Here is a 117,137-nt window from a genome sequence, read left to right on the forward strand (position 1 = left end):
TGGCCAGGGTGCTAACTTCCCACAACTGACATGCACCCAAACCCCACCAGAAAAAAGGTTTTATGGATTTTGAAAGAGGAAGAGAGGTGTATGTCCAATTCCACCATAAGCCAACCATTCCATAGTATCCATATGATATGAGAAATCCCAAAGTCTAAAGTTATAAAACCACCTAATGTTGCCTAATTAATCAGCGAAGCATGTACCTAAATTCATTCTAGTGGAACCATGAATAGAGTACACACTAGTTGGGGTTTTATTTTCCTAGGATGAACAAGGTGACATAAACAATAGCAATGATAAGGCTATAACAAGGATTAATAGGAAATGCTAAATAAAACAGTGATAACGCGGAAATTTAAATAAAGCGGTAATGCAATAATTTAAAATAAAATAATTTTAAAACATGGGACATCAATATGTTCAATGGAGATGTGACTTGCCTTGCTCAGAGAGAATGGCCTTCCGAACCTTCGGCGATGACCGTGAACCACGCTTCGGAAACCTCCGGAACGACAGAAGCTACGCGAAGCACACAAGCAAGGCTACAAGCCTATAAAGAAGCAATAACAGTACATAAAAAGAAAAGCACAGGGTTCTTTAGGTTTTAACAAAAATTAAGGGACTTGAACGGGTCGATTCGGAGTTCGTATGACCAAGCCATGGTCATTCGAAGTTTAATGTTGTCATATGGAGGTTTGTAGATTATTATAATTAAGTTTTGCAACTATAAAACATGTGTAAGCGCTAGCCCAGAAAAGAAAGTGTAACATCCTGAAAATTCCTGACAATAAAAATCACTAAAATTTCAAACTTTTTAAAACTTTTGCATCATGCTGGTTGTTATGATTGCTATGGCTTGCCAAACCATAAATGATCACAAAGAAAGAAAAGAGAAGATCGATATTTAAGCAATAGATATAATTTACGAGAATATATTTAATCCTACAAATAATTATGCACAAGATATTCAAATCAAATAAAAGAAAAATTATTATTAACCTATTTTATCAAATATTAAAATATTTGAATAATGAAGGTGGGTGCCATAATATAAGAACACATGAAATGATGATCACCACTATAATGATCGTGTTTATAAATAAGTAATTCACCGGAATATATAGATTGATACTTACAACATTTCGTCGAGTTCCTCATGACATGAAAATCACTCATATAAAATAATGGTCATATAAATAAATTAATCTTTATATATAAACAAGAATATGTGAGTGTTTAAAATTAGATTAATGTTGTACCGAGTCTTAATATACTATTTATAGAATAAATAGATTCAACCTATCCGTGTAAAATATATTGCTATGCAAATAAGTTCATTCAATGTGCTATTGTAATAATAAGGGCCACATTAGGATATTTTAATTAATTTTAGAACCCTCAAAGCCTCCAAAATTATCTAGGTTAATTTTAGAGTTAGACCTCATTTAAATAATACAATAGAAAAATATATATAAGAATAAAATATGGGTAATATTAAAATTTGGTAAACTTTCATCCAAATTAAAACATATATTGGGTAAACTCCATTTGTGTGAAAATTAGGGTTTATAGAACAAGATTTGAAAAGGAAATCCAAATAGGCAAAATAGGAAAAAGTCACTATTCATTAGCCCCTAGGTGTTCGATGTGGTCCCCTAGCCCTTTCGCCTCCTCTGCCACACCGCGCCTAGCCGTCCTCACGCCCCGCGCCGCCGCGGGCCGTCACCGTCGCTGTCGCCTCGCTCCGCCGCTGCCGCCGCGCGCCGTCGCGCCGTCATGCCGCCTCGCGCCCCACACCAACGTCGCCGTCGCTGTCCTGTCGCCGCTGCTGCGCCACTCACCATCGCCATCACCCCCGTGTCACGCCCCGTGCCCCTGCCGCGCCGCGCGCGTCGCTGTCGCCCGTCGCCGTCGGCTGCACCGCGCCGAGCCCCGCGCCCCTCGTGTCGCCGTCGCCATCACGTCAGTACCTCGCGCCCCGTGCGCCGCTGCCGCCGTCGCGTCGTGCATGCTTCGCCGTCGCTGCCGCTCCATCGTGTTGCCGCCGTCGCCATCACCGCCTCGAGCCCCACCCGCGCCGCGCGCTGTCGCCGTCGCGCTCGCCATCCCAATGCCGCGCCGCGCCGTCCCGTCGCCGCGCGTCACCGTCGCCCCGAGCCCCACGCCGCCGCACCGTCCCGTCGTCGTTTAAAGCCGGCCACCCCTCCCCTGAGCCGTATAAATACCCCCTCCCCTTTCCCTTCCCTCCCCACGCCATTGCCCCCTTCTTCTCCCCTTTTTCCCCCTTTCTTCCCCTCCACCGACGCCAAATTCCGCCACCGCGCCGCCGCTGCCGTGCCCCGGCGTCTCGCCGCCGCCGCGCCGCACCCCACCCCCGTGTCCCCGCCGCCGTCGCCGCCGGTCCGGTAAGCCTTCTGCCCCCTTCGTTGCCGGTAGCCCGCCGCGCCGCTCGGCCGTGAGAGAGAGAGGAGAAAACAGAGAAAGAGAGAGAGAGAAAAGAGAATAGAGAAGAGATGGTAGAGTGGGCCCACCTGTCATTAGCTCTATCCAGTTTCCTTTAGAAAAATAATTCTGTAGAATAAGTAAATTCAATCTTAAACCCCACATGTCAGTCACTTGGAGTTTTGGATAAAGTTTAGGAATAAAAATAATGAATTATGAACAATAGCTTTTTCGCAATTTCTCGGATTAATTCAAAGTTGAATCTTTACATTGGTGTAACTTATTCATTTTAGCTCCGATTCGAGTGAAAATGAACCTAAATTCATCTAAATTCATAAGCTCTGCAATGGTATATAATTCACTATTTAATGAAATATATTTATAACTATAAATTAATTAATATCAAGATGATGTATAATAGTTAACTTAAAAAAATGTGCTAATAAATAAAATTGATATTGTACTGTAAAGTAGATGTCAAATAATTGTCTTTAACATGCTTTATCACGGTAAAACCCATGTAAACTAATTAGAAGCATTGTTTCAAATTAATTAAAGCATAGGAAATGTTAGTGCCATTTATTAATATATGTCCATATATAATTTTACCCATAACGTCCAAACTATATATATAATGTTTAATTTCATTTTGTGACTAAAATATGAACACACGTTGATGAGTCTTTAACTTGTTTCTGAGAAATAATAGCAGGCTTGTATGATTAAATCACCAATATGAAATTAATTAACGACATTTCCTATACAGTAGTATATGTTTAGGTTGGAAATCGACCCTTAAGTTGTATAGACAGTAACTCACTCATAAATCCACTTAAAATCACGTGTACTATATAGCTTAAAGAAAATAGCAGCTATTCAAATAAGTGATTCAATATTAAGATATTGTGCACTCACATATACTGTACAGTCCGTTATAGCTATACGTTGTAGTATTAAATCGCTTGATTGCATATATTAAAATTTAAAAAAGGATATATGACAAACATGTATGGTGGATAAATACTAATTACAGACCATGACCTTATATAACCCAAGTCCAATTGTAGATTAGGATTATTCATTGTAAAATTATGTGATGGGATAACCTGTAACCAAAATATGATTAACCTAAACAACTCTAACATACAAAGCATGGATAAATATTAACCTTTTATAATTTATTGTGACAAGTAAAATACGTTCATAATTAAAGTAAAGCATCCATCAATAAAATAATAATACAAATGATTCACTGTAATTATTTGATTGATCCTAAATCCATCCGACAACAGAACCTCTAGTATATGACAACTTTATTTAGATAAATGCATGTGTAGCCATAATCCTTCCATAGCCATTTGATAGATTAAACCACCGATTAGCCAAATATATATGTATCCCATAAATGCTATGTTGGTTAACTCCTAAATAGACCGCGATGACAATAGAAACCTTAGCCTTAGCATGATTGGAATCCATTAGCAAACATGAATAGTACATTTTGTTGTGCATATCTGATTGTTGTTTGAATAATGGTTTTTCTCGCGTATTATAGACCTTGTGTATCAGTTAGTCGTGAGGCAACGTCTGCAACTTCTAGGAGGAGAAGGTTGATCAAGATTATATCAAGAATAAGGACTATCCTGAGCAAGGCAAGTCATCACTATTCTTTGATCATGTTGATCCCAATTGCGAAATTGTTTTGTTTACAAATAAAATTGCATGCAATGATGAACATCCTACTTGTGATTATGCCATGTCTTGATTATTGTTACCCTTATTCCCTTGTAACCATGATTACATATGAGTCCCTAGTCAATTATAACAATTGCTTAGAAATGCTATTCTAGAATCATGCATACTCATATTTATAAAATGCTATATGCTTGGGCAATTACCTTTGGGAAGGTAATTGAGATGCGGCATGTGGAGACATGAGCGCCACATTGCCATGATATTGATGACATGATTTGTGAAAGGAAAATAAAGTAAAACAACTGTTTTCGACTAGGGCGGCTGGAGGATTTGGGTGGTGTCCGGAAAAGGCTAGTGCCGTCCCTGGCAAGTTAAGGACTGAGCCATGAAGTTAAGCATGAAACGACCCCCGTACAACCGCACTTCTCGTATGGGTATAGAACTAGAGGAGTAGATAGCTGAGCGGAGGCAGTATCCATGCATAGTGGTTTTCTTTAGGTGTGTGATGCGGCAAGCAGTCTGCTGGCGGATGCCCGGTTCGGGTGGCCAGGTAGATGGCGGATGCCCGTTTCGGATGGTCAGAGGCTGGCTTGGCAATACTACATGAGGATACCCATAAGAGAACAATCATGATGGACTGGGTTCAACGACAAGAAGCAACGTAGGAATGTGTGTGTTTTCCCCTTCCCGGGTGCGCCAGAACTCCTCTCACTGCTAGAAACCGTGTACGCCTAGAGTGCATGAGGATGTAAAGTTCATGGAGCGGGTACTGCGAATGCGAGGTTATCGAAAAGCTTTGCTGTGACGCGTCTCATGTGTTGGGACGAGGCACATGTGTTGGGCAGTCGCGGAGTGTGGGTAAAGTGTACATCCACTGCAGTGTGAGTAAACCAAATCTATTCGAATAGCCGTGCTCGCGGTTATTGAGCACCGGGACATGTATTACACTTGGCTAGACTCTAAATTCTTAACTTGTGTGGGATGGGATATTGCATGATGAATTTTATGTTGATGGAGCCACTTCCTGAGAGGAGGGAAGGTGGACGTCCTCAGAAAACCATGACGACTCAATGGCGGGAAGCTATCTTTGGGATTACAATGGATGGTGGGCAGAACCGTCGTTGTTTAATGTGAACACTAGTATTAAAACTTGATCAGTCTATGCTAGGTCTTAGGCTTGTGAAAAGAATTGCAAAACTAGCTTTATGCAAAAGAACCTGAAGCCATTCCTTGAAATACCTTCTATCATACGCATTGTTGTTGTGGTGGCTTGCTGAGTACGGTTGGTACTCACCTTTGCTATTTATATATCTTTTAGGAGAGTGTTGAAGAGAAGCCCTTGTCGGTACGCTTGCGTATCCAACAAGATGATCGGAGTGCAGTCTTGTTCTAGGTCTCGTTCCCCAGTCGACTGCCTATGGCATGTTAACTGGACCCTTATATTATTTTGTCTTCTGCTGTTGTTCTCTGATAGTTGTTGGCCTACCTGGCCCTAATGTAAGTATTTAACTCTTTTAGCCTGAATTCATTCGTGATATGTTGTGATCCAACTATGTATGTGTGTACCAACTACTGATCCAGGGATTGGTATGGATAAACACAGAAGGTTTACGATTTCCAAAATCGGGGGTCTACAGAAAGGAAGGCTGCGTTGTTGACATGTGGACCTATGGGACCACGGCGGACCGAGTACACAGAGACAGTCCAGGGGCCAACAGAAGCAGACCCCGTGTGTCAACCGAAGCGAGTGGCCAACAAATGGACTCCACTAGACACCACGTGGACTGCACACATGGAATCCACGCGACTACCGAGCGGGCACACTACACGGTCACTACACAGGCACATGAACAACGCATGAACAACTAACGATACCGGTACACGAGTACCGGGATCGACAACCGCACAACGGCATGGGATGACACCAAAAGAACAAGGACGGGGCAGCGAAGGAGAGATCCTTACCACCACGTGACGAGGCGCAGAACGACGACAACGAATGGGCGCGGCGGAGACGACTCGGGGACAACGGCCAGAGGAAGACGATCTTGACAACGCGGACGACCAGGACGACGAGGACGACTTCGGCTTGGCGAAGAGGCGGATGACGATGGGCTGTGCTTCAGCTTGACAGGAACAGCGGCTGGAGGGAGACAACGACGACGGCGCGGGGCTGAGGACGAAAGACGGGATGACGGCCGAGGAAGAGGACGGCGACGTCGGGCGGCACACCGGGGAAGGCAACGGCGCGACCGACAGCGGTGCCAGCACAGCAGGTCGGCGGGCCGCCTAAGAGGAACGGTCGGCTGGAGGCGACGATGACAAAAGCCGGCGAGGCGGCAGGGGCCGCAGGAGGCGGCGGCGCCATGGGATGTCGGCGTTCACGGTGCTCTGGCTTGCCTTGGGCGAAACAAAGGCGAGGCCGGGAAAGAGGGTGGCGTTGCGATGCTGCAGGAGGAGACGGTGACATCGGCCGGCGCTCTGGCGTGGCGACTGGGGCGGCTGAGACGGTGCAATGGCAGCAACACCACTGGTTGCCGGTGGGGACCCGCCTCCAGTGATTTCCCCACGAAATGGAGGCGACGCCGGGGGAGAGGAGGCAACTGCGACACCGCGGGTGGTGGCAGCACGGCCGGTAGGCGCACAGGCACAACAGCAGGGGTGGCCACGGGAGGGAAGCGAGCTGGTCACGGGAGAGGGTGGAACGGCACCGAGAATGGCGGCCGGCAGCCATGGAAGGTGCCCGAAAAAGGTGCAGGCGTTTCGGTCGATTGATGGCACTATTCAAGGGGGAAGAAAGAGGAATCAATGGGGTTAAATTCCCCCTAAGGCCTTGTTCGGTTGCTTGGGAAATAATCCCAAGGCCAACCTATCCAGGGAGGGATTGATTGAATCCCTCCCATATCACTCAATCCCTGTGGGGTTCAAATCCCTACCTGTTTCTAATCCCTGTCATAGAAACCCTGCCTTCGTTTAGTACAGGGAAAAATAAAGCAGCAGCTGTACGTTCCCAAGCAAGCAATGAACAAATATGCATTCTCCCATATCAAATCCATAGGACGTAGTAAAAAACATTGTTTAGCACAGGGAAAACACACATGCATGCTGTACGTTCACAAATGCATACATGAAAGGGTCACAAGGTAATAAAAATGGTTACAATTCAGTTATTTTTTAGAATAAATAGAAGTAACCGGCTAAGAGCTAAACTACAAATTGAATGCAAGTGTTTTAAACTTAGCACTAATGCCACCATGAGCTTCAGTCACCCAGCTGCAATGTTCCCATCTCTGAAAAAAATGGAACAACATTGGATCAATTCCAAAAAGAAATACACCATATATGTTCTTTCCTGTCAACCAAATATCAAATTGAACTAATGCAGTGTACAGATTACAGAAGAGAAGACAAGTAAAGCAAAGAGCCACACTTAATATCCAAACTAAGGCTGATGCACTACAATGGAATGCTAACAGTCTGACAGAACCAAAGATGAAAAGAAACCTGAAAGTTCAGGAACTAGGAAGAAAACAGTGAATTGGCTTTTGTTTTTCTGGAACGAGCACTACTACTTTGTAGGTACAGCTATACAAGTGTGCTCCAGTTTCACAACAAGCAATGGAGATAAAAGAAGAGCAAGCAGCTTCAGAGTCAGAAAGAGCAAATCATAAGTAGATTAATCAAGCAACCACTGCATTCGTAATGTGAGAAGATTCTCTGGACAAATATAAGATTGAGCTATTTGTATGCCTCAGATCATTTCTTCAGTTAGATCAAAATTTACAGTGAGGACTGACTGCATTTGTTGTCTGAATCTGGCGACAACATGATACACTACGGTGAAACGATGCTCTTAATAGGAAAGCCCTGTAAGTTTCATCTTCTATTTAATAATCTGCAAAGCCAAATCCAGTCAGATGGACTGCAAGACAATTCACAACTCACAAGCACCAATTAAGCCATCTGATGGCCAACTGACACCACAAACACTACTGGTAAGCAACATTTCTTATTACAAAAACAGTAAAAAGCTTACTACCGCCTACTATACTACTACTATTTGCCAGGGCCAACACCCACCCAGATAGAATGCACAATTAAGCCTGCAGGTAAATATCACACACTTGATGAATGCAAGAACACACAGAAATCAACTCCGCACATGGAAATCGACCAGAAATGACAACTGCAATAACTCGGGTTCATCTGATCACACTTATCTACGTATCGAAATCCTGTGGGGCTACTTCAGAGCACAAATTCAGGAATGACCACTGTAAATGTTCCTTCTCCTCACAGGGAAACAGATTATGATGGCATATATATATTCATCCTTATTTGCCGGAGAAAACTACCAACTCAAGAGGAGGCACCTACTACTAAGCTAGTACTAGTAACTAGTAGTAATACAGGCATCAAGAATGGTAAGCCAGATCCTAGTGCAATCAATAATGTACAAGAAATGCACATTTTTTTCACATATGTAAGGTTCACCACTAAAGTATCATCATGGTTCCTTGTATCAACTAAACACCGTGACATTCTGGAGTTTGAGCAAGAGCTAGCTACAGATAAACACAGAGGATCATAATCCAGTACAAATCTGATTGATTAATCAAATATATATCACAATAAACTAATGATTAATAAGAAACAACTCTTATTAGCACTTCAGTGCTCCTGCTGATCGGCCCCTGGACAGATATATGTATGCTAGTTTCACTTTGATGCTATTAAGCTTCCTGTCTCCTTGACACATTATTACCAGTAAATAAAAAAGAAAATCTCTGCACTGCAAGTCTGCAACTGTATCTACATGAATCTGAATTTCTTCATATTTTGCAATCTTGAGAAGAATCAAGTTCGAACCCTGCAACTTTGGAAAGTAAAAGAAAGAAGAAACTCCTCTTTACTGCACCTGCAACTACATGACTCTGAATTCCTTCAGATTTCGCAAACCTGCAACTACAACTACATCTACATGACTCTGAATTTCATTAGGGTTTCGGCGAGTCTTGCAGAGATGCTACGGGCGAGAGGAGGACGACGACCGGGTGGGTGGGTCAGCGCGCGCGCACGTGCGCGGCACGGGCAGGAGGGCGCCGCTCGGCTCGGCATCGGGCCAGGATGCTGGGCCGGGGAGGAGAGGAGGGAGTGGGCCGGCCCAAGGAGGAGGAAGGGAGGAGGGAGGGAGCCAGGCCGAATGGAAGGGGAGGCCCCAGAGAGGAGGAAAAAGGGATGGGGGAGAGAAAGTCGGCCCAAAGAAGGAAGGAGGATTATTCTTAGTTTTTCTTTTTAGTAAATTCTGATAATTGTTTTTGTTTCTTAATAAATATTTCCGGTGCTCTGAAAATTCAAGTAAAATTTGAGGGCTCATTCTAGACCAAGGAGAATTTAACAAAAATTCTCCTTGGGCCACATTTGTTGGCACCCGGGGATTGAATTCCCGAATACCTAGAGCGTACACTGTACTAGTCCCATGATCAGTGGCTAGTACACGCATCCACAACATTGTTATCACATCCATACAATATACTTGACATATAAGTAGATAAGTGGTTCTCATAACTTAACGGTGCATAGGTCTTACATAGTAGTTAGGCCGACCGGCCAAATAAAAGAGTTTAAACGCAGCGGAAAAGATAAAGATACATAAGTTCTTCGGTATGCCCATCTACCAAACCACGTAGGCAACCGACTAGGAATCACCCTAGAAAGAACCATCCTCGAAAACTCCGGTACCCGGTGCAAAGTAATCGTCACTAGGCGCCTCACATCCTGGGTCAATACACTAGGTATTGGCAAGTTCTACCCAAACCTTGGGAAACCTAGGACTATTGCAAGCTGAGATCAAGGATGGCTATATTTGTGGCTTATTTTCAGCATAAAGCAAATTTTATTTCACAATAGTAGATAATAGTAGATTGCAACAAAACTTTGTAAATCAAAGGATAAACAACAGTAATAGTAACATTAATGATATCATAGTACCATCCTTGTGCCCTCCATGGCAACAAGTAACAATTTTATTCTTAACCTATTCCGGGCAAAAATCATCACCATTATTCACCATACCCATTTCACAATTTACTTAACAAAAGTCACCAACACTATACTTGTATCATTTCACCAAGTTGCTCATGACCGTGAGCATGGCTAATCGATTAGTTTAGACTCTGCAGAGTTTGTGCACTTTACCCACATGACACGAGCTAGCAATCATGTAAACCATGCCACGCGATACCAAACCGGTACCCGTTTTGCTAGCCAATGACGAAGCCACTACATTGCTCAAAGATTAACCTTGCATGAGCACGGAGAGTGTTTCTCCACATTGGCCATGAACCAATGCCGCTAGGAAAGGTGGGCCCCATCCTAATCCTAACGCCGTGAGGCAAACACATCCGTTCCCTCAACGAGGCACTATCCGTTATATTGGATATGCTCAGACGCCCATGCCATATGGCGAACACAACATCCGTTCCCTCAACGAGGCACTATCCGTTATATTGGATATGCTCAGACGCCCATGCCATATGGCGAACACAACCGTTCCCATAGAGGGTCACATGGGTAGCTCCTATGAACCATCGCTCAGACTAGTCCCTACTACAACGGCCTCCCAATGCAAGGTTAAGCAATAAGCAACATAATAAGCTAAGGTTGCCCCATAACCAACACATGTGGTTGCACTATAATCTTAGTTGGTGACACATAGTTCAGTCCTTAATTGACCCAGGCGAACACTCCCCCTATCGGTGTGCAACTACTACCATATGCATACCACTTGCCGCCCAAGTCTAAAATCATTATTTTCAGCTTCCAATTTTCATAAACAACAAAGGCAACCCCTTTGTAAAAATATCCATTTGTAAAGAATGATTATCATGTCATATATAACCATCGGAAATTTCCTAAGCATGGCTAAGCAAGTAGCTATAGTAGTAGCTCGAATATACCCACATTGTGCTTGTACAGCACACATATATACTCCGCCTAGGGCTTCAACAGTAATGTGAATCAATATATCAAGGTAGGTAATGCAGCAATTAGGTCATTTCTACCAATACCCCATTTTTATAAAACATCGCATGCAATTTATAAAATAGTAAAGCATTTGCGAAAATATAGGACTCAACATGATCGAAGGAGGAATTGAATAGGACTTGCCTTGCTCAGTTGGTTCCTCAAATAACTCTTGGTCCTGCACACTTTCGCCAACGGCAACAATCGATTCGTCCTCTATTTAAATTTAAACGTACATTCAAATGAACATCCAATAAAACTCCAAGATAAAATATGATGCATGGTGCATGAACATGTTCAGTGTACAGAGGGTGATTTAATATAAATTTAGGAGAAAGAATCGCCTAAATCCGATGTTGTATGTGCAAGTTATCGTGTTTCTAATATTCAAAGTACGATAAATACGAAGTTTACTATTCAAATTTAAATTAGTGAAAATTTTCAAAATAGTGGTGCTAAGTTTAAGTGCATAGTATTAAAGAGCACATTATTATGAATCTAACAAAATTTGGTTCACCTCAAACGGAGTTAAAATGAATTTTTCTATGATTTTACAAAGTTTCAGTATTTTATAGTGCATAAATAATTAACCGAAACCATTTTCTTGGATTTATTATTTTCTCTTTTCAAAAGGCTGAAGCGTACTGTCTACAGTACACTTTCCTACATGGAAAACGTATTTCGCTAGTGCTCATCCACTTAAAGCAGTGGGGTCCACATGTAAGTGTCTCGATGTTTCACAGAACAGACCCTAATCTTGCGGCTATTTAGATCTAGGTCCCGGTCTCACATGTAAGTGTATTGGCTCTTTGTATCACGAACCCTAGAGTTTCTTATTTACGAACAGAACCTGTCTTCTTCCTCCGTTCGTAACAGACAGAGGGGAATGCGAGGGCGGCTCGGGATGGGCTCGCCGGCGGCGAGCAGCGGCGGGGCTGGCTAGGGCAGAGGCAGGGGTGGCTAGAGGAGGTTCACGTGCATCTCCTAGTGGCGGTGGCGCGGCCGGGGGTGGCTAGAGGCGGCGGGCCATGGAAGGCGGCGGCAGTGGTTCGGGATGATGGCGGCCGGCGGCTATGGCGAACGGAGACTCGACTAAAGAACAGGGAAGCACCTAGGGACTATGAGGAGGCTTACCCCGCGTTCTTTTCTGGCGGAGGCGGTCCGAGGTGGCGTGGCGACGAGCTCCCGAGGCGGTCGGCGGCGGCAATGGTGGCGGCGGTTCTCCGGTCGAGGGGTCCTAAAAGAGATTGCGGAAATGGATTTAGGGAGGTCCTACGAGCCTGATGGCGCGAGGAATCGAGAGGAAAATCATCGAGGCGACGGCTCAATGGTGTGGGTTCGGCGGCGGCGCTCTGTTTGGCCGGCGCGGGGCGCGACGGTGGCGCGGCCGTTCCCGGCGAACCGAAGGGTTTTGGGCTTCGGCTTTGGGAGTGGAGGTTGAGGGTGGTATGAGAGTTAGCTGGCGCGAGGGCTCGATTTATAGGCGAGGGAGGAGCGAGAGGCGGATGCGGAGGCTGTCGTGACGCGTTCGGCGTCTCGTGTGCGCACAGACGGGGTCGACGGAAGACACGGTGTCAGCGGGGCAGAGGGAAGGCTAGCGCGGCGTCGGCTTTACAGGCTTTGCAGAGGAAGGTGCAGGGGACAGGCAGAGGGAGCCAGGCGCGGTCGGTCTCGCCTTGTCGCTTCGGGCGTCGGCTTTGGCAGGGGGCGGCGGCTACGGGTTGGCCACGGCGGCTGCGGTGGTCGCCTTTGCAGGCGGGAGACACGGAGGCAGGGGCGTTTGCTTTTCAGATGCAGGTCGGCGGCTTTGCAGACGGAGGCAGCAACGGTCGGGTTCGTCGCGTCTCGTCGCTCCGGGCAGAGGGGCGGCGTCGGTTGGGCGCGGGGGCTGCGAGGGCAGCGCTGGGCGCGGCAGGGCATCGGGCAGAGGCGGCGTCAGCTTTGCACAGCCTTGCAGCGAGATTCGCGGGCAGGGGAAGAATGGGCGGCTTGGAGGCGACGACTCTCAGCTCGCATCCTATGTGTTCGATGAAATGCCTGCAAGGAAACAGAGGGGAAAGAGAAGGAGAGAGGGATGGGGTTCTGGGCCACTGGCAGGTGGGGTCCTGGGTGCTTCGGCCCACTGATCAGAGAGAGAGGAGAGGAGAGGTCAGGAACATTCCTTTCCAGGGATTTTTAGAGAGGTCTGAGGGTTTGTCGAATTTTTTTTTCGGAATAGCTACATTGCTCAAAAGCATGCGCCAATTTTACTGGAAATTAATGTAGTGCTGAACTCCATTTGCTGAATTTTTGAGATTTTTTTCTCATGTGCAGTTATTTTTTAAAAAAATTTCAAACTAGTTTCCTTCTTTTATTCCAATTTAAATTAATTTTTTTGGTGCTTTCATCTTTTTAATTGAGATGCAAAAACTGAGTTATATCTAATTAAATTTTTTGTTTGTTATTCTTATTACTTTTTTATAATTTAATTTATATATGCAAAATGAAATGATGCATAGAAAATCCAAAAACACCTAAAACAAATTATCACCACAATAATATAAATGAAAAATTTTCATTATATTGAATTTCCAATTTTCTGCAATTTGGGTTTGTTACAACATTCGAATTTTTCTTGTGCGCGTTTTAATGTTTGCTGATTTCTTTTCAAATTTTAATTAATTCTATTATTCCTTTTAGATAATGATTTTTAATTCGGGATGAATTTATCAGGACGTGGCAGTTAGTCAGCCTATATAAAATTAGTTTACATTATTCTAAATATTGAGAAAATCTATTCTATACTACTGAGTTTGTTCGAGTTCAACGATTTGCCATCAATATTGTCTCTTTTTCTATAATATACTAATGACTTTATTGATTGTTATACAATGCGCCATTGGTTGGGCCTTCTTTTTAAAAAATATAAAAAATACCTTTATGGACATCCAAGGTTAACAATTAATTTATCTTATTAGATGTTTAAAAAATATAAAAAATTTTATGTGGCATTCTTCCACAACATGAAAATTTTTATAGAAGTTTCAATTTTTTTACATTTCTTTTTTAAAAAAATACAATTTATCTGTTATATGCTATATAAAATACTTTTTTATTCTTGTTTTTAATATAAATCATCTTTATACACTACATAAGATATTTTTTGATATTATCTCTTTTATAAGCAAATTCTCTCTCACAAACCACATAGAAATAATTTTTTTCAAAAACTAAATATACAAAAAAAACTTAAAATTTGTATACAAACTTGCATGTTGTGTAAGGAGGCCACATAATTTTTTTAATTTTTTAAAAAAACTTTTAATGAAATAAATCAATTGTTAATCTTGTATATCTCTAAAGATATTTTGGGTATTTCTGAAAAGAATGCCCAATCCAATGACGTATTACAGAACAATTGATAAAGTCGCCAGTATATTAAAAAAGAGACAATGTCAATGGCAAATCGTTGAACTCGAACAAACTCAGTGATATAGAATAGATTCTCTCCTAAAGATTTATACTCCCAATGCTTGGTGTCAATGTTGAAGATGAAAGTGGAACTAGCCAAGCACAATTGTGGGTTATGAACACTTAGGTAGCACACTAGACAATGATCGTAGATGGAGTCTTCTGTGGTATGTGTTTGGCTCGCCATCATAGTAAGGATGACTATAGCACATACTTCATATCGAACTGGTGAGCTATCTAGCTAGGTATAGCATTGTGTGTATTATAGGAAAGGTGTCAACCGTGATCATAGCCACAATGCGGATTAATGACTATTTATGTGTCTATAGATCCTACTCATATTATAGCTTATGGCGGTCTTGTTGGATTAGCTATAAAAGGGTGCGGCAGACCAGCGGCGACAGGGTGAACCAGGAGACTGATCTGCTACTATGCTACACTACTGGAGAAGTGCTCATCTCTCCCGGTTCGCAACCCCCTTTACTCCCGGGTAGCGAACCGGGAGGGAGAATCCGAGACTAAAGATGACAGTCTTTAGTCCCGGTTGGTGGCTGAGCCACGTGGCCGGCAAAGCCATCTTTAGTCCCGGTTGCTGTTACCAACCGGGACTAAAGATTTTTCTTTTATTTTTTTTAATTTGGTTGTGCTGCCTGCTGTACATATATATATATATATATGAATATATATCATGTATATATATATATATATATATATATATGTTTAAATACATATATATATATATATATATGCATAATATAGAAATGCATATATTACACACATGCATATATGTGTGCACTATATGTATATCTATACATATATATATATGCATTATATATATGTATAGATATACATATAGTGCACACATATATGCATGTGTGTATATATATATATATACACACACGGTGGCGCTATACAGCGCGTGTGTAGCGCTACGAAGGAAGTAGCGCGCCTCTCAGTGCTCGCCTTCCTGGTTTTTAGTTTTTTCTGGGTCCATCTCCGGATTTCTCGCTTTTCTCATGTAGCGCATCCTCGTGGACCACTTTTACTGCTACCACCGCGTGCAAAGGCTTTTCCCATCCCATTTGTCCCGAGTTAAAACATTACTCGTCTGGTCATGTGAACGCTTAATGACTAAAAAAATTGTACGGCAAGTAAAAAAATCACTGGATCATCTCTCCTCTAATTTGCCTGTACACCACTTCTAGTGATGGCTGAGTAAAATAATTACTGCCTCATGTTATAAGTTAAAATATTACTCTGGGCCTTACTTGTCATGAGGTTGATAATTTTACTTTCATTTAATAATAAAATAGAGTTTCGGAACGTGTACAGTTAAAAATTAACTTGTACGGTGCATGAGAATTGTTTTGATCGTGGTGCATGAGAATTGTTTTGATCGTCGGATTTAATAGGTAAAAAATAACTTATGAGTTGGAAACATCTTTCGTGTTGTGTGATGTAAATAGTTAAATTTTGACTGTTATTTGAAAAACTAAGTGCGGATCTAGCGGTTCCAACCCCAGATGATTTTGTAGTTATAAAAATACTCGGCATGTGTAGTTAAAAAATGACTTTTGTTTTGAAGCAGATAAAAACGTGATCGCAGGGAGAATTGAATCGCAGTTAAAGTGCCGGAAAGAAAGGAATTATTCCATCCGGTAATATCTCTTGACACGATAACTGATGGCAGATCCGGAAAAAATGGGGGTGAATGTTTTTTTCGTCGTGGTTTAAAGAAAAAGGGCAGATGGTTGCGTAGTTTTAGCGTCGTACGTAGTGGTGAGTACCAATCCTCGCTTGCCAGTGAGTTCTTTTAGGCCATGTCGATGCTGTTCGACATGGCCTAGCTGGAGCTCACCACGTGCAATCATGGCAACGACGTAGACGAAAATGTGTGCATCAAGCGAGATCGCTGCTGGTATATAGTAAAAAAAGGTACAATAATTTTTTATGACAACATAAATGTGCTATTAGTAGTAAAAAATTTACAGGGCAGCTGTTGGTCCATCTATATAGTGCATAAAAAAAACTAAACGGCAGCTATTGCTAGCATTTTGACTCCTGCCGATGTCTTGCTTGTCGCTGCTATGAGGCAGCCAGGCAGGAGGTATCGACGACGGCGCGAAGTTCAGTGAAGGCCAAGTGTTAGTCTCAAGGTCGACGGCGATGAGCCGCTGCACACAGTTGCGACTTGCGGCACCATGACTCCATGAGCTTCGCCGAGGACGGGAACAGTGCCGGCCGGCCGAACCTGGCACACGTACGTAATGAATCACACGGAAGAAATCCAGCAATTCCAGGAATAAGCATCACTGCATCAGTACAAATTTGAAACTCAACACCTAGGAACCGATTGGAGCTACATCTAGCGCCATCATACATGGACGAAAGGGATGCTGCAGCTGTGTCGAAGGCCTCCATCCCCATCAACGGCGACCTGAGAGGCGCGGCCTGTGCAAGTCGCCGGGCCTGCAGTCCGTCGCTGCCGCCCGCCCAACACGGTCGATCGTGACCTTCCCCACCCCGGAGGAAGGGACACTGCAGCATTGTTTGCAACAGTGCACAACCTACTAACCTATCAAACCAAATATCATCAGGAGTGCTGTCTTACATGACGAATTGGGAGCTAAAAATTCAAGAACTAAAAATAGATCAAATACAGCCAAAAAAAATAAAGATTTGCTTTAAAGACCAAAGAACAACACAAATGCACCAGAGAAGACCATGTTCCAGCTGCAGATCCCATCTGGTCTAGTCTGTCTTCCTTGCATGAGGCGCTACAAATCCTTCCGATCCGGCAGCCCTTCATCTCTTCGACATCTTCATCGTCGTCGGTGGCCACCGCCATCAAGCCCTCGCTGGCAAGCACGTAGTGAAGGGGGCGTTGTCCTTTCCTCTGCTGGAATCACGATTGAGATTGCCGTGCTATAGATCCGAAAAAAATGGAGTGATTGATGCTGGAAGGAATGGTTGGATAGAATTTCCTATGGTATAAATACTCATACTTTAATAAAGTAAAAATATTACTGAACATCTCGAGATACAAGAGGGTGGCTGCACAGGGCTCGTGAGTAAAAATATTACTACGCACCTTCCTATCGCTCTTATCCAATAAGGTAGCTCTCTATATTTTTGTTTGCGAGTTAAAAAATTACTGAACATCTTGGTGTGGTGGGGGAGGATGGTGTGGGGTGGGACGTGAGGTCTGTATCACGCTTCGTTTAATACGTAGCACCTTAAGGTGCTGTATAGTAGTTATATATATATATATATGTATGTATATATATATATATGTTTAAAAAACATATATATATATATGCATAATATAGAAATGTATATATTACACACATGCATATATATGTGCACTATATGTATATCTATACATATATATAATGCAATGCATATATATATGTATGTATGTATATATGTATGTATGTATGTATGTATGTATGTATGTATGTATATGTGTGCACTTAAGTAATTAGAGGCCATATGCATATATATATTAACAAAATATGTGTTTGCAAGTAAGTAAATATACACATATATTACCAAACCAAGTACACAAAAGTAAATGCGTGTGTGCATATATGAATATATACATATATATTACAATTCCTTCGGACTTTATAATCTTTGTTTCTGCTATTACGACTTGGTGGCATCGGAAGAAGGACCGGCTTTATGAATAGTCGATCCATCGTAATAGAATTCTCCTGTGGGATCGAGAATCTGCTTGTTGATGAATCCCATTATCTGTTCTTGAACAGCCCTTATGAAATCATCGTGGGTGGTGTTATCTATCAGGTAAATCATCTGTTATTTGGAAAAATTGACGTAAGCAATAATTGATGGAAGAATAAATTTACGTACTTCATGGTCCTGGCCAGTCCTGATTTGGTGTGCTAAGCAATGCATGTAATGGCCTATGTAGTAGCCGCACAAGTTAGTCCCCTTTTCCTGCTTTGCACACTGAAAGAGAAACAACGAGAGATTTAGTATGCATATCTGATTTAGAACAAAGAAGTGACTCAATACAAAATTGGAGCTAGCATGTACTAACCGGAAAATTGAACCTCCGGGTGAGTTTTTCATTCCAGATCCCACGGACCAATGTACGGAACCGAATCCATGCTCAATTTAGAGTTGTTAGGAAGGATTAATTTATTATTCGAGATTTAGTAGTTGTACAATGATTCATAATGGCAGTGCAATATATGACAATACCTATCTATCACTTCGAAAATCTTTGCGAAAGTTTTCTCCGGTTTATCCATTGAATCGTAGACATGAACTTTGGATTTCTCAAGGTCAAAAAGAAGAAGGACCCAATGGAATCTGCAATTTGCATTACATGATACATATATATATATGTACGTATGTATAGGAACTCACGATGTGTTGTAGGGAAGTAGTATGAACCTCTTATAATGCTGCTGCACCAGGAAATGGACGATATTGTCCTCGGTTTGTTTCTCGTATTGTTGTATCATCAGCGTGTTCACTTTGTGTGGGTCCATGAATCCAATATTGAATTTGTTGTGTTGACGGCACAACTGAATCTCCATTCTACAACGGGGAAAAGGAATGTGTGTGAGCAACGTTCAAAGGAGGAACAAAATTGAACTATAAACAGTACTTACAAAGTCCACGCGCTGAGAATAGAGACGTCGAGGGCCTTCAGGTGGTATAAGTCGAAGACTTCTTTGTGGCGGATCCAAATAACATCTTCTCCTTGGTAATAATCTGAGTTTCGCACCCTAGCTCCGAACATCTCTCTACCCATCACTGATTTGTCCATGTACCATTGATGGAACTGGTACATCTGTGTAGGTAGCTCTCTGATCTTATCAGGCGTGACTAGCGGTTCACCGAGTTTAAACGTGTACATGACCGGAGCCGTTTCGATAGGTGCGTCCTCTAGCAACTGCTCCATACTCCGTCCCGTATCTTTCAAGAAGTTGCATATCTCTAGTTGTGTCGGTTCTACGACTAACGGTTCAACCTCTTGTCGTGGCTGTTGCCCGGACTTCGTTTCCACACTTCACTGCTGAAGGCTTGGCTTGAAGAGCCTTCCTCAATGTTCGATCATAGTCAGAAACTTCGACCGGTTTGCCCGCTTCGGCCATCTTAATAAAGTGATCCTGAACCTCTGGGGCTATAGGGATCTTCTTTTCCGGACTACGTGGCTTCAACTGCTCCCTAACTTCCGCTCTAACGGCTTTATCGAGCTCCTTCGGAGTCAAGTCGTACGCCCTTTTCTTGAGAGCGGGGAACCGTGGCTCGTCAGATTTGGCTTTCTTCTTCAGCCTTGATTGCGGGTTCATATGGGCGGGACCTTGACGGAGTAGACTTGGTAGCAGGTGCACGCGGAGGAGTAGTTGCCCGCGGGCCCGACGGTGCAGACTTGGCAGCTGGTGCACGCGGAGGAGGTGGTGGGGCAGGGGAAGGAGCCGAGGAGACTGACGAGCCGGTGATGGCGGAGGAGACTGTGCTTGCGGCGGGGAAGGAGGAGCGGGCAGCCTTTCTTGCCCGAGAAACACGATGTACTTCTTACGCCAGAGTATGATGGCGTGGGCTGTGTCTCCAAGTTTCTTCTCCCTGTCTCCTCCGGGGATGTCAAGCTCGAGATCCTCGTAGGTTCGTTCCACCAGCTCTATCTCGACCTTCGCATATCCATGTGGAATGGGCCTGCAATGGTATGTACTCGAAGGGTCCGTGGGTATGGCCATGCCCGACGCGACCTTCACAAGAAATATAGTTCATTAATTACTAATCAACATATATATGTAACAAATTTCGCATTTCGCATACCTTGATAGACAAGTTCCTGAAGGGAGTATACATATCGCAGGGTGTTCGCTGCGTGATGTCATCAACGGGGAAATGGGTTGCTTCGTGAGCTGCCACTGCCTCAAAGCCCTCTGATCCAACTTGGCCCGTTGATGCGCAGCTGCTGCGGTTGCCCGAGGGGCTCACCATGACGGGCGCTTGTGTTTCCATTCCGCGCTGCTCGGCCAGGCGTTGGTCCACCTGTCTTGTCACCTCCTCTTGCATCCTTGCCTCGTAGGTGGACACCCTGTACTCAAGATCGACGATCTTAGCCTCTGTATCCCTCTTGCTCCTCATCCGACTCCTATACGTGTGGATGTCCTCTTTGAATCCATATTTCCAAGGAAGGACGCCTTTTCCTCGCGTTCGTCCTGGATGCTCAAGACTCTGTAGTGCGAGGGTGAGCTCGTCCTTCTCTCTGTTGGGCTGGAAAGTCCCCTGCGTAGAGGCTTCAATTGCATCCGCAAGTCGGCGTGTTGCATCTCGAATCTCATCGCCGAATATGAGGGAGCCATCACTAGGATTGAGCGACCCACCGTGTGCATAGAACTAGTTCCTCGATCGCTCAGGCCAATTAGCCGTGGCCGGCTTGATACCCCTTGCTATCAAGTCAGCTTCCAACTTGTCCCACTTGGGGATTGCCTTTCCATATCCGCCTGACCCAAGCCGGTGATGGTATTTCTTCTTAGCTGCATTGGCTTTGTTCTTTTCTATCTGTGCTTTCCCTTGCGCTCCAGTCTTGTATGCCACAAATGCATCCCAGTGATCCCTTAGCTTGTTATGCACGTTGAAATCAGGTGTCAAGCCCTTGAGGATGTATCTCTTGTACAGATCTGATTTGTAGCTCTGGAATAGTTCTGCCATTTTCTTCAGGGTCCATTCTTTGCATCTGGGACAATCTTCCTCAGGGATCGTGAATGTCTCCAGCATGGTGGTCCACAACATGTCCTTCTCTGTGTCAGGGAGAAAGCTATCTTCATCCCCGCGTGACCTAGTTCGACGCCAGTACACCATGCTGATGGGGACGTTGTCTCTCATGACCCAATCACAATGATTCACAAACTTTCGTCCTATACCCGTAGGGGCTACTGGTTCGCCGTCTGGGGCAATCTCAGTAACGATGTGCCTTCCCTCAAGCTTCTTCATGGGACCTCTTTTCCCGCGTGGCCTCTTCTGTCCGGCCGACAGTTGACTATCAGTCCCCTCCTCGGTCCCCTCCTGGTTAGCCTCCTGGTTACCCTCATCGTTGCCCTCCTGGTTCAGGTATTGGTTGGTGTCGAAACATGAATTCAGCAATAATAAAAGGGGGTAGCGCACGAGACCTAAAAGTGGATGGATGCGGAGACAAAGAATTTAGACAGGTTCAGGCCCTCTCAATGAGAGGTAATACCCTACTCCTGTTTGGGGATTTGAATCCGCCGGGTGTGTATTGATCTGACGATCAGGTTGTCTCATGCCCCCTAGAGGGCCTCCTGCCCACCTTATATAGGATGGGGGGCACGATTACAAGATAGAAACCTTAACCAATACGGTATCAGTTTCCTAAATCTATTTTACAATATTATCAAATCAGGACTTTAGGCCGCTCCATAATATAAAAGGAAACGTAATACCCAAGTCATGATCTGTTACATATTCCATAGATATAAACTATCCCCTATGACTAGTCAGATAACCATGCCGTGTGGGTATGGGGTACCCATAATCTCCACAGTAGCCCCTGAGACCTTCACAATCGAAAAGATAATTTTCTCTCGAACTAGATTACTCCAAAGCCGAGTGATTCAATCATCTTCGCCATGATCTCCCGAGTAATTTACCAAATCCGAAGACTGTGGAGGGCTGAGAAATAAAGTCAGGTGCATCGACTAGATGCACCTAATAGGTGTAGCCCCCGACCATGTGGTTAGCTGAACAAACTAAGCATATAGTCAAGGAACAAATAATCCAACCAACCGAGTGGTTTTGATAATTGTAATCGACCAAGTGACTTGATGTCAATATATAACATATGCGGTGTGAATCCCCGAATAACATGATCCAAGTGATATATCGATTGCTTTGTAAAAATTGATGCGAGCAACCTAAAGTTGACTAAATCATTGAAAATACACATAGCAAAATAGCTATAAAAAAGCTTGAATGCTACGAATAAAGAAATTTCCAAAGTATTGGGCATACGCTATGTGCACACTGCTTTAACAGATGTGCTTAAGTCCCTAAAAGACACATGGTTCCACCACACCTGAAAATATATGGCATATGTGGTATAAAATCCGAGTAAATAAACTCATAAAAGATTTACCAACCGCCTGGAAAATGACCAAAATATATAATCAGCCTAAGCCATAATATTAGTCAATAAAAATGCACACTTACGTGGCAAAAAGCAATGATATTGTATCCAATCAATTGCTTGATAAACCCAAACAGTGCTATGACCATATAAAAAAGTCAGCGGGGTAGCTATATAAAGCTTTACTGTTTGACACCTTTTAAGATGCATTGTACCAACTCCTAAAAAGTTGAGTAACTACGGTATAAAAGGATTTTATGGTATTGGGCACTTGATCACGCGCACTTTGGCCTAAGCAAAAAGTGCCTAAGTCCCTAAAAGAACGTGACAGGCCACACCTGAAAATATGGGCTGCAGACATATTAGGCCTAGGCCAAAAATTATGCCTTCGACACCCTTTAAAGGATGATGCATGTAACATGCTCCCGAGTAATAAATCTTTCGGGTGATGTAAACCAAGTGTAGCTCATATAAATAGCTTCTGATCTGAGTGATTATTTCTTATGGGATACTTCAAAATAGATATAAAAATTGAATCCCGACTGGCGCAAGTATTCGGTTGATAGCCCTTACGGGGAATAATGATTGGTCCAGTCTTCGAGCATAGAAAATAATCTCAGGACTATGAGTGCATGTTGCCTGTATCTAGAACAAAATCCAATTTGAAGGTATGATCCTTGTGTTTGAGTTGATAAGCCCCTGAGCATATATAGCTTGTCCTTCTGTCATAGTCAAAACTGTCCATTGGCAATAGATGATGCAGTCGACATGGAGACGAAATGACCAACATGAAGATGATATCACCCATCAAAGCTGACAATGATGTAGGTGGTGGTAAAGACAATGACACCAATCAAAGGTAATGAAGTCACATAGCCATGGAGGCGAAGAAACCAGTCGGCGGCAGACAAGTCAGCCAACAGTGAGGACGAAGGCGCCCAACAACAACGACAGAGCAGTCGGTGGCAACGAAAGCAAGCCGACGATGAAGACGTAGACGCGCATCAACATTTGCATAGTAGGTCAACTATGAAGGCGAAATAACAAGCCGGCAATGACGGAAGCAACCAGAGGCAAAGATGTTGTCATCCATTAGCAACGGCAGAGATGTCAGGGCCGATGTAGTAGAGGTGCTGGTGATGATGTTAGTGACAATAATCCTTCAAATTGTTGAGAAGATGGCGAAGCTCAAATAGTTTTCTTGACATTAGCGTGTGCATAAGTGAGATTGATGCAACGCCTCTTGATTTATGACGATGGCAATAGAACTTGGAGTTGTAGCTGTTTGCAGATGCTTCATTTGAAGGAAAGTAGAAATTGTTATCCAACTCGTTGAAATTGGTTGATAACTCCAACCTCCCGAATATGTAGATTAAATCTCAAACTTGATACTTGAGAAATTTGAAGTAGATCGTGGTGACGACGGGGAGGCCAAAATTGACGGTGAAATAACTGGAGTTGATGAAGTAGAAAGCTTGCTCAGAAGCGAAGACGAAGATAATGACTCTCAGAGTTGACTCCTTGATTGATTGATTGCTTTATCTTGACATAAAACTTATCGGATTTTGAGTCCTGTATTCGTGTAGCCCCCGACTCTTTGGTTAGTTGGGAAACAATTGAACATAGAGTCGAGAACTGTAGCTTGTCGTCGAGTACTCATTGCTTGAGTGAGGATACATGTTGAAGATGTCCGAATAGAAATATTGAAAATTAGGGAACCACTTGTTGTAGTAGAATAACACGGCATCGAATATGGAAGTGCATGCCGAGATGTCGAAGCTCTCGTAGACGTCGTGATTGGTGAAGTAGCAAAACTTACGAAGTAGCGGCAATTGGGTTTGCCGGTGCAGAAGAAAATAAAGATGAAGTCGCTCTACCATGATGACAAAGTTGCATTGCCATGATGAAGTGAACATGAGTCGGCGGCAACAGAAGCAAATCGGTAGTGAAGACGCGCAGTTGTGAAGATAAAAGCACCAGCCGGCGGCGGCATAACCAGTCGGCGACGGAAGAGGATGATGTCCATCAGTAGTGGTAGCGGTATAAACCAGACGTAGAGGCGAGGGCACTAGTCAACAGCAGACGAGATGACCAGCGGTCAAGAAGATAAGGCCAATCAACACTGGCAGAATCATGCAGCCATGGAAGTAAATAAACTAGTCGGCAGCAGACGTAGACAGCTTGCGTTGAAGATGATGACACCTATTAGCGGTGACAGCGACGTAGCCAGCCGTGAAGAAGATAGCATCAGTTGGCGTCATTACAGGCCAGCTGTGCAGGCGGAAACACCAGTCGGCAGTGGACGAGGCGGCCGGTCGGTGAAGACGTAGACGCCCAACAACGGTGGTGTAACCAACCAACCGTATAGGCGAAGACACCAGTCGGTGGCGACGAAGGCAAGCCGGTCGGTGAAGACGTAGACACCCAACAATGGTGGTGTGACCAAACAACCGTATAGGCGAAGACACCAGTCGGCGGCGACGAAGGCAAGCCGGTGGTGATGTTCTGACTGATCTATTCCTGGAGCGTAAGAGATAAGCTTAAAGCCATGAATCCCTTTTGTGCATATCTGGATCTGGATCCTGCAGAACAAACATATAGGGTGAGTAGTATCTAATGTTGTCACGCCCGGAATTTCTATCCAAAATTCCGAACGCTTACATGTGTGTTAAACCCTCGTCCAGGAATCAGCCGAGGCACACAATAACAAATTGATAATAGAGTACAAATAAATAACTATTTAATATTCGCAAATGATAAATTATTACAGAGGTGGATAGTTCCTCTCAAAGAATAACATTCTACGCAGCGGAACTTAAAACTAAAACAAACTACGGAACAGCTATGGCGACTCCACTCCATAGGCATCTTAACCAAGAAGAAGCTTAATCCTCCAGATCATCACCTTCGCTGAGATACTCCTCTTCTGATGATTGAATATTGCAAGAATGAGCATATGACATACTCAACAAGCCACACAGCAAATATGCAAGTGCACAGGATAACAAAGGATGGAATAATATAGCTTATTTGCATCAACAGCATTTAATAAATATTTAAGAGAATAGTAAAACGGTTGAATAATTAATCAATATTAAATAACACCATACTACACGCCCGTGTTGCATAGGCCCAACCTCGTATGAACAACCAACCCCGGTTGAACAAACCAAACCTCCAAACCAGGAATATACCATTCCAAACCAGGAGTCCAATTAATTAACACAATTACCATTAATGAATAATGTGAGACTAATCACGAAAAACATTGTTCAACTCACCCATAACCGCGGGTACGGCTATTCGAATAGATTAAACTCTGATCAGAGGTGTACCACTGTACCCACAAGACACAATCCCACAACATGTCACCATGCGCCTCAGTACCACCACGGTACCTTGGAAAGGAACTGTGACAATACCCCTCGCACAACACAACACACCACAGTACACCGTTCCTGGATCATAATCTCCCCCTCAAAACCAGAGGCAATGGACTCCCCAGCGACCCCCACGGACTTCTCGCCGCTTCACAGTCTGGCGCACTATAATGAATCATGCTATACAAAAGATAAAGCCTTTGCCCACGCTGGCTTGTAGTTGGCACGATAAATGTTTCACAACAGTAGCTCGTGAACCGGTCCTTAATTGTCATGAGCACAACCATCAAAACCATATGCTCACAACCCACCTTAACTAGGTTTTAATTAGCAATTATTTACCATCACACGATTAACCATCGTGAGCTACCATTAACCATAATTAACAATAATAATTATATAATATAATTTATATTTATCCCCTTTAGTTAGCTAATGTTTCTAAGCATGGCTAAACAAACATACGTATAGCATTTAGCTGAACCAATCCAATATATAAGGTTCAGGCTAATCAAATTATAACCCATAGGAAAATAAAGTCATCTTCGGCCATTAATTAATTGGGAAAGGTTCACCACCCGATGACATTCGAAAACAATGCATAGTTGAAATAAAATAATAGCTTTAAACGGGTTCAACATGCTCAAAGGGTTGATTGGGATCTGTGTGACTTGCCTTGGGCTTCCGCAAACGCTTCGGAACCATCCTCAACGTAAACACTCTCCTCCGGATCGTCGGAAACTAAAGCAAAAAGACTAAAATCAACAAAACAGTACAAAAACAAGCATAAACAGTATATGTGGATATTTTTAACATGTAGATCTTGATTTTAGAAAAATTTAGCAACTTGAACCACCTGAAACGGATCTACGGTTATTTAGTTACGATTTTCCGAAGATTTAATCTATTAGAAAAACGGGAAAAAGAAAAACGAAGATGACGTTATGATGACATCATCAATGGCCGGCCCGGGTTGGCGACCTCGCCGGAGATTGGATGGTCGGCTGCAAACTTGGAGGACATGTACACGTAGAGGACGACGAGACGAACCCAACGGTACTCACCCTCGAGCCAAACAACGAATGACGACGGCCGGCGACGAGATGAACGGCGGCGGCGGCTCCGGTCGGTGGTGGCGGGTAGGCTCCGGAGGTCGGCGGCTACGGGGGACGGGCGGCCGGGCTTCCCCTCACCTTGGCGCACCTATTGGCGGCGGCGGAAAGCGGCGGCGACGACGAAGGCGGCGGCGCGGCCTCGCCGGAGATGGCCGGCGGCAAGCGGCGGGCTAGGCGGCGGTGGCGGCGGAGCTACGGGGCACTAAAGAGCTCGGGAAAGAGGGAAAATGAAAGAGGAGGACTAGGGGATCCTATTTATAGCCTTGGATTGAAGAGATCGGACTCCTCCCACAAGAAATCGATCCGGGAAATCAAAAACTCGGTTTTGGAGATAAACTCGAAAACGAGTTCGATTCGGATAAAATACTCAACGATTAGCTCCGATTTTTGGGGGTAAAGATAGAGGAGGATGAGAGGATCAAAACCCCTCAAATAATCGGACTCGGGGATGCCGGATTCGATGCGGATTTGGAGGGGAAAGGGGGCGGCTCGGGCGGCATGGCTGGGCTCGGCCGGCCGGCTGCTAGAGGTTAGGGAAGGGTCCGACATGTGGGGCCCACATGTCGGTCTCCCGAGTGGAGGGGGTGGCTGGCGGGTTGGGTTGGGCCAGCTCGGCGGCTTTGGGCCGACTCGAGCGCGGGAGAGAGAGGAGTTGGGCCGGAATCGGCCCAACGACTTAGGGAAGGGATTTTTAAACCTGTTAATTAAAATAATTTGTAAAATGTTGTTCCAATTATTAAAAATACTTCCCTTGCTCAAATAATTCTCAGAAAATTCTAGAAAATAGAGGAACAAGCAAAGTATTTAATAAAATTTTATCTAGCTCATTTTTGTGTTGAAAATTTTCCTAGATTATTAGAGTTTAACTTGTAGGCTTTTAAAATAATTTCTAAAAATGATTTAAAATATGCATTTTTAATTTAGACGATTTTTAGGGCGTGACAGATGTAAATATAATACTCGAGAAAAATTCAAGTATTTTAAAATGTTTATAAATATGTATTTCTCCTCTTGTCAATTTTGATTTCCTCGAGCAGATGACTCATTACGTTTAAACGCTCTGTCCGACTAGTCATAGCCCCCAAGCATCGGGAGTCGGCCTAGGCACTTCCCAAACATGCATATGAGTGACATGAGTTCGTCATTAATGGAACAAAGTTTCACGAATCAGAATTTACTACTCGAGTACTTTTGTAATTGTAAAGAGCAGAAAATAAATTCTTATCTATATGCTTTTGATTTATTCCGATTAATACTTAGCACCTTGCGTTATTCGGTTCATCCAACGAGCCCCCGGGTGCTAGGAATCGGCCCAAAGGCAACTATCCATCGACAAACCAAACGGAGAGCATAGGAAGATAGAACTCCATAACTCGATAGGCACCTTTGTACTCGGATTATGTCGTAAGCAATCAAGATAAATATTATGAAAATTATTTAAAAAATATGATATAACATCTGTGGCCCCCGACTCACTAGTCAACGGCGAACCAGTTGATGTAGTGAGGCAGAGGAAAAGAAAATTATCACATAAAAAATAAAATAAATGATGACTTAGCTTTGTCGTATTCCCTCGGTGACAGCAGAAGTAGTCGATGTGGGAACGAAGTAGTCCATCAATCACAATGAAGACACCAGTCGGCGGCGACAAAGGCGGACGACGGTGAAAGCAAAGATGCCCACCAACGGTGGCATAATAGGCCGGCCGTGCAGGTGGTGACACCAGTCGGCGGCGACGGAAGCGAGACGGCGGTGAAGTCGTAGACGCCCAACAACAGCGGCATAATAGGCCAACCGTGCAGGCGGTGACACCAGTCGGCGGCGACGGAAGCAAGCCGGCGGTGAAGTCGTTGTTGCTATCAGCAATTAATGGCGGTGGCGAGGACAAGCCGGCGGAGTGGACTCGCGGCCGATCGACCAGAAAGCTGAGACGCCTCGAGTCCATGACCAGCATTAATCGCCTCAATAGTGCCGCGTAATTATATGCGAACAACAACAAAAAAAAAAAACAACTAGAGATTAATTTGAGATTAGATATCAATCTAAATATGGAAAATTATGAAACGGTCAGGAGATGTGCATTCAGGCCAATATACGGCACGAATCCTGGCGAGAACAATCATCAGGTGACATGCAAAAGGCAACATGCACGCATGTGCTTTCTTGCTCGGCATACAGCATGGCCAAATCTCCTGTGTACTGAGTTGCAGGTAGCAGCAAGGCAGCAAACGATCCAGGCCTACGAGCTTCAGCATGTCACATGGTCGCCGAGGGGTCCCCGGTGTAGGCGTGGATCCAAACTCGCACCGTGTGGGCTCGGATTTGCACTGGGAGGAGGCTGATATTGTTGCTCGGCAACGACGACGACACTGGTAATAAAAATAATACCCGAGTAGATCAATCCATAATTAAAAATTAATCTATTGAGAGTTAAATTGGAACGACAAACCCAATATCTCTTCGTAGATTGATTTGATCAGAAGATGATGCCAGCAGCGGTAGAATCCAGGCTGCTTGAACAAATATGATACCGGAGAAATTGATTCCATCCCACTTTTCGACGGGAAACTCGACGCACCCCTACCTGGCGCGCCAACTGTCGAAACATGAATTCGGCAATAATAAAGGGGGTAGCGCACAAGACCTAAAAGTGGATGGATGCGGAGACAAAGAATTTAGACAGGTTCAGGCCCTCTCAATGAGAGGTAATACCCTACTCCTGTTTGGGGATTTGAATCCGCCGGGTGTGTATTGATCTGACGATCAGGTTGTCTCATGCCCCCTATAGGGCCTCCTGCTCACCTTATATAGGATGGGGGGCAGGATTACAAAATAGAAACCTTAACCAATACGGTATCGGTTTCCTAAATCTATTTTACAATACAATATTATCGCTCCATAATATAAAAGGAAACGTAATACCCAAGTCATGATCTGTTACATATTCCATAGATATAAGCTATCCCCTATGACTAGTCAGATAACCATGCCGTGTGGGTATGGGGTACCCATAATCTCCACAGTTGGGATCCTCGTTCCCCTCATCATCCACCCAGTACTGACTGCTGCCCTCTGCGATCGTGTCTAACAGGATTTGTTCGTCATCACGGTCTGCCATCTGTGCGTGCAAAGGAAAAAAGACAGTGAGGTCATGCACATCAACATGTACAGCACATACATCTAAACCCTACAAGTATCCATGTATAATTCGCTAAGTCGTTGTTCTCGTTAAGTCGTTAAGTCGCTAAGACGTCGTTCTCGCTAAGTCGCTAAGTCGCTAAGTCGTCGTCTGTCACGCCCAGAAATTCCCGAATAGAATTCCAAGCAGAATGTGCATTAAAATCCCCGTCCAGGACCACCCGGGGTACACAAACGACAATGTTGACATTCAGATCCACGTCTTACAAACATCATAAAAGTCTTACATAAATGCAGCGGAAAAACGAAAGACAACAGGAGCTAAGCCTTGACTAGAACTGCAGCGGGAACACTACTCGGCAGGCATCCTCGACGGCACGGACGAAGCCTACTCCTCAGAGAAACCTCCATCTGACCCATACTCGCACTCTGGGGTTGGGAAAAAATAGAGCAAGACTGAGTACTACCCACTGTACTCAGCAAGTCATACTGGAATAGGGGTATGATGCAGGGAATTATCAAAGGAGAGCTAGAGTGGTTCATTTGCATAAAGCGAGCATTTAAAAACAGAAGTTGAAAGGATTAAATGGTTGCCATAATTAATTAATATTGATCATCCGCTGTCCAACGCTATCCCACGTTGCAACAGGCCCAACCATCCACCTATACTATCCAATTTCATTAGACCAAACTAGGGTGAGACTAATCACGGTGAATCTGGTTGACCGCCCATAACCGCGGGCACGGCTATTCGAATAGTTTTACTCTGATCAGAGATGTACAACTGTACCCACAAGACACAGCCCCACGACACGTTTCCGTGCGCCGACATGCCACCACGACATACCGGAAAGAGGCCGTGACAGGACCCTTCGCATAACCCCCTCTAGCCAAGCACACCACACCTCAGGTTTCACCCCCGTCCCCAGCGGGCGACGGGCAGTCCCCTCTCGTGCGTAGGTGAATCCGGAAGCGACAGAGGCCGTCGCAGGGCCCGCCCCGCTCCATCACGCCCACCCTTGCCTGGATGTGTCGACTAGAGGAAAGCTACACTACAAGCCCAGCCGTTGCCCACGCTGGCTTGTGGTAAGTACGATAAGTTCTTCCAGGGCATCCCGCGAACCGGTCCTTAACTGCCATGGATGCGACTAGCAAAACCATGCACCCACAGCCCACCATGTGATTTATTTTAATTAACCAACACCAAAACGGTGGCACTAATCCAACAATACCATTAGAACCAACAGTCTAAACATTAATAGGATTTTCCCCATTGTGTGCTAGTGGAACTAAGCATGGCTAAGCAATTCCTAGTCCAAAATCTATTCATGTTATAGCCCCAAGCTGACAAAGGGACATGGTACAACAATAGCATGGCTATGACAATAGGTAAACATCCCATAGTGACATTATAAAACGATGCAGCATTTGAAGAAAAATAATAGAGCATTTGCAATATAGGATCAACATGTTCAAGTGACAAGCATGACTTGCCTTGCTCTGCTGCTGGAGGAACCTCGGCGACTATTTCGAAGTACACCGGAGCGTCGAAAGAACCGGAATCTAGCGACATACAAAGCAAACATTGCAAATAGGCTATAAGACTACTGAAACAGAGAACAAAACCATTTTTAATGGATTCTACACATTTTTCTTGATTTACTGAGACTTGAATGGGCTTAAATCATTTATTGCGCAATAAATCCCAGGGCTGACGTCGTCAAGGGAGGGCGCAGCACCGACATGCGGGGCCCACCAGTCAGCGGCTCGGGAGAGAGGGAAAAGGGGGCGCCGGCACGCGGGCCCCACTCGGCAGCGGCTCAAGGGGGGGGCGGTCCACCGTGGACCGGGACCACGCGGGTGGTCCACCGCCGGTCCATGGGACCGACGGCCCAGATCGCCCCCGGGGCCGATCGGACGGGCGGCGGCGACCCGGCTCGGCTCGGCTCAAGACCGGCCGACCGGCCACGGCGATGGCGACGGCATGCGCGCGCGCACGTGTTGCCGACGACGGCAAAAGGCGGCGGAGGCGGCGGCGCGAAGGCGACGCGAAGGCGGCGGCGCTAAGCGGCGGCTAGGAAGGAGAGGGAGGGGAATAGAGGGGAGAGAGATGCCTCACCGAGAGTGGCCGGCGCGGAGGAAGACGACGGCGAACGGCGACGGCGACCACGGGAGGATGACGGCAACCGGCGGACGGGATTCGGGGTGCCCTAAGGAAGGAGAAGAGAGAAGTTAGAGGGAGAGAGATGAACCACGGCGATGGGAAACCACGGCCGAAGGCGGCGGACATGGCGGCTCTCACCGTCGCACGGTGGGAATGGCGCTCCGGCGGCGAACCTCGACGGAGGAGGGGTGGACGGGGTGATCTCGGCCACGCGAACCCGATGGCGGCGACGGCGCGATGCGGCGGCGAACCTAGCGGCGGCTAGCAGCGGCCGGAGTGGCGGGAAAGGCGGCGGCGGGTGGATGCACGGTGCGGGAGCGATGGAGAGCTCGGGAGAGTTCGACAAAATGGGGAAAAAGAGAGAGGGGGTGGCGGCGGAGCTTAAATAGGGAGAGAGAGGGCCGGACGTGGCCGGGAGAGGTGGGATTCCGCCGGCCAACGCGGGGGAGTGGAAGAGGAGAGAGAGAGGCAGGATTCGAAAATCGAATCCCGGCCATCTCGGGCGCGGGCGCGGGCGGGAGAGAGAGGGGAGTGGGCGCGAGAGGTGCGGCGCATGCGCGGCGCGGTCGACGTGGCCCGGAGGAGGCGGAGGCGTGGGCGCGGGCGGCGGTTGCGGCGGGATGGTGACCGGCGTGGGCGGTGGGAGGTTGGGGAAGGACCCGACAGGTGGGCCCCACCTGTCGGCGACCCCGGGAGAGGAGGGAGGCGGGGCGGCCTGCCTAGCTGGGCCTTGGCCTTCGGCCGGCCCAGCGGAAGGGAGAGGAAGAAGGAGAATGGGCCGGCGGCCCACCCGAAAAGAAAAAGGGGAAGAAAGAAAAAGAAAAAGGAAGAAAAGGATTTTCCCTGGAATTAAAATATTGCTTGCTTACTTTTAATTAGTTAAAATTATTTCTAGGGCTCTGAAAATTCCACTAAAAATCTTGTTAGCGTATTTCGACATGTAGAACTCAAGAAAAATTCCACATGTCAGATTCGATTATTATTTGTATTACTTTCTTAGGGTTTTCTCTTGATTTACACAAGTATTTTCATGAGACCATTTATAACTTCAATTTAGGCTTGGGAAAGAACTTTGGGGTGTGACATCGTCCGTCAAAGTCGCTAGATCGTCGTTCGTGAAAGTCGCTAAGTCGCTAAGACCTCGTTCTTGCTAAGTCGCTAAGCCGTCCATCTCGTTAAGTCGCTAAGTCGCTAAGACGTCGTTCTCGCTAAGTCGCTAAGTCGCTAAGTCGTTGTCCGTCAAAGTCGCTAAGTCGTCGTTCGTGAAGTCGCTAAGTCGCTAAGTCGCTAAGACGTCGTTCTCGCTAAGTCGCTAAGTCGCTAAGTCGTTGTCCGTCAAAGTCGCTAAGTCGTCGTTCGTGAAAGTCGCTAAGACGTCGTTCTCGCTAAGTCGTCCATCTCGTTAAGTCGCTAAGTCGCTAAGTTGTCGTTCGCTAAAACGTTCTCGTTCAAACGTTCCACCGTGAGTGTTTCCGTTCAATCTGTGTCGGCGGCGGCAGTGGGCGGCGTCGGTGTCGGCGGCGGCGTGTTTAGTCGGCGGCGCCAGTGGGCGGGGTCGGTGTCGGCGGCGGTGTCGGCGGTGGAGTCGGCGCGCGGCGGCGGCGGCGGTGGAGTCGGCGGCGGCGGCGGCGGAGTGGGCGGGGTCAGCGCGCGGCGGTGGAGTCGGCGCGCGGCAGCGGTGGAGTCGGCCACGCCGATGGCCAAGTACGATGGTGCCGGCGACGACGATGGCGGCAAGGTCCGGTCGGCGTGTCAAGATCGATCCTCAAAGAGAGAGAATGCGAGATCGGAGGCACAAGATTTGCGCCCCTCACCTTGAGGGAGGCAACGCTGCCGGTGGCGTTGGTGAGGGCGGCTGAGCGCGGCGAGCACGACGACGACGACGGCGGAGGCGGCGGGGACATCTGGGGCGGTGATGACGCGCGAGGAAGAAGATCGATCGTGGGGAAGTCTAAGTGTGGCGCGGGGAAGCCGATGCAGTGGATATTTATACCCGGTAATCTTTTGTCCCGGTTCGTGGCTTCAACCGGGACTAAAGAACCGGGACAAAAGGTGTTTTCCCGCTATTCCAAAATTTGTATTGGTCCTGGATACTGTTAATAACCGGGACTAAAGATGTGTACACAAAACTGATTTATGCCCTTCTTAAATTGTCTTACAAGTCAAAATAAATACCAATAAATCCAATATAATTAGCACATGGCCGATTTATATGGTTTCAAAGTCCAAATAAATACCAAAAATCGTATGTAATTTACGTATGGCCGAATTAAATGTTTTCAAAATTTTAATAAATAGAAATAAACATATATAATTAACATAAAACCTAAGTAAATGGTCTCAAAGTATAAATAAATAGAAATAATCATTTATAACTAACATAAGGCCAATTTAATTCTATTCAAAGTGTAAATAAATAGAAATTATCATTTATAATTAAGATATGGCCTACTTAATTGTTTTCAAAGTGGAAATAAATACCAATAATCATTTATAAATAACATATTGCCTAATTAATTGTATTCAAAGTGTAAATAAATGGAAGTAACCATTTATATAGATATCATATGGTTGAAAAATAGTAATACATTACAAATTAAGTAGTTGAGAATAATATATTGATCCAAATTGTTCGACCTTCAATACAATACAAATAATTTACATCTTCCATCAAACAACCTAGGTCACTCTTTTCCTCACGTACTTTCTCCTCACTATTGTTCCTCCGCTATGATCGTTGCGTGAGTACGGCGTGTCCTCCTTTGATAGTATGATGCTCGGGTCAACCGTCACTGTAAACGGAGGTTGCCCCTCAAACAGATCGTAATTTTCGTCAGTCTTATCCTCGACTCCAATGATTTTCCTCTTGCCTGGGAGAACAACATGGCGTCTTGGCTCATCGGGCCCTTTCCCCTTCTTTGGTTTGCTATCCATGTCCTTCACGTAAAAAACTTGCATTACATCATTGGCTAGAACGAATGGTTCATCTGAGTATCCAACCTTGTTTAGGTCAACCGTTGTCATCTTGCTGTCATCAATCGTTACGCCTCCACCAGTCAGCCTAACCCATTGGCACCAAAACAGAGGGACCTTCAGGAGTCCATACTCTAGTTCCCAAATGTTGTCGATGACACTGTAATACGTGCTAGTTGGACCATCGTGTCCTATGCCATCGATACGAACACTACTGTTCTGGTTCGTGCTCTTTTTGTCTTGGGCTTTTGTGTAAAAAGTGTATCCATTGATTTCATAACCTTGGAATGTAGTTACCGAGCCGGAGGGTCCCCTAGCCAAGAAGGCTAGTTGTCGGTCAATCGTCTCGTTCCCCAGGAGGTGTTCTCGCAGCCAAGCGGGGAAAGTATCAATATGATGGCGTGTAATCTAGGCATCGGACTTGCCACTGTTTTCTGAGCGAACAATCGCAAGGTGCTCATCGATGTAAGGAGCAACCAACGAAGATTGTTGCAAAACCGTGAAATGTGCTTTACGGAATAAATCGTTGTCTACAGTCATAATTGCTCTCCTTCCAAGTGTGCCCTTTCCCCGTAGTCTCCCCTCATGGATTGATTCGGGTACCCCGATTGGCTCGAGGTCTTCAATAAAATCTACGCAAAACTCAATGACCTCCTCTGTTCCATACCCCTTCGCGATGCTTGCTTCCGGACGAGAACGGTTACGAACGTACTTCTTTAGAACGCCCATGTACCTCTCGAAAGGAAACATGTTGTGTAGGTACATAGGACCGAGAATACCGATCTCTTTTACAAGGTGGCACAGAAGATGCGTCATTATATTGAAGAATGACGGTGGAAATATCAACTCAAAGCTGACAAGGCATTGCACCACGTCCTGCTGATGGGCGGCTAAACTTTCTGGATCGAAGACTTTATGTGAAATTGCATTCATGAAAGTACAAAGCTTCGTTATTGTTGCCCACACATTATCAGGAAGGATACCACGAATTATAACAGGAAGCAGCTGTGTCATAAGCACGTGACAGTCATGAGACTTTAGGTTTGTGAACTTCTTATCCTTCGTGCTTATTATTCTCTTTACATTCGAGAAGTATCCGGACGGTACCTTGATGCTCTCTAGGCATTGAAACATACTCTCCTTCTCTTCCTTGCTCAGGGTGTAGCTCGCCGGACTTAAGTAATGGCTTCCTTTCTCGTTTGGTTCCGGATGAAGGCCCTCGCGTTGTTCCATATGCTTGAGATCATTGCGTGCTTCGAGTGTATCTTTGGACTTCCCATATACACCTAAGAAGCCCAGCAGGTTTACGCAAAGGTTCTTAGTGAGGCGCATCACGTCGATTGCGTGGCGAACGTCCAAGACCTCCCAATAGGGTAGCTCCCAAAAAATAGAGTTTTTCTTCCACATCGCCGCGTGACCATCTTCGCTCTCTATAGGTTGGCTGCCAGGCCCCTTTCCAAATACTACTTTCAGATCCTTCACCATTTCGAACACTGCTTTCCCGTTGCGATGTTTAGGCTTAGTACGATGGTCTGCCTTCTGTTCGAAGTGCTTGCCTTTTTTCCGCACAGGGTGGTTTGCAGCAAGGAATCGACGATGGCCCATGTACACAACCTTCCTACAATGCTTCAGATAAGTACTTTCAGTTTCATCCAAACAGAGAGTGCAAGCGTTGTACCCCTTGTTTGATTGTCCGGATAGATTACTAAGTGCAGGCCAACCGTTAATTGTAACGAATAGCAACGCTCGTAGGTTAAATTGCTCCTGCTTGTCCTCATCCCACACGGGGACACTCTCTTTCCTCCACAGCACTTTTAGATCTTCAACCAATGGTCTTAGGTACACATCAATGTCATTACCAGGTTGCTTCGGGCCTTGAATAATAATCGGCATCATGATGTACTTCCGCTTCATGCATAGCCAAGGGGGAAGATTGTAGATGCACATGGTGACTGGCCAGGTGCTATGGCCACTGCTCATCTCTCCAAACGGATTCATTCCATCCGTGCTTAAACCGAACCTCACGTTTCGTGCATCCTCGCCGAAGTCTTTAAATGTTCTATCGATATTTCGCCACTGCGACCCGTCAGCGGGGTGTCTCAACATCCCATCCTATTTACGTTCTTCTGCGTGCCACCGCATCATTCTAGCATGTGATTTGTTCCTGAAAAACCACTTCTGCCTTGGTATTATAGGGTAATACCACATCACCTTAGCAGGAATTCTCTTCTTCAAAGGCTGTCCATCAGCTTCACATGGATCATCTCGTCTTATCTTGTATCGTAGTGCTTTGCAAACAGGGCATGCTTCCAGGTTTTCGTACTCACCACGATACAGGATACAGTCGTTCGGACACGCGTGTATCTTCTGTACTTCCAGACCTAGAGGGCATACTGTCTTCTTAGCTTCGTACGTACTTTCGGGCAATTCGTTCCCCTCCGGAAGAATGTTCTTTACGAGTTTCAATAACTCGCCGAATGCCTTGTCACTCACACCATTTTTAGCCTTCCATTGCAAGAATTCTAGGATGGTACTCAACTTTTTGTAGCCCTTCTCGCAACCTGGGGACAACGCTGTTCTGTGGTCCGCTAACATGCGCTCCAGTTTCTGCACCTCCTTTTCACTTTCGCAGTCCTCCTGTAAGTCCAGCAATATTTGACCAAGTTCATCAGCACCGTCATTCCCTTCAACATCCAGCTCCGCCTCGCCCATTGTGTTTTCTTCAAATCCGCCTCGCCCAGTCCGGAATGTTCTCATCTTCTACTTCATTTTCTTCCATTGCAACCCCAACCTCTCCGTGCGAGGTCCAACAATTGTAGCTACGCATGAACCCCCACTGAAACAGGTGGGCATGAATAGTTCGTGTGGTAGAATACTCCTTCTGGTTTTTGCACTTGTTGCATGGACAGCTTATAAAACCGTTACGCTTGTTATCATTGGCCACACCCAAAAAATAATACACGCCGTCAATAAACTCTTTCGACCGCCGATCCGCGTACATCCATTGCTGATCCATCTATATGAAATACATATAAATCGTAATTATACAAAATCCAAGATTTACAAGGTAATTAAATAATAATACAATAATTGAATATAATTATTCATACAATTAATCATTATTATTAAATTCATTGTACATATTTTTCATGTTTTAATTACATTATAAACAAATATTTAATATGTTTTTCTTATTTTAATATTAAATTAGCTTAGTTTTATAATTTCATACAAAATTATATGTAATTATTCAAACAAGTATTTATAATCTTCTTTATTCCCTACACACACTTTCTCTCTCATCATCTTCCATCACATTTTCTAGAGGGAAATATATGTAAAAAAAAATAGCTCCAAATGTAGATGCTAAGCAAAACAAAGAGTAGGATGAAGTTGCTAACCTTTTGAAGACCTCAAATTTGTATATTACCACCAAAAAAATTTGCTTAAAATTTTGACAGCACCTCCCTCCCTCAAAGCTTAATTTTGAAGCAATGGCTCGGGCTGGAGGAGGAAGAAGGGGTATATAAAGCTGTGCAACTTTAGTCCCGGTTGGTAACACCAACCGGGCATAAAGATCTCAAATCACTTTAGTCCCGGTTTGTATTACCAACTGGGACTAAAGATCAAGATATGATCTTTAGTCCCGGTTGGTAACACGAACCGGGACTAAAGATCCCAAGCCCCCCGACAGAGGTCTGACATGCCATGTCAGTAGGCGAACCGGGACTAAAGATGATCTTTAGTCCCGGTTGGTGTTACCAAGCGGGACTAAAAAACCCTTCGTCCCGTTGAAGTAATAAACCGGGACTAATAAGCCACTTTAGTCCCGGTCAAAACCGGGACTATTGTGGAAATCGGCCGACCCTCCAAAGACCTCTTCTCCAGTAGTGCTAGCTACTTCTAGTGCTACATTCCTACTGTGGCCTGTGGGTGAGTGATACTACTATTATCTCTAATCTATTTGTCTATTGAAATATTGGATGAGAATGTTGTGGACGTCATGATATTCAAACTTTGCACGCAACAGATTGTTAAAACCAATAAAACATAGGCCCTTCCCATTAGTATATCATCTTAATTAATTATTGAGATAACCTAAGAGAATGCTCCTTTGTTTATTAGCAGGGCACTCCTGTGCGTTTTCTTCTATTTGGTCTTGTATGTGTTAGATACCCCATACCTACACGGCATGTATATCCGACTGGGTATGGGGTACCATGTATAGATAGAATATCTTTAAAGGGACTCGGGTTAAATACCAAACTAGTATATCAAGGAAATACCCGGGTTCCTAGTCGGTTACGATTGTATTTTATCTGTAATTACCTATTCCGTTAGAGATATGGTATGTACTTTGTAATACGGATCCCTTCCCCTATATAAGGAGGGGTCCGGGTGCCTTTAGGGATACGTTTTTCTCCCAGATTATATGATCAATAACATACTCGGCGGATCTATCCCCGGACAGGAGTAGGGTATTACTTCTTGAATAAGAAGGCCTGAACCTGTATAAATCTCCTTGCATTTGAACCCATCCACTTTTCCAGCTTGATTGCCACCCCCTTTTAGTATTGCCGAAATCTTGTTTCGACAGTTGGCGCGCCAGGTAGGGGCGGCGTCAAGTTCTTCGCCGACTAGTGCAATGGGTTCCGTCTCCGGCATCGACGACTTCGTCTTCCCTCCCGGGCAGGCGCTCCGGTTCAGCAGCCTCGACTTCATCACCAATGACTTCGGCAAGATTTCTCTCCTTGACTCGGATTCAAACCAGTCGGGAAGAGGCCAGATCTTCGCTCCGATCGGTATCCCGAACTCGGCCAAGGTCTACCCCAAGATTTTCTCTCTCGAGTTGGCTTCAAACCACTCGGACGAGATCCAATCTACTCCAACACGACCAGATCAAGATGATGGGTCCTATCCCCAAATTCTGATGAGACTTCCCGATGATCTGGCGGCTGTCTTCACGACCAAGGCGTCTCCCACCCGAAGACCTAGACGGGACCCGGCTTCGGCTCAGATCCAATCTAGCTCTAGGGAGGTCGGCGTTATACTCCAACCTCTCGGGACGGTCTCGACAGAAGAATTGGATGGCTACCTCAGCTCCCCCGGCGTCAGTTCTCGACCAACCGAGATCCTCGACTACGACGACTTCGGCTACCACTACGACCTCCTTGACTACGACGACTTCGGTGACTTCGACGACAGCTACGAGGATAACTACACGCCTCTCTTTTTCGGCGTATTCATGGCCGACAACGTAACGGAGGAGCAGCGCCGAGCCCGAGAAGCGGAGGAAGAGCGCACACGACAAGAAGCTGAACGTCGCCGACTTGAGGAAGAACGACAACGACAAGAGCGAGAACAACTATAGCATGAGCAACAAGATCGCGAACGGGCTGCAAAGGAAGCTGAGGATCGACGGCAGCGCGCCTTGGAATCCGGGCGACGAGCGAGAGAACTCATCGGGCAACAAGACGTCGATGGAACAGCAATTTTCCGCACCCCCCAACAGAACGCGGTTGCAGCGATCACCCTCCTCAACACCCTCCCAAAGGAAGACGCGCTCAATCAGGTCGATCATGTCGTCAACATCTTGAACCAGACGAAGACCATGATCGCCGCCTCGGTTCCGGCCAACTCTGCAAGTACCCGCACGCCGACTGGTAGCCGAGTTCCTCCTCTTCAATCTCAAGACTATCACCAACCAAGCCTCAGCGTCACCGGTACCGGATCTAGTCGCAGGAGCAGGGGACACGACGAGCGATCTGTTCGTTCGCCTCCCGAACGGCATAGGGAGCGTCGAGTTGAACGACCACACTCCCCACATCGAAGGCGCCCCGTCGATCTTCGTGACACCATCAACCAACGCCGCGCAGCAAGAGGCCATGCTCCCCATCATTCTCCAGATCACTACGACGACGATATGGACGGAGTTGCTGCCTTCACAAATGATCTGCGTCGAGTGGACTGGCCAACCGGCTTTAAGCCGACTGGAATCGAGAAGTATGACGGTACCACCAACCCCGAGTCTTGGCTCACCGTCTACGGTCTCGCAATCCGTGTAGCAGGAGGAGACAGCAAAGCCATGGCGAATTATCTGCCTGTGGCCTTAGCGGATTCTGCCGGGTCCTGGCTTCACGGGCTACCCCGCGGCACAATCGGATCATGGGCGGAACTACGCGACCACTTCATCGCCAACTTCCAAGGCACTTTTGAACACCCTGGTACACACTTTGATCTCTACAACGTTATTCAGAAGTCTGGAGAATCCCTCCGTGATTACATCCGACACTTTTCCTAGCAACGCAACAAGATCTCTGACATCACCGACGATGTCATCATCGCCGCTTTCACCAAAGGCATTCGCCACGAAGACCTAGTCGGCAAGTTTGGACGCAAACCCCCCAAGACGGTTAAGCAAATGTTTGAAAAAGCCAATGAGTACGCCAAGGCCGAAGATGCTATTATTGCGTCCAAGCAGCCGGGCACCACTTGGAAGCCGAAGAAAGACACGCCGGCCGCAGGGGGGAGTGGAAGTAACAATCACAAGGATCGCAAGCGTAAGCCCGAAGAACTTGTGGCAACAACTACGCCATCCTCCCGACAACGTTCCCGCGTCAACACCTTTGACAAGATCATGAACTCCCAATGTCCGCATCATCCCAACTCCAACCACGCGGCCAAAGATTGTTTCGTCTACAAACAGTTCGCAGAGCAATATGCCAAGAATGCACGCAAGCCCTCAAACGAAGATTAGAGCACGTCAAAGAAGAAAGATGATGAATATGACGCGCCGACTGGTTTTCAAGACCATCGCAAGGAACTCAACCACATCTTTGGCGGATCCTTGGCTTACGAATCTAAGAGAAAGCAAAAGCTAACCGAACGGGAGATCAATGCGGTTCAGCCCGACACACCCCAATATCTTCGGTGGTCAGAGACAACAATCAAGTTTGACCGCTCGGATCATCCCGACCGAGTGGTCCACTCGGGACGGTACCCCCTGGTACTAGACCTAGTGGTTCGCAACGTCAAACTTCGGAGAACCCTCATCGATGGTGGCAGCGCACTCAACATCCTTTTCGCCAAAACTCTAGACGACATGAAGATCCCTCGCACGGAATTAAAGCCGAGTAATGCACCCTTTCACGGTGTCATCCCAGGACTATCTGCCACACCACTCGGCCAGATCACTCTTCCAGTTACCTTTGGCACTCGGGAGAACTTCCGCACAGAAAACATTTGCTTTGAAGTTGCTGATTTCGAGACAGCGTACCATGCCATACTCGGATGCCCGGCCTTAGCCAAGTTCATGGCCGTCCCGCACTATACCTACATGATGATGAAGATGCCCGGTCCTCGAGGAGTAATATCCCTATGAAGCGACATCAAGCAAGCCGTCACATGCGACAAGGAAAGTTGCGAGATGGCCCAGACCCGCGAGATCACGCTCGCCCAAGAAGAGATCCGACTAGCTGCGACCATGGCAAGCGAAGGAGAAGTGCTTGCAACCAAGATGTCCAAAACCGAAGAAAGCGACGCCAAGACTAAAAAGATTCCACTAGATCCCTCCGATCCTACCAAATCTGCTGTAATAGGCGCCGAGTTAGATTGTAAATAGGAAAGCGCGCTCATCACCTTTCTTCAAAATAATAAAGATATCTTTGCGTGGAAACCATCTGATATGCCTGGTATTCCTAGAGAGGTGATTGAGCACTCTTTACCTGTTAAGGAAGACGCTAAACCCAACAAGCAACGACTCCGTCGGTTCGCATAGGACAGGTAGGACGCGATCAAGCAGGAATTGACCAAGCTGTTAGCAGCGGGCTTCATCAAAGAAGTCCTTCATCCCGACTGGCTGGCTAACCCAGTTCTGGTTCGGAAGAAGACGGGGTAATGGCGCATGTGTGTCGACTACAGTGACCTCAACAAGTCTTGTCCCAAAGATCCTTTTGGGTTACCTCGCATTGACCAGGTAGTTGACTCAACGGCCGGCTGCGAGCTACTCAGTTTTTTGGATTGCTACACAGGATATCATCAGATCCGACTAAAAGAATCCTACTGCTTGAAGACTTCATTCATTACGCCTTTCGGGGCCTACTGCTACATCACCATGCCCTTTGGATTGAAGAACGCAGGAGCAACTTATCAACGCATGATTCAGAGATGTTTTTCAACTCAGATCGGCCGCAATGTTGAAGCTTATGTTGATGATGTAGTCGTCAAGACCAAGCAGAAGGATGATTTGATTGCAGATCTAGAAGAAACCTTTGCTAGCATCCGCGCTTTCAGGATGAAACTAAACCCTGAGAAATGCATCTTCGGAGTACCGTCAGGGAAGCTGCTTGGATTTATGGTGTCTCATAGAGGCATACAATCCAACTCGGAGAAAATCAACGCCATCCTCAACATGAAACCGCCAAACTCCTAGAAAGATGTCTAAAAGCTGACTGGTTGCATGGCGGCGCTCAGCCGGTTCGTTTCGCGACTCGGCGAACGGGGGATGCCCTTTTTTAAGCTGTTGAAGAAAACCAAGAACTTCCAGTGGGGACCCGAAGCACAAAAAGCCTTTGAAGACTTCAAGAAACTTCTCACTACTCCACCAGTTTTGGCTTCACCGCACCCACAAGAGCCGCTGTTGTTATACGTATCAGCAACTTCTCAGGTTGTGAGCACGGTCCTGGTTGTCGAGCGAGAAGAAGAATTCCATGTTCAAAAAGTCCAACGACCAATTTACTTCATTAGCGAGGTTTTGGCTGACTCCAAGACGAGATATCCTCAGGTTCAGAAGCTATTATATGGTGTCTTAATTGCCGTCAGGAAATTATCTCACTACTTCCAAGGTCACTCGGTCACGGTGGTCACATCGTTTCCACTCGGGGATATACTTCATAATCGCGAAGCAAATGGACGAATCGCAAAGTAGGCCTTAGAGTTGATGTCCTTGGATATATCATTCAAGCCGCAAACTTCGATCAAGTCCCAAGCTTTAGCTGACTTTGTCGCCGAGTGGACCGAGTGCCAAGAAGACATGCCCGAGGAGAAGATGGAGTATTGGACCATGCATTTTGACGGGTCGAAGAGGCTTTCAGGCACTGGAGCTAGGGTTGTTTTAATCTCCCCGACTGCAGAAAGATTGAGCTACGTATGTGGATACATTTTTCTGTGTCCCATAACGTGGCAGAGTATGAGGCGCTGCTTCACGGATTGAGGATCGCGACCTCCCTGGGCATTCGGCGTCTGATAGTTCGTGGAGATTCTCAGTTGGTTGTTGATCAAGTCATGAAAGAGTGGTCCTGCCTTGATGATAACATGGCTGCTTATCGGCAAGAGGTACGCAAGTTGGAAGACAAATTCGACGGACTTGAACTCACCCATGTTCTTCGACACAACAACGAGGCAGCCGACAGACTGGCTAATTTCGGCTCAAAGCGAGAAGCAGCTCCTTCCGACGTGTTCGTTGAACATCTTTATCAGCCGACTGTACCAAGGAAAGAAATAATCGAGACCGCGGACACTCAAGATGTAAGCATGATTGAAGCCGACTGGAGAGAGCCCCTCATAAGATTTTTGACCACACAAGAACTCCCTCAAGATAAAGATGAAGCCGAGCAGATCTCCAGGCGCAGCAGACTTTATGTCATACATGAGACCGAGCTGTACAAGAAAAGCCCATCAGGAATCCTACAACGCTGTGTGTCTTTGGAGGAGGGAAGACAATTGTTAAAGGATATACATTCAGGCATTTGTGGCAATCATGCTGCCGCACGAACCGTCGTTGGCAAGGCTTATCGGCAGGGTTTCTTCTGGCCTACAGCTGTATCCGACGCCGACAAAATTGTGCAAACATGCGAGGGTTGTCAATTTTTCGCCCGACAAACTCATTTACCAGCTCAGGAGTTGCAAACCATCCCGTTGTCTTGGCCGTTTGCGGTTTGGGGGCTTGACATGGTCGGCCCGTTCAAAAAGGCAGTTGGCGGTTATACTCACCTCTTTGAGGCTGTTGACAAATTTTCCAAGTGGATCGAAGCTAAACCGGTCATTACAATTACGGCAGACAAAGCTAGAGATTTATTCATCAACATTGTACACCGGTTCGTGGTACCCAATCGGATTATCACTGATAACGGCACCCAATCCACAGGCGGAGTATTCAAAGACTTTTGTGAGGACTTCGGCATCAAAAATTATTACGCCTCCGTAGCGCACCCCATGAGCAATGGACAGGTTGAACATGCCAATGGTATGGTCATTCAAGGAATAAAAGCGGGAGTTTTCGACCGACTGCGTCCTTATGCCGGCAAGTGGGTAGAACAGCTGTCGTCTGTACTTTGGTCCTTGCGCACCACTCCCAGCCGAGCTATGGGCCAATCGCCTTTTTTCCTAGTTTATGGAGCGGAAGCAATGTTGCCGAGTGAGGTAGAATTTGAATCCTTACGATTTCGCAACTTTCGGGAAGAACGCTACGAAGAAGACCGAGTGGACGATATCAACCGACTGGAAGAAGCCCGCGAAGCAGTTTTAATTCAGTCGGCTCGGTACTTGCAAGGGTTGCGCCGTTATCATAATCGGAATATTCGATCGCGAGCCTTTTTAGTCGGCGACCTGGTTCTGAGAAAAATTCAAACCACATAGGATCAGCATAAGTTATCTCCCTTGTGGGATGGACCGTTTATAATTTCTGAAGTCACTCGACCAGGTTCTTATCGACTCAAGCGCGAAGATGGTACTCTTATCAACAACTCTTGGAATATTGAACATCTTCGTCGATTCTATGCTTAGGCACTACTTTTGTATTTTCCTCTTTGACCGCTAACATCAAGCTTTTCCTTGAGGTTATCAGTCGGGGGCTACTATAATAATAATGGAATGTGATTTTTATCAATTCAATTTGCTTACTTGATTTATCATTGCCCTGCTTGATTTTTTGGCTTAGTCAATGAGGACTGAAAGTTTTTTAATAACTTTTGCGGGTTCTAGGCTCAATAAGGTTTGACGAAAGCTTTTAAGAAATCAGGAGCTAAGTTTGAAATATCGAGCATAGCATAAATTCATCAGTATTGTACAAATTGAGCCTTCATCATCATCATCATCATCATCATCATCTTCATTCTCAGAATCACTGTTACAATATGATATTAATCAGTATCAGTTCTTTCATCATCGGACTTATCAGATCCAGTCGGCCGAAGGTCGACGTTTTGGAATCTCTCAACTACGTCAACAGCAATCTTGTCGGTGGCTTTTTGCGCATCATTGATGAGATCAAGAGCTGTTTCTTCGCTCGTCCCGTCTGCAAATCCATCAATGGCGTCGATATCGATTTTAGGATACAAAAGACTTGGTCATAGCTAATGCCATGCTTGCTCCCATACTTCCAGCCTCCTTAATATTCTTGAAGTAAGTATCCGGAGCAATCCTTAGCTTATCGAAGATTTCGGAAGCGTCAAATGTACTCGGACCGTTATTATTAAAGAACATGGCTTGGACGAGTGGGGTAGTGGCATTAGCGACTTCATCCCTGGCCCCTTCAAGTCTCTTGATCTTGTTGACCAAGACATCAAATTGCGCCTGGGACTTGATTTTGCACTCTGCACAAATAGATTCATATCAACAAGTGAGCATTGAGATATGAGGACTTAATCACCAGTACCTTCAACATCTTTCAGAGCCGAGTCCCTCTGCTTTGCCAATTCAGCTTTGTCCTTCTCCAGAGCCTGGACCCGCTTCTCTAAATCGGAAATCCTGGCAGCTTGCACTGTATTGCTTCTTGATTAATTGATATGACAAGGATGGCAGTGCAAGTAAGTCAGACAGAGATGGTATTTACCTTTTGACGAACCACTCAGTTCATAGTTGGATTCTTGAAGCTCGGTGATCCGATCCCTCAGATCACGCTCAGTTTTCCTGGCAAGTTCTTTAGCTTCGTGCAGCTGGTCTTTGGTGGTCTCAAGGGTTCCAAGATGGGGAACTAACTTCTCTAAGGTAGCGGTTTTCGCCTCATTCCTAAGGTGGATTCTCTGCATAAAAGGTTTTATTCAATGAAGTGGGCGACAGGATAATAGAAGATATGTATGAGAAGACTTACGTTTACAAGACGAGTGGCCTGGCCGAGAGCCTTCTTCAGCATGCCTAGTTCCTCGTCTTCTTTTTGTTTATTGATCACAATACCTTGAGGTTGCATGTCATTGTCCCACCACTTGACCAAGATAGGTGGACGGGAATCCTCAGCTGATCGGATCCGGAGGACCTCTTCTTCGTCGCCAATCATTGGGCCTTGTATATTCATGAGTAAGGTAAGCCAATTGGAGAAAGTCTGTCGGATCAGGATAGGCTCAGAGGATGAATTTACCTGTGATTATCTCCGGTCGGGGACGAGCAGGCCCTTGAACTTTAACAGAAGAGCTAGGCCCTGGATCGACGTCGGTATCCTTTTTAGGAGGACTATCAGCTCGAGCTTCTGCTTCAGGAATATCTTTATTTGGTTCTGTACTCGACTGGAAACCAGTCGGGGGCTCCTGATTAGCGCCAACCCCAGTTTTGGTCGACTGATTTCCAGTCGGGGGCTCGTCGCTGGGACCTACATTGTCGGTCGCCGGTTGTTTGTCACTCAGATGATCTTCTACAGTCGGCCTGGTTTCTTTTGAAGGACCCGTTTCCATGTTAGTCGGATCAGAGTCTTTTCCAGAAGGATCTATGTCAGATGGTTTCCTGCGAGTTTGAGTTATGCTATCAGCATTATTTGAATAATGAGCGAGCATCAATACGAGGAGGATCGCCAAATGATTTGTACCTGGAAGACTTCCTGATATTCGGCATGGGATGACTCGATGTTTTCTTCTTTGGATTAGCCTGCCTTGGTTGTTTTCCAGTCACCCCTTTGCTACTGGCTTTTTCAGCATTGTCGTTTTCATCATCACTCAGGACTAATTTCCTCTTGCGGGAGTCCGACTGACTGGTTGGCTTCGAAGTGTCTGATTGATCAACAGATCGGATTTTTGGCCCTCCACTGGTTTGGATAGTCTTCCCACGAGGAGAGCGGCGTTGAGCGATCGGAGGGTCAGACTTCATCAAAGCAAACTCCTATATATCATATTTCGAGTTTTCAGTCAACCTCGCAGAAGATAAAAGTGTGCTTTTTAGAAAAGCTGAGATATTAAGTACATACCGGTGGAGGGGGGTTGAAAGCATTATACGGCACCACTGGCAACAAGTGTGAGTAGCTGACTACAATTGCATTCGAGAAGATTTTATACATTCTTTCCTTCATAACCTTGAATTCGAGAGATTCAGGATCTTCACGGTTGGGGTCGTGTTTTCCGTCAAAATCAAAGGCTGTACGAGATCTCTTTTTGATTGGAGCTAGTCGGCTCTTGATGAAGTGTCGAGTGATCTGTTCACCTTGCAGACCTTGCTCCTTCAGCTTCAGCATACGGTCCATTAGGGCAAGCGCCTGAGCGGCTTCCTCTCCCATTGGAAGTGAGTTCCAAGTGTCTTGGTAAACTGGAGGGAGACAGGAGTACTCGGGGAGTGCAGGCTCGGGGTTTTGCACATAGAACCAATTTGCATGCCAGCCTTTGCTTGAGGTTTTGAAAGGCATGGAGAAATATTTTTGGCTCAGAGTTCCCCTCAGTTGAAATCCAGCCCCCCCAACTACGCATGGTTTACTCTTGTTTGGTTTGGGCTTGAGGAAGAAGATGCGATGGAATAAGGCAAAATGTGGCCTGATGCCCAAAAAAGCTTCGTAGGCGTGTATAAAGTTGGCGATGTGAACTATGGAGTTCGGGTTTAAGTGATGCAAACTAATCCCATAGAAATCCAAAATCCCCCGGAAGAATCTTGAGGTTGGAAGAGAGAATCCGCCATAGAAGAAATGAGAAAATACCACAACTTCATGTGTGTCGGGGGTCGGGAATGCTTCGCCGAATGCTGGACGCCACCCGATGATCTCCTTCGCCGGAAGGACGCCGTGCGCCACCATCTCTTTCAAGTTTTCCTCCGTTACGTCGGAGGGCGCCCACTGACTTTCGAAGCTTTCTCTCTCTTCCACCATGGATGCAAATTGGTGTGATGCGATTTGCTTTGGAAGTGGCTGCGAATGGATGGGAGATTGATGCGGTGGATGCACGAATGATTTTTGTGGAGTTTTGGAAGGTGAATTTGAGCGAATCGGTGAACCCTAGCTTCCGCCGGTGTTGTTTTGCACTGTAGCGGGAAATGGGGAAAGTGGCGAGAGTCTCGGCGGGGAAGACGAAACGGCGCTCTGGTTTTGGTGTTTATTTTGTTAGGGTATCGGGAGTACTAATGGGCCTCGGCCTGAACAGTACTTCAGCCCATTTTTGTTATCGGCGAGGCTAGTTGTGATCCTTAGGGACTGAGGCATTTATTTTTGCTTCGGCAACATTTGCTCACAACAATATAGCCCGATGCTGTTAAAATCCTTTTCGACGCAGTTAGATAATTCTTTGGAATTACTACGATGCAAATAAAAAGGTGCCCAACAGAAGAGTGTCATACTAATTTTGTAGGCCTTTTTAGGCTGCAAAAGCTGTTTGGGTTTTCTTGGAATGACTGGTTTTAACACAGTCATCCACTCGGCATGTTATATGCTACTTTGATTATGGCATGAGTCATATCCTCGGCTATTTAGACTTGTTTTTTATCACATTTTATATTACATTTGATAGGTCTTTTAAGAGTTTTTACTCGGACTGTTATCATCTGTGTTGATTTATAAACCTTTGGAGTGTTTCTCACTCGGGTTTTTCTTTATATTTCTTTGGCACATCAAAGCAGTCGGCAGGAAGTTTATCAGATGCTGCATATGCTTGGCCTTGGGATATCACTCGGATGGATGTTTTGATGCACTTTGACTATATGTTTAGTTTTATTTAACTAACCATATAGTTGGGGGCTACACCTAATTAGGTGCATCTAATCGATGCACCTGTTTTTTTTCAGCCCTTCACAGTCTTTGATTTTACTACTCGGGAGACCAAAACAGGAGAAGCTAAAGCACTCGGATTGTCTTTTTGGATTATGAGAGAAGATCATTTCGTCGACTGTAAAGGTCTCAGGGGCTACTGTGGAGTTTATGGATACCCCATACCTACACGGCATGTATATCCGACTGGGTATGGGGTACCATGTATAGATAGAATATCTTTAAAGGGACTCGGGTTAAATACCAAACTTGTATATCAAGGAAATACACGGGTTCTTAGTCGGTTACGATTGTATTTTATCTGTAATTACCTATTCCGTTAGAGATATGGTCTGTACTTTGTAATACGGATCCCTTCCCCTATATAAGGAGGGGTCCGGGTGCCTTTAGGGGTACGTTTTTCTCCCAGATTATACGATCAATAACATACTCGGCGGATCAATCCCCGGACAGGAGTAGGGTATTACTTCTTGAATAAGAAGGCCTGAACCTGTATAAATCTCCTTGCCTTTGAACCCATCCACTTTTCCAGCTTGATTGCCACCCCCTCTTAGTATTGCCGAAATCTTGTTTCGACAATTTGACTCTCATCGGAGTATATTCAATAATTATGTTTTATTCACCTAATCTTTATTCGACATTGACCACTGTTTCCTAGTGGTTACACTATGTTGCACCAACTGGCAACATCACAAGTTCAATCTCCTTCAAAACAAAGTAGTTTTGAAAGAATTTTAGACGAATAAACTAAATTGATCCTGTGGAAATTCTACTAAGACCGTTGTGTTCCTAAGGAGCAAGAAGTGGAAGATATGATGATTAAGATTTTTTTTATAAAGCTGTCATATTGTATGTTCGATTTCTTATTGTATACTTCCTAATAAGATTGATCACGCATACTGCACTGCAGAAAGCAATATGGCATTTCATGCTTGAATAAACAGATGGATAACAGTGTGCATGTACGTTTTTGGATAATGGAGGTTTCATTAAGCTAATGAAAGCACGTCTTCTGCACCAAAATGCACTCAGCAACCAAAAAAACCACCACTCACAATGACATCACATCACAAAACAAAGCCAGACCTGTGCAATTAGGCACAGTACAGTAGTAGTACAATCTCAATTTCACGAAATTACTTGAAGAAACAAACTTCAAAACAATCACAAACAATCAAGTTCAGCCATGTGCTGAACCCAGAAAGACATAAACTTGATATTATTTCCACTAATCATCGTAGTAATTTCAGTATTAATCCTCCATGTAGAAGCTAGATCCATCAGTGCACATATGACCACGCGCATGGATCAACAATCAATGTCGAGGACCAGAATAGCAGATTGAATCTACCTGCAGTTGCAATTTTAGAAGAAATGTATCAGATTTGACAGCAGAGAACTTATGCCCATTCAATCTACTCCATATATGATAATTTCACAATGAACTAGACAGACAGGTGCTAATTCTGGTGCATAAGATACCTAGCTGAAAACAAAATGGCTAATTATGTATATATCTTTTCTACAGCTCCAACATGGTGTGTGCAAATAATTGTTGCTATGCATATAAATAAGGTGAACCAAACGGTAAAAGGCCTTAAACCGGAGCAATAACAACCAGAAATCAATAGCCATTAGCCAACAGCCCAGCATCCAATGTTTTTCACTCAGAGATTCATAAGTCTACATTTTTATTCTGCAGAAAAAAAAAGTATACAATTTGTTTGAAAACCAGTATTTTGGAGCAGAATTGTCATTATACCTTTGTTTAGTGTTTGAACTTCAAAATGGTGTAAGGAAACAGTTTTTCTGCTAGAGATATTGATAGATATAAATATTTTTTGTCAACGGAAAAACTATTCCTGTGAATAGTACAAATTGTAGTGTATTGCCCGGGTATTGACTTTTAATGCCCATGGTATTTAGTCCCGCTACTGGTTTCTAAGGTCCGTTGTTTTGGTATTGGTTGACAAATAGGAATAATAATAGTAACTTCATTATCAGTTGGGGTTTCTCTCCTTTGACCATAACTTCATTATCAGTCCGGCTGCATTTGGAGGTGGACGTTGGAAAATTCACCTCCCCACACGCTAAACGGTATGATCCATTAGCACATGATTAATTAAGCATTAGCTAAAATAACCTTGAAAAATGTATTGATATGATTTTTAAAGCATCTTTCCAATAGATTTTTTTTTTTGGCAAAGAACACACCGTTTAATTGTTTGAGAACTGTGTGTGCCGAAAAAGGGAGTAGAAGTTGGGAAGAGGTGGTAAAGAACACACCCAAGACAAGAGAAGATGCCATATGGGATAAGAGAAATAGGAGAGGCAAAATTAATGTGCTTTATGAACGGTCTAATAGAGAACTTAGTACCACCTATATACCACTGTATACATTGTCTATAGAATCAAACAATCAATTACATGAATCAATTTGGTAGCTAAATAGATTTTTTTTGAACGACTCGCACCAGGCAGTGCAAAATTCATATTGATAGAGCAGGAAAAAATTACAAGATTACAACCCTGGGAGCTCGTAACCAGAAAAACAAAGAAAATAGCCACCGCCAACATACCGACGGCACCGAAACACAACCCAGGAGAAGGCTAAGCGTGACCAACCGCTGTTAGGCCAATCAAGGAACTACAGCTGGGATCACACAAAATAGAACCCTAACAACCGATTCCACACTTCACTCTATCCACATCTTCGGGGTTGAGGGAGAGAGGGTGAGAGAGAAGAATGGAACCGCTCTCCCCCCTAAGCCATCCAACATGGCCAACTTGCATAGACTAGGGCGTCGACACAAGAGGATAGAGTCTAGAGTGAGCATGCACCCGTTGTCTAGGAGGTTTCGGCCAGGGGCTGCCTAGACGACGCTAGGGACAGAAACGACGAAAGCACAGTGCCGCCGTCCGTCGAGGTCTCAACGAGAACCAAGACTAAGTTTTCACCTAGGAACCCCGATCGAGGGGATCAAACGGCACGACAACACCCTCAAGAGGGGAAGCGACGTTTGGAAATGCCGACGTTGCCGGCCTAGCTAAAACCGGGCTAGGTTTTCACCCGCCGCTCGCCGCATGTCAATCCACAGTGACACACCATTGCTCCACCACCGTCCAACCTCCGCCAGGGCGTGGGGCCTCGCTACACCAGCACATCCCGCCGGCCAGCCTCTACGAGCCGCCACACGGCCACCCTCGCCGGCCTCCTATGCCCGCTCACGCCTTGACGGTCTCGCCACCGCTGTCCACGCATCTCGCACAATGAGTGCCTACCGCCGCCGCCGCTAGCCGCACACCGGCTGCGCCCCACCTCCACGGCCTCAGAGGCCGCCGGACACGCGCCTCCTCCACGTGAGCACGCTGCATCTGCCCCGCCGCATTCTCTCCTCGCGCCCCTTCACGCTCTTAGCCCAGCCGCCTGCACGTCCTCTTCCTGCCGCGGCAGCGCCAGGGCGGCCATCGCCCCACAAGCTGTGGCCTCAGCCACCGCCACTGCAACCACCTTCGCTTGCGGCATGGCCTCCTCCGCCAATGCTGCGTCAGCCACCGCCGGCGCCGTGACCGCCACCGTCGGCGCCGCGACCGCCACCGCCGGCGCCTCGTCCGCCTCTGTCGGCGCCTCGGTCTCCTCTGCTGGCGCTGCGACTGTCACCGCCGGCGCCTCGTCCTCCTCCGATGCGGCGCAGCTGGCGCCGCTCCGTCCCGATCCGGCTCGGCAGGGAGGTGGGGGGAGGAGGGGTAGGTCTGCCTACGACGGTGCCGGATCTGCCGCCGGTGGCACCGGAACCACCTCGATGCATCGCTGCCCCTTTGCCTGTTTCCCGTCAACACGTCGACGCCCCAGCCGCCGGGTGTTGGAGAGGATAGAAGGCCCCGTCCCCGCCGTCCTTGCCGCTGCCCGGCTTTGCCGGTGGCTGCTTGTGCAGCGGCGAGGCAGAGGAGGCGAGGGAGAGGAGGCCAGCGGTGGGGAAGCGTCGAGTCGCCACCCGTGTCGCCCTGGAGAGGAGCGACACGGGGGCAAATGCCGCTAAATAGATGATCTGTTGTTTGTGTTGGCTATATGTTGTCTAGATATGACGTGGGGTTATATAGATGACACAGCCATTTAAACCATCGTTCATAACTGTTGTTCATATCATTGTTCTACTTTTTGAGAGATAGAGATTGTATCTTATGGGGCCACCATTGAAAACGGCAGTTTACTGGCGTACATCTATAATCTATTATAGCAAGAATGCAATGGAAATGAATTAATCTAGCATTTCTCCCTAAAATTTTCATCGTAATCTATTGTCTCATTTCATGACTCCTTTCTCAATCACATTGAACTTATATATCTACTCTCTCTAGGACCCACCAAGCTCACATGGGCTGATTAAACGGACTTGGCCCAAACACATATATAGCAAGCCGGATGGCCCACATGATAGTCCTACAATGATGTATGCTTGTTTGCTTACATAATACTACTCTGTCCCCCCAAAAAAAAAAAGACAAATTCTAGCTACGAATCTAGACATGCATGCAAAAAGACCAGAGGGGAAAAAACCGGCATGCCCAGCCAGCTAACACAAAGGGATGGGCCAAATCAAGGCCCAAACCAGCAATTTGTGGCCCAACAGGGAAAAATAGCACTTAATGTAGTGTGCGTGGGATTCGAACGTGGGTCTTTGGGGATATCGCACACTTTGCTAGCCAACAGAGCAATGCATATATCTAAAGTAATGAAAAAAGTAATCTTTCCAAGAAGCACATTAGGCCACGTAAGCTGAAAAACAAATGCCATTGGATGCACGATTGGATAAATGATGACCGTCCGATCAAATACGTACGTGCAATATCCCTCCCGAACCTTCTAGTGCCTCTGCTCACGCACTTGACAAGCATGAAAGAGAGCAAGCAACACAGATGGACACTTATGAAAGTTAATGGGCTTCACGTACTTATAAAATTCGACACATGGACCAAGTGAAACAAATACTCCCTCTGTTTTTTAAATATATGATGTCATTGACTTTTTTAAATATATGATGTTATTACTTTTAGATACATATTTGACTATTTGTCTTTTCCAAATTCATTTTTGCAAATAAATAAGATATAAATCATGCTTAAAATACTTTCAGTGTAAAACAACTCACAGCAAAATAAATTACAAACATGTAAAATTTTTAATAAGACAAATGGTTAACCATGTGTCTACAAGTTAACGGCGTCATGTATTAAAAAAATAAGGTAGTATGAATTGTTTCCCTGCAAAAAAAAATATAAAAATACTACGGTGGTATGTATGTGACCTATGGGCAACTTTGTATTATTATTTAGGGCCAAGACCATTTTAGTTACAACAGAAAGAGAAAACAATCTTAATCTTTAACAAAGATTGCCTCTCATCGTCGCGCGAATGCGCGACTTTGAGTTGCTAGTTGTGCTTGAAAGGAATACATGGTGTAAATAACGGTTTTCCACATGTACTTGAACCAGTTGACCCCGCGGTCCAACCGCTCGACCCGTGACCCAGACGTCCGGACGGTTCGGTGACCAGTCCGGCTTTTTCTACTATGGATAGGATTGGGTTTTTGTTATTTTCGGATGGAGGAGGTACTTCTCTAGAACATGACAATGAGCTGATTGAACAGACTTGTCCCAAACACACAAATAGCAAGCAGGATGGCCCACATGATAGTCCCATGATGTATGCTTAGTTGCTTACATAATACTCGGCTCTATCCCAAAATATAAGAACCTAAGACCGGATGAGACATTTTCTAGTACTACAATCTGGATAGGCTTTTTGTCCAGATTTCATAGTACTAAGAAATGTCTCATCCAATCCTAAGATCTTATATTTTAGGATAGAGGGAGTAGTTATCTAGAACATGACACCTTATTGTGTTAACCAAGGGTTATATACGTTTTAGTAGTACTACTATACATCGTAATTATCACTAGAAATACCTCTATTCCGCTAGGAGAAGAAAAAACCTCCTAAGAAAAATTAACATTAAAAATTTTACATACCAACCTATTACTACTAGGAGTCACTTGCCTGTTGGTATTGCTAGCCATGACATTACATTCTAAGGCACCGTTCTAGACAACTTCTCGCATAGGTTACTCCCCCATTTTTCGTAAGCATGCCTCCTAAACTCTTAAAAGGAGCATTTCATACAAAAACTTTTTATGTGGATGTTTCAATTAAAAATCAAATATAATCATTTTCAAATTTATAATAGTTAATATTCAATTAATCATGCCCTAACAACCAGTCTCGTTTCGTGTGCCAGGATAAGCTCAGCAGCCTCAGCCTAAGAATTCCTAAAATTTCTAACAGGACCTTACTTTATTGTCTAGTACTCCTACATATGTAACTTAATTTAATTGCGATATTTAACCATTGCCGATAGTAATTAAAAGACAGAGTCAATAAGGTAAACAAGATAAAGATGAAAAAAAAGTATAAGCAGTGTTATAGTAGTGGAGCATACTTCATGTGAGTTATGTTGCTACGATGGAATAATTATATTGGGCATTTTTGCTTGTTGGAGCATATCTATACTAATATAAAAGATGGTGGTGGTGGTGGTGTTGGTGAGTCTGCCACCACCACTCTACTACTATGCGGGACCCACGAACTGTGATATAAAACTTTGCTGGTTTCTTAACACCCGCATGTCATAGACCCCGTCGAAAATAAAATATGACAGTAGATATTATGGAATTTTTCATCTTTATGAAATGATGGCAAAATTATCATAATGATAATATATTAGAGAAAAAAAACATTGCAACGCACGGGCATTATGCTAGTATATAGATACATGTGGACAGATGTGACCTGAGAATAGAGCCTTTTGGTAAGGCCTTCTTGTAGTGTTGTGCGGAGCGCCGCTGGTACAATGACTGATTGTAGCCATCAAGGTTATCCCACCAATCCTTCTCACAGTCGACAATGGGCTGTCTTGACTCCAGCAATCCTGTGACATCAGGCAGGTGTCTAAGTTTCCAGCAACCCCTGATCATGACGGTCTCCAGCTTGGGTGCTGACATTGTTTTCCCCTCATATATCCCATTCAAGTTGGGAAGGTCATGCAGGTGGATATGCCTCAGCTTTGGGAAATTGACACTCTCATTAGTTGCTGCCTCCTTTGAGTTTGCAGTGTTCAAAGGGAAAACAGATATAAGGCTGGTACAGTACAGGATCTGAATGATTTCCAAGCATGGTAAGTTTTTGGACAAGGGAAGAACATGTATGAGCCTTGGACAGGAATCCAGATGTATATACTGAAGTTTCTTGAAGGAATCAACATGTACAGGCTTGAATTCTATGTTCCAAATAGACTGTGCTGTTAGGAGTTCTGATGCCCAGAAGGTTTCCAGCCAAGAAAAGGCTATGGGTTGTTCATGGTCCCGGAGTTGGAAGACAGAATGTAACTTGGGGCATTTCTCAATACGGCACCACTTGAGCCACCCCCAGTTTGATCCAGGAACACTAGTCATATAAATATCATCATGTATGTTTAGAGAGTCTACGATGTCTGTGAAAACACCCAAGATGTTATTATATCCCTGCAATTTTTCTCCACTGATGATGTCTACCTTGCAGCTTCCTTTGCAATTTGACTCTAAAGGCAGCGGTGGGCAAGGACAAATCAAAGGAGCAACACTAAGTTCAACTACTGTGTCAAATATATCCTTGTAGTTATTCATTGAAATTTTTGGATCAGCATGCCCATTCCATGGCTGCTTGGAAACACCCTGCTCACTTGCTCCTTCACCTTTGCTATGGTCAGCAGAAGCAGGAGAGATGCAGCAATGCACAAAGCGACTAGTCCTTGCAAAAATATTCAGAGATAGAAGAAGCCTTGGATCAATGACAACAATATGGGACTGGAATGATTTATCATCTTCCTGGACAGGTGGCAAGCTATGCTGTCGATGATTGCCGTCTGGATGTGCTCCAAATGTATCTACCAGTAATTCTTCCACTTGTGGTCTTCTAGCATCTGACCATCTTATTGCACGGAGATACAGGCAGCCCAATAGAAGAAGACGTCTGAGTTTTCTTGCCTGCATGGCATCGAGATCAAGTTGTTCCAGTAGGGTGCCACAAAGATCCAGCTCCTCAATATTTGGCAATCCACTCAAGACTAACTTCTTTAACCTGCGACAACCACATAATGACATTGAAGTGATATTTGCTGCATTTGGATATTGTTCTGATGCTGCAACTAAGCTAAATACCTCAATTGATGCCGGAAGGTTTCTTCTGCTGACAGATTCCAGCCCAACACAACCATCAACAGTGACAGTCTTTAGACATTCTGCCTTGGACAGGTCTGGGAAAGCTTGCATGGCAGAGTTTCCTGATAGATCCAGAATCTCCATCTTTTCCATTTGTGAGAATGAGGATGTGAGTGTGAATGTGTCCTTTGCTTCTTTGATTCCCTCAGACTCTTGATCAATCGTCTTCATTACACGAAGCTTGCGTATGTTCTTAGATTGCCATCCCCAAACATGACTCAGGTTATCAGGACTCAGCCCCTCAACATTAAGCTCCCTGACATTGACCATTTTATCAATCATCTGTTGGGAGAAAACCCAATTTGTGTAGCGTAGGTCCAACACCCACAACTTGTACAAACAGGTCCAGGACTGCACCTCCTCTCTTGCATCAGTTTCCAAATCAAGGCATTTATCAAGACCAAGGAACCTCAATGTGCGGCAACAGAGAAAAGGAGGTGAAGAAAATCTGAATCTGCACCGACTAAGTTTTAGCACTCTAAGATTTTTGGTGGGTTGAAACATGTCATTGAAATCCTGTAAAAACTTTGCAGTGTTGAGCTTTGACGCAGAAAAATATGCTAGTAGTCCCAAGGTGTCTTCTTCAGTGTCAACTTGGTGAGCTGCCAAGAAAAAAGATGACACTGTGTTGGCCACTTTTGGGACTGGTAGAAATCCATAGTTACCTGAAAAAACATGACTTGTTGAAATCCAATTGTCAGTGTTCCTCATCAAATAGTGAAGTCCAGGATCATCAGAATCCTGCCTCATCACTTGATATAGAGCATCACCAATATCCAATTCCTGAATAATCCCATCACACACCCAATAGTTTGAAGCATGAATAGTCCAATCATAGTCAATGATGCCACTGCCTACATAATTAAGTTTTGATATGTACAACCAACATAGGGCAATCTGTTTTTTGTCCAACTTAGCTATTTCTGGACATGTATTGAAAGCAACTTCTTCAGCCTCCACGCACAATATGTCCCACCAATGATTTTTATCCGGGAACTTGGCAGAAAGAAAAACATCTGCATCTTGCACTTTGTCCTGAATTTTGTTATTGAGCCGAAACCTACCCCTGAAGGTCCACAACATTTTGTTTCCCTTGAACTTTTGATTTATAGGCAGACCAAAGTTGCCCACATCTGTCATCTTCATTTCATCATCACTCCCGTTATGAAAAACCACAAGAAATCTTTGGCTCATTAGAATATCATTAATTTCTCTTGCAATATCATCGATTATATCTCTGGAGCTTTCATTTATCCAGCTGAAGTCGTCATCCTCGTCCTGCTTATCAAAAATATACTTTGCCTGTGATATCTCCAGTTCCTCTGCAATTTTCCTCTGCATTTCCCTTCTGCTTTTCCACATTAAGCAATCATTGTGGATTATCTTTTCAAACTTCAATTCTGGGTCAGCGATCTGGCCCGGTGTAAGCCGTTTGGCAACAGCTCTGAGGACAGCAGATGCACCCAATCCTTCCCAACCATCAAAGTAGATCACATTTGATACATCTGATTTCTTTAGTTTGTCAATTATACTATCAACAGCCTCAGCAACATTCTCTGCGGTAATTACCTGCAGTGGTTAACAGTAATTAACTGAGGTTAGCTCACCTCAGCTGGGTTGCGTACAAAGTAACACGGCTATCTAGAAGAAGAAAAAAAACAAAGTAAAACTATATTCAGAGAAAAATTAAAATTGAAACTATATATTTAGAGGGGGGGGGGGGGGGGATCCTTATTTGCTACTCCACTTTGAGCTGTCACCAAACTAGGTATGCCGATGTAGGCGAGGCTGGTGATGTGGAGACTTGTTGCCGCAGCCACCGTCCCCCACCTCGTCCATGGCTGGCGCCGCCTCCCCATCCTAAGCATCATTGCCCAGATCTAGTTTGGTGTCAAGCGCATGCGAATGGCTGCTATTGGGGGCCATCGGCAACTGGACGGCGACTGTGGCGGCAAGGTGGGGAAGCCGAATAGCCGATGGAGGCGGGAGAGGAAGAGTTGATCAGCATTCAGCAAAGGGGAGCCGAGGATGGGCGGCCAATGGCCATACTTCCAATCGGCCATGGGAATGGGAGAGATAGCAAGAAAGACAATGAAGAGGGAGGAAAGCGATGGTTCATGGAAATTTAACTATTTGTTACTGTATTTAGTAATTACTTCCCGGAAAGCTAGTCGTTTTAAGGTTGGTCGGACAAATTAACTGAAGTAAAATTTACCATATTGCCCCTATTTACTGGTTGCATTATCACTTCAGATTGTATGAAAAAAATACAATATGTAATTAAGTAATCACTACTAGTACTGCTATCTATCGCATGGTACATGCATGTAGTAGCAGTGGCATTGTTGCACAGGAAAAGAGTAATTATTACTAGCTAGAATCAAGTGGGTTAGAATGATTCGATGGAATAGACTAGATGCTCAGTTCAGTGGGCAGATGCTAGAACGGTAAATTTTATGGGATATTTCTTCAATAGCAGAACGACTGTTTTTTTGGGACGGAGGTAGTATCCAAATACCACTTTTAGTTTTGTGCTTGTAAAGTTGCCTCTACTGGGTGGTACAATCTTAAATAGTTGCCACTTTTACCAACGTGGCGTACTAGTGTAGCTTGCAAACCAGAAAACAGCATGGGACCCATGAGTTAGCCTCTCCTCTTCTCTTCATCTCCCCCTCCGGCACACACGGGAAGGCCCCTCCTCCTGCGGCTCCACGCTAACCCCGTGCCTCGCCCTCGCCACGGTCGATGGTGCTGCGTCGACCTTAGGGCCCATCTAGGCCACTCATACTCAGAGAAAGGCGATGCAGCCAATATGGTCGCGGTAGTGCAGTTCGAGCTTTGTGGCAGTGCGGTTGTTAACGTCAAAATTTGGTAAGATCCTTCAATGGATTTAGTTAAGGAAAGGAAGCATTCAACCAATGAAAGTTTATCTAGAAGAAACCGAGTTCAAGAAGGATCCATCATAGCAATTTATCCATTAATTATGCAAAGTCAGTTAGTTTTACTTTTAGTAAAATGTGTTTAATTACCAACCAGGACTTGTATCTTTTATTTTATCTTTAGGAAAGTTTAAAGTTTGAGTCCTATCTAATTAGTACTCTTATCAGCCTATGGGTATAGGTATAAATATGCGAACGTCTTCCTCTCCTCCCTCGCTACGTGGCCCAAAAAGATGCCACCCAATTCTCCAAGGAATAAGTTCACCAGCCGTCCCTTAACTTTACGTCGAGTATGTATGTCATCCCTAATCCCCAATACCAGAAATCTTCACCCCTAAGCTATACAAAATCGTGCAATTTAGGTCTTATGGCAGTATATATGGGCGGTTTCGCTGACATGGCATCCTAATCAGCAAGGAGGGAATAAAAAAATGTGGGGCCCACATGTCATCCTTACTCCTCTCCAATACTCTCTATCATGTCTCCCCCACGCCACTAGCAAGGCAGGTGGAGCAGCGGCGCACGAAGCCAGCAGCGGACGGAGCGGGGATGGAACTGGCGGCGCGTGGAGCCAGCGCCTTAGTTAATGGACCAGCAGCGGCGTCGTCGTCTACACCCCCGTTAGAGGAGCGGGGTTGAGGAGCAGCGCCGGTGGTGCACGAAGCCAGCGGCGGGCGGAGCAGGGCTGAGGACAGCGCGCGGATGGAACTGGCGGCTGACCATGAGGCGGCCTCCTCTCCCCTCTTCCCCTTCTCCCGCCGGCCTACTCTCCCCTCTCTCCCGCAGCGCAGCCAGCGACCTCTCCCCTCTCTCCCGTCGGTGCGACAAACCGCCTATTTGCCGACGCCTCTGCCACCAACGTCCTCCCCTCTCGCCGTCTGTCCTAGGCTTGGGAAGAAAAGAAAGATGACGGGGCTGACATGCAGGCCCCACATTTTTCTTCTATTTCACTTACACGTGGACCCCACATTTTATTTTTATTTTCATTTTGCTTATTAGGATGCCACGCCAGCGAAACTAGGTATCCATACTACTATGGGACCCAAATTGCATGGTTTTGTATAGTTTAGGGGTGAAAACTTCTGGTATTAGACATAAGGGATGTCAAACAAAATCAACGTAAAGTTGAGGGACGGTTGGTGAACTTATTCCGTTCTCCAACATTTGTCGTTCCATGGACCAACTCTGGGCCTACGCTGATTGTGCGACCGCCTAGGGCACATAGCGGAGGGGAGCCCATCACCAACACCCACCCCCACCTGCCCTGTTGCCAGCCCTCAGGCCCAGTAAGCCAAGTGTGCACAAGCATGCCAGGTGGTAGGGAGGTGGGCACGCACGCGACTCGCGAGGTCGCTTCGTCTTCTGATTTTCGATCTATCGCTCTTTCTCCGCTGCTCCTCCTCTTTCAGTTTTCCTTAAGGGCGCACATGACACACGCGTGTCGGCAACACCGATCACCGCTGTGCCGATGGCCGACACGACCACCGAATGATGCTGCCTCTCACCCGTCCCCATTTGTTGTGGCAAACTGAGGGTAGGGCCATTATTCACTTCTTGTTCTTGTCTTATTTCTTCTAATAAATTTAGGTTGGCAACTTATGAACTTAGGATTTCTTGCATGCAGGATTTTCCCACTCCAAAAATTAGGTTAGAATTTTCTTACTTGCATTACTTTCCTGCTCCAAAATTTGGGCTAGAATTTTCATGGTTATTGTTATATAATTTATGTTGCACTTTCATTATTATAGGTGTTACAATGTTACCTAAAAAATATTTATCGAGTGCCCAAAAAGAAACAAAAGAAAACGAGAAAAACAATTAATCAATTTGCAAAAGGGTGCTATACATGGGATATTTGTGTTCTTCTGTTAAGGCATTCATACTACTTTGTTTCTGACATGTTTTTTAAGTTGTCAATTATACTATCGGTATTATTTATCGAGAATAAATTATTCCCTCCATTTCAGGGTACAAGACGTTTTAGCTTTAGTCAAAGTTAAACTGTTTTTAATTTGACCAAGTTTATAGAAAAAAGTAGTAACATTTTCAACTAAAGACATATTTATTATGAAAATATATTCAATTATTGATTTGATGAAAATAATTTAGTATTATAAATATTACTATATTTGTCTATAAATTTAGTAAATCTTAAAACAGTTTGACTTTGACCAAAGTCAAAACGTCTTATAACCTGAAACGAAGGGAGTACTATATTACAATTTGCAAACCGCTTGATTTATTGTTTACCATATTAGAAATGTTTATTTGTGTTACAATATAGGATTGATATGTACGAGTAAAAAGATTAGCCCTTAACTCTTAAGGACCGATAGCGTTTAGTTCACCTAGGGCCCCTCGAAGCTCTGGTCCTTCCGAGAGGTCGTCGTCACGGCACCGCTCCCGCTTTGAGGGGCAAACACCAGCCATGTTTTGTGGCTCGTCAGAGGCGAGCCTGGTGAGAATGCACTTGATGTTTATGGTAAGCTCCGGCAGGTCGAGCGTCGATGACTCGCCGGTCTCGTTAGCACTCACAACCATGGTCGCCGCGCGTTTCCTCTTGATAGACGGCATGAGCGGCATGGTGATGGCTGCGCCACTGGTGCCGAGCAGCTGGAATATGGCCAAGAATCTAAGAAGTGAGTGGGCAAGTTCTTTCACAGATTGAGATGAACAAACTCATCGAAGCCGCCCAAGAATCCAAGCAGCGAGATGGCAAGTTCTTCGTGAGGTCGCTGGGCGTGGCTGCAAGGCCTCCCGGCATGAGGACTGTGTGGACTTGGGCCTCAGCCTCGGCTTGGACGTTAGAACTCCAGCCGATTGACAGGACCTCAACAAGCGCCCCTTCGAAGGATCGTGAGATGTGGACGATGATGGGATGAAAAAGAGGAGGCTAAGGGCAATTTAGTCCAAAGCGGCATTCTAGCATAGATGCTCTAGTTAGTATTGGCATTTTGTCGAAATCCTTTTACAGATTGCTAATTTGAGCGAAATCCGAAAAACGATTCGTTTCGGGTGTTCGAGCTGGAGAGAAAAATCGGATGCCAGTATGTCGCACGCCCACACCACTTCACTTTCATTCTTATCTTTTCCCCCCTCCCCTCTCTCTCTCCCTCTCTCTCTCATGTCACTCTCCCCTATACTTGAGCGAGGCGAAGGCGAGGTGGAGTGCGGCGGGTGGGTCGCTGGAGTCGAGGGAGGCGGCCGCGACGCGGAGGCGGTGGAGGCAGTGGGACAGGTGGTCGGCGCAGGGCCGCACGTAGGAGCTCGGCGCTGGGTGCGCCGCGATGGCTGCGTGGAGGAGCGAGGCGGGGTTCGCCGACGCGTGGGGCCCTCCTGGCGGCATGGCGGGGAGGAGGATGAGCAGCGCGAGGAGCAGGAGCACCGCCACTGTGGAGGCTACAGGGAGGAGGCGGCGGTGGCGGATTTCGTAGCCGTGGTGGTGGCCATGGCTGTGGCCGACAGAGCGCGGCATTCCGGCACCGGCGTCAGCGCCATTGAAGATTTTGGCCACCGGGGTGGAGGAAGAAGCCAAATCGAGACCGGTAACTTATGTGATTTTTTGATGTTCCAGCCTATTTTTTCTTAATGTTTCTCTGTGTTAAATCGAAATGTTTCACTACGTATTTAAATGGTGTTTCACATTTTTATCATCGATTCTTGAGGACCCATTGATGTTTCAACAGTATAAACTTGATGTTTCATGTGTAAGTCATAAATGTTTCAATCTTTGATTCCAATGTGTTTCATCTTTTTCTATTGGATGTTGCATGAATGGTGTTCGGTGTTACAATCATTATCTTTAAATGTTGCATATAATTGGAACATTTTTAATCACGTGATGAAACATTTTTTATTGGACAACGAAACATCTGAAACAATTTGCTGAAACATTTTTTAGTTAATGGTGAAACATTGTGAAACATTTTTCTAGATACTGTGAAACACCGTCCGGAGTTTTGACTGAGATCGGACGTCCGATCCCTAGTCGTCTCCGTGAAATTCACTTTTGAAAATGGCATAATCTCAATTTTCACAAATTTTAGGAATGATATGCACCATACAATTTAAATTTGGCTAGATCACTTTTCTTGAATGTAGATATAGCGTGATTTTATATGACCACCTGAATGTAGATATAGCATAATTTTATACGACTACTTTTCCTTTGTTTCCTTTGGGTATTTTTTTGAGCATATGCTACAAGTGAGGGGGTGGGAAGGGGACCACTGTAGTTTTGTAGTAGTAGTGGGAAACCAATTGAAGCCGGATGCGGTAATTTTTTTTAAAAAAAATTAGAATCAGAAACAAAAACTCCGAATACGAAAACAAAATCAAATATTATCAAATACTGATATGGAGCAAATTTGACTTGGGATGAATTCAATCATGATCATTTATTGGAAGGTCAAACCCCTTATAATGTGAAAATGAATAAATAAATCATATACAACGCAATTGACTTTTAGACCTTGACCATTCATCTTATTAAAAAAATATAATTATTTAGTTTGTTGTGACTTGTTTCATTATTAAAGGCACTTTTAGCTTGACTTGTATTTTTTAATATTTTCAAAAAAAACTGAATAAAATGAGTGGTTTCAAAAACAACGATGTCATGTATTTAAAGAACAAAGGTAGTATACTATTCGAGGTGCAAGTCCTTTATATATATATTAACCCATACCCATATGGATTGTGTATTAAGTGATTTTCTAAGTTACTTTTTATGATGTCAACAACATAAAGAAAGTGCTCTAGGCTCCACTCTTGATCATATTCTAACAACAACGATAATGATCATGATGCCAATATGTTGTTTTAAGGATCCTCAAAATACTCTAGGGGTCTTCTTTTTTTGTTTCTAGGGAAAGGGGCCAAATATATTGAATAACATAGGAGTTATGACCATCTTGTTAAAAAACAAAAACGTAAAACCTGACAAAAATGAACAAAAGTCATCCACATCTTGGATTGCCGCAAGAGATGTGAACAGACAAGTGGACAACAAACCAGTGTCACTCTACAACTCGGTAACCCGAACCCTAAAACTGGAGCCACCAATTTGATCATCGGCAACTAAGAAGATAAGTGTTGATTGATCTCGACGAACTGATGGAGTCTTAGCGATGCTAGGATGCGGTCTACCCCATTCCCACCAGTGCCAATTAAATCCCGTTATCTGAGGCGCTTTCATTTATACTGGACTAGGCTCAGAGTCCCACCAATGCCATCTAAAAGAAGGGAAGGGCCCTGTGCACATGATGATGATGTATTGTGCACTGAGCTTACTCCAAGAAACCCTAACACCACTTCATATCCCGGTTCCGAGGAAGGCATTGGGAGGAACCCGAATAGCCAATTCCAAACCCACTATAGGAGCATCGACAGTTGACTGCCGTCAACGCCTTCGCGGCATTAAGCTTGTGGCATGGAGTTCTCATGCCTCGTCAACTTCCATACAAAAGTGGAGGAGCTAAAGGCTTCTTCAAAATCTGGGTAGTTATCTTTATTAAACTAGTTGATACCCCATTCTTTGTTGCGGAATATGTAGATGCATGCATATTATACATTATACAAATGATAGATGTATATGTTTAAATAATGTGAAAATGATGTGGACATGACAATTTGGCATTGCTTACATCTTGAGTTCTACAAATACAATAAAATTATAAATGATGTATTATGTTTGTATGAGATGTAAGATATCCTAGATAATAATTTCTAGTGGGTGATGATGTGGTATACTTGTATATTGAGCTTTAGAAGTTAATGGGTGCCAACTATATAGATGGTATAAATTCTGAATTAGATCAAAGAATAAGGCGATGATATTTAGGCTAACTATCTGTTTTTGTGATATTCGAAATTCTCAACAAGCCCCTGGTCAAAAAAAAAATCTCAACAAGCCCTTCTAGATTTTCACCAAGGACCCCACAAACCAAGTATCCATCAAGAAAGAGATAGAAAAGAAAACACAAAACTAGGAAAATACGACTATCTAATTGATCTAATTCCCAAATACTTTAATTGAGAAGACCCTAAAAGCTCACTTGACTAGGACAAGAGAAACACTTACCCCGTCACGTAGGGATGAAAACGGTTCGGATAGTTTTCGATTTCCGGATGCATTCTTGAAAACATATGGTCTCGGACGGATAATTTTTGGACAATACCAGAAATGAATACGGGTAGTTTTTTTTTTTGAAACCAGAAACAAATACGGTAGGTCTAATCCTGCGGATATCAGAAACGGTCGAAAACTATCCGGATATTCGCAAGCGGGGATCAATTTTTAGAAAAACAAAACATGTATATATACATAACTTTATTATATAAATTTGGATGAAGATAAACTTTATATCGAAATTGTAGAGCTCGATGAAATATACAACTTTGTTGTTGACAACTTTATCATTGGAGATCATTTACGGGTCTAAATGTTCATTACAAAATCTCATATCTATTTTTACAAAATAACTAACCTATGATTCAAACAACCTCCGATGAAGACGTGATCTACATCAAAGTTGTATAACTCGACGGGATCTACTACTTTGTAGTTTATGACATATTTATCTAAAATTATTTAAGGTGCAAAAAAATATTACAAGTTTTGGGGAGGTGAAATAAAATGAATATAGCATCTTCAATCTAGACAACAAGAGCTTATATATAAGATGTCAAGTACATTATAAGCTGAGGAGGATATCTTGGGTTCAATTAAGGGACTAGGAAGTGAAAATTATTTTTACATGTGGGTCTCTTAAATGCATTGACTATGAAATTCGATTTTTCACAAAGTGTTATAGAACCGCCTAGGGAATTTGACTGTATAATACTAAGAAATGTTGGCTTATTATTTTAGAAAAATAACAAACCATATCTCTTAACCGCAGGCCAGATATCAGAGGTAGAGGGAGCAGGATATCAGAAAGCCACTGCACAGCACGGGAGTCCTTTCGGCACTTTGTTTTTTCTATAAAGTGAAAAAAATATCTACGTCTCATCTAGTGCACCTACGACTAAGTTTAGGTCAATATTACAAAGATAAGTAGACAAGTATTACAAGAAAGTAAACTGTACAACGTCATTGTTGAAAATAAAACTGTACAACCTCAGTTCTCGTTGAGGTATATCGCTTTTCCACCAAGCCACTGCTTCGTCCATCCCATATTAGGTTCATTTTTAGCTCCTTTCATTTGTCCCTAAATAAGTGTATTTTTAGAGTAATCATTGCATCGGAGTATATGAAAGTAGTAAATAATGGTATTAGGAGTAGAAAAGGTGATGGATAGTTGAATTGGGTTTGATAAAATATGAGTATTCTAATCTTTTTTGCTTTTGTATTGATATGTGTGTGATAGGTGAAAAATGAATTTATTTTGGGATGGAGGTAGTAGATCCCTAATATTAGAAATGAAACTTTTAACATTGATCACTAGAGGTGGATCTTCCCTAAACTAAACATAGGTGTGCTCCAAACCATTAAACAACTCCAATGTGTTTCTACATGTAAGTGCACAACCCAGACCACTAACTGTGTGCTACCTAGGCCACCACATACCCAATCGAAGCCACAACTTAGATTCTGGGCCTACATACCAAAAAAAAAAACTAGTCTGATGGGAGATGATTGTCCCTACCTTTTAAGTTGTGTTCCCCTATCATCAATTATCGATGTGAGACTAAACCAACAATCTTCTTCGTCACACAACGGGCCTAATAATCTATGTACTCATATCAACCTATGTGACCACGAAAACTTATTACCGGCGCTCCCCCACCATACAACCTAAGGAAATTGTTCTGGTTTTTTAAAATTGGGCTCTAATAACACTTGTTTTCTCCTCCGCATGTCTTCTTTATCCAATGCATTAACCTTCGGCTGTGATACCACTTGTTGGTATGAGAGACGATCGCTTCAGACATTGCACCCAATACATGTTAGATGACAACACACGAAAATACGATATTTCTTAATGAAGTTCAGCTGAAGGCTACATCTTCGGAGCTCTTATTATGGGTGCTCCTCCCCAATTCATATAGCACCTAGCTACTACGCGAGTATATGACCCCACCATCATCCTCTCCTGGCATATCTATGCTATATTGCAGTTCTCATGGTTATATTGTGCTCCCCCTCTAAAAAAATAATAATAATAAAGGGAATCTAACTCTAATTCCAACTGTAATTACATAGAATTATTACATTCGATACCTATTCTATCACTTCACAACCACTCGAGAGATCATTCGTGCAGCTCATCCAAACTGTGCAGGTGGCAGCAATCTTTAAAAGTAACAAGTTGACGACAAACTTGTTGGAACAATCTTTAATCTTTGTAAGTACTATGCTAGCTTAAAGAATGATGCAGTATACTTGTCTTCAACTCCACTAAGAAAACATTGGTGTATTAAGGGCTCAATAACTAATCTTTTGTATTGATTTTGTTTTTTAATACTTTACGAACCGGTACGTTGATAGATAGTCGATGCGCATGGCTGACTCACACCATACATGCACACAAAACAGTGTTGTCGCCTTCATGCGCTACAAGATAGATCGGAGCACCCACAGTTCGTGCGCATTATGTGCGAGCCTACTTAGGCTGTGTCTAGTTCACACTGAAGTTTGAAAGTTTGGTTGAAATTGAAACGATGTGACTGAAAAGTTGTGTGTGTATGAAAGATTTGATGTGATGGAAAGTTGAAAGTTTGGAAAAAAAAACTTTGGAACTAAATAGGGCCTTATATATGAGGAGGATCAAGTTTTGTACGACACTTATAGTTGGCACAGTTCGGTCTACCGTACCACTCTACCCTGTGAAAGGTTAGTGCTAGAAGTTAATGAAGTCAGAACTACAAAGCCAGTAGTTTCTCATCCTCTAACTTCCAAAATAGGATAAATAATACGTACCTAAACCATATTACATAGGTATTTTGATCAATATGATACTGGTTATTTGGTACAATCTTTTCAATTATTTAAGTTTCATACAGTCTCATCTTTTGGCTTATGTTTATGCTTATAAACCAAAATTTAAATTTTCAACCTTAAAATTGGAGTTGATTTTGAGGTTTTTTTATCGTATTTTATTTTTCAGCCTTTGCTTTTAAATTGCTAAAAACACATATATAGAAGTTTTATTTGCAAATTATTTTTCATTTGCGAATATGTCGTTTCGCTTATTCCGTCGATAAGCGGAACAATAGAGTCCATAGTTAATTAATTACTCCCTCCGTTTAAAATTATAAATACTTTTTTCTTAATCAAACTTATTTCAAGTTTGACTAAGTTTGTAGAAAAATATACTAAGACTGTGTTCTTTGTGAGGGGTTGGGAACCACTCCCCTCCGTATGTAAAACGGAGCGATAGATTAAGACATGATTAATTAAGTATTAGCTAAAATTAACTTAAAAATGGATTAATATGATTTTTTTAAGCAACTTTCATATAGAAACTTTTGGCCAAACACGCACCATTTAGTAGTTTGAAAAGCGTGCGCACGGAAAACGAGAGAGAAGGGTTGGGAACCAGAGGTGCCGAACATAGCCTAACACTTTTAGTACAAAACAAACATATTATCAAAATATATTCAAAGTTAAATTTAATAAAACTAATTTAATGTTATAGATGTTGTTAATTTTTCTAGAAATTTAATAAATCCTAAAAAACTTTGATTAAGGAAAAAAATCAAACGACTTATAATATGAAATATAACGTAGGGAGTAATTGACATCCATGTCAACAGAATATGCCTATAAGATCACGAACTGGGAAAAGCAGCTCCATTTCAAACAAAACCAATAAAAAATATGTTTCATGGTGAAAAATGGAAGCAAAGTCCAAGTGCCAAAAATGAAATTTTTCATTTTTATTAACGTGGCAATTTCTAGCCTTTTCTGATAGATTCATGTTGGAAATTTGACCTTTTTGCTTCGGATTAATATGGGAACTTGTGGTAGAGCCAAAGCTCAAACGATGAGAACCTTAGCCATGTACTCCCTTCGTTTTTTAATATATGAAGTTGTTGACTTTTAAACATTCGTCTTATTAAAAAGTTTATGCCAACGTATAAAAATATAAGTCATGCTTGAATAACCTTTAATAATAATTTGTCATAAAAATAAACGATAATTATAAAAAAATAAATAAGACGAATAGTCAAACATTTTTTTTAAAAAAAAATCAACGGTATCATATATTAAAAACGGAGGTAATATTACTTAAAAACTTATTCGTGTTGGGCAAAAAGAGCAACGCACATAGAAGTGCGAAGAGCTAGACGTGCTGCATTAGGTGGAGGAATCGTGTCCAGGTGAGCCCCGTGATACATCAATTGATAAATCATTTTGTGAATAAATCATATTGAAAACATTATTTTTGCAAAAAAAAATTACCTCTTGGATCATACTGAATTGCCCTCAAGACCAGCAAATCAAGGCAAGTGGAGCCCAGATCTCACCAATCAGCATCACACCCTACAAAAAGACATGCATTCAGTGTTGGTTTCTTTAAAAGAAATGTAGATCGGTTCTCCAAACAGAAAAAAAGATTGGAAATTTACTAGTTAGAGAGAAGGGACAGAGGAATCACTTCTCATTTGGAGCTTGGAGAGAATGGGAGAGAGACCAATTAAGAAATGAGAGTGAAATTGAGGCAATAAGCAAAGTGCGTGTCTGAGGATATCAGGCAGAAGATAGATGGAGCTTAGCACCAGTGATCGATGCAACTGGTATGAATATATTGTCCCTAGTTTCTCTCCTTTTAACAAAGTTTCCAATGCGTATCACTTTTGAACAAAGCAAAAGGCAAAGCTAGCATCACTTGTCTGGGTAGTTTATACCTTACTTATGAGCAACGGGAACAAATTGTGTATTGCCATATACGGAACACTAACACACCTTTAAGAAAGCGAATTACGTGATGTATAAAGTTTTGAGGTATCATTGAACACCTCCAAAAAAATTCTTACAGTGATGCATGCTGCGCAGATGAAGAAACAAATCACAATGGTAGCTGTAGATGTTAATTATTTTTTTTTGAGGTGAACGTAGATGTTAATTATTCTCTCTATCTTTATTCTCTTTTCGCTTTACCAAAAGAGAATTGGCAACATAATGACAGAGGCTCGAGAGAATGAAGACAGAGTTAGCGTGAATTCTTTTGTGTTTGTGTGTGCGCACGTTTTTGAAATCGAATGCTTTTCCCTGTTCATTGATCTAAAATTTGCAATATGCTGATGATAATCGTTCGGGATACCTCTTCCGAATGTACTTTTTTTCATCCAACATCGATTGTACTAATTCTTGTAATAAATGACTACAATCATGTTACGAAAGGACATGTAGTCTAGTGGTTACAGTGACCTAAGTAGCACCCTAAAATCCTGAGTTCAAATCTTCGTAGGAGCGAATTTCATATTAGATTGTTTGAGAGGCTAAGTTCTCAATTTAAAAGGCTGCATATTTTATTTGGGCATCATTTGATTTTGGCATACAGTAGAACGTACACCTGTTAGTTTTTTTTAAGAGGAAACACTAATGGCTTTGCCCAGTAGTTTAGATTTTATAAATAACAAAAAAGGGTCCAGAAATACAAATACAAATTACATGGGAAAAAAAGAAAAACTCAAAATTTTATGAAGATTATAACCTATCTAAAACTCTCTCTTTTAGATCATTATATTCATCCTCCAAGATACAAGAGAATCTCATTCTTGAAACTGCTAAAACCATCTGTCGACATTAGGTGCTAGGTGCTCAAAAAAATTAGGCATTCCGCTGCTTCCATATATGTCAGCATGAAGATTATTACTATCTTCAAGAAATCTTTCACTCAAAAGCACAATCTTGCAAAAACTTTCATCTTGGTAGAAAGACAATGACGTCTTCCAGGAAATTCTAAACTTCCTCCAGTAGGGCTTACTAAAAGTGCAATCAAATACATTCTTGTTTCCCCTGTCACCACTCACTCACTCAGGCAAAATATGCACATGATAAATTCGTGTCCGCCTGTGGAGCACAATGTTAATCATGTCATTGCACAACAACCAAACAAACACTTTTATCTTTATGACACATTTTGATTTCCATTTGCATGATAACGGCCTTGCATGGCTGCTAAAAAAAAAAAAAACAGGCTATACATTCTCTGTGATGAATATGATGGCCTATTCCATAAGTAGGTCCATTTCATGAAAATCTTCAAGTTGTGTGGATGGACTGTATATGTGCTTCTAGTTGAATGTATCATCATATGCTTACTATGACTATGACAGTGGTAAGTGACATGTCTGCTTTTATCTATCAAACATTATGGCTACAGAATCATCCTTGTATGTAAAAAAGAGTAGAGCTAGCCTTGCATGCTTAACCATTTTAACGGAACCATTCCACATGTCTTTCTATAACAAAAGGGTTTGCCCATTCCCTTCGAATTATGAAGCATAGTGAGATTTCTGTAAATAAATTTGATAGACCCCTTATTATATACTTATCATTACCCTCGATTATTGTTTGGCAAAATTTGCTATATGATATCCAAAATTTGTGTAATTGGTTGTAGAACACTGAAGGCACTATTTTATAATTTTTGGAGAAAAAGTAGACAAACATTTTGAGTTTAAAGTTTTCAATTTCCAGATGAAGGTTTTGAAATTTGAGTTGAATGTTTTTGGAGTTCAAATTAAAAGTGTTGAAATTTGGTTGTTTTTTCAATTTTGAGTTTAAAGTTTGAAATTTTTCACTAAAAATTCCCAATTTCCTTTTCAGATTTGAGTTTGATACACTCTGTAAAAAAAATAATGTGTGTCGTTGAAAAAAGAAAATCATGTCGCAATTCACATTGCCTATACTGTCCTCACCAAGATCGAGTCGGTGTTTGTACCATGTTCCTGTTCCTCGTAGTTCTATGCATAACAGTGCAAGCCATTTCCTCCTATAAAATCAAAGTGTGTTTGATTGTTATTCTGTGATGAACAATTGGCATATGAGATTATTGATTTTGATATTTAGAGATCATTGACGAAGTGGTTTTGGAGATGATTGATTTGCAGGTGATGAACAGAGACTGTTGCTGACAGGTAGTGACCGGTCAGGCCGAGCTGTTGTAGTCAGTCAGACCGGAGGTATGTGTGCGGTTAGACCGGCTAGCTCGTGGCCTAACCGGCTGGCTCTGTGCCGGTTTCGGTTTAGGGTTAATTCTTTGGATATCTATGGACAATCAATGTTTATTCTAGATGGATACTATGCGTATGTAATACTGTTGTTCGCTAACAATGAGTTAAATTGGTGAGAACTTGTGCTCGGATATTGTTTCTTGGTTGATGGGTGTGTAGGTGGTCTTGATGCCTCGAGAGAGTGTTGCCGGTGATGGATCGGGAGTCAACTTGGGATAAGATGACGTCCGGACGATCAGAATATCACGTGGGATGCTTAAGCTAAAGATCAGTACACGTGGTTGTGTGTATGGGATACATAGCCGAATTTAGAGGGAGTCCAAATTTGGTTCAATTGGAGTTTGTAAAGTTTGTTTCTTGTATGGGAAGGTTTCCTACGGGATTATGACTTCTTGTACAAGGTTGGTCCGTGGCTTTAGGCTGCTTACGTTGGGTATAAATGGAGGAGGGTGTGTCATTCTCGTATCATTTTTGATAGAGTTGAGTTGAGATAAGATAGGCATATTTGTAATCTCTACACATCCAAAACTTAAATGAAGAGCTTGTCTTTTCGTTTGGCAATATTAGATTCAACTCCTGTTCGAGAGAGTTTCTAGTAGCTATAGCTTCTCTTATAAACTTCAGCTGTCAGACATTCCCCAAAGAGTTAAAGAATTCATATAATGAACTAGAAGCCGAAAGATGAGAAACCCAACTTTCTAGATCTTACCAACAACTTATCAGAATCTTAAGTTCCCAAAAACATGATTTAAATTGTTGACTCTATCCAAACATTCATCTTAATACTTCTTGGTTATGCACAGACTTTTGGATAAAACGAGTAACATAGTTAATGGACGAAAATTAAACCACGGCAATAGTTAAGGGACAGAAATAGACTTTTTGTTTAAAATAAAGAAAAGAGAAGAGCTCATAATTGGTCGGTGCTGAGTCTTTTGACGCAGCTTTAGAATCTATCGAGCTTTGTTCTACTTTTCTTTTTCTAGCAAGACAAATCATTAAATAAAATGAAAACGTACTACTGTACAAAATCACAGTAAAAACACAACAAACACAAAAGAAAACGAAATAAGAAAATACTTTCCCTATTATTATATACATCCTGAGTTTCACTCGGTAAGACGGTAAAGCCTCAGGTGAGTACGCCAAGACTGTAAAGAGCCTTTCCTTCCTACGCATAGTAGTAGCCATAGTCGATACAGCAAAAGGTTAGCATGAGCCTCACTTCAGGAGACATATACAGACTAAAAATTGGGCAAGGAAGCAAATAATTCAGAAGTTAATAAGAACAAATAAATGTAAAGCGAGAGGTATTCAGGTTTTTTTGCCAAAATGAATACGGCGAATAGCTTCCTGAGAACGTCGAAACTTCTGATTCACATCTATCATCTGACTCGTCTCAGCTGGCATACTTCATTGAAGGGCTTAGCTAACAAACTAAACTGCCTTCTCAGCGACTCAACAGATCAGAGACATAAGAAAGGATTAAACGACACGCTTTGCCAACTGACAGCTCAAACAAATGTACAGCTGACACCCATCAGTAAACTTGTACATGGCCAAAAAACAGATTTACAGCGGCGATACCTAACACTCATCTAATTACCTTTTAAGTACCCGGAGAGATCTATACAGGCCACAGTAAAAAAAGAAGAGAACACATCCAGTCTCCACCAGGACACCCCTCCCTATTGGCTATTACAGTGTATCTCAAAACAAAAATCTCCACATTCGTCAATTCACCAGATTTGCTTATTGATGCCAATGCTTAAAAAGGATTAGCGTCAACATCTGTACAGCTTAGTGACTGCTGACATTGGCTAGTCTTGGACCCCATCCGCACTCGGTTTTCTGAAAATCAAGGAGAAACGTTAGAAGTTGGAAAGATTTCGGTCCTGAATGCATGTCACGATAAACAAACTTGTCCGCTCACCTCCTGTAATGATTAACTTCTCCACACGCGCAACTATATGCTTCCCGAAAGTGTAGTTCTTCAGTTCGTTCAAATGCATCTTGATGCTTGAGAGGATCACAACTAGGAATTTGTCATCACATGTCTGAAGGATTCTCTGTACAACATAATTGCCAAACTGATCCTTCATCAGTCCCTGCATAGATTGATCAAAATGTGTATTACAATCACTGAAAAATCATTGTGCATCAAGACATTGTCATACAGTACTAGTACACATACAGGAACATTATGATAAAACCCAGTGCCATACTGCCATGTGTTCTGTATGAACAATAAATCCTAAAGGCTCTTATGCACGCACTTGACATACAAAAGGAAACGAAACACAATAAATACAGCATTGATGTCCATGTGGAAAACATAGGGTTGTGGAATCATTTGATAGAAAATATGCTTTCAGTTAACAGCTCAAGGAAGTTGCATGTTGGACAAACCTGGAATGTTTGGCCAGAGGATACAATCTCTCTTATAAGGCCTTCACGTTCATCAGGAGTTCCAAAAGATAGACACTTTTCCACAACATTAGAAGCATACTTCTGCTGGCTCAAGTTCACCACTTGCCCAGAAAGCTTTTGAATAATGGATGACCGCTCTTCTGGCCTACCATGTTCTAAGACGTGCTGAAAAATGTTTGAAAAGGTTCATCAGTAACCATCAATTACAACCGTTAAATGCTCTTTGAAGGAAATGAAAAAAAATAATACTACATTCCAAACTGTGCCTAAAGATATAACATTCTTTTTACCATGCTCCAATGTATCAACTTATTTAAAATAATAACAAGAAACATTACAAGTTAATTGAGCCCAGGAACATCATAAGCTGGTGCTGTTTTATATATTTTAATTCCCAGTAGGTAAAATGAAAATCAGCTGGTGTCAAAGTACTCAGTTAATCAGTTAATGATTGTTTCCAGAGTATGAAGAATATATCGTATTTCAGGAGGTTACTGTTGTATTTATATATAACCATTTCAAATGGAGATAAAAGTAGCCCTAATACATAGAAGAAATGTGGTAATCCTAGTAACCGCTGGCAACCAGCCACATCCAACAAAAATTTGAACCCTGGCTCCACACACATAATTTATTCTACTAATTTTATCCACAATATCTGTAAACTACTAGGTTTTTTAATGATCAAGGCAGTGTAACTATTTTTATACAGGGTTAAGTCAAAACTTTGACAATTGCAGCAAGTGAATAAATAAATGGAATATGTTAACCTACTTGAACAACATAGTTTCCAAATTTATCTTCTGTGAGATCAAAAGCACGTTCGACAATTTCATCCATCACAGCACTTTGAGTTGCTGGATTATGGCAATGCTCCAAAACTCTCTGCAAAGATAAGGTTAGAAACTACCATTTAAAGTTACAAAATTTAATGCTTAGGAAACAGAAGGTTGCAATTTGTACCTGAATAACTCTGCAGCCATATTGGTGAGTGCAAAGCGGATAAATTTTCTGAAGTATATCCTCAATTACAAATGGAATGTGATCTTCTGGAACACACTCTATGCACTTCTGGATTACGTGGTTACCATTCTGATCAGAAATACATCTGAGAACAGAATTCTTAAGCTCACCAACAATAGATATCTTTCTCTCCAAGTCAACCACATCAATGACCTGCGGCAAATGCATGGATAAAATTCCAATCAAGCACCTCTAAAGTGAAATGACTCGTGCCTCATCAATGTCTCACTCATAATACTGACAGAGTGACACCAATTTTAGTTAAGGTTGCATTCCATGCATGGACTTTTGGTGAAGACATAACGCTCATAACGCAAACAAAGAACAAAACATGTTCATTTTTTTTAATAAACAGAGATTCATTATCTCTTGTCAGCCACAATGAAAAAATGATTTGCCACATAACAATTAGAAAAATCATAAATGGTAAATCATTTGTCATCAATTGTAGCTTTTACACATTAGCTCAATGCTAATAGTGGGATAAGATTGAGTGTTAAAAGCAACGGATGATTTAATCTTGGTACAGGCTTCCACCCAAATTATTTTTGTGTACATTAAAACTCTTTTTTGTACATTACTAACAGATTTACTTTAGGAGACTACACTGCTGTCCACAATAAACTTGTAGGAAATTGATTATAAACTTGTAGAGTTTGGATGGGTTACAGATTTACATGAACTCCAAGAAAAAAATAAGGTAACTTACCTTCTGAACTACTCTGCAACCATACATCTGAAAGCTGAGTTGCAAAAAGTGACCTCTAAGCTGATCTGCTAACTGGCTTAACTGGCTTTCTGTAGCAAACTCAAAAAACTGCAAATGTACAATTCTGAATGTTAGGTTTCAAAATATAAATATGAGTAATCAAATTAGCAGGACAGATAGGCGTACCTTCTGAATCACATAATTGCCAAATACATCAGTTGTCAGAGCAATAGCATTGGTCAGTATCTCTGGAAAGATTTTTTCCCTGTCATCAGCTGAGGCAACCTCTAGTTTTTGTTGAATAAAACGACTTCCAAATTGATCCATACTGCATTAAGATAAGAAGTAGATAATGTGACAAAGCATTAAAGTTGAAAATCTACAACAGGAGAATGGAAGAGAAATGTACCTAACTTCCATAACATGGCCCACTACATTAACAAGCTCCAAGGGACAAGCACCACTTCTATTTGCAAGATCCAAAGAAGACAGATCCAGGCAGTTTGCTACAGGATTATCTTGGTAGATTTGTGATCCCATATTTCTACCAGGTGTCCTCCTACTAGAGGATAGCATCCGCGATTGCTGATCACCAAGATATGGAATGCCCCTCAAATGTGAATAAGCATGGGACCCTGATCTTTGCATTCTTGAATATGGAAAACGAGGTCCATCATGATATAGTATGTTGTCATTATATGAGGGACCAGATTTTGACTGAAAGACATTATCTTCCTGCAAACAACGCTGTGCAATAAGTTCTTCAAGGAAATGGTTCCTACTCCTGATTAAGTCCAAGTCTGTGATGTTGCGTCTGTTTCTCAAGGGGTTGATTATATTTACCATATCTGCATTGCTATGGTAATTATTCTCTTCAAGATTGCTTAACTGCATCAAAGCTAGTTGATCAGCAAGAGATAGGCGATCCACATTCTTCATGTGATGGTTATTATTCCTTGAAACATAGGGACTATCCATAATACTGTTCTGCCTGCGTAGAAGACCATCTCCATATGAAGGTAGTGAATGAACATCCAAGTGCTCACAACCAAGCGTACACAAAGCATTGCCAGATAAAGGAGAACGGCAGTCATTGGCAATCTTAGAGGAAAAATGCCTGTCGTGATTACGCATTTCCATTTCATCAAGCAGGTCTTTGGCAAGGCCCCTTTCATCATATTCTAAATGATTAGACAAGTTCACCCTAGATAAAGCATTTGAAAGATCAGAGTCCGAGAGATAGGTGGACTGAAGGTCCCTTCTAGCAAAAGCATTCATCTTTCCCATGTTTGGCATGAAGTGATTCTCGGCATGCCTATGAAAGTCAGCATCATCTGTTTTGGTCTGTATCCATGGGGAACCAACATTAACTGCAGAGTGATCCAGCATAGCGCCAACACTATGAACCCGGGTTGGTCCAAATTGCTGTCCATTAAACTCTCTTGTACCATTGAGGTGGAGGCCTGGTGCTCCATTAGATAATGACTCAGAATTGCCAAAATGATCCTACAACAAACGAAATAGATTCAAATTCAAATAACCAATGTATAAACATCAAACAACACGTAAGTCTGAAATTGGTGTTGTTGTATTGGACTAAATAGCTCATCAGCCAATCCTTTAGCTCCTCCGAGCCATGCACATTAATTAATATCCAACCGAAATGAGAGTCAATCTCTCATACATGCACAGGGCAGCAGTTAATTCTTTGACAGCAAAGAATTTATGGGGGTATATGCGGAGTCAAAATGGAACCCAAAACTAAAATACCTGGGCAGAAGGGCTGCAATCTATGTATCTGGAAAACACAGGAGCGAACACCCAAGAACATGGATGGATGTTTTTATAAAAAAAAAAACTGAAAACAAATGCACATCAACAATAAATTGCAAATCAAATATACAGAAACAAACAAGCAGATTATGGGCCAAACGGCAATCCTCAAACTCTCCTCCCTATCCCTGTGAAATTCCCCAAACCAGCAACCACCACCATCTCCTTTTGATCTCATTGAAATGGAGAATAGACCAGATGGACGGTGATTCTGTGAATCACTGGATCTTAAGCAGTGGAAGCAACATGAGTGGGAGATACGTAATGTGTGAGATTGCATGGGTCCTGCAAATCACACACAGGTTCACACTTCACACACGAAGCAACCCACATGAAGTCAGATAGAACATTTCTTATCTTCCGTTAGAAATTTAGTAACCGCAAAAAAATATCCAGAGGAACTGTTGACAGAACTTTCTACAGGAATAATGGACAGAAACTATCACTAGAAACTTAAGAAATTGTTCAGAGGATCTTTCCATAATAAAACATTGCATAGCAAACTTTCCATCAAAAGATCATTCTACAGCAGATCTTAAAACTTTCTTAACAAAACATAGAAACTATCTTCAAGACAACTTTCTACGGAATACTACTTTCTGTTGAAAAAGCTTGTTAGTACCAAGTACAAACTTTTATTCAAAATCTAAATCTATTCAAATTAACTATCACGAAGTGATGATTTTTTCTTAAAAAAAAAAGAATTGGCCAATGTGGCACGCTGCCCCTCAAACTCCAACAGTCAATAGAGCGGCCACCCCGGAACAAAAATTGAAAACATGTGTGCAGGGAAAACACATTAAACATTCAATGGACACAAGTGTTCCACGATTAGGAATTATGCATGACTGGATTGAGGAGATTACATAGCAAGGAGCAACTAGGTTCATATTCTCTCTTGATTTTAGGCATTTCATCTAAACAAGTATAAGTATCTATGGGAAAAAATATACACCCAAACAAATAGGTCCAAAATATACTTAGGCATATACGAGAATGGGAACTGAAAAGGCTCAAAAGTAATTTATGTACAAGCTATATAATAAATGTTTACAGCACATACAGCCTGGTAAGATAATTACATGATATTTACGACATATAAGAACAGAAATAGCAAATTCTAATGGCAGGAAAATAAAGCCTATATATAATTAACAGAGGAACTAAAGAGCCCAATGGTTCAACTAAGTTGAAGTTGTCTCCATGAGTTAATCGAAGCAATTCCACTGAACATCAACATGATGAAAGCACAAAGATAACACAATTTTCATGTGAGTTCTAGAAAGATAGCTAACAAGCATAATAAGCATTTAGTAGTTCTTTAAGGACGCCATATGCACTAGTATGGCATGGGAACCCATATTTTGCGGAGGAAAAAAGTGAATCTTTTGGCCGAAAGACATTGGTTTTACAACTTTTAACAATTAGTAGCAAACTTGAACGTACATAGGCAGCACAACCGAGAGAACCAACATAGATAAATCAATAGACTAAAGCCACACAGGATAAATTGAAACAAAAACGATATGACAAGAACACCACCAAACACTTCATCCAAGCATCCAAGGTACAGAACTTAACATCCAAAAGAACTAACAAGGAAAAATTTACCTACATAGCTACACCTGAAAAATTGCAACATGAACCCACGCGAGCAAAAGAAAAAAACTTCTTTTCATAATTTCGCTGCGCATGATTATTACTGGAACGATTCAGCCCATCAGACTGATGAAACCCCTAACAAACCCAAACCAAATAAGCCATGCCAACAAAGCTCATCCAAGAATCGAAGAAAAGAGAGATCGATAAAAATCGGAACAACCCAACCCCACAACTTGCATCTGTCAGGACACACAATCAGTTAAACAAATTCAAGAAAAAGAAATCCACGCTTCGTGCACATACCACGCACCGCCATCCAATCTACACCACGCGCACAACTCAAAAAAAAGAAAAGAAAAGCAGGAGCCAAGAACCGCTCACCTGCGCGGCGGCGCCTCGCCGCCGGCCGACCTCGTCGAGCCTCGCGCCGAACCCATCCATCCCGGAGAAGAACGACCCGCCGCCGCCGCCACCCCCGTAAACCCCCTCCACCTCCTGCTGCACCGCCGCCGCCGCCGCGGCGCCCTCCATGGTCGGCGGCGCGCTGCCGCTCCTCATCGGGTCCCACACCCACCCCGCATCCCCCTCCCTCTTCTCCTCCTCCCCTCCGCCGCCGCCGCCATCGCCGAAGGGAGCCATCCCCTCTCTCTCTCTCCCCCACAACGCGCGCGCAAGCGAAAACGAAAACTCGCGTGTGGTTTTGAAACCCAAAACCCCACCCCCGCGGTCGCGCCGAAATGGGTGGGTGCGGTTTTGGGGGGGAGGGTGGTGGCGGCGCCGAGTTAGGGTTAGGGTTTTGGTTGGGTTTTAGGGCGGAGAGGGTGGGGGCGCGCGGGCGGGAGGAGAGGGAATGGAAATTGCGGCCCAAAATCTGGTTTTTTTTGGGGTGGTTTATATAGAGAGAGGATTTCAGGTTGCGGGTTGGTTTCCTTCAGCTTAAACCTGGAGATAAATAAAGAAAGAAAAAGCCTTTTCTTTCTGATAATTCCGTGCAGGTTTTTTTTTTTTTGGGTAGGAGTTATATGATGGGGACTGTGTAGATTCATGGTCACTGGATGTGGGGCCAGGGTGGTCGTGCTCTTTTCCCGGTCAGTGCTTGGGCCCAATTGTCAGTGATGTTGTTTAAGGTGGGTTTGTTCGAGTGGATTTAAATTAATAAAAATTTATGATTTTTCTTTTTCTAATATAATATAATACAAAGATACATGCTGATATACATACACTCCCTCCGGTTCCATTATTCTTTACATTTTACAATGTAACGGTCTCAAAATATATCTTTGACTATATTTTTTATTATAATACATATAATAAATAAATAGGAGTACATTGTTATAGTTACTTATAAGATAAATCTATATATATTCTAATTATTTTTAAAGTTATTGCTAGTCAAAATTAAAAAAGTTTGACCTAACGTTATCCAAAACGTCAAAAATTATGTAACTGGAGGAAGCAAATGCGATTGTCGAAAAATAAACACTTATATGTAGAATAGATTAAAACACGAAAGTAGTGTGTTGATTTCTTGATCTCTTCCCTGCATCATACTACTAGGCTATATTTATAGGTTTATATAGCTATAATTACAAATCCAAGTATATAGGTTTTTACATGCTTATCTTATAGATATGGACATGTATAGGGTTGGTTGTGTCTTTCCACTTCATATTCATATTCAGCTTCCAAGGTTATCCTAGGCTGGACCCAGGTCGTTAGGGAGCTGGCTTTTTTGGAAGGTCACTTTTCAGGGCAGGCATTCGGCTTCATGGCCCTTTGTTCTTAGGGCGGTTTTATCTGCCGCCACCTTAGGGCCTCGGCTCAAATACTTTGTTAAACTTCGCCAGGACACGTCGGACTTCGTCCTACTTCGATTCGCTTGCGGAAAACTCACTTCGTCGTGCTGGTAGAAGGGCATCATGACATGCATCCAACAAATGTACATACACATTATACCTAATGGCGAACCTAGAACGAAAATTACTCCGGGTTCAATACATACTAATTATCTAATTATTAACTAATATACTAATTAATATGATATAATTTAGTTAGGACATGGATAATCTACCCGGGGTCCTGTGACTCTGGGAGATTGTATGTACGATCGCCACTGACTGTACCCTATAAGCAATCCAAGTGGATAGATTGGCATATCTTGAGATTCATGAGGCGTCGCACTACCACGCACGTCCACCACTGAAAAAATAGTAAATGCGAGCACTCGTGTTGTGTCAGAGACTCGAATCTAGGTTCCACGATAAGGAAACTAACCAATTTAGGATAGCTAAATTCATGAAATTTTGTTCAAATTCATTTATAAATAAGGAAAACTTTGTTGTATGACATCACAACTCTATGGTATTAAATCTTGGGTATGCCAAAAGTTTGATAGAAGGTATTGTGAAAATAAAGATATTTGTTGTTGGATATCATGCCCATTAAAATATTCATTTTCGGTTGAATAGGACAAATAATTTGAAATATTATAAATGCCCCATACCTGACTTGCCATATTCTTCCACTCCCTCCCTTCTAACCTGTAAGCAACCATTTCCTTCCAATCCAAGTAGCAATATAGCTTGTAGTACAAAATCACGGATTATTTGGTAGGACTAATGTGGTGTTTGGATCTAGGGACTATACTTTAGTCTCTGCCACATCGGATGTTTGGACACTAATTTAGAGTATTAAATATAGACTGCTTACAAAACTAATTACATAAATGAGAGCTAATTCGCGAGACAAATTTTTTAAGCCTGATTAATCCATAATTAGCACATGTTTACTGTAGCATCACATAGGCTAATCATGGATTACTTAGGCTCAATAGATTTGTCTCGCGAATTAGTCCAAGGTTATGGAATGGGTTTTGTTATTAGTCTACATTTAATATTTCTAATTAGTATCCCAACATCTGATGTAACAGGGACTAAAATTTAGTCCCTGGATCCAAGCAGGGCTGCCAAGAGAAGCTAGAGACCAACTAGTTATAGAGGAAGAGTATGAGAAGCAATGGAGATAAACAAGTCTGGTACGAAAGAGAAGAGAGGAGGAAGAGGGATCAACAAGGTTCGCAGAACTTCTATTCTCAATCGGAATATCCAATGAATAAGGGAGAAAAACACTAATATATATATGAATCAAAAGTACCAAGTATGATATGTAAGTAAGATATAAGGTCACCAACTAGATCAATTGTATCAGGGTTATGGATACCACATACCTAATAGTAGTTGACTGAATCTCGGCAGGACCCACCACATACCATGTCTTATACGGAAATAACCTTCGGATATAGGAGGAGTTCCGGATAAGGAAAGACAGCTAAAGTTATACATGGAAACGACAAGGAATACTCGGATTGTATCCATATTGGTTTCCCTAGTTCTACTTGGACAAGGGAACATCTATGGGTATAAATACAAGGTCCCCTAGGAGGAGAGGGGAGACGGAACCATAGATGCACAATACACAAGCCAATATGTCGCCATATATCGACATCAGAGATTAGCCTAGCCATACCCCATCCGGTACCCACGGGGGCCGGCAAGAGGGATCTAGCGCCATCTCTAATCTCGACGAGTTCGTGCTCAAGGAGGAAGACTACCCTGTCATCGACTATGAGTTGGTTATCTAGCCGCCAAGTCGACGACGGATAGATTATCCCAGATATTTTATTTGTGTGATCTAGATGAATAAAGAGCAACACCGGTTTCGGCCAACAGGATGTAGGGCTATTACCTATAAGATAAGGGGCCCGAACCTGTATAAAAATCTCTGCCTCCATCTTTTTTACCTCAATCTCGCATATACCATGGTACCAACGATCCCCATACCATCCAAATACCGTAGTCGCGATATCAAACGTCGACAAATTGATCATACAAGTAGCTTGAGTAAAAACAAGTTTAAGCACTATATGATTTGATTTGTTTCTCAATCCTACAAATCCTACATCTATGTTGAGGGGCCACAAAGGCGGGTCTCTTTCAACTCTTTTCCTCACGAGGTTGCATTAATGCACTTATCGATTTCACTCTTATTTGCTTTACTTGCAGAGGCAAAATCCAAGCATTCACAAACTTTCCGTGGACACCACAACCTTGGATGCTCACCGGTGACTCCTATGCATAGGAGACATTAGTCTTAAAGAGTAACAAATATAATCAAAGACTTCTTATGACTCAAGTGCTCAAAGAATGGAGTAAAGCTCACTACCTGTCTACTTCTCAATCTCTTAATCAACTCTTTACTCTTTTCAAATCCCTCTCACAAAGAGTACTATGAAGGTAGGGGGATGAGGGAGGACTTTTTGGCTTTAGATAGGTTTTCTCTTCAATATCACAATACTAAAGGATCGATGGAGAGGGGGAGGGGTTTAAATATCCGAGCCCCTCAAAACTATCAGTTATGCACATATCAGACACTCCGAAAAGAGTAAATTGCATTGAAGATACAAAAACTTAGCAAGTGGGCACGATTAAGTGCAAAAACTTAAAAATTAGACATACCAATACAACAACTTGGTTAGGTGGGTGCTTTTTCGGTTCAAAAGACTGCCACATAAGAAATTTTGCCATGTCATCCATCCACCTTGGCAAAAGTGCCACACCAGCATCAGGCCATCAGCATCATAGAGATGAGGTCCCATCTCATTTTACAAAAAAAGCTCCTAATAGTTCTTATATTCCAATTGCTTGGTTTGCTTTAACACAACGGACAAATATATGTGCTTCTCTTCTCTGTTTCTCTCCGTGATTTCCTCAACAGATTGAGAGGCGATGGCTGCTTGCAGAGTGCAAGGGAAAATGATATCGTCTGCAACCAACTATGAGAGCATCATGAGCCACACTGATCTGATCACCTAAAGCATGTGACCATACTGATTCGGACCCACAAATTGCCTTGTTGACATGATACCGCGAGCGCAGGGATGGCCCCGACTTGGCGAACTCTTGGGGCATCCCCTCCTCCTTATGGTAAATCACTTCCTGATGGTTACATATTTTTTTTGGCATCCCCTCCTCCTGGCATAATTTATTTGGATGAAGAGGTGAATTGGTTTGATTATTGTGACACTAACACATGGTCTTCATTATGGCTTGATTTTATTGAACAGCTAAGATATGATGATAATTCTAAGAATGCCAAGGTTTATTGGTTATTGCCTAGGAAGACATTCAGTGATGGAGTAAGGAGAATTAACTCTATCAATTTTCCATTTTATAACTCTAAGAAACATTTTCCCCAATTTCAAAGTACTTTGAACAGAACATTATAAAACAACTCTTCTGGAGTTGACCGTGCTCCATTGCCAGAATCAAACTTTATTGCCACAAAACCGAAGAGCTGGAGTGCATCCGCTAATGATGACAGCAACCAAAGAGGACAGGAAAACAATTAGGAAGAGCAAGGGTGAATCAATGAAGAGAAATGCACAACCAAGATATTAAATCAGAATTTAAGAAAAGGGAGAAGATAAAGAAAAAGTAAACAATATAGTCAACTTGAATACAAAAACATCAACATATGATTTGGCCAGAGTTGTGTTTATTTTGATACCAACCCATTAGGGGAACTTATCCTATACTCCATCCGTCTCCTAATATAAGGGATTTTGACATTTTGCTTGCACTGTTTGACCATTCGTCTTATTAAAAAAATTTTGAAATTGTTATTTATTTTATTTCTGACTTACTTTATTATCCAAAGTAATTTAAGCGCAACTTTTCGTTTTTATATTTGTACAATTTTTTTTGAATAAGACGAGTTATCAAACAGTGCAAGCAAAATATCAAAATCCCTTATATTAGGGGACGGAGGGAGCACAAATAAGCCTTCGTGTGTGTACACACCATGAACAACAACTAATAAATATCGCAAAAAATAAAAAAATATGCATTTACTTTTAGTAGTATTACATCTACGTATAAAGCATCATCTTCAAATTCATCATATGTAGACAGCAACAAAAGGGAAAACAATTGTAGATTTATCTTTTAAAGCTTGAGATTAAGACTGATGAGGACACAACTAGCTCGGATATAACCATGACTACCTTATGTATTAATCAACCAAATGTGAATATGTTCTATATTAGATCGATTTGTTATATATTTGAACAAACGTTGCTACACAATGAGTTTTATGTGTTTTCGTTTGCAGAGGTACTTGCTTGGGCAAAAGAAAAGAGACCGAGCGTATGGAATGCATGGATGATTGAAGAAGTTGATTAGAGACCAAACCAAGACCTTCTCCAAGTCTACTTCCATCTCACCATGTCACTTTTGGTCCATAGAAGACAAGAGATAAAATTCTACACGTTTTAGATTCGGATTCGGGCCTCCTGACAGCATCAACTTCAAACAAACCTAGCCGCTGATCTAGAAGGAATTTCGGGGCCCACTAGTACTTATTGGAAAGCTTATGGAGTCTACTTTCAAGGGGTTTTGGTCCCACGTCAAAATTCCTACCGAGCTGCCGGGAATCTGTAAAACAAGCCATGTATCTTATTCAGTCCGAATCTGATTTGGGTTTTGGTCCTTGTAATTGTATCGTGGACTTAGCCCAAGAGGGTGTGCACCCTAGGGCAACCCTAGGACGTCTCTAATCATATTTATTCAGTAGCCGTCATTGTTTAGAGTCGGGTTTTGCTTAGATTATTCTGTCAAGAACAGTTTCGCCGCTAGATCGGTTTGTAGAACCCCAAATTCGAGTGCTTAATCATTCATATGCAATTTGGTTGCAATCTATCTTGTTTTTGCTTGTGTTCTTTGATTCGCATGCAGGGATTAGCCTTCTCGGCGAGGTCAACCGGGTTTCGGCACGGTTGATAACCAGGTGGGGCTCAGTAGCGTGTTTGTTCAGAAGCCAGATCGAGTAGTGTTGTGACTCTGCCCAAATCGACTATTTATTAGTACCTATCGGAAGATCAGGACCTAACATCCCTCATCAAAGACTTTGGGGAAATATATAGTGTAAATCATATATGCAATGTGCAAATCTCATAAGTAGTGTCCCCGCAAAAAAAAAATCTCATAAGTAGTGCAAATCACAGATGTCCACTACATATATTTACACTACATAGGTACATGTAACACTATTGGAAGTACACGCGCAATTTTTTCTAAAATTTTTTGGTGATATTTATTATTTGATGTGTACGGTGTGTGCAAGCGAAGCTTGTGACATGTTCCATTTTGTAATGTGTTAAGTTACATTGCTCTGAGTTCCATGTCAGGAACATTTCTTATTTTTCCAGTTTATACACCAATTTATTTATGGTAAAGCATTTTAGAATATCAACATATGCACATTTCTGCCAAGATTTGTCTATGGACTGGAAAATTGTCTAGCTCGAAAATTCACTAGTAATTTCTAAGTTCATTTGTGCATTCAATCCTCACTCAAGAATCACCACACGTAAACAAACTGACACTTCAATATACAGCTCCTACATAAACCTAAACGTAAATACCTACGACAGACACTTAGTCCTCGCAAAGAAGAAAACAAGGCATAAAAATGATAAGTGAGGCTTCAGCTCCACTCCAACAGGCACTTCACCTGGGTAAGCCATATATTGTAACTCCATCTTCTCCAGTGAAAAGCTTATCATTTATTGAAAATACTTCCAACGCTCAAATAACTCCAAAAAAAAATCCTAAAAATACTTGGGCAACAAAGTATTTAATAAAATTTTATCTTCAAATTTTCATAGATTTTATTCGAACACTTCTTTTAATTATTAAATAAATTTTAGAAATTTCTTTTCCACAATAATTTATAATTATACTATTTTTAAGGTGTGACACCACGCCTCCACTGCATGGACTTAGCCTTGGATCCGGCCAAGGGTTCAGGTTCAATTTGTTGACACAACTTGACACGCACACTGAATGCTGGTTCTATATCGGGAACACCAATGTCATGGCTCAGCCACCGAGTTGAGTACATACCAGAAATTGCCTTGTGGCTCAACCTTTGATATCTATGGCATTGATTAGTTCCTAGAACAAAAATTTTCACGCTGTCACATCGAATGTGTGGCCACATGGAGTATTAAATGTAGGGAAACACAATTACACAGATTGCGTGTAAGCGAGATGAATCGTTTAAGCCTAATTGCACCATGATTTGACAACATAGTGCTACAGTAAACATTTGCTAATGATGGATTAATTAGGCTTAATAAATTCGTCTCGCAGTTTTCTGGCGGAATCCATAATTTGTTTTGTTGTTAGACTATGTTTAATACTTTAAATGTGTGTCCGAATATCCAATGTAACAACCAAACCTAAAAATTTTCCCCAACTAAACAAGACCTGAATGAGGCAGGCATAACACTGAACTTGGTATTCAGTGCAACGAGCTCAGCTAAATACTCAGTGGACATATCGTCACCCTCACCACTAACCAATTGCTCTTTGCCTTTTGTCAAACACTTAGCGGATGTTCCTATGCCAAACTTGGTAGTGTCGACCTTGTTGTTTGGGTTAGCCAATTGACTGACCTCCAAGCTAACAGAAACTGGTTTAGTTGGTGCTCAAAACTGCATCACTCATAGTCGAGTCAAACCTTGATGTCATGGCAAGTCTCAAGCATACAATTATTGAGCATGTCCATCATCTTCGCACATAGATCATGGAATGTCTCCGTTGGTTCTTTCTCAACTTGAGTCTTGTCTTTGTCACACCTATAAATCCCTGTCCAAGAAAAACCAAGGTAAACAAAATGGCAAATTAATATACAAATACAAACATAAATAAAGCATAACTACTTACAAAAGAGGCACTTAGTTCTTACACTGAAAAGAAAGCAGTAGCGAAAAAGACAATCATGGCTGGGCTTCAGTTCCACTCCATAGGCAAAACTCAACTGGGATATAAGTATTAATCCTCTAACATCGTCTTCAACACAGAAGCACTGCACTACTGAAAAGGGAGAAAAATAAGGCTGAATACAACCACCGTACTTAGCAAGCCACACCAACGATGCAGACATGCAAGAGGAGACAAAGAGAGGTTTGTGGCTATTTACACAAAAGACATTTGTTAAGTTAGGTTCAACATGCTCAAGGAGGAATGTTTGACTTTCCTTACTTCTTCAATCAAAATTACGAACTCTTTTCCTCGCGATCGCGATCTTCCGAAACAGTGAAATCTACATGTTGACACCCAAAATGAGGTAAAAACCTAATAAAAAACAAATAAATAGTATATTAAAAGTAAAAAAATATGTAGAGCCCAATTTTGAATTTTGCAAGTTGAATGGCTCAATTTGGAGTTCATATGAATTAGTTATGAATTTTAGAAGTTTTGAACCATTTAAATGAATATCTGGACTTACCGATTTATTGCGCAATTAATATTTATTTTCTCAAAGCAAAAGGTGAATGCTGATGTTAGCATGGGGCGCCAGAAAAGACACACAGGCTCCACACGTCAGCGGCACCAAGGGAGGGTGCATGGTGGACCAGGTCCACCCGCGGCCGAGCTGGTGCACCAGATGGTGCACACGTGGCGCTGACGTGGCATTGACATAGCAGCCATGCGGGCCATGCAGATAGTCCAGATCTTCCCCGAAGCATATCGGACGGCCACGGCGAAAGAGGCGGCGCCCGACCCGATGGTCACTGGCGGTGACCTTTCAGCATGGAGGAGGGTGCATGAAGAGGCAGAGGAGGTAGGGAGTGCAAAGGGGTGCTCACTGAGCAGATGCATGGGCGAGGTCGCGAAGGGAGTAGAACAACGGTGAGGATTGGAGGTGGAGCTCCTCGGGACGGCTACACAGACGACGATCCGTCGGCCTCCGGCGAAGACGGAGGAGCGGCCAGGTTGCGGCTCGATCCTGCAGAGGTGGGGGAGGAGGTGGAGCGGGCTGGTGGTGCTTCTTTCACCGGTGGTGGGCGGTTGTAGGCGGGAAGCGGGAGTCGGCGACGGCACAGCTCGGGTGGATGGGTAATACAATGCCTCGTCAGCAATTGGCGAGGGTAGTGCAATGGCGGAGCTTCCTCCTAGGTCGGTGGTGCTGGCGGGGATGACAGCGTGGCTTGGGATGGATTTGATCGATGGCAATTGCCGACCAGAGTAGGTGGATGAGGCGGTGGCCTTGGTTGGTGATGGAGGAGGCGTTTCAGTGTCGAGATGGTGGAGTGGAGCAGTGGCCAAGACAACACTCGGTGTGGCGAAGCTAACGGCGGTGGCCAGGACATGGCTTGACGGTGACTCAAGCAGCGGCAGCATGCGTCTAGAGTACTTCGGCGAGCGGCGGTGCGAAGAAGCGACACGAAAAGCATGGGAGAGAGTGCGGCGAGCTCAGGAGAGTTGGAGAAACGAAAGAGGAGAGCAGGGGGGAGGGTGCTTTTTATGGGCGTGGGAAGGCAGGATCGAGGCCGAGGTGGCGGGAAAAACCGTCGGAGTGGGGTGGCGACGTGGGAGAGTGGGGCTCGATCCAGAGCCATGTTCAGGAGAGTAAACCGGTCCACGCACGTGTGGAGATGGGAGGCGCACGGGAGGGGCGGTGACGTGGGGGAAGTGGCAGCCATGGTGGTTGTCGGCCGACTGGAGGTAGAGGGAGGAGCTGATAGGTAGGCCCTGCCTGTCGGCAGCATTGGAGAAGCAGACTTCGCGGGAGGTGAGGAGAAGCGGGCCAGGTAGACTGGGCTGAGGGAGAGGAAGGAGAGGGAGCCGGCCCGAGAGGAAGAAGGGCATAAAGAATATTAGAATTATATTTCTAGCCATGATTTTGAAAGTAAATTTTATTTCCCACATTTAATTCATTTGATAAATTGCTTTAACTTTTAATATAAATTCTAGAAATGATTTATACAATGAATTTTAATCCTAAAAGAAAATTGGGGCATGACAATCGCCCTCGGCTTCCATGGTCACAATGGAAGGTGATGGTGCTGCCATGCCAACTGAGGCAACTGAGGTCATGGATGAATTCGTAGTGTCCGGAAACATATGTTCTAGTATGGTAGGACTGATGTCACCCACAAACCTGGTGGTGGTGTGGCTTGGTTGTAGCGTCGAACATGTTGATAGTTGTTATAGACCAATTTCAACCGTCAATATAACCGGATATAAAGAAGAACTAGCTATGCTTGCAATGCATATTTTGTTTAAGAATAATCTATCTCCACTTGTACTTGGATTTTATTTGTTTGCAGAGATTACTACATGAATGGAGGAACTTCGACGGAAAACAACCGAACGATAAATCAAAATCCATCGAGAAGTAGACTTATGGGTGGATGGGCTTGCAAATCCAGTGAAACAACATCAAATGAGGCCAACCATCACAGTACGAAGAATAAAGCCCAACGAGGAGTCCACCTGCCAAAACTGGAGGCCGGCTGGGCTAGCCCAAGTTCAACCGAACCTTCGTTGCGGCGGCTCACCTCAGCCCTCCACGTGTACGCTCCAGATGGTCTCTCGATGACGGTTGGAGGGCGTTTCTGACATTTCCAACCGCCATAACCGTCATTGAGAGGCTATATAAAGGGGTCTCATTCTCACTTTCAACACACACTTCAAGAAGAAGATCAAGCTCTCTCTCGAGTTTAATTAGTGTTCTAGTGCTAGTAGAGTAGGAATATAATAGCTCTCTTAGTCCTCAAGTCTTCAGGTGATTATGGGTATGGCTCTATTAGCTTTTCTTTCTTTTGTAAGACTTATAGAATTAATGAAATATTCTTCTTTATATAGTTTCGGTCTTTTACTTAATTTATATTATTTGTGCACCAACTTTACTTTATACTTGTCTCAATATAATTATGTAGCTAGCTTACCAGAGATATGCATTGGTGTGGGCTTAATGTTCATGTGAGTGATTGCTCTATCATTCTAGCGGATGTAGAGTAGTATTTAATAATGTAAGCGTGGTGCTTAGATTATTAGATATCAATTAGGGTTATATACTGCGGGTCAGTAGAGGTGGGCCGCTGATGGTGACAGTTCAGTACGGGTATTCCTCCACGTTGGTATATAGTCCTAGACACTTTCCTGGTATGGGTACTCCTCTGTATTCATTTTCGGTTGGACGGCCATGACGGATTATCATAAGGAACTCGACAATCAGGGGTGGTCTCTCAAAAACCTAGGTGGGCATTGTTATGGGGTATTGGCTGCATGATTGTATACTAGCAAGTGTAAACTAAAGATGATTGTATACTGGGAGTACCTGAATGAGTCTTTCTCCACTTAGCCTAGATTATATTTTAGTGAGAGTATTTTAGTTCTTCCTTCTTCGTGTTAACCTTATCCTACCCTTGAATTAATTAGCCCCTACGTAGACTTTGACGTATACAAGTAATATATAAATTATTGGCAAACGTACTCTCTTATCATATCTTCCCTTGGGATTAAATAGATACGATACCTTGGAATACTTCCGGGTGAAATGCTATAATGGTATATCCGTGAACTTACACATCATATCTGTAACCATAATATACCAAGAATATTTTGGCGCCATTGCTGGGAATTATATTTCTAGTAATATCGTTTAGAAATATTAACAGAACACAAGGCTAGAGTTGGTTCTGCCCCATTCCAAGGAAAGGTTTTGAGGTATTGGACGTCAAGCTGGCAACTACCAGCATAGATATTGCGCCCATGGGTGGCACACCGTTGATGCAAAAAACCCTGGGTCGATATCATTTGATTTGATATCAACCATAATGAAAACCCTATTGAAGTCGGTCCCACCGGGCGTGCCAAAAGCGAGTTGATGCAAAAAAACACACATTGGCCTGAGAGATTTGCTTTACTCTTGTGCAGGTCCAAAGATTTGCTTTCGGGTTCAGAGCGTGCCAGTTGGTTTGATCCTGCAACCAACAAGAAACAAAGAATCCAAAGTTAAATCCATAAACGATAGCCGATCGACTAGATTGCCGATGATGTATCGTTTAGATTGAGCCGATGCAATATAATTTGGATCGGCAATGAAATATGATAAATAAGAACTAAATTTACTTTATCGGCTGTAGATATCAACAATATATAATCTTTACTTAAAAATATGTTTAAACCAAATGATTGGGATAGATCGGACAGTTGCCGAGACAATATAAATCACTTATGTCTAAAAGTACCTCAAGGTAAAGATTATATGAGCTCATGTCATAGCCGATAGGTAAACCTAGCGTGTATCGGCTATTGCTCCGCTACTTTTTTATACTAAGATATCATTAAAGGTTAAATATATTAAACAAGAACCAATCTATCGTTAGTTTAATCTTAAGCAGATTGGTCTCGAGCTTAATATATTTTATCTTAGTGAGATCTTGATATAAAGGGCAGATTTAATATATCAAGTAAATAGATTAAGAACAAGATAGCTAAACCAGGTAAGATCAGCTGAAACTCCGATACTATCTCTATTGATTATCATGAAGTAAGCTAGAGATTATGGTTCTAGATGTTACTTAATAGATCAAACTTAATTGATGTAGCATTAAGCATGAAGACAAACATAATATCTAATAAATAAGCCAATAAAAACCTTTTCGAGATGGTAGATATACTATATAATCTAATTTGACAAGGCAACCTAACTCTATCGGCTGATTTCGATAACAGAGACGAGCCGACAGAACTAGATAAGAGTATCGATCTAGATTATATAGCATATAAGATAACTCGACGATTTATATAAACAAGATTAGAGTGTCATAAAGATGTAAGCACTAATTCCAAGAACGCAAGCCGCCATAACAAGTTTTACCTTTTCGTTAGAGATCGCAACCGATGTAGCCCAACTTGAAAGCAAGAACTCGTCGAAATAATGAAAGAAGAAAAGGGTGGCGATGCGCCGAAAGTATTATTGAACTGATGTTCATTGTTTACAAGGTATCGGAGTCATATTTATACCCAAAATACATAATATGTCCTTGTCGGACACGACTCTACTTCTAATTACAACTCTAAAATACGAACAAGTCCCTTAGGTAGACTCTTACCGTAAATATCTATAAGGAAACTACTAGAATATCCTAGATAAGTAGATACAATTGTCTTCTTTGGACTTAATCCACACTTGGCAATACTTATGCAACACCTCAATCGATCTCGACAATGATTCCAGAATCATCTTGCCGAAATCGGCTACATCGGCTTCTCCCTATCCTATTCAGTATCAGCCGATGCATACGGTAGCCGATGCAGTCCGTACCCGACGCGCACTTTGTTTCCGAGAATAATGAACTCCTTCCAAATGCGCTTCGGCTTTGACTCCAAATCCAATCTATGATTTACCAAATTTGGTCGTTAACACACACTGAAGCCCTCTCCGCGTCGGTGCCCAACTTGAACAAGAAGAGAGCCTCCACATGCCATCTATTGGTCACAAGCAACTGCACCTCCTCCACATTGTAGATGTCATAGAGTTGGTACAGTACCTCAACGGTCACCGGGTAGAGGATGTGATTCACTTGGACACGAAGAGCAGTGTCCGCGTCATCCCCTAGCCAGCTCGGCATTTCATCAAACAGGTGGTGGGCGTCTTCTCCAAAGACACCACCACCAACGACCACTCCTCCCATCACTAATGCCCAACACCATCTCAACACTGGAGACCCCACGGATCAACTGCTCTAATACCATATTGTTACATTCCCACATCACTCCACCAAATCAACACAAATCATAGAGAGTATAACCAACAATCCACAGCCAAATTACTCGAGTACTGAGGATACAACTCAACAGAATAGAGGCAGGGATTGGGGATAAGAATTAGACTGGGTATTAGAAGAATTAGGTTGGGAAATCAGAGAACTAAATTGGGGGCTAGGGAAGAGATGACCATAGCTGTCACGCCCGGAATTTCTATCCAAAATTCCAAACGCTTACATGTGTGTAAACCCTCGTCCAGGAATCAGCCGAGGCACACAATAACAAATTGATAATAGAGTATAATTATTATTCTAATTAATAAGTGAATATAAAGTCATTACAGAGGTAGATAGTTCCTCTCAAACAATAAAGATCTAAGCAGCGGAAAATAAGATAAACGGCGCAGACGACTCCATCCCACAAGCAGCTTGACCAGGGCTACGCCTAATCCTCCACACCATCAACATCACTGTAGAACTCCTCCTCTGATGAATGATTGCAAGGTGAGTATATGGCATACTTAGCAAGCCACGCAGCAAATATGCAAGTGCAAGGGTGTCGGGACCCAAAACTAACAACTTGGATCCGACTGAGATTAATGTATCAATACCTGGATCAGTAAAAATTGATACATACAATACGTTAAAGTCTTACAATACTAAGGGTTTTACAATAATAGGTACTCACCTATCTAATTAATACACAGCGGAAGTTTCTATACATTCTGACTAGTGAGGTATAACCTTTAGGGATTTTCTAAATTATCGGGGTCTTCATAGTAATAGTCATAAGGGTCCTCCTCTTGACCCAGATCTGAAAAAGGGGTTATAAGAGCAAGGATGAGTATTCACAATACTCAGCAAGTTATCACAGAAATATGTTATGCATTGACATATAATAGGGTTCTTTGCAAAAAGCAGTATTGGACAATCTGAAAAAGTTATAGTAGAATTTATAAAACATATAAACTTTAGATTTCTAACCAGGGTACCATATGAGTCCCGGTACTCAACTCCATGAGTACAGCTATTCGAATAGTTTCAAAGATATTCTACTGCAGCAGATGTACACTTTACCAGCAATCCACGACTTGCTGATAATCATCGGCTTTAGTCATGGCCCAGTATTAAGTTATTAACAATTATGGCACCTGTTCCATGAACTTATATCCTCATATGCTCTGAACGTAATGTTAACAGCAGCAAGAGGAGTTCTGGCGTTCCCGATGTATTTAAGGGGAATTGATCGTATGACACCACATCATCTCGATCAGGGTTTAGAAATATACCATATAGTTTATACTCGAGTATCACAAACCATTTACCTGTACATGGTAATGGTTAAAGTTGCCCTTCGCGGCTATAGTTGCCTCCTGCGTGAGGACTTAACAATAAGAACCACTATACAGAGGTGTCATATTGCCAATTAACCTAATAACTAGGTCTGTCCCCATTCTAGAAACTGCGGTCGTACTCGTTCGTTCGACATAAGTACCTGGTAAAACTTATATCGATTGAGACAATACTAGCCACCCGGAAATCATCCAAATTTTACGTATTGTCCCAATCTAAGTATAGGGTATTTTAACCAGATTATAAGCAAAATAAGCAATACTAAATTATATGGGTTTCTATGATTAATTTATGCATAGAAAAATAGAATGTTGAATAGAAGGCTATAAATAAATAATTTGTAAAGTATAGGCTTAAATGATCAATAGGTATATATGGTAACTTGCCTTGCTCGATGTCCTGAGATTGATTGATATTATCTAGAGTGTCAGAGGAATCCTCAAGACCTAGGGTTAGACATATAAAATTCAAATTCAAAAAGGAGTTTTAAATAAAATCCAAAAATAAGAAAAATAGAGAAAATAAAATAAAATGCAAAAATAGCAAAAAGGGGTCCAAAAGATAGAGAATGATTTTATAAGAATATTGGTCCAAGTTTCATTGAAATTGGATCTATATTTTAAAAGATATGGGCTTCTAAAGTTTGAAAATCAAATAAATGTGAAATGGCACTGTGTGCGGGTCCCACCTATCAGTCTCTCTCTCTTCTCTTCTTCTACCTCCGGCCATTCCCCAAATCGGACCGGCGGCGCTAAGGTTTAGGATTGCGGCGGCGCTAGAGGGAGAAAGTGGTTGCGGCCGAGGAGGGGAGGGAGCTAGGGATCTCCGGCGACGGCGAGCGGCGGCGGAGGAGTTAATTTGATGCGTGGACGGTCTAGCAGCTAGGGCGGCGGTGGCACGGTTAGGCCGAGATGGCGATCAAGGTGATAAGGGTTAGACATGGCTAGGGGAGGGGTTCTAGAGCATCTACGAGGTTTCTAGAGGGATTCCGGTAGCTTGCTAACCTTTGGCAAGGCGCGGAACATAGTTGCCGACGAGCGCCTCCATAGGCGGCGGCCGTGCTCACATCGGCAGCTCAGAGGGTGGCATGTTAGCGGTGGGCTGAGGGCGTCGGACGGGCGACGGCACTCCAAGGTGGTCGGGCACGCGCAAGCGGCCCCGAGGCCGACGCGCGGCAACACGGCGCACGGCAAAGTCGGATGCCCGGGCGGCGCGCGTGAAGGGGAGGAAAAGGCAAAGAAAGCCACGGTTTTGAGTGGGATGTGGTCCCCTAGGACCAAACCTAGACTTTGTGCAAGATTGAGTTGAAGGTGGGCTGCTCTAGTTGGGCTAAGCATTTCATCGAGCAGCTTGTGTGCAATGGACAGTAAAAATCAGAATTTTTTGAATATTTCCGTAGAAAAGATTTGAATTCAAACTAGGAGTTTGGAAAGGTTTCACTAGGGTTTAGAGTATAGCAAATTTCCACTAATATTAGGATAAGCTAAGGAAATGGTCTATAGTTTGAAATTTGAGAGAATTTGCTCAAATTCACTAGGGTTTAGAATAAAGGGAATAAGTTAGAGTAAATTGGTAGGGCTCTAATACTTGAACCAATTTTAAATAAAAAATCAAATAGATTTTTGAACCAAACAAATTTAATCAAAAGCCAGCATGATGCAGTCAAATTTTAGTTTAAAATTTGAGGATGTTACAAAAGGATAGCAAAGGATGGCATAATATAGTCTCATTTGCATAAATAGCATTTAATAAATATTTCAGAATTTAATAAAACAATAGAGTATTTAATTAAACAATATTAATCCAACGCTATACAACATACCCTGTTGCATAGGCCCAACCATTCTAAACAACCAATCCCGGCTGCACAGTTCTATCTCCAAACCAGGAATATACCATTCTAAACCAGGAGCTAAACAAATTATTACCAATTACAGCATCATTTATTATGGTGTGAAGTGTGAAACTAATCACGAAAGACATTGTTAGACCCGCCCATAACCGCGGGCACGGCTATTCGAATAGTTTTACTCTGGCCAGAGGTGCACCATTGTACCCACAAGACACAACCTCAACATCATGTCAACCATGCGTCGCGATACTTAACAAGTACCCGAATAGAGATTGTGACAATACCCTTCGCATAACACAATTCAAAGCAGTGCACCGTTCCTGGATCATAATCACCCCCTTATAAACAAGGCATGGACTCCCCAGCGACCCCCGTGGGCTTATCTCCGCCACTTCACAGTCTGGTGCTCCGCAATGAACCATACTATACAAAAAGTAAAGCCGTTGCCCACGCTGGCTCGTGGTTGGCACGGTTAATGTTTTACAACCGAAAATCGTGAACCGGTCCTTAATTGTCATGAGCACGACCATCAAAACCATGTGCTCACAACCCACCATTATCAGGTTTTAGTTGACAAATTAATTAATTAACCAATCACGATCAACCATCGTGAGCTTATCATCAAGCCATCATTAAATAATAGTGAATCATAAGTATCCCATTTATATGAGCTAGTGTCTCTAAGCATGGCTAAGCATCCTAATCACTTTAGCTAAAACCATATATTGTTCTAGCTAGTCCAATTATTAACCAAGCGACAAAGTATAGGTAATCAACATCAAAAGGCTATAACAAAGGCAATAGGTTATTTCCACCCAATGACATTCGAAAATAAATGCAATAGTTGAATAGAAACAATAGCTTTAAACGGGATCAACATGCTCAAAGGATTGTTTGGGATCTGTGTGACTTGCTTTGCTGGCCTTGGAACTCTTCAAAATCTTCTCCTGCAAAATTGGACTCTCCGGGAACGTCGAAATCTAAGCATAAAAGAGCAAAATCACCAAAACAGCACATAAACAATCATAAACAATACATGTGGATATTTTTAACATGTAGATCTCAATTTTAGAAAAATTTAGAGACTTGAACCAACTAAATCGGATTAAACCATTTATATAGATTTTAATTGAATTATGACGCAATAAAGAATTATTTTTGAAAAGGAAAAGAGATTTATTGCGTCAGCGGGCTCGGGTTTACGGTGGACCGGGTGCACAGGACGGTCTAAGGAAACGAACGGCCGAGAACAATCCTATCCAAAACGAACAACCGAGATCGAATCGGTCTACCACGGTCTACGGCTGACGTCAGCACTGACGTCGGCGATGACGTCACCACCGGCGGCGGCTCGGCCACGCACGCTCGCCGGCGAACAACGGTGCGGCGGCGCAAACGGAGGGCATCTACGCGAAGCGGGCGACGCGGCGAACCTTACCGAGGCACGGACGGCGGCGGACGGCAACCGGACGACAACGGCGACGAGGTTGAAGCGGTGGCGACGTTCGGGTCGACGACGACGACGATGCTCCGGCGGTCTTCGGCGGAAACGGAGGACGGGACGAGGACGGCGACGACTTGGCGAACCCGACGGTGGACTTCCCAAGCGACGACGACGACCGGAGCGGCGGCGGCGCACGGCTGGACTTACGGCGGCGATGGCGGCGCACGGCTTGACGCGGCTAGAGCACTACGAGCGGCGGTGAGCTACGGCGAGGGTGGCGGCGGAGAGAGGAGGTCTCGAGGGTCCTTATAAAGGGCTAGAGGGTGGCGATGGAGGCCCACGGCGACCGGCGACGGCGATGGAATGTTTAGGGTTCGGGAGGAAAAAGGAATCTGAATCGAGCTCGAATCCCACGATTTCCAAACGAATTTAGACGACGATTCCAAAAGAGAAAAGATAGAGGGGATCCCGGGGATCATTTCCCCTCTACTGATTCGACCGGAGATGGAAAGGAGCGGTCGAATTTGGAAGGGCGGCGGCGGTGGCTTGCGCGCGTTAGGGCGCGGCCGCGGCGGGAGGAAGATGACAACCCTGACAGGTGGGCCCCACCTGTCAGCGGGAGAGAGAGAGGAGCGAGCGGCGGCTCGGCTCGGCGGACTGGGCTGGGCGCGATTTGGCCGGGGAGAGAGAGAGGGGGTTTTGGGCCGACTTTCGGCCCAAAGCCAAAAGGGGATTTTAAAACCTTTTTCTATTTAAATTATTCTTGAAATGCAAATCCATTTATTAAAAATACTTCCTTGGCTCCAATAAATCCCAGAAAAATCTAGGACTATAGAATCAAGTGAAGTATTTAATAAAATTTTATCTGGCCCACTTTTATATTGGAATTTATTATTTAAAAAATTAGATCTTTTCTTCTAGGCTTTTAAAATCATTTCTAATAATTCCAATTAAATAACAATTTATATATTTGAGGACTTTTAGGGTGTGACAATAGCCTTCAGGTTCAAATTGATCGATGTCCCTCGCTGGATGCAATCGGGTTGGTTTCATAGGGGGTGTTTGGTAGAGCTCCAACTCTTACATTTAACTCTAGGAGTTAGGTCTGGAGTGGAGTTATGTAGTAGTCTAAACCTAGCTCCACCTCTCTAGTTCATTTTGTAAGAGCACTCCACCCAGCTCCACTCCCATTTTAGATGAAATTAAAACTATTTGGCTGGGTTCCAGCTCCAAGAGAGGTGGAGCTAGAGCTGTACTCGTGTCAAACTAGCCATAGTGTTGTTGCCGCTCCTGTGTCGATGCCCCAGAACTGGCCCATTGCTTGATCTTGAAGCCCGATTGTATGAGCCCGTGTATGTGACACCACAACCCTGTTATCGACACCCCTAGCCATCTCAAGGATCTGCATGCCAAATGTTCGATATTGGATCATGATGTCCAGGGTGGCAAAGGCCATGCCTCGGTCGCGTTCCAAGTCATGATGGTTTTGTCCGGGGGTGTTCTAGCCTCCATCCAGCCCGTGGCCGACTTGGCACCAAAATCAATTGTCGACATCAAGCTAGACATATCGGTGCCCACCGAATGTTAGATGAAATGCCTGAAGCGTGACAGCAAGGTGACAATGTCTACAATCACCCATGAATCAGAGTTGGGCAAATGGGATTCACGACCAGTGCATATATCAGAAATTAGATGGTGTTGGGCTGGATTGCTTAAGTTGCCACCATGGCCACAACCAATTGAAGTGCTCTTGTTTTAGTAATTCAAAATATTGGAGTAGTTACTACTAAGATGATGGTTATAGACTTGCATTGGCTGAGCTAAAACCTTGGCCTCCACCTCATAAAAATGACATCATACTGGTGGATCAAAAGGCAAGTGTAAAATTATTGAGAACAATAATCTAGTAGGAGACATTGATCAAGCTGCACGCAGTCTTCCTACACTCACTGCTAGGGAACTCATCTTTAATGCCGGTTTGCAACCCCTTTAGTCCCAGGTTGCAAACCGGGACCCTGAATTCGGGACAAAAGATGTCCATCTTTAGTCCCGGTTGAAATAACCGGGGCTAAAGATCCATCTTTACTCCCGATTGGTGTTACTAACCGGAATTAAAGGTTTTTTTCATTGTTTTTTACTGCTTGCATATTGATTTCCCCAAATCGAGTTGCTCCATACATCCGCAAATCACAGATAACATCACAAATCACATATAACATCACAGATTCACACCACAGATCAAATACATCACAAATTCTAAAAAAACACCACAAATACTTAAAAAAATCCATCACAGATTCATATCACATATCAAATACATCACAAATTCTCAAAAACAAATTCTTTCTACCTACCGCACGGTCGCGCTGACGCCGTCGTTCCACCACCGCCCGGCCTCCCATCCCCTGTCGTTGCTCCACCGCCGCCACAGCCCTCCTGCCGGATTAGGCGTAGGGGAGGGCAAGGCTGCCGCCGCTTCTCTCGGCCGGCCACTGAGAGAGAGAGAGAGAGAGAGAGAGAGGCGAGGAGACAGATAGCGAGCGAGAGAGATAATAAATTAAATGACGTGTGGGGAGATCGAGAGAGGATATGGACGTGGGAGAGAGATATTTAGTCCCGGTTGGTGATATCAACTGGGATTAAAGATCGTTGGGGGCCTGATAGTTATTGATCCGGGACTAAAAGTGATCTTTAGTCACGGCTGGTATCATAAAGTGCCATTGCGATTTGAAACCGGGACTAAAAATAATCTTTAGTCCTGGTTCCTACTCGAACTGGGACTAATGTGATTTTTGCATGACCCAGCAAAGATCAGATCTCCAGTAGTGACTGATCAACAACTCTATGCTGAGATGTAAAATTCATCTACTTCGATATGCATTATTTGCTGGAATCTACTGCATAGGTGATTGGGTAATTTGGTGGTATGCATGGAGGATGAAGCAAAGGACATGAAGCCGACCATGCAGGGTATATGGTTCCATGACACTCTTATTCAGACCTGGAAAACAAGCCAATCAACTGACTATCAATCTAATTCTGATGAAAGCAATTGTGTGGTCAGTTTTCAAGAGATTTGGTTTGAACCCTCATGGCATCAGTGTTGGTATTTCTTAACTTCACAAATAAAATCCTCAAGCGCATGGAAAATACCGATGTAGCACTTCACCCAAGAGTATTCTAAGGTATCGAATTCACAGGGAACGTGTGTGTTCAGCTCCTCTTCATGTTCATACAAGTACACGAAGCAAATATAGGCAAAAGGGTAAAGATGATTTCCAAATGAGAAACAGTGTATACGGAAAGCTCGGTTTAATCCCAACACGAGACTTTAGGCACTAGCCAGCCCGCTACTCCTAGATGTCGCTCTACTGTGTACTCCTAGATGTCACTCTACTCCTACATGTCGCTAGAGTAGTAATTATTTGCATAGACACGGTCTCTAGGTTGTTAATTACCAGTGATTGCTGCGTATCGCACAGTTCGTTAGAGGCTGGTGTAGAGGTGGTGCTAGCCCCCGAGATCACCGTAGTCCTCCCTGTCCGGGTACGGAGTAGAGCGTGTTCTGGTAGCAGCGAGCAAGCCAGTGCCTTAAGTATTGCGATAGGGTTAAATTTAAGCTTTTTGTAGACACTGTCCTCACTTAGGAAATTCTCTCTACCCTTTGCCCATCTTTACCTTGTGTCATTGGATGAACTTGAAAAGGAACTAGACACACATGTTTCCTGTGGAAAATCGATGCTTTGGAATAGTCCCGGGTGAAGTGCTACATCTTTATCTCTGTGCGCCTGCGAATTTATCTGTGACCGTAAGAAATACCAACACTTACCAGTATTGACTCTTGCTTATTGATTATTTTGCTGCTTAGGTTGAGTGATGCGGGAATCATCGATCTTTAGGATAGTTCTTACTAGGGGCCTATCCCTAGTCGGTTTGCCTTTGTGGTAAGGGCAGGCATGTTTTCCGCTGAACTTCTATTGGCCGGTCAACTGCATATAGATGATTTAGACCTATGTTTCTAGCTATTCTTTAAGTCACTTTAATTCGTGCCTTCATGTTTCTGATATCTTGGCTAAGATAACAGTGTGAAGCTAGCAACCTCCTGAGACTAGCCGATCACAAGTTAGAGTTTTGAGCAATTGAGATGGTCGTGAAATTTAGTGATATAAGTCAAGTCCCCTGATGTAACACATTTGGTCGTCACCTTCGAGTAGTTTGATGGGCATATTTTAGGTTGAAGTTGACTGTCGGGCTATTCCATCGAAGATCTCCTGTGCTCACTACTCAGTGCTTTGGGTTTTATGTTGTGTTTGGTATTTCGCATGCTAGATCAACGATGAGGTTGGATGGTTACTACTATTATTATTTGGGTTTAATTTAATATCCCATCCAACTAAATATTTCACGTTGTCATACTTAGTAGCCTACTCAATATCTAGCCCAGGTGTCCTGACAAGATTTGAATCTATGGAAGCCTAATAGCGATGGTATTTTTTAGACAAATTGACTTGTGATGGCATTTTGTGGGACTGACATTCGTCGATGGCAAAACATGGAATAAGGTTAATGGCAACACTTAGAATATCTCATGTAACATTGCCCCCTATAAAGAAGTTACTTGACACTCGACTGGAGAATGACACGCACGAAATGGACAGTCATGGATACCAAAAAATGATGCATGTCAAAATTGAATATGCCAACCTTACCATGACTAACAAAACTTACACAAAGAAAACCAAGAAGGTGGGTTCACCCTAATGTCCTCCCTTTTGCAAAGCACCTCAGACTAACACACCTTTGAGATTACATACTATATAAATATATATATATAACTTTACATGAAACATGCAGAAAACATTTCTTCTAGTAGAAACAATGATGCTAGAAAAGCATGCATTCACTTGTAGTTTTGGATTATCTTAGATAAAGATGAGTATGTGCCCACACCAGCACAGCAGAGCCCAACAACAATAATGAATACACATAGCAGTACCTGCAAGAGATGGTATTCATGTTTATTAAATGGCATATTTCCAAAAAGAAAAATGAGCTTGAATATTGAAATTATGGGATTTTGGTTCTTGCATATACAAAAAGAATGCTAATTAGTTCCCACTGAAAAATCCAGATTGAATTGGTGAATAGCGACGCGTAATTAATGAATATCCTTGAACTCTTTGAACTAGACGGATCAGTCTAACTTATAAGATCCATTTAATCTTCAGATTGTTCCAATACCTGGATTACTATATACATATATGTATTCATCTATTCCTGGCAGAGCATACTAATATCTGTTGCATATTGTGAATATGATCAAATTAGTTTCTTGCAAATATGATCGAATTGTTTCTTCTTCAAGCCTTGTTGACCTGTTGTAGACTACGGCATAATTTACTTGGAAACAGTACAGGATCTTTGCAGCTTGTGTTTGTCTGCATAGTCATCTGAATTGATCCCCAAGACTTCCTTTCAATTAGTCGGGAAGTAATTAAGCATTTTCAACACAAATTCGCAAAAAAAAAAAAACAAACGTTGCCCAAGCTGGAGTTTTGATGTCGTCCGCATAAGGTGAGTAAAATTAATTGGTTGCATGCTACTGAGCTTTTGCGAAATTCCCCATTGGTTTTATGACAATGTATAGGTATCTGTATATTGACCGGCGTGTAATTTAGATAGTGGGTGGTAGACAATCAGACATGGGATGAGGTAAACTTTCAGCAGTTGGAAAACTAACATAGTAATAATTTCTATATTGAACAACTATCAAATTGAAGTATTTGAGCAATTCGATGAAAATAATTCTTATTTGTACCTGATACCAAGTCACTGTTCTCCTAAGGATTGCCAAGAAGCATGCACATGGTAGAATATACGCCTAAAACCAAAAACATGTATATATAAATGGTATAAACAGCATGACTAAGACCCAAAAAAAAAACTGAAGGAAAGATAACTCACCACAAACATGGTGAGGAAGGACCCAACTAGTGACATAACAAGTCCTGAAAGGGCTCAAAAACATCAATTAAATGTGAAGGTTATAACAGAAAATAAGCAACATAGTCATTTTGGGAAGTACTGATATAAGTGATGAGGACTTACCGAAGAATGGAACAGAGAGAGCCACAATGAGGGAAGATAGCACAAGTGCTGATCTAAGCATGACTATGTTAGAGTACGTCTGTCGATTAGGAGGTAGCAACTCCTCCATACTAAGGGCAAGAGGAGTCATGGTAAGTGCATATGTGGTTATTAGTTAAGGATATCCAAACTGCTTCCTCCAATTCATAAATCGTTTTAGCTTTTGTCCTAAGTCAAATTTCTCTAATTTTGACTGAGTTTACAAAAAAAATTATCAACATCTACAACATCAAATTAATTTGTTTCATTTAGTCCACTGTGAAATATATCTTTTATAGTGACTTTTTTGTTATTATAGATGAGAAGTTTGACTTATGACAAAAGCAAAAACGGCTTACAACATGGAACAAAGTATGAAACAACATTATGAGAAACTTGAATTAAATATGCTTTTTTACAACCTAATAAATTGAAACTCTTCTTATTCCGTATAATTGAACTAGCTATCTATTAGTTTGTAATGAACTGCCAACATGTTGTTCAATAATGACAAAGTAGCGTGGGAAAATAGGTGTAAAAAAGACAAAATAACACAGTAAGGATATTTAGTTATTGGATTTGTCACCTGCAAGAAAAAGCAAAGTATACACTATCAGTAGAGTACAATATTCCTAATAACAACATTAAGTATTAGAAGCTATACCAGATGTTACAGAGAATGCTAAAGATGACTGAAATAAAGAGTCATACATAACTTAATTTTACTCAATCATACAAGTGATGCATTTATGTCAACATTGTACTAGATGTCATAGCTTCCTCTAATTTAGACAAGAACAATACCGTTGTCCAGACGGCAATCTTGGAAGCTACCAGATTAGATGGCAAGTTCAATGTGAACTGAGATTCTGTTGATTCACCAAACATTATGTATCCCATAATTGCAGCACCAGCAAACAAAACAGTAGATAATGCAATGCTGTCAAGAAAAAAAAACATAAGCAAAGCTTGGCATCACTGTTTTTTAAAGAACTTATGAATCACAGACATTTGTTCTAGGGTTATTACCAGGTGAAAATAACAGCAGGAAACTGGCTGCGTTTCTTCATGGAAGAGTAGATGTTAGGGAACACTCCATGACCTGAGTAGCAGTAGCCATACAACCCAACGGCAATCGGAATTCCTGGGAGATTCAGTGCTGTCCCTTCATCCTTGGCCTCAATGTGATCAACAAGTCCAACCCAGAACAGGCAAGCAACAATGACTATAGATGCAATCACTCCTCCAGCTATAACAGAATGAACAAGATGAGATCCAAGGCACATTGTGCACCCCTTTTTTTTTTCCCGATTATATGTATGCGCAAACACCACACTTGCACATCCGTTTGGTGTGTGTCCCCTAACATATACTCAAAGTAATAAATACCAGCAGCATATCCTTGGCCCACTATTTTTTTTTGAAAGAGTACTTGTGTGTGTGTAATATTCAATAAGTTCAAGTTTTGCAAATATATTTGGTGAAACAAAGGATTCCGGTGACAAGTGTTGATACCTGAAATGAAGCTTAGACAGCTGAGATCGCGAAGCCAAGTTGTTGGCATGACAATCAGAGTAGTCAGGATTGCGAATAATATATGCGCATTTATTGTACATGTCCCAATGGTCAGGTGTGCATTGGGGAACAACTTTGACAAATTATCACTCTCTAATATCAGATACTCAATGCAACAGGCCTGTAGAGAAACATTAGGACCAATGAATATGTTGCCAATATTCTGTACAAAATAAAACAGAATGGTTCAAAGTTCAATGCATCTGTTCTTTTTAACACTACAATGTAGAATGCTTTACGGAATAAAGTTGTTCCAGTCTTAACATACAATTCTGGTATATTTGATTTATGATAACCTTTCCGGCTTCTATTCTTGCATAGATTTCAATTTTCACTAGGGTTAATGCTTGACTTTCTTTTTCTGAAACCAAATTGCTCCACTAAACTCAATATTCTATTACAAACCATTTAGTAATACATTAATTTAACTCTTTCTGTAAATTGCGTTACTAATTTATTCGGGAGAGAGTAATGTTTTTATAGCATCAACTAATAATCTAATACAAATACACAACTAAACTGAATTGTCGGTAAGAAGTACTTACAAACAGTTCCATGTATAGAATTACCTGCAGGTTGAAAGACATCAGAAAATCAGAGTTACCACAGAATCATCATCCATGGAACAACACAATGAAAACATAACAAATGTAAACTGACAGTTTACCGAGATGACGATGCGACCAGTGGTGCCGAAAGCTGCGTGGCCAATGTCCGGGTAGGTCTCAAGGCCTTCCTTGCTGTCCAGGCAGCGTTTCAGCAGGATGCCGGTGTACCATGCCAACACAGCCAACAGAGCCAATATAATCAGCCCAAGCCAGCCACCTTGCTTGACAGCATAAGGCGTTGATAGGACCCCCACACCACACAGGACATTCACTCCTGTATATCACAGAATTGAAATAGAGAATCATATTGCTGGATTGACATATACTGTAAATTTTAACAGAGTAATTGATCTTCTCAGTTCTCACACAGACCTGGAATTTCAACTGTAACAGATGAACTGAGGCTGCAAATACTATATGAGATTCAACTTGTACTAGACATTAATATATTCAAAACCTAGAGAAACTAATTCAGCAGTGAAACTGTGTTCTTCTGTAAGGAAAATGAATTTTTGTATGGTGTTTGGTATAATTACAGTCTGAAATTACACTAAGCAGATGGTAGGATTTAAGTGTACTTACACTCTGAAAGTCTGTTTAATAGAAACACTTTCATATTCATGTTTGCAATGAGGTGTTTCCTGAGAATGGAAAGTCTTGTATATGGAAAAAAAAATCCAAATTGTTATATAATAATAAAGAATGTCTCATCTTTTAAGAAGAATATAAGGCTTATCCTTGTTTTTCTAAGTTATTTAGGTTTAGTAAATAAAATTGTTCTATTGATTTAGAAAAAACTCTAAATCCATACTCATGTCACATAATCCCTTGGTAAAAATATTTGATGTTTAGGAAAAATTCAGTTATGTTTTTTTAAAAAAATTTAACCATCAACAGTTCCTCAAATGCTTAGTTTAGAAATAAAAGAAATGATATACATAAATTTGTCTCGAAAAATACTATCACAGTATCATAAATTTACTAGATTTAATAAACTTATTATTGCAATATAAATTGAATATTGGAATTTCAAAAGTTTTACTGAATCTTATCCTAAACATCTTTGTCCACATAATGTGGTTGGTGCACTTATGAACTTATTCCCTCTATCCCATAAAAAATAAACTTAGTTCGTGATGTGTCACATTCATAGTACTAATATGTATGTGTTATATTCCGTCCTATATTTATTTTTATGGGACGGAGAAAGTATACAACTATCGTCCCTCTTATCACCGTCAAACCGATCAGACGATTATTGTGATGGAATGTCTGATAATAACAGGAGACAGACATCTTGTGACAGAATGGATCAGGATCCACAGTTGCTCTCTAGGCACTAAGTTTCAGTGTTCTCATTAGGATATTCCATGATTAGATCAGGACAAGGTTTCTCTTTCTCCTGGACAAAGACAGATCTAATTAATCAGTAGGGCTGGCTGGTACAATTATAGCCCAATTGTCCATGTTCTGTCACATGAATGTCCTGATCATTCATCAGCCATGTGAGATACATATGCGACATACTCCCTGTTTGATATAGAGGCCAAAAATAAGAGTGCTCAATCTGTGGGCCTGTGATGTCAAATGGATCAATCTAGTGAAGAATTAATCCAAATGTCATATAATTATGATCCTTGAATCATTTGACTGACAACTAATCGTCAGGTACGGAGTTATATAGCTACATGGGCATTATTTTCAGACTGAGCAGTGAAATACTAGATCTGAGGAGAATATTAGTACATGGGCATTATTTTCAATCCGCAGATCATGCGTCCAGGTTCAGTGGTTAATTGAGTATGACATGATCTATTCTATGTTTTTTTTTAAAAAAAAGAAACATAAATCTAGACTAAAATTGTACGCATGAAACATAGGCAAGCTGGCAAACGGTGTTCTGTACACGTTTATTGTTGATACTCTAATAATGAAGTATTTCTGTTCACCCGTAGTAAGGTAAGAATAAAGAGTCTCCCTTGGAGGAAATTTTTATATAAAATTAGAAAACACACATAACTCCGTCCCAGAATATAACAACTTTTAGCCTCAGAATTTATCTCAAAATATAACAACTTCTTTATCACATTATCTTCCCAACCAATCACAACCCTCCACCATTCACTTTTTCTACATATCTCCACTACTCATCCAATCACAACCCTCCACCATTCACTTTTACCTACTTTATTAATAACCGTATCTAACTCTAAAACTTATTATATTATAGGACGGAGGGAGTAGAATTTTAAAGTTTGATTTTCTAAGAATAAAGTAGGTAGTTTAATTGTCCTCTCATAATCATGAAAAGAAAGAACTAGACAAGGAAGTAACACAGAAAACCCCAAAGAGCCTATTTGTTTTGGAGGAATTTCAACACATAGAAATAGGAAAAGTAAACGAATAGGATTGTATACACACTTTAATCCATAGAAATTTTTCCATGAGGTTTGTGTGGATGAAAAATTCCCTTTGTTTTCTGTATAGGAAAGGAAAACTTCCTTTGGTTTTCCTATATTTACATTCCTATGACCCCAATGACATTCATATGAATTAGTATTTAGGAATCTAAATGCTTTGAAATTCCTCCAAAACGAATAAGCCTAAAATTAATTATCAAACCAAATGCACCCAGAACATACCGTTCAAGACGCCCTGAGTGTAGGTGCACTGCCGGTAGGGCCCAACCTCGTGGTGTCCAACCACCAGCGGCTTCTGGTCCTCGGGGATCTTCTGCAGAGACGACGGCCTCCTCGGCGGCAGGAGGTACTGCGAGCTCTTCCGGCCATATTCGTGCTGCTGTTGCCGGCAGTCACCTTCGTCGTCGGCCGCCGCCGCCGCCGCCGTCGTCGTCGGCAGCAGTGGCTTGATGAGCCCGGAGATGATCTCCGGCGGCTTTCCCCGGAACGAGGCAGTCAGGAATGAGTTTGATAGACGGCTCAGCGTCGGAGTGCCCAGGAAGCTCAGGTTCGGGGATTGCACGCTACTGTACATGTCAATCGACTGCCTGTTGATGCATAGAAAGAAAAAAACATGATCAAATTCTTGTGATTCAACGTTGCATATTGATTCTGAGATTGAGTTCTGATGGAAGCTGAATTTGAACATTTAGTGAAGAAACTATACGTGCTTTTTCAGGTTCACATAAACGGAACCCAGGGTCTAAAATTTCGGATCTACTTGTGTTTAATTCTTTGTAGGAATTTACTCTGGTCAAAATTTTTTGATTTTGTTTCAATGCAACGAAAAATTGCGCATACACAGCAAAAACTAATTTGACTGAAAATTCCATTTGAAATTTCTGAAAAATTTCCGAAATTTCAGTCCCCGTGATTCGTTTTCTTAGTTGCTTTCCAAAATGTAAAACACTATATATTCAGAAGAGATAAAATAAAAATAGCAAAGGCGCCGATCATATTGATCTGAAATTCTGAATGTTCAGATTGCACAACGCCCACTGATTCTCTCTCCTTCTCTCAGACAAAATTATTAGGCAATTTTGGAAGAACAGATGGGACCAACTGAAGCTGCCAAGTCAGCACCAGGGACCACAGGAACAGTGACACGTAGCACCAATTCCAGTAGTAGGCGTGACACGTCGCTATCGTGGGGCCCACATGTCAATGGCTACTGCAATCGACCTATAGGTTCACCGACACGTGTCCTCACACCCCGATGCCATCCCAAATGGCTACTGCCTATCCTGAATATTCTGGCCATCATAGGCCTATCAGGATCAGAAGGCATCTGAAATATAATCAACTAAAATTTTCGAAGAATATGTCATGTGGTATGTCTATGCCAAATAAAAATGTATAAATCATTGTTCTTAGTTTCAAACTGTTCTTGCCGAGACTCTTTTAGTTTGTTTGGATAATGGGATAAGAATAGTGGGATTGAAATAGGGAAATGGATGAAGTGCTATGATGAAATGAGGGAGGGATAATGAATGGCTAGGATTAGAAGAAACTCTTTGATGGGTGGGAAATTATTTCCCCAACTCATTAGCCAAACAGGCTCTTTGTGTGCTAGTAAAAAGAAGTTAGAATCTGAATTCCTATTTTGCTTTTCTACCTACCAGATGTTCATTATCCAAGAAACGTACCAAATGAGTTGTTGAGAAACAACAGAAAAACTGCCATACTTTCTTTTTTATTTTTGAAAAAGTGTTGCATTGCAAAATTCACAGTTAAAAAAAGTAAGACTAGTGGTGATTAATTAGTACGGGATGGCAAACTGAACTCTCCAGAAAAGAATGGAAAAGACTGAAATTATTCGACTGTAAACAGAAAAGTTTGGACTTTTATTGACGCGTGGCACTGCGAAAGAAAAGAAAAAAATATAAAGAAGAAATGAACTTGCGTCGGCGAACCTGTAGCTCTGAGGCCACTGCTGCGTGTAGGAGCTGGGCTGGCTGCCGCGGCCGCCACCGCCGCCGCCGCCGGCGGCGACCCGCGGGGTACCGCACGACGACGACGAGTCCGACCCGTCGTCCGACTCATCGCCGCCGTGGCCGCGACGCTTCCCATCCTCGACGGCGGCGGCGGCGTCGTCCTCCTCGTCGCTGTCGATGAGGAAGCTCCGGTCCGACACCGAATTGTCCATCTCTCGCAGTAGACCTCGTGCTGAATGCCAATGCAAATGCAGCAACGATGGATCGGGGGGAGAGAGAGGGAGAGAGAGAGACACTCTGTGTGTGATGAGGAGGGTGTAGGAGGACGGGTTTATATTGCGGCGGTGTGGGCGCTAGCCGCTTAGCTAGCGGCCGGGATGCATTCTGTGGCGGCGACAGCGGCGGGTCTGGTTCGAACGTAGTAGTAGAGGTGAAACGAAGCAAACAATAAGATGAGCATGTGGTGTTTATAAACCGAGGCCATTTTCCTTAGTAGCAATGATGTCGAAATTATCCTATTACTAAATGGAAGACACAATACTACGGATCTGTACTGATCAGATTAACCACAACAATTTGTAGTTTTCTTGATGACCACATAATATCCTTGGCAGTCAAAAATAGTCATCAAGTTTAGTCATTGTCTCGGCGGTTAAAAGTTTGTTACTTTCTTCGTCCCATTTTAAATACATTTATGAGTTTCCATTTCTAACTTTAATCGTCCGTCATTTTATTTATGATTAGTATATTTCTGTTTTTATTAGATGACAAAACTTTATGAGTGATTTATATTTTTATTTTTTCTAAAATAAGACAAATGATTAAGGTTGGATACGGAAACTCATGACTATACTTAAAATGTGATGAAGGGAATATATTTTAAGATGGATGTACTATTTATCATCGCTGATCTGCACTTTGATCACTAACAATCTAGTAGAATTATTACATTAATTACGATGAACGAAAGCTTACTACTTGTGTTAATATTTAGTATGTAATACGCTTTTAATGATGTGACATGTATTTCAATATTTTGTAAAATTTTGAAGAAAAAGATAAATGGTTAAAGTACAAATATAAATAGCGCTAGTTGGAGTAGCATCCACGTGAGTAGTGTCCTAATGATATTCCGTTGGAGTAGCATGGAAGGGTGAGGGTTGCTTATTAATTTGAGTCTCATGATGCCCATCCTTTACACTCAAGTTTCATGAATTTTTAAGATAAAAAAAGTTTCATGAATTTCTTTGATTTTTCTCTATTTCCCACCAAAAATCATGAATTCTGCTACTCCCTTCGTTTTAAATTACATGTCAGCCTAATTCTAGAGTTCATTTTTTTCTAACTAAAATACTTTTCATTTTCACATTCCAAAACACTTTAAATGTGAATTTCCTTTTATATCCTTTATTAATGCAGCCACACGTCAATGTAGTCACAGCTCTAATGGACTTATTTCAACTAATAAAAGTTAACGACTACTGCAGAAAATTCAATTGCGTAATCTACTTAAGGAATGGGTAACAATGTAATTTGTCATATTTTATTTTGTGGAATTTGCTAGAACAATAAGTAATTTTAAATCAAAGGGGTAAAAATAAAATAAAATCCCTTGCCAATGTGGAGTTTTACTGGTGTACATGGTCTCCTCACAAAGTCCTTGCCCCTCATTCGACGACACTTGATTAACTATAAATTCAATAACACAACTATTTTTCCGGGGAAAATCCAATAACATAACTTGATGAATATAAGAAATTTCACGCGAGCCAACATTATTCTGTCGATTTTGATTTCGCTAGTGCTATATATTTTGTAGAATTAATCATTTCGAAGTAGTTTATAATGTATTTTTTTCTCTCTCTCATGTGGAGCAAACCAAGGGCATGTGACTTTGTAACATGTGTGGTCTGCCGCCGGCCGGTTGCAATGGGTGTTGTTTGGTTGCAAACTTGCAAGTGCAATACGCCCGAGATTGCAATAGCTACTTGTTCTTGGCCTCATTTGGGTGGCTTACGTTGCGTTCATTTTTCGAATGAGATGATTGCGATATGCATGGATTCTCTAGCTCTTGTGCATTGCTTTAACTTGCCCTTTGCAGTGGATTAGGGCCGCAAAATACAGGATTGTGTGCCCCTGTGAATGTGAGGTTTTGAGGTGTTGGGCTGTCCCGGTTGCAATAGGTATTACGTTTCTTTTTCTCATCGAGAGTAATCAGAGACACCACGGTCATACTCACACTGCACAACACCACACATGTCCATATGTGGACGCCCTCGGCATTTAGTGCAATTGCAAAATATTAAAGGTATAGAAAACTTGGAAAGTCGACTCATGATACCCACACCGAGGGTCGGTTTCACTACAACCGTCCTTTGATAGTCTCCTATCTATTTATATATATTTTAAAGAAAACACAGTACAAACGTGATGTTGTTTATATGCCAGAGGAAACCCACCGTCTCTTGTCCGAGTGCGTCAGATTTGTACAATTTCTTTCAAGCAACATATTTAAAAGATATGGATCCATATTATTTACTTTTGTGCATGTTTTGTGCATGTCTGAGTTGGTTAGCATTGCGGCTGTACTACTCATCTACTCGTATCTCCTGGTAATCCAAGATACAGTGCATCTTATTTTTCTTTTTGCTGATAGATATTTAATTTC

At 42.7% G+C, this 117,137-nt stretch overlaps 3 protein-coding genes and 2 pseudogenes across 8 annotated transcripts; all 5 read right to left on the reverse strand.

Annotated features, from left to right (window-relative positions):
* Nucleotides 1-16,564: 16,564 nt before the first annotated feature.
* LOC127770243 (uncharacterized) lies at nt 16,565-17,464 on the reverse strand (annotated as a pseudogene).
* A 1,543-nt stretch (nt 17,465-19,007) lies between these two features.
* Nucleotides 19,008-38,530, reverse strand: LOC127770244 (uncharacterized; annotated as a pseudogene).
* A 13,043-nt stretch (nt 38,531-51,573) lies between these two features.
* On the reverse strand, nt 51,574-72,426 carry LOC127770583 (uncharacterized). 6 transcript variants are annotated; one of them, XM_052296355.1, is made up of 5 exons: nt 72,315-72,426; nt 72,119-72,199; nt 68,831-68,921; nt 57,306-60,340; nt 51,574-51,809 (listed from the first exon to the last, which is right to left on the reverse strand). In XM_052296355.1, exons 3-5 carry the CDS (start codon nt 68,897-68,899, stop codon nt 51,806-51,808), a joined length of 3,108 nt encoding a protein of 1,035 aa, XP_052152315.1. In that variant the 5' UTR covers nt 68,900-68,921; nt 72,119-72,199; nt 72,315-72,426; the 3' UTR covers nt 51,574-51,805. The 6 variants fall into 6 exon arrangements, with proteins under 6 accessions (XP_052152315.1, XP_052152316.1, XP_052152317.1 ...); XM_052296356.1 differs by having other exon boundaries at nt 72,286-72,426; XM_052296357.1 differs by lacking the exon at nt 68,831-68,921.
* Nucleotides 72,427-76,373: 3,947 nt separating this feature from the next.
* On the reverse strand, nt 76,374-83,331 carry LOC127772295 (pumilio homolog 3-like). Its single transcript, XM_052298323.1, has 9 exons — nt 82,877-83,331; nt 79,470-80,566; nt 79,247-79,388; nt 79,061-79,168; nt 78,292-78,504; nt 78,103-78,213; nt 77,308-77,493; nt 76,832-77,006; nt 76,374-76,749 (listed from the first exon to the last, which is right to left on the reverse strand). The coding sequence occupies exons 1-9, from the start codon at nt 83,132-83,134 to the stop codon at nt 76,667-76,669; spliced, it is 2,373 nt and encodes a 790-aa protein (XP_052154283.1). The 5' UTR covers nt 83,135-83,331; the 3' UTR covers nt 76,374-76,666.
* A 23,235-nt stretch (nt 83,332-106,566) lies between these two features.
* On the reverse strand, nt 106,567-114,881 carry LOC127769480 (amino acid transporter AVT1C-like). The gene is made up of 12 exons (XM_052295065.1): nt 114,449-114,881; nt 112,719-113,083; nt 110,136-110,350; nt 110,014-110,037; nt 109,409-109,589; nt 108,923-109,142; nt 108,698-108,833; nt 108,456-108,479; nt 107,876-108,014; nt 107,732-107,775; nt 107,586-107,648; nt 106,567-106,763 (listed from the first exon to the last, which is right to left on the reverse strand). Exons 1-12 carry the CDS (start codon nt 114,679-114,681, stop codon nt 106,668-106,670), a joined length of 1,740 nt encoding a protein of 579 aa, XP_052151025.1. The 5' UTR covers nt 114,682-114,881; the 3' UTR covers nt 106,567-106,667.
* Between the last annotated feature and the right edge of the window lie 2,256 nt (nt 114,882-117,137).

This window comes from Oryza glaberrima, chromosome 4, assembly GCF_000147395.1.
Source record: "Oryza glaberrima chromosome 4, OglaRS2, whole genome shotgun sequence".
Classification (NCBI taxonomy): domain Eukaryota; kingdom Viridiplantae; phylum Streptophyta; class Magnoliopsida; order Poales; family Poaceae; genus Oryza; species Oryza glaberrima.

Bases quoted from the DNA above. Each gene is read 5' to 3' on its own strand.
- LOC127769480 (XM_052295065.1), bottom strand. From the start codon at position 114,681: ATGGACAATTCGGTGTCGGACCGGAGCTTCCTCATCGACAGCGACGAG. The intron at 113,084-114,448 runs GTTCGCCGACGC...ATGCATCAACAG, and splicing joins CAGTGGCCTCAGAGCTACAG to GCAGTCGATTGACATGTACA. The intron at 109,590-110,013 runs GTAAGTACTTCT...GTTTCTCTACAG, and splicing joins TTCTATACATGGAACTGTTT to GCCTGTTGCATTGAGTATCT.
- LOC127770583 (XM_052296353.1), bottom strand. From the start codon at position 60,642: ATGATGCTTAGGATGGGGAGGCGGCGCCAGCCATGGACGAGGTGGGGG. The intron at 60,346-60,506 runs ATAAGGATCCCC...ACTGTTAACCAC, and splicing joins AGCTCAAAGTGGAGTAGCAA to TGCAGGTAATTACCGCAGAG.
- LOC127772295 (XM_052298323.1), bottom strand. From the start codon at position 83,134: ATGGCTCCCTTCGGCGATGGCGGCGGCGGCGGAGGGGAGGAGGAGAAG. The intron at 78,505-79,060 runs GTAAGTTACCTT...CATTTGCCGCAG, and splicing joins GTTGCAGAGTAGTTCAGAAG to GTCATTGATGTGGTTGACTT. The intron at 76,750-76,831 runs GTGAGCGGACAA...CTTGATTTTCAG, and splicing joins GAAGTTAATCATTACAGGAG to AAAACCGAGTGCGGATGGGG.